The 144,179-nt window shown below is 36.7% G+C and overlaps 1 protein-coding gene across 1 annotated transcript; it reads right to left on the bottom strand.

Annotated features, from left to right (window-relative positions):
- Nucleotides 1-25,158: 25,158 nt before the first annotated feature.
- On the bottom strand, nt 25,159-102,727 carry LOC115420194 (protein Wnt-4a). Its single transcript, XM_030135450.1, has 6 exons — nt 102,648-102,727; nt 39,129-39,210; nt 36,364-36,517; nt 31,682-31,813; nt 30,230-30,372; nt 25,159-26,054 (listed from the first exon to the last, which is right to left on the bottom strand). The coding sequence occupies exons 1-6, from the start codon at nt 102,722-102,724 to the stop codon at nt 25,584-25,586; spliced, it is 1,059 nt and encodes a 352-aa protein (XP_029991310.1). The 5' UTR covers nt 102,725-102,727; the 3' UTR covers nt 25,159-25,583.
- Between the last annotated feature and the right edge of the window lie 41,452 nt (nt 102,728-144,179).

Here is a 144,179-nt window from a genome sequence, read left to right as displayed (position 1 = left end):
CATATGACCACTGGGGGGCACTGATGAGTGTTGTAGAAATAGTTTAAAACACCTTTTACACATCCAGATGGTCTTTTTAAATAACGAGGAACTCTTTTTGAGCAAATTTTCACATTTTTTGAAAATTGAAGTTTCTGAAGCACATACCATAGCCTTACCACATGACCACTGGGGGAACTGATGAGTGTTGTAAATATAGTTTAAAACACCTTTAACACATCCGGATTGGCTTTTAAAATAACGAGGAACTCTTTTTGAGCAAATTTTCACATTTTTTGAAAATTGAAGTTTTTGAAGCACATACTATAGCCTTACCACATGACCACTGGGGGAACTGATGAGTGTTGTAAATATAGTTTAAAACACCTAGTAAAACATCCGGATTGGCTTTTAAAATAACAATGAGCACTTTTTGAGCAAATTTTCACATTTTTTGAAAATTAAAAATTTTGAAGCACATACTATAGCCTTGCCACATGACCACTGGGGGTCTTTCTGAATGACCAAAAAAATGTCTTTTTCAAATATCAATTTCCATTTCGAGTTACAAGTTTGTATCATGTTTGATACATCGGGTCTCAGTGCTCAAATATTATTTTTGAACAAAAAAAACATAATTTAACACAAACATGTCTGACACATTGTTAATTCTTTTTCTAAATGGTCCCAGTTCTTCCTCCTTCCTCATTAATGTCAGTCTCTTAGTGTCACTGGAAAGGCCTCTGGTGAATGAACTCCTCCCCCTGGTGGATTATCTCTGTATTGCATGTATCTAATTGTATACATCAGGGTTTTCAAGACAAAAAAAAAAAACAATCACACTGATCATTTACACTGTAAAAGAAATCTGTAATTTAACAGAATTTCCACTTTTTATTTTACAGATTTTTCTTGTATTTTAAAGATACAGGAAAATATCAATGAAATGACAAAAACAGACTGTGATTTTACATGTCAAATGGAAAATAACATGAAAAAACTGTAACTGTGAAGAGCCATAAAATTTCCATTTTTCAAAAGATTTTTTTTCACAGAAAAATACAGTTAAAATAAATTTTTGCAAATCTATTGTAATTTCACAAATATTTCTTTTCAATTTATAAGATTAAACTGTTAATTTAAAGTTTAATACTTAAAAAAAAAAACAATAAAACATGATAAAAATTACTGACAATTAACCGTAAAAGAAGTATTTGTTTTGTCAGTTTAGGAAGACTTGTTTGTTAATTGACAAATATCTTGTGTAATTACAGGAGGTTTCACAACAAAAATGTTGAGTAAATGTATTTTTGTGAACGTATAACGTGTATAAGCACTGATAAACTGTCCAAATACAGTTTTTATCAGTGGATTGGACAACTGAGTCTCACTGAAAATTATTTATATATATATTTATAGGGAATTTGTTTGTTTTAATACATGGAAATATTATTTATTAAACATTAAAAAGTAAAAAAAAAAAAAAAAGCAAAAGCTCATGTAAAGTTAGGGCAAAAAGCTGTATTTTAATGTTGGAAAATTACTGTATTTTTATGAGATAGTTTTTTTCCATTATTTTACAGTATTTTTTTAAGCACCCCTGCTGCTGGAATATTACTGTTTTTTTTTTTAATGTTTTTTTTTTTTTTTTTTTTTTACAGTGTAGGGCAGGGCTGTCAAACTCATGCTAGTTCAGGGGCCACATACAGCCCAATATGACCTGCAGTGGGCCGGATGATTAAAATAATAACATTATAATACATAAATAATATAAATTCCAAAATTTGTATGTCTAATTTCTATATTTTAGAGTGAAAAAAGTAAGATTATATTATTAAAATTTCTACATCTACAAACTATCTTTTAAAAAAATATGGAAAAACATGAACCATGACCAAAATGAAATTTATTACAAAATAAAGTGCAATTTTAACAATTTATGCCATTATTTGGCCTCAGCTTCTCATTTTTACATGTTCATTACAACGTACAGATCACAGTGGATCTACAAATACACAGAACATTTAATCACAGACAGAATATTGGTCAAATTACTCTTCAATCTCTTAAGACATTTCAGGTTATTCATATTTGTTCAGGTTTTTGTGTAATTTTTCTTTTTTGACACTAAAACAAAGAGAAAAATATGTGGTTTTCGTTATTTATACTTTATTATGATTGTATTTTACTGGTCTGACCACTTTAGATGGAACTGACCTAAATTTATTTTGACATCCTTGATTGTTAATATCTTCAGTGTAATTTTTGTATTTCACCTCTTCATCCCGCAGGCCGGTTTTGGCCCTGGGGCCGCATGTTTGACACCTGTGATGTAGAGGGCTTCAAAACTCACGCATCAAAAATGATACGTTTGGTGTTACAGGGTTAATCTACATTGAATCTCAGTTTTCCAGAGGGTACACACCTCCTCTTTATGTGCAACACATGGGCTCCTCCAATTTAACATCCTTCACCGTTTACATATTTCCGAGGAAAAGTTCGTCAAATTCTATCCGGGCACTGACCCGCTCTAAGTCGTTGTAAAGCAGATACTGGTTCACTTTTCCACACTTTTTGGACATGTCCTAATCTTCATAACTATTGGGCTTCTATATTCACTACATTTTCAAAAATATATGACATTAACTTTCCACCTTCAGCCCTGACAGCACTCTTTGGAGTGATTCTCCCAAACATTTATATTTCTAAATATTATTTAAATGCTATTGCGTTTGCTTCTCTACTTGCACGACGTCTTCTACTTTTGAGGTGGAAACAGGAAACCCCTCCCACACATGATCAGTGGATCGCAGACATTGGGTACGGTTACAGGACGTTTTTTAAATCCGATTTATTTTTCCAGAAGAAATAAATTCGGAACTAAAGTATTTTGTCTTCTGTTTCCATGGAAATGTTAAACCTGAATAAAGGTTTACCTGAGAAACATTTATTCGGTTCTGGCAGCCCTTCTGTTAGCTTAGCTTAGCCCTTCTGTTAGCTTAGCTTAGCATAGTCACTGCATTTCCATGGTCACACACAGCCAGTTTTTTAAAGGTGATTTGTCATCTTTTGTCAGTGATTTTGTGAAATCCGATTCACTCTAATTATTTCTTTAGATCTGCGACTTACTGCACTCATACAATCTGTGGACTGTTGTGTTGACGGAAGTTGGAAAATCTTTTTGTTGGAAGGGATGCATGCGCTAAATTAGCTTTGCTTTAGCGTTTTAGCTTTGCATTAGTTTTTATTTCCCAGATTTTCTTCCTGCAGTAAGTCACATGACCATGATCTGAGCCTCAGTTTGTGATCATATTGACCCCAGCGGACTAAAGGAATGATTAGGGAGAACTGAATTGACCCAAATCACTCATAAAATACTACAAATCACCTCTAAAAGCCTGGCTACGTCTGAGCAGAGGAATGAAGCCATTATGCTAAGCTAGGCTAAGCTAAGCTAACATTAGGGCTGCAGTTCAAACTGTTTGTCCCACTTGTGGAACTCATTAGTTCAGGACAAATGAATGAATCCAAAGCCAGTGTTGAACTGTTCCTTCAGGGTTTTCCAGGCTGGTAGATCCCATCAGAATATTCCACTGGAACGCTTTGGGAAGACTAGACTGCAGTGCAGATTCTTCCACCAGCGCAGAATGTGTGCGTCATCGCCACAGGACAAGACACTGAGCATGTGCAGAATGGAAGGAATAAAGTCCAAACGGAATAAAGGCTTTACATGTCCAGGAAGAATTTAGACCGCATTCTAAAGTGGAATAAACCAGTGACTTTAATCAGGTTTAAATTTAATCCCAACTTTTCTTTTTCAACTGGAATAAGGTGTTTACATGGACATCTGAAATAGGATCCACCATTTATTTAGATCAACGTTTTATTTTCAGTTTGACATTTTTACATACAGAGAAGATGAGATGTACATTAGCAGGATCAACTGCAACATTCTATAAAGCATGGCAGCCTTTTCTAAAATTCACAGAAACTTATAAAATGAGCAATATATCATGACTTTAACACCAAATCACCACTCATCGCCTGGAGAACTGTAGGTATGGTGCAGATTTTATTTCTGTCTTTTTTTTTTTTTTAATATATGTATAATTGCTATCTATTCAATTTTATTTTATATATTTATTTTTGCTCTCATAATCCTGATATCTTCTGGTAAATATATTTACATGTTTATGTTCATATGTAAGTTGGGGGTGGGGACCTGTGTTCAAAAACATAGTAAAAATGTACAGATTGTATGATGCATCCATGTAATGCTGTTAAAAATCTACAAATATTGGTAACCATTGGTTACCAGTGCGTTTTAGAGTTGATTTTAAAATTCTTCTATTTGTTTTTAAATGTTTGAATGGCCTTGTCCCCTCCTACCTGTCTGACCTGATCCACCCCTGCGCCCCCCCTCGTGCTCTCAGGTCAGATCAGCTGCAGCTTGTGGTTCCAAAAAGCAGCTTGGTGGGGATCGTGCTTTTTCTGTTGTCGCCCCAAAGTTGTGGAACCAGTTGCCCTTAGTTGTTAGACAGGCTCAGTCTCTACGTGTCTTTAAATCACGTCTAAAAACGCACTTTTTCTCATTAGCTTTTAATCAGTGAGTGACATGTCTGGTTTTTTATGCTGTTTTAGACAGATTTTACTTTGTCTTTGTTTTTATGATGGTTGTATTTTGGTGTTCTTAGCCCGCTTTACACCCTGTGTTATCACTAGTTTTATTTACTTATTTAATCCCTTGTTTTATGTTTGGTGTACAGCACTTTGGCCAGCTGTAAAGTTCTTAAAGTGCTTTATAAATAAAGTTGGTATGGTATGGTAAATAAAATTATATATAAAAAAAAAATTACATTGAATCAGCCTAATGATGACATGGAAGAACACTGAGTCTCACTTAAAGATGTGAAGCCCGTGTGTTTTCTGAGCTGAGTGCATATTTGACGGTCTGTGGCCCATCAGCGGCTGCTTTCACCGGTCACTGGTCAGATTATTTAGACACAGAAGGATGCCGTCGGCTAACAGATACATGTAACACACATCCTCGGACCACCTTCAGCCCGCATCCATGCTCGTCCTCAGGTGTGTGTTCGGCGTCCAGGTGTAAAGGGAAAGTTCTCCACACCTTCAGTTCAGCTCAAATCTCCCTGATGACAGACACTGGGCTATAACCAGAGTGTGTGTGAGTGTGTGTGCAGAGGTGAGATCTCCAAACCTGCATGTAGAGATGAAACTGTGACGGCTAAAGCCCCTATCAACAGGTTTATCCACCGTGTGTGAGAGCATCACCACTTTTATTCCTTTTCACTGATCCTTCATCATCTGATCTGTCCATGTTTGGATTAAATATGGTCTGGTAACATGTGTGGAAAACAGATGTGGTTAAAGTATGCATGAAAAGCAAACAAATTAACCCATTTGATCCCAGTGGCAACGGCTTCTCCATAGTTATTTTTTGTTTTTTTTAGACTATGAAATACAGAAATTGCATTGTTGCAAGTGTGTGTACATCCCTAAACTTTATTTAACACTTTTCCATGGGGGCGGCCATGGCTCAGATGGTAGAGTGGGTCATCCAATAACCGATGGGTTGACAGTTTAAATCCCACTCTGTCACTGTTGTGTCCTTGGGCAAGACACTTCACCCTCCTTGCCTCCAGTGCGGCTAGTCATGCTGTTATATGAATGTTCGGTGGTGGTGGGAGGGGCCATAGATGCGAATTGTCAGTCACGCTTCCGTCAGTCTGCCCCAGGATAGCTGTGGATACAGATGTAGTTTACCACCACCAGAGGGAGAACGTGAGAGCCAATGAAGAATGGAGCCACTGTACACACTTTGAGCATGCGTTCATAGAAAAGCACTATCCATTATTACTATTAGTAACAGATGCTAAATGCTAACACTGGGTTACAAAAAAATGTTTTTTGTAAGTTGTCTAGGTTTTTTCAACTGAATTCGGACCATTTTGCACCGCTAAATCCAAAAATGACATCTGTTTTTCTCAATCAGGTCAGGTTTTTTTGCTAATTTGATTTGGAAAAATTTGATCTTCTCACAAAATATAATAATTAATACCAAAATCAGATTGGTAAGCACACTTTATGAAACTTGTGACTTGATTCCTGTTAGGTACAATGGTGTATTCACCGCAGATGGAGCAGAATACGTCAGGCTTATTTTTGCAAGATCTTCTAGTCGAAGCCATTTCATTCACCTGTAATATTAAAAAAAACATTAATCATAAATTGGCAAAAGTAAAATCTTCAGAACTCGTTTATTGCAAGAAATATGAAAGAATTTTGTATCATATGATGTGAAAATGCCCATAAATGTTAGCAAAAATGTTCAAAAGCCAATATGTAGCATAGTTCAGAAAGTTGACCTGATTGAGCAAAATGAATGTGATTTTTGGATTCAGCACCAAAATGATCCTGAACCAGCTCAAAAAACTGAAACAATAAATTTGTTGTTGACCAGTCTAATTCACAAACTTATGACAGCAATGTTAAGACAGTCATGATATGATGTCTTTTACCATATTCGTCTTAGTTTTTGCATGAAAACATGGATGGAATGTTGCTATTTCATGTCTTAGCTCTAAACAAACTGGAAAGATAGAAATGGTGGATTAACTAATTTGTTGTAATCATTCTGACGGGACATGTTGGTCATCATACAACGCATCTAAACATTGAAAACTAGAAAAGCACTTGGAGAGCACAGACCTCCACCAAGGAAAATCCCCCCCCCCGCCCCCATCACCACCAAAATTTTATCATTTGGTCCTTGTCCCAGAATCAACATTTACGGAAAATTTCATCAAAATCCGTCCATAACTTTTTGAGTTACCTTGCTAACAAGCAAACAAACAAACAAACAAACAAACAAACCCAGATGAAAACATAACCTCAGCCGTTCCTTGGCTGAAGTAATTATGACTCACAGCCACTGCTTTAATGGTTTTAATGGCTATGGCAATACTATTTATGCACAGCTTTAGAAATCTTTGTAGGTCTAAATAGACTTTCATGGCTTTTGGGGACTTGAAAATGCATGGACTTTAAACCCTAAGACTAAAATGGTCCAACTGGAATTTTATTCTTATTTTAACTAAAAGGTTAGAAAACATGCTGTGAGTCTGTTTGCCCGTTTTTCCCACAGCATTTTTTCCTCCAGATCTTTCAAAATCTAGCAGTCATTTACAATTTGCTGCATATTATAATACTGATAAAATGGCACTTTCTTCAGCCTCTAATACAAGCATGAGTGAAATTACCAGAATGACCAACTAAAACCTATAAAGCACAACATCTCAGGTTTCAGAAACTGTTCGAATTTGTCCAGTTTTGCAAACAGTGAAAGAATTCAAGCCATCCAAACTGTGCAGGGTGTGTCAGCGATGACATGCTAGGTTTTAAAGAGTTAAAGACTTGTACAAAAACAAATACAATAAGAAAAGCACTCGGAGAGACCTCTGCCAAGACAGATCTGTGCCCCCCCCCGATCACCACCAAAATGTAATCATTTCTTCCTTGTATCAGTATCAACATTTCCTGAAAATTTCATGAAAATCTGTCCATAACTTTTTGAGTTTTCCTGCTAACAAACAAACACGCAAACACACATAACAAAGCGATCACAATACCTCCTGGCAGAGGTAACAAACCTAAACTTCATGCAAAAATAGAAATGATTATTTTTTTGTTATATGTTTAATCTAATTACAATTAATTCATCGTTCTAATGGTACCGTCTGTGTATCAGTCCAGTTTGCGCTGACAAAATGTCCCCTCACTTCAGCTCAGCGGTGAAACCTGCTGCAACACGGCTGTAATTAGAAGGAAACAGTGCAAACCTGGGACTAAAACAAATGATATTCAGCTTAAATTAAACTGGACAGTGATCCTTCCAACCCACCAGAGAACCACTGGTCCATGGACACTGGCTGATGTGGTTTCCTGACATTTCTATGCACTTGATTTCGACGCCAGAGAAAAACACAAAGCAGAGCCTTCTTTGTCCACAGTGAACGCTGACACTCACATTATCTGTGAGTAAAGTCGTTCTGCTGTCGATGTGAAGCAGGGAGGTTTTAGATGTGTTTGGGTCTTTGTGTGCCATTCACGTCTGTGTGGGTGTGACTGCAGCGACGTCCACCCACTGTGTCATTAAACACTGTATAGACCCAGTATGAAGACGGCTGTAAGGACAGAACCTGAGGCCAAACTGGACTGTGTTCAGGTTTATGTCATGTCTGTGGTGCACACATTCTATTTGTCTGTGCCGTACACCTCCATTAGCTCCTTTTCCACCAACATTTCAAGGACTTTATTTACCTGGGTTAAAAAACAAAATATATATATATATATATATATATATATATATATATATATATATATATATATATATATATACATACATATATATATATATATATACATATATATATATATATATATATATATATATTTTGTTTTTTTATATATATATATATATATACACATTTATATATATATATATATATATATATATATATATATATATATATATATACATATATATATATATATATATACATATATATACATATATATATATATATATATATATATACACATTTATGAATTTTTGAAAATTTTATGAAAAATTTGAATATAGAAAAACAGGACTAATAAAATTCTGCTGCTATAAATCAAATAGAAAATAAAATAAATTATTAATCGTACTAAATGTATTTTAAACATTAGTTTTGCACTTTTTCCTGACAGGTAGTTTTGAACAAACAAAAATCTAATCTCAGTTCTGTCAGTTCACCTTCTGCATAAAAATAACAAAAAAATTCCACATGAAGTGCAACATTAACAAGAGGACAAACTGGTATTCTGTTTAAATAAACTGAAGAGAAACACTGACAACAAAAAATTGACCAAATTATCTATTTTAGGACAGAGAACAAACTGTTTAGGACACTGTGTGTATGTGCGCGCGTGTGCAGGGTGCAATTTGTCGGGGGGATTTTTTTTTTTGTTTTTGTCGGAGCCGGGGGGGTGGGGGGGTCCATAACGAATGTAACAAACGCTGGCATGAAACGAAAGTGAAACTTTATATTCTTTCAACGTCCAACTCTGGGTTCTATTCCTCTGTTATACAGCGTGTGAGAGAGAGAGAGAAAGAGACAGACAGACACACAGAGCTAGTGTCAGTGTTTTAGAACTACCGTAGTTCCTAGGGGCCAAACAACGTCCGTCTTATCTCCGTCTCTTTCCTGGTTGTTGTCTTTCACCTGAACCTGAACTGATCCAAACTGGACTGGACTGATGCTGGAGGGTCTGCAGTCTGTTCCTTCCAGGTTCACATCATATTTGTTGTTTTTTTTAACCTTATATCAGCTGCTATTTCGTATTTCGGGTCAATGTGTGCGTACTTCAATATGTCCGTGTGAAACTTGCGCGGATTTAAAGTTCCCCATCAAACAACGGTTTTCATTCCTTTTTCTTTTTCTCACCATAATGTACCGTTTCAGCACAGCTGTGTACTGAACTGAACAGGTGTGTACTGAAACGGTTTGGTTCAGTTCGTGTACCGTTACAGGCCTAGTTTAAAATGATGTAGTTCAGGTTTATGTTCAACACAGAAAATAGAAAATGTCTAATAAATGTGTGATGACCTACACTTACTCTGATCTGTCCCATGAAAAGAGTAAGTGCTCATACGTGTACGTTTCATTCTGAAAAGCTAATGTGAGATGACAAATAATCACGTTCTTAGTCTCTTTAATATGCACTTGTGCAGTTGAATTTACACTGTTTATTCAGAGGCTGTGCACTTGTCATGGGGTCCCGTCCATGTCCTGTCCATGTTTATGTTTATGTTTATGTTTGTGCATTTGGCAGACGCTTTTTTCCAACGTGATTTACAGGGGAAACCAATCAAATCACTCAATCAATCAAATTTTATTTATATAGCGCCAGATCACAACAAAAAAAGTTCTCTCATGACACTTTATATATAGAGTTGGTCCAAACCAGACTCTAAGGCAATTTACAGAAACCCAACAGAATCCTCCAGGAGCAAACACTTGTGATTGGTGACAGTGGCGAGGAAAAACTTCCCTTTAACAGCAGAAACCTGGAGCAGACCCGTCCCCAACTATCATCACAAACAAGAACCATCTGTCTCATGTCCCCTCCATGTCCCGTCCATGTCCCGTCCATGTCCCGTCCATGTCCCCTCCATGTCCCGTCCATGTCCCCTCCATGTCCCGTCCATGTCCCGTCCATGTCCCCTCCATGTCCCGTCCATATCCCGTCCATGTCCCGTCCATGTCCCGTCCATGTCCCCTCCATGTCCCGTCCATGTCCCCTCCATGTCCCCTCCATGTCCCGTCCATATCCCGTCCATGTCCCGTCCATGTCCCGTCCATGTCCCGTCCATATCCCGTCCATGTCCCGTCCATGTCCCCGTCCATGTCCCCTCCATGTCCCGTCCATGTCCCGTCCATGTCCCCTCCATATCCCGTCCATGTCCCATCCATGTCCCCGTCCATGTCCCGTCCATGTCCCGTCCATGTCCCGTCCATATCCCGTCCATGTCCCCGTCCATGTCCCCTCCATGTCCCGTCCATGTCCCGTCCATGTCCCGTCCATATCCCGTCCCTGTCCCATCCATGTCCCCGTCCATGTCCCGTCCATGTCCCGTCCATGTCCCCTCCATGTCCCGTCCATGTCCCGTCCATGTCCCGTCCATATCCCGTCCATGTCCCCTCCATGTCCCGTCCATGTCCCGTCCATGTCCCGTCCATGTCCCCTCCATGTCCCCTCCATGTCCCGTCCATGTCCCCTCCATGTCCCGTCCATGTCCCGTCCATGTCCCCTCCATGTCCCGTCCATGTCCCCTCCATGTCCCATCCATGTCCCCTCCATGTCCCGTCCATGTCCCGTCCATGTCCCGTCCATGTCCCCTCCATGTCCCGTCCATGTCCCCTCCATGTCCCGTCCATGTCCCCTCCATGTCCCGTCCATGTCCCGTCCATGTCCCGTCCATGTCCCCTCCATGTCCCGTCCATGTCCCGTCCATGTCCCCTCCATGTCCCCGTCCATGTCCCCTCCATGTCTCGGTGTCCAGGACTCGGGTCGAGCCTCAGCCTGTTCCCCTTGTGTTGCACAACGTGGCCGTTTTTCGGGGCAAAAAACAGCAGAGACACCAGAGGAAAGCCGAGAGGGAAAAGGAGGGGAGGAGGGCCGGAGGAGAAAGAATTGCAACTGTCATCACAAACAAGAACCATCTGTCTCATTTGTGTAACTTGTTTTCTTTTAATATGAGAAGTATGCTGAAGAGATCTGGGAGTTTGAGAGAGGCCTGGGAGGGCCGGGCCCTGGGCTAAAGCCAGCCTTCTCCTGGGTTCTCTGAGAGTGGCATTAATATCCAGCCAACCTGCAGTGTTAACCCCTCACACTCCCAACACACACGACTCACAGAGAGACAGCGAAGAGCTTTAACGTCAGGTATGCAGAGGCACCTGAGGTGGAACAGGAACTACCTGTTCTCTTTGACCTGGGACGGGTCTGATGGGTGATTTATGAGAAGGTGAGGGGTCACACCAACCTTCTGCAGTCATCTTTCATAACTGGAGAAAGCATGTAAAGCACGGTTCTCCAACTCCTGTTCTTTCAGGTTCCACATTCAGCCTGATTTGATCTGCAGTGGACCGGACCAGTAAAATAATAACAGAATAACCTATAAATAATGACAAATCCAATTTTTTGTCCTTGTTTTAGTGCAAAAAACCATTAAATTATGCACATACTTATTTTATAAACTATCCAAACAAAAAAGATGTCAATAACCTGAAAAAACTGAAATTTCTTAAGAAAATTAAGTGCAATTTTAACAATCTTCTTCCTCCACTTCTCATTAGTCCATGTGCATTCTGGATCAGATCTCCAAAGACACTAAACACTGAGGAACAGGAAGAAAAGAGTTCAAACTGGACTGAATTTAATACAGACATTTCAGGTTGGACATATTTGTTCAGGTTAGTCACATTTTATTGGTACAGGAGAGTTTGGAAATGGAAAGATTTTCATAATTTAATGTTATTTTTTGCTCTAAAACAAAAACAAAAAATTGAAGTTGTCATTATTTACAGACATAATGTAATATTATTTTCCCATCAAACCCAGTAGTAAATCTGCAGTGGTTCTTCTGTGTGGGTTCTTCTGCTGTTATTATTGGACTGTAGATCAGATTGGTCTGTCTGTGGAACCCACACTAAAATGAGTTCCACAGCCTGGACTGTGGAATTTATACACTTTGCAAATTCATCCCAGGGGTCGGACTGGAACCTTTGGTGGGACACATTTGGTCCCTGGGCCGCATGTTTGACACCCCTGATGTAAGGCATGGAGTGTGTAAATGGTAGGTTCATGGATCTGTGGGTTTTATACGTTTACTTTATTATGTGAATCTAACACTACATTCAGATGGCAGGTCTTAATGCATGAGGCACAAATCCAATATTTTTGTGTGCTCGTTCATATTACACATTAAATGCAACTTCTGTCAGTATGAGTATGAACAGAATGTGACCCTGAAGTGACCCTCATGTGCTGATGTAATACGTGACCACACAGACACACACTGTGTTTACAGAAGTAAATATGGAGGCATCTCGTCTGAGTGCAGAACTGTGACGTCTGTCACATTTCAACGACTTAAAAGGTCGGATAAATGTGACCTGGACGTTCAGACTGAAGTCGCATTGCAAAATATCTGATAAATATTGGATTTAGGACCACATGTGAAAGTGCGCTGGGTCAGATTAGTGCTGTTCAAACTGTCTGTAACAGATCAGATACAGGTCACATACAAATCTGGACCTCCAGTCTGAACGGAGCCTAAATCATTTACTGCAACCACTGGGAAAGATGCACTCTTTACTGTTTAAAGTATTGTCCATATCACCTCCTGCACACTCATTATTATCATTATTATTCATGACATTCAGTCACTTTAACAAATTTTTATATATATACTGTATGTATTTACATTTTTTTTTTTAATCTTTTCTCTATATTTCTCTTGTATTTGTTGTTTATTGTCTTGTGCTGCTGTTCACATGAATTCCTCCTTTGGGGGTTCAATAAACTGTCTTATTTCAGTACAAGATGACATTTGCGTGCGCTAAACTGATTAATTCTACGTATGTTTATTGCAGTAATATAATAATAATAATGGATTAGATTTATAGAGTGCTTTTTGATGAATGCATACTCAAAGCGCACAGTGGATCCATTATTCATTCACTCTCACATTCTCCCTCTGGTGGTGGTAAACTACATGTGTAGTCTGGGGTCAGGGTTAGTATGTAGTCCTGCCCACTCAAATGAAACTCTGCACAGATTCAGCAGATAAGGAAAAGGTAGATGAGCCTTAAGTTTCACTTTTACTTCCGCCAAGTACAAGTGGCATGGATCACTTCTGTATACCCCCCCCCCCCAGCCGAACCACAGACGCCGGACTACAGAACCCCCCCCACACCTTTCAGATTACACACTGCTACATGAAGAGGTCACTTCCACAGAAAACACTGAACTACAAGCAGATACCATGGACAGAGACAAGTCCTACACCAGTACCAGGTCTGTTCACCAGGGCCAGGAGGAGAGACCACAGCCCGGCCCCGGGAGAAGACACCGCCGGTCTGGGACCGGGTGCAGACGGCGGTCCCGGCTCTCAGTGGTTCTTACGGTGGTCAGTCTAAGGCAGAGTCAGCGTCGGTCTTCAAATCCTTCTCCTCTGTCAGTCGTCTCCATGTTTCTAAATCTTCTCCTCCAGATCCTTGTTTCTTTTCTCTCTTTGTCTCTTTGTCGTATTTGGAATAATCCCTTTAGTCCTTTTCGGTTTATTAACGTCAGACATTTGAGCTCATAAATGTTCAGCTGCAGCTCAGTGGAACTGCCAACCTGGATGAACAAAGGTACTGACTCTGTGATTGGATGACAGGTGATGGGCGGAGCCTCAGACCAAAACACACAGTGACATCACAAACATCATTTGGGGCTGACACTGAGCTTTTCAAAGGTGAATCTTCTGTCTGGACTACAACTGTCAGTGAGATCAGGATTGAAATGAACAGGATTCCTTCATGTCTGTGACAGTCAGGGCCATTTTAGAACGACTGAGAACAGAACTTACAGACTGCACCTTTAATGTAGACAGAGGAAATTCAAAGGTTATTTTTATCAAAACAGAGAAAACTGAAGAAAAAGTGACTTTTTCAGCAAAATCTCTCATTAACTGATCATAACCCCAGTGTGTCCATCCACTGTCATTGATCCAACTCCATGGGTTTTACTGGTGAATCAATGTTATAGAAGATGATGGTGTTTCCACGGTAACTGCAGAGCCTCTGAACGTCCAAATGGGTCAAATCTGATGACCACGAAAAGATGACAAACTGCATTTTACACCAATTATTGACAGGCACTGATAGGATTTGTGGTTTAATAGTTTTTAAATATTTTAGATCAGTAGATGCTTTTAGTTGCCAGTGGATGTTTGAGTCTTTATGGGTTAAAAAGGATGGATGTGAAATGGTTAAACCTGTTTTTTTAAATGTTAGCAAAGCCATTTTGTTTTAGCTTACACCATGTTTTGGGATGTCAGTCTGTGAAAGCTGTATCTTTTCAACAGGCCAAGGCCAAGGTTATTATCCTTAACGAAAACTAACGAAATGACGAAAACTACAATTGTAAAAACATTTTCATTAACTGAAATAAATAAAAACTATAATTAAAAGAAAAAAACGATAACTAACTGAAACTACAGGGTGTCCCATAAGTCTCCATACATAGGAGACATAATACATTCCATACATATATGGTTCTAACATGTATTTCTTTATATTTCTTCTTTATAGTTCTTCAGCAGTGGAGGACACGCATTGAAATGTGTTCCCGACAAAATGGCAGTCATATAGAGCATATTATATAAATAAAAATGGTTTATGTCAAGAAACGTTTATTTTTCCTATGTATGGAGACTTATGGGACACCCTGTACATTGTGTGTTTACAAAACTAACTAAAACGGATAAAAAATTATGGATGAAATTCCCTTCGTTTTTGTCTTTGTCAATATTAGATTGATACGAAATGGATTTATTTCGCTCTAGTAATTTTACCTAGCGGCCCTATACGACACTTTTTGCTCCATCACTTGTGTTCACTTGTGGTTTCCAGTCGTCTTCTGGTCCCCACTCTACCTGGAAACATGGAGACTAAAGCAGCAGAGTCCTGTCTGGGATTTATTTGAATACGACAACAGAGAAGAAGAGAAAAGAGACCACTGAACTACAATTAACACTAAAACTAAGCATTTAGAAAAAAATGAAAACTAATAAAAACTATCAAACCTGCTCTAAAAATTAATTAAAACTAAACTATAATGAAAAATCCAAAACTATTTTAACCTTGGATGCTATTTGGAGCCAGAGTCGTTAGGTCTGCCCACCAGGGCTGTAATTGGTCCTTTCAGCTGTCAATCTCCCAGTGGTAACACATTAAATAACTCACTGAAAACAACATAGAAGTTCTTAGTCACAGTTCCATTGGACATCTGCACAAAACTTTACTGATATTTACTAAATGTCAAAAAAACTGAAGTGCATAATGTCGGTTTCTCCATTAAATCACAAATGCGTCATATGAGTTGTTATGTTGCTATTGATGCTATTTGGAGTCATTAGGTCTGCCCACCAAGGTTATTATCATTAACGAAAACTAACGAAATGACGAAAACTAGAATTGTAAAAACATTTTTCTTAACTGAAATAAATAAAAACTATAATTAAAAGAAAAAAACGATAACAAACTGAAACTGTATTGTGTGTTTACAAAACTAACTAAAATGGATAAAAATTATGGATAAAATTCCCTTCGTTTTTGTCTTTGTCAATGTCGGATTGATACGAAATGGATTTATTTCGCTCTAGTAATTTTAGCTAGCGGCACCATACGACACTTTTTGCTCCGTCACTTGTGTTCACTTGTGGTTTCCAGTCGTCTTCTGGTCCCCACTCTACCTGGAAACATGGAGACTAAAGTTGGGAGAAAACAGCAGAGTCCTGTCTGGGATTTATTTGAATATGACGACAGAGAAGAAGAGAAAAGAGACGACTAAACTAATACTAAGCATTTAGAAAAAAAAAAAGAAAACTAATAAAAACTATCAAACCTGCTCTAAAAACGAACTAAATCTAACTGAATTAGAGAAAAAAAAAGTCAAAACTAAATCAAACTAAACTATTATGAAAAACCCAAAACCATTAGAACCTTGCAGCAGGCCTGAAAAAAAGACAGAAATGCCAAGGTATCAGAGCGAAACTATCACCTTTAAGTCGCTTCATTCCATAAATATTTGCATTAGCCTTGATATTTGCCTGTATTTGTTGCGCCTTAGCTTTGACACATTGCCACATACACACACATGCAGTAAGTGGTAAAACCTCACTGTCAGCCTCTTGTCTCTGCCACAGTCGCGGTGAAACCACAAGAGGCATTAGAGTCCTTTGACTGACTGTCTGACTGTACATCTGGCTGACTGACAGACTCAGCACACACACAAAAGCCCACAGACATTCCCAATCAGTGTGGCCACCACCACCACCACCCACCCACCTCATCTAGGCCATCATGGTGGCTTAATGAAGGACAGATCCTCGCCGGTGCAGACTCGGAGAGGTTAGAGTTTCACTTTCCGCAGAGGGGGAGCCGACTGGAACCGGCGTAAGTCAAAGATATTGCGGGAGAAAGAGCAAGAAAAGCCAGAGTAGGGGGGCATTTTGATATTGATAGAGACAGAAGGAGGGAAAAAGCTCGTGCCATGTGGTCTGCATTTCGCTGTAATCCCTGTTCGAGCCCAGTGTTCCTGCCTCTGTTCCCTTCTTCAGCCCAAACCCAATCAGACGGACGCTGAAACCCAAGCAGCTTCTCCGGTTCGTCCCAAAAAAGCAGACTGCCAGGTTCCCAGCAGCGCCGCGGGAAACACATCCATCTATCTGTACTTGATATACTCTACGCCGTGATATATGGAGCATAAATTGTTTTTATCGGTGTCAGGGGGTGCAGGGAAGGACCTCGGGGTGTAATGTACCTCACACACACAAGCAGTACACACACACACACACACACACACACAAATACTGCACAAATTCTGCACCGTGCACAATGTGGTCACATAATAATGCAGCTGAAAGACACGGGAAATGGACGATTTTATTGAAATATGTGTATGTCCGTCAGCAGGGCTCAGTGTGTTTGTGTGTGTGTGTGTGTATGTGTGTGTGTGTGTGTGGGTGTGTGTGTGTGTGTGTGTGTCAGTGCTCGGAGCTGGAATAGGATCTGCCATCTTATTCATTCTCCACTTTTCTGTCCTTTTGTGTTCCCTTTTTCTTTGTGTTCGTTTGTCGTGCCATGGTCTTCCACACACTTGCCCATGCACCAGTGTTGTATTGCTTGAAATCTCTGACTTTTTGAAGGTTTTCGTCTGTTTTTTTTTTTTTTTTTTGCTCGGCCTCGGCTCAGTCTAAAGCAGGGTACACAAAGATAATTGGGCTGTTGGGCATGTGGAAAAATGATATAAAAGGCAATGTATAATGAATGCATTGTAATTCTGCTCCTGTGTATGTACTGTTACATTGCTCATAAAAGATAAATAAAATACATATATATATATATATATATATATATATATATATATAAATAATCAGGCTGTTTTTGTCCCGATTTTCCCAGTTCTCGACCAAAGATGGAAAACACCAGATTATCTTCTCTTTCATAAATTTGTCCAATCAGATTCTCCTGTGGTCTGAGGTGTGTTCAGAGGGAATTTGTCCCGATAATCAGCTCTGAAACTTTTCGGGGCCGACAATCGTAAATATTGAACAAGTTAAATATTAAACTTGTTCAATATTTATGACAAAAAATCCTCGTGTGAAGATTTTTCCTTGTAAATACTGAACTAGTCTCTTTGCCTTGTTCACTCTGTCACAGCAGATTAATGTGAACAGCTGATTGTGGATTTGTCACTGGTATTATTTGGGTGAACGTGGTGGATGATATTTACCTCCGCCAAGGAGGTTATGTTTTTGCCAGGGTTTGTTTGTTTGTCTGTCTGTCTGTTTGTCTGTCCGTTAGTGTGCAACATAACTCAAAAAGTTATGGACAGATTTTGATTAAATTTTCAGGGTTTGTTGGAAATGGGATAAGGAAGAAATGATTAAATTTTGGTGGTGATCGGGGGTGGGGGGGCCCACGGGGGGGGGCCCATTTCCAACAAACCCTGAAAATTTCATCAAAATCTGTCCATAACTTTTTGAGTTATGTTGCACACTAACGGACAGACAGACAGACAAACAAACCCTGGCAAAAACATAACCTCCTTGGCGTGGGGGGGGGGGGGGTCACTGATCAGTTTTGGCGGAGGTCTGCGCTCTCCGAGTGCTTCTAGTCTGTTCATGCTTTCTTTTCTTATATTCATCATTTAATAGGTCTTATGTATTTTATTTTATTGTAGTTTTGTTTGTTTGTTTTGTTTTTTTCTCTCTCCTCTGCCCAGTTTACTCAGTTGTGGTTGTAGTTACTGTTTCCATTATACACTGACCAAAACTTCCAACGCAACACTTGGGTTTATTGCAACACATGTCATTTTCTTACGCTATTATTTATTATTATTATTTGTTGACCAAATTCTGGAAGGACTGGTCAACGAGTTCTACTCAACCTGACAGGATAGGCAAAATTCTAAACAATGTGCAATCATGCGGAACGAGCTGCCCACATGACAAAATCAAAACGATTTTCGGAGCTTTTAAGGTGTAGTTGATGTATCATGACTCAAAACCAATATCCCATTTTATGTACACCAAATATTTCAGAATCGTATGTGTTGCGTTGGAAGTTTTGGTCAGTGTAATTATCACCATGGTTGTTACTGTTTGTATTGTTGATACTTTCTTGTGAGGGTCTTCACCACCTTCTTCTTTCTTGCCCCCACCCCCACCCCTATGTCAGGTCCGGCATCGAAATGTGGTTCAACAAAACTCATAATTAAGTCAGTAGAATATCAAGGGGAGCTTCATATACTTTATGAAGTTTCCTTTGGCAAAGCAAATTTGTTCAGCACCAAAAGGAGCCAGAAAACCATTCTGCTGTTAGGATGATGGATGAAACAAGTAAAAAAAAGTAAAAAATAAATAAAGATCTTTGTGTGTGGTGAAAGCCGACGACTGCAGAGTCCTGCATGGGTCCACTTTTCCAAACCCACACCCACCTGTACCCATGTACATTAGACCCACAACCTGACCCGACCCGTGATTAAACACATAGTCTACATAGAACTCACTGTTAAGGGCTTCATTTTTGCCTAAAACACACGCTATCATTAAATCTCTAATATGTGCTGCTCAATGACATCTGTGGCCGGATGTAAATAGATGTGAAACTCACTTCAAAATAAAACCGGATGTGGATTAACCACGGTGAAATTAGATGATCATCATCATTAAATGTCCTGCAAATGATTTTAATCCACAAATTGTTTCTTCTTATTATTTTTTGTTAGATCACATTTGATCACACAAGATTTCTGGCTTGGAGGACTAGATTCTAGATCGGTGGTGGGACAGAGTCGTTATGTGTGTGTTGTGTTGAGATTATCGGAGCACACCACACACTGTACGATCAAAACTGTCTAATGCCTGATTTTTTGTCTTCATGTGTGGGGTCTGTACCAGATAAAAAAGGTCCTCAGATTTTGAAAATGCTTAGGTGTGTACCCCTCCTTAGGCTACATTCAGACTGCAGCCAAATGTGGCCCTAATCTGATTTTTTTGTCCATATGTGACCTGTATCTAACCTGTAAAACACAGCTTGAATGGCACAAATTTGATTTTTTCAAATCCGACCCAGGTCATTTTCACATGTGGTCCTAAATCCGATACAGGTCAAAACACAGTAATGTCCCATCAGAGAGCGAACTTTAATTGATCGCCATTCCAACATTTATTTCAATTTAAAGTAGTTCCTTGTTTTGGATGATCCCTTATGGTCCAACTAAAGCAAAAAGGAATTTAAAAGTAAAAATGTGGGTCATTTAGCAACACTAATCTGTCAAATTGTCTCTAAAATGTCCCGTCAGAGAGATTTCAAATACCATGTTTTGACCCTTACATATTGGACATTTTTCAACGCGACGTCAGTCTGAACGGCCAGGTAACATTTATCCGACCTGTACATCTTTGAAATGCCAGTACAGCCCGACTGCAACACGCTCGCAAACAGATAAAGGTCACCGGAGATGAGTGTCTTGTTGTGAGAGTGTTACGAAGAGGCAGTCACAGATATATTTCAACGTTCCTCTTGTCATTTTAAAATTACGAATGAAGTCTGTGTCAGTAGTCGCTTTTCCAATGACCCCCAAAACGACAATTTCGCCAGAAGTCTTAGGTGTCAAACATGCGGCCCGGGGCCAAATCTGGCCCGCAAGAGGGTCCAGTCTGGCCCCTGGGATGAATTTTTGAAATGTAAAAATTACGTTGAAGATATTAATCATTTTAGTTCAGGTTCCACACACAGACATATTTAATCGGGTCGGATCAGTCAAATACTATCATAATAACTTATAAATACTCACTGATCTGCCTTGGTGGAGGTCTGCGCTCTGAGTGCTTTTCTAGTTTACTCTGATTTTGTCTCCATTTAGTTCCTCTCACTCCAACACAAACACATAAACTCAACTTCCTTCTCTGCTCTGATTTAAACAGAAAAAAATGCAACAACAGCCAGTTTTGACACAGCATATATTCCATATTAACATACATTCATAGGCAGTATAGTCTTCAGTGTATACGTCTTTACAGATCTACAGTATGACTCTATAATGATAGCACGTTATTATTATAGGAAAGCTTGGCTTTATGGTGGTGGTACACGTTGGCCCAGACAACAATACAGTCCTGACAGTGGCATGGGAAAGTGTGTGTGTGTGTGTGTGTGTGTGTGTGAGTGTGACGGACGGGGAAAATGTTACCATATTTGTTGCTGTGGGGCGAGGGCTCTATGTGCGCTTGGAGAGAAAGTGCTTCAGTCGTCATGCATGGCGAACATGCTCGGCAACCCTCTGACAGACCCCTTTGCGTGAGTTTACATTGTGTGTGTTTTGCCTGTGCATGCATGTCTCTGTGTGTTTACTCATATTTGCTTTAAGCCGACTAGTTTCTGGCAGACGGCGTCATGCAGGACGAGGCCGACATCGACGTGAGTCCAAATGTGTTTCACAATATGATGTTCTGAAAAAGTCGATGTTAAATTTGTCATGGGAAAGTGGTGTAATGATTCTGTTCTGACTGAAGGCTGCAGGTAGACGTTGTGGAGTGATACAGGTATTAATTTGCAATGCTTGATGGGTAATGTTCAATGTGTCTGATGCTGGTGCTAAAGCTGGCCGGATCGGACAAAAGCCATGTTTCCATGAAATTTGAGGTCAATTTTTGAAATGATGCAAAAAAAGAGGAAAATTTATTTATAACATTATTATTTTGTCAACTTGTTTGGAGCAGATAAACATGTCTGTAGTGTTGTCAGAAGGTGGCATTACCGGATATGTTAAGCATAGATCTAATAAACACAGTAGAAGAAGAAGAAGTCATGAACCAGGAGTATTTTGAGGTGAGACTTTTGCCACGTTTTCACTGCGTGGAACTGGTTCAACTCGACTCGACTCTGGTACCAGGTCCTATTCCTGGAGACCATTTCCGTTACAGGATACTACCCACTTTCCAGTACCTGGTCGTCATAGCGATGTGGCACGTTACTTCCGTGTCGTCTGCTCAGAGTTGCTGATAAACTCACTCGTTACGTGTTGTCTCATCAAACTCATGCTGAATTTTTATGTCAGCCACCAAAGACTGAATCTCCTGACTGAATGGTGTAGTTTTACAGACTGTCATCATGTGGATTAACCTACCGTTATATTTACTGTAAACTTCTGCATCTGGTACTTGTAAAACGGCGGGTCACAGAGATGACTCTCTGACCAGTCAGTGGTCTGCAGTGTTTACATGTCATGTTTTTGTATCTGGTCCCCAGTCCTGGAACCTCGGTGGAGGTGATACCAAAAAACTAGTACCAGGTATCAGATTCCAGGTCCTTTTTCGTAATGGAAACACGAAAAGGTCGAGTTGAGTCAAACTGGTACTGTGCAGTGGAAATGTGGCATTTGTCTGATAATCCGTCCACATTTCCTGTTGCTACTACCAGCCATGTTTTTATACTTGAACATAATATCTGGAAGAGCTCCAAAACATCCTCTGCCACATTTCCACTATGTGGAACCAGCTCGACTCGACTAGATACTATTCCTGGAGACTGTTTCCATTACAGGATACTACAGACTTTCTAGTACCGAGTCGTCATAGCGATGCGGCGCGTTACTTCCGTGTCTTCTGCTCAGAGTTGCTGATAAACTCGCTCGTTACGTGTTGTCTCGTCAAACTCATGCTGAATTTTTACATCGGTGACAAAAGACTGAATCTCCTGACTGAATGGTGTAGTTTTACAGACTGTCATCATGTGGATTAACCTACAGCTGTATTTACTGTAAACTTCTGCATCTGTTTCTTGTAAAAGGTCACAGAGACGACTCTCTGACCAATCAGTGGTCTGCAGTGTTTACACGTCACCTTTTAGTATCTGGTCCCCAGTCCTGGAACCTTGGTGGAGGTGATACCAAAAAACTAGTACCGGGTACCAGATACCGGGTCCTTTTTCGTAATGGAAACGCAAAAAGGTCGAGTCGAGTCGAGTCGAGCCGGTACCATGTAGTAGAAATGTGGCATTTGTCTGATAATCCGTCCACATTTCCTGTTGCTACTACCAGCCATGTTTTTATACTTGAACATAATATCTGGAAAAGCTCCAAAACATCGTCTATAAGCAGAAACAGCTGATCAGAAGTGTTGTAATACTTGAAGCTGGTCTTTGTCTTACAATCACTTTTGAAGATCTTGGTCTTGTTGAAGCACTGACTCATCTTGGACCAGACAGGACCACAACTGCAGGAGTGTCAATACATTTCCTGTACAATGTCTGATTTTTTTCCTTCTCAGTCCTGTATTTTTGATAGAAAACCTCTGCTTCTCATTTCTCGTTTATATTTCATACAGAAGCTGGGTCTGTCTGGAGGCGATACCGGCCAAATGTGGGGTAAGAAAATGCGTCAAACTAAACCACAAAGAGTTCATCTGTAACAACACACAACACGGAGTAAATCCTGTAATGCAGCGGTTTCTCAGACGAATGGGACCATGTCAAACGTTTACCAAGTATTATTTATAGAAAACAGCATTAGCAAAGGGTCAGCTGTGATGTTAATTTGTGAGATGCCAGTAAAATTAATAAGTGTAATGTGATTTGACACGTGCTACCTTTTCTTGTACATTCAATTGTGGGTTTATCGTTCTATAGAAGGGCAACCTACTCCTCCAATTAGGGCTGTGCGATTAATTGATTTTAAATCGAAATCGGATTTTTCAATTGAGACGATTTTTAAAAAAGGGAAATTGTCAAATCGATTTCATCTCTCGCGTGTCTCCAGGCTACCGTAGGCTCCTCCTCCAAACTGTGAGAGCGCTCTTTCACAGAAGTCCATGTAATGACCACAGACCTTAAATCAGCGATGGGTCTGCAGTAGTGATACCAATGTAAGCTGTGGTCCACGCACAGATCCCCCAATTCAAATATAACCACATGGGGATCACTCATCTTACATTGTCCATGCAACGATTCGTACCGTACCATCTTCTTCCGATCCAGGTCCAGGTTGCGGGGGTGGCAGCCTCAGCAGAGGAACAGGGGAATCCTGAGGCGTTCCCAGGCCAGACCAAAGATATAATCCCTCCAGCGTGTCCTGGGTCGGTCTCTTCCATGCATGGATCCCCCAATTTTAACAGAACCACATGGGGATCACTCATCTTATGTGGTCCACACATGCACATATGACTGATGCCCGTCTCTGACTTACATTGGTATAACTTCTGTGGGCCCATCACGGAATTTTTGGGGATTCCATGATGCCATCACAGATTTGAGGTAGGGAGCAGTGCTATGAAAACGACATGCCGACTCCTGTTGTCTTTTGTAATTTTACCCAAAAATGGAAATCGAAAATCAAGTTTTTAGAGGAAAAAATCTGGATTTTATTTTTGGCCAAAATCTTGCAGCCCTACTTCCAATACTAGTAAGAAGCTAATTTAAGCAATCTACGTAAATCTCCTCATCCCTCACTCCAAAACAACGCAGCAAATATTACCTAAACATATTAGCCATCCACAGTGATGTTTAGCATTGAGTTAGCATAAGCTGAACGATGGGGCTAATGCTATGTAAAATTTTGCTGGCAAACTGTTGTTCCAGTGACACAATTATGCTCATGATAAACAATGATATGCAAACAGGTGGGTCATAATGACCTAGGGGTGTCTAGTCTCGTGATCTGGTCCTGGTCTTGATTTGGATTGACGTGGTCTTGACTACAACACTATCAGTCAGTTGTGTTAAATGTTTGCTTCATTAGATTTTATTTGGAAAAAGTGTTCGTATTTCCCTTTAAGCAAATGATCCCTTTTTCCCAAACAAAAGGTGAGCATCAAAACCCTTCTGTGAAATTTAATAAGTTTCGTTTTGCTGTTTTCATCAGTCTTTTCTAACGTGAAACTTCCAAAATATTGATGGAAACACGACTTGTGGGTTTCACCTGCCCATCCTCATCATCATCCTCCCTCAGTGAGTGTGTTTGTGTGAGTTAGTGGAGCAGCATCAGGGCATCGAATGGGGCAAAAACAAACAAAAAAAAAAGACTCAATAGCAACTGAACCTCAGCGCAGCACAGTCATGTACACTCTGGAAGCAAATCGCATAAAGTCCGCTAGCGATATGTTCCTCTTTGTCGCTCGAGTCGGTCCTCTGACGGACTCGTGTCTCCCTTTTGGACATCCAGCACTCCTAGTGAGTCCCCGAAGCAGCAGCAAGAACAGAGGGCGTACAACCCTCCTCTCAACTCCACCCCAGTCCCTTAATCCCACCCACCCGTTACCCACCCATGCGTCCAATTCTTCCCTTATGGTCCGCCTGTGCCCTTCTTCTCCTTCTCCGTCAGCCCCCATCAGTCTCCTCACTCTCAAGAAATAAGTTAAACATTACAAAAATAAGAAGCATCGACAACAATGACAAACCAAATGTGAGAGTGATGGAGGGAGACAGAAAGTGAAAGATGCTCTCTACTTTAGAAGAAACAAACTGCCTCTGTAGTTTTGGAGGAAATCCCATGCAAAATGTACTTTATAGCCATTACTGTGGCAAAAGAATGAACAGGATGACCTTTGGCCTCTGAGTCTGTTCAGATTCGGACCAATAACTGGAGGAGTGGGATGGATTCAAGCAGGATTAAAGGGCGTTTCCTACGTCCTCCCTCCGGCCTCAGTGGAGGAGGAGGGTGCGGGGCGTTTTGCTCATCAGCAGTTCCCAGCCGTGCCCCCACGTCCATCACCGGCACGTGTGCATCTCCACCATTTTGCGGCACTGTTTGCATTTGACGTAGCAGCACCAGTGGAACTTACAGCTGCACCTGTCCACCACCTCCACCTCCTGCGTCTGGAAGCCGCGGCCGCAGCACATCAGCTCGCAGCCGTCAATGGCCTTGGACGTTCTGTTACACTGGCGGCCCACTGTTCCCAGCATGCCCGGCGTTCGCGGGTCGTAGTCGCAGAAGTCCGGACTAGGGTCCAGGTAGACCAGGTCTTCGTCTGTGTGAGGCTTGAACTGGGAGTTTCGGGGCACCAGGACTTTGGTGCTGCCCACCTTGCGCTGCTCCACCTCGGTAGCGCCGTCAAACTTCTCTTTGATGACGTTGCCCACCTTACGGAACGGCGGCATGGCCTTCCAGCAGGTCTTCACCTCACAGGAGCCGGACACGCCGTGACATTTACACTCCACACGCATGTGCGACAGGATGGCCTGCAGAGATAACGAAACACTGTGAGCTGAAAACTGTTGAACGTGGGTTGATAACACTGGTCAACAACACATTTATTGTTTCAGTTTTTTGAGCTGATTTAGGATCATTTTGGTGCTGAATCCAAAAATCACATTCATTTTGCTCAATCAGATCAACTTTCTGAACTATGCTACATATTGGCTTTTGAACATTTTTGCTTACATTTATGGGCATTTTCACATCATATGATACAAAATTCTTTCATATTTCTTGCAATAAATGAGTTCTGAAGATTTTACTTTTGCCAATTCATGATTAATGTTTTTTTTAATATTACAGGTGAATGAAATGGCTTCAACTAGAAGATCTTGCAAAAATAAGCCTGACGTATTCTGCTACATGTGCGGTGAATACACCATTGTACCTAACAGGAATCAAGTCACAAGTTTCATAAAGTGTGCTTACCAATCTGATTTTGGAATTAATTATTATATTTTGTGAGAAGATCACATTTTTCAAAATCAAATTAGCAAAAAACCTGACCTGATTGAGAAAAACAGATGTCATTTTTGGATTTAGCGGTGCAAAATGGTCCTAATTCAGTTGAAAAAACCTAGACAACTTGCAAAAAACATTTTTTTTGTAACCCAGTGTAATCTACTTTTTCATCCATTATTACTATCATGTGCCATCATTGAGTCACAGCAATTATTGTAACCAAAGTTTCTACAGTTTTCCATTTGGACGTTCAGAAGTTCCACATTTATTCACCAAAAAACCCATGGAGTTGGATAAATGGCAGCGGATGGACACCGAGGTTATTATCGTTAACGAAAACTAACGAAATGACGAAAAAATAGAATTGAAAAAAACATTTTCGTTAACTGAAATAAATAAAAACTATAATTAAAAAGGAAAAAAAAAAGACAACTAACTGAAACTGTATTGTGTGTTTACAAAACTAACTAAAATGTGTAAAAATTATGGATAAAATTCCCTTAATTTTCGTCTTTGTCAATGTCGGATTGATACGAAAGCGATTTATTTCACTCTAGCAATTTTAGCTAGCGGCACCATACAACACTTCATGGTCCGTCACTTGTGTTCACTTGTGGTTTCCAGTCGTCTTCTGGTCCCCACTCTACCTGGAAACATGGAGACTAAAGTTGGGAGAAAGCAGCAGAGTCCTGTCTGGGATTTATTTGAATACGACGACGAGGAAGAGCAAAGAGACGACAAAACTAATACTAAAACTAAACCAAAACTAAGCATTTAGAAAAAAAATTAAAACTAATAAAAACTATCAAACCTGCTCTAAAAACAAATTAAAATTAACTGAACTAGAGAAAAAAAAAAGGCAAAACTAAATAAAACTAAACTATAATGAAAAATCCAAAACTATTAGAACCTTGGTGGACACACTGGGTTTATGTTCAGTTAATGATATACAGGGTGTCCAAAAATAATGTATACACACTTTAAATAACTGCAAAGTAGGTGTTTATTAAAATTAATTCAATTTTCAAAATGTAATAGAATTTAAAAACATATATATATATTTTTTTTTTGTCACTGCCTGTTCTCAAACTGACGTCCGTTCTGGTCCAGACTCTGCTGACAACGACAACCAATGGAATCACACACATCACCAAACAGTTCCCCATAAAAAAAAGTCTAGTGGTCTGGTGCAAGGTTATTATTGTTAACGAAAACCAACGAAAGGACGAAAACTGGAATTGTAAAAACATTTTCGTTAACTGAAATAAATAAAAACTATAATTAAAAGAAAAAAAACGATAACTAACCGAAACTGTATTATGCGTTTACAAAACTAACTAAAACAGATAAAAATTATGGATCAAATTCCCTTCGTTTTCTTCTTTGTCAATGTCGGATTGATAGGAAATCGATTCATTTCGCTCTTGCAATTTTATCTAGCGGCATCATATGATATTTAAGGGTCCGTCACTTGTGTTCACTTGTGGTTTCCAGTCGTCTTCTGGTCCCCACTCTACCTGGAAACATGGAGACTAAAGCAGCAGAGTCCTGTCTGGGATTTATTTGAATACGACGACAGAGAAGAAGAGAAAAGAGACGACTAAACTAAAATTAAAACTAAAACTAAGCATTTAGAAAATAACAAAAACTAAGAAAAACTAGCAAACCTGCTCTAAAAACTAATTAAAGCTAACTGAATTAGAGAAAAAAAAATAAGTCAAAACTAAATAAAACTAAAGTATAATGAAAAATCCTAAACTATTAGAACCTTGGTCTGGTGAAGGTGGAGGGTATTCAACCAAACCCCTCCGTCCAGTCCACCTGTTTGTCCAGTTCACCAGACCTCACACCACTAGACTTTTTTTTATGTGGATCCCTAAAAGACAAAGTCTACACCATGAGACCTGCAACAGTCACTGAATTGAGAGCAGCTATTGAACATGAATGAACACAAATACCAGTGGAACTGTTTGGTGACGTGTGTGATTCCACTGGTTGTCGTTGTCAGCAGAGTCTGGACCAGAACAGACGTCAGTTTGAGAACAGGAGGAACAGACCAAACAATAAAAGGATGTTTGTAAATTCTGTTACATTTGGAAAATTTAATCAATTTGAATAAACACCTACTTTACAATTATTGAAAGTGTGTATACATTTTTTTGGGACACCCTGTATTTTACTGAAAAAGTCGAATTTTCTTCATTTTTTTCTGTTTTTGACGTAATAACCTTCAACTTCAATTTGAATTTCAACGAACATCTACATGATCAGTGAATTAAATACAAGAAAATACCTGATATTCACTTAAAATGTAAAACATACAATGTGGTATGGCATCCTTATATTTATTATGCAGAACAGCTGACAGTTTACCTTGACTCTGGATAACGTGTGCTGTGTACAAAGTGACTGGGTAATTACACAGAGGAACCTTTTAATTTCAGTTTTTCATTTTTATTTTTATTTTCCTTTTTATTTTTATTTTTGTGGCGTCTTATACCTCTGTTATATGTCTCAGTGTTTGTCTTACTTTTTGTATGTTTGAAAAACTTAATGAAAATACATTGATCGAGAAAAAAAAAAAAAAAGCTAAACATAGAGCATAATATTAGAGTAAACGAATGAATGAATGAATGAAATCTTTATTTTGAACATGTAGACAGTTAAATAAAGACAAAAATCAACCAACAAAATGTAAGTACTGGTACATAAATGATTGATAAGCAAACAAACAACAACAACAAATAAAAATAGATAGATAGATAGATAGATAGATAGATAGATAGATAGATAGATAGATAGATAGATAGATAGATAGATAGATAGATAGATAGATAGATAGATAGATAGATAGATAGATAGATAGATAGATAGATAGATAGATAGATAGATAGATAAATGATGATTTGTGTAATGTGTAATTTTGATGATTTGTAATATGGATTACATTTTTATTGTTTTTACTTTAGTTTATTATTTCAGTTATATTGTATTTTTTAATTCTTTTTTTTTTTTTTGTGTGTGTATTGTTCATTTCGGGGGAGGTATTCATATAAACCTTCTTTTTGGCTTCTAACCTCTCCTGCACAATTTTGTTACTTGTTTGAATGTTGTTTTTTCTATTGCTGTTTTTATTTTGTGCAAATAAATTAAAATTAAAATTAAATAAAAATAAATAAATAAAACAAATGAAATGAAATTATACATGCTTGAAATAAGTAGGAAGAAGTACAAACTTATGTACTCCTACCCCCAATTTCTATTCCTTATCACTATATAGCAATTATTATTTTGTATGAATATCAATATAATAATAATAATAATAATAATAATAATAATAATAATAATAATAATAATAATAATAATAATAATAATAATAATATCACACATCCTTTTTCCTATATACACTAATAGGATAATACACATTTACAACTTATCCTACCAGATATTAATACCAGATATTAATAAAATGAAAAAAAAAAAAAAATAGTGGTAAATCGCACAACAAAAGTTAAATATAGAGAAAAAAATATTTTGGAATTGCCTCAAAAGTAGCTCTGGGTCTTTATGGGTTAAAAGTGATCATTCCCATTCATTTCCATTGATGAAAAGTTATAAATTATTTGGACCACAGAGCAGTGTTTGGCTGATTTCAGTGGAATAAATGGGTTAAATTCAGGTCCCAGCAGTGCGTTACCTTCCTGCCAGCCTCGTTGTTGTGCAGGTTCATGAGGGCCCGACTGGACGACTGGCCTTTACTCCTCTCCCTCACGTCCACAAAGGACTGAGAAAAGGCCACGCCATATGCGATGTTATCGCTGCAGCCGGACCACTGGAACCCTGGAGAAGATAGACGGAAATGAACTGAGCAAACACACACATCTGTTTAGGCCTCGAAATGTCCATGTTTCAGACTAATGAAAACATGACTGTGAATATTATCTGCCCTTGAACATTAGATCTTTCAGAATCCTCTAGATCTTAAACGTACATTGGACCTTTAATACAAATAAATGTCAAGGGAAGCACATATAAAGTATCATCAAGTCCAGATAACTACATGAGTGAGAAGCTTTAGAACAGGGGTGTCAAACATGCGGCCCGGGGGCCAAATGCGTCCCACCAAAGGTTCCAATCTGGCCCCTGGGATGAATTTACAAAAATGCCACATTCTTGAATTGAATTAAGCAAAAAAAAAAAAAAGTTTGAATTAAGGAAAAAATCTTGAATTAAGCCAAAAAAAATCTCAAATTTAGCAAAAAATCTTGAATTGAGCCAAAAAATCTCAAATTTAGCAAAAAATCTTGAATTAAGCCAAAAAACATCTCAAATTTAGCAAAAAATCTTGAATTAAGCAAAAAAAAAAAAAAAAAAACATCTCAAATTTAACAAAAAATGTTGAATTAAGCAAAATATCTAGAATTAACAACTTAAAAATATATAATAATAATAATAATAATAATAAAATAATAATAATTAAAAAACAAAACAAAACATTAAATTATGAAAATATTTCCATTTCCAAACTCTCCTGTAACAATAAAATGTGACTAATCTGAACAAATGTGTCCAACCTGAAATGTCTGTATTAAATTCAGTCCAGTTTGAACTCTTTTCTTCCTGTTCCTCAGTGTTTAGTGTCTTTGTAGATCTGATCCAGAATGCACATGGACTAATGAGAAGTGGAGGAAGAAGACTGAGAAAATTGCACTAAATTTTCTTTCTTTTTTTTTTATTTATATTTAATTTTTTTCAGGTTATTCACTTTTTTTTTTTTTTTTTTTGGATAGTTTATAAAAATAAGTATTTTCATAATTTAATTGTTTGGGGTTTTTTTGCACTAAAACACAAAAATTTGTAGTTGTCATTATTTCTAGGTTATTCAGTTCTTATTTTCCTGGTTCCATCAACTGCAGATCAAATCAGACTGAATGTGGAACCTGAAAGAACATGTGTTTGAGAGCCCTGTAGTACAATAAATACAATAAATATAGTAAATAAATAAGTCATCATAGTTAACGGTGCATTGTCCCCAACAAGCTCGTCTATAAGCTGTTTAAAAACTTACCGGCAGATCTTTTGATGCATGTGTATATGTGTGGAAAAGTTAGAGCGAGAAAGAAAAAGAGAGAGAGAGACAGTGACATACCCTCTGGACTGACTCCATGCACATTGTGGTCACAGCCACATTTTTCCAGCTCTCCACTGCTGCAGGCCCTGGTGACCGCAAACGCCACACTGGCTGCTGAGATGGCATACACAAAGGCCGCCTCACGGGTGCCTAACACACACACACAAACACACAAACAGAGAAAATGAAGAGCAAAATGCAGTTTGTATACACGGAAAGACTGCATTAAAGTCTAACGGAAGGAGTCGAGCACGCGTCTGACATTTACATGACATTTACACGTCAACGTACAGTCAGTGGAAAGCAGTTTAATTTTGGAGGAATATTCAGCAAACATGGGATGGATGTGAATATGTTAAATCAGCTGAGTTTAAGGTAATTCTAGTGATAATAAAGGGGTTCTATGTCGTGTTGATTTTCCAAACTCTACATTAACCCTTTCATGCACGAATTATGAGACCCTCAATCAAGATTTTTTTGTTTTTTCCTTCGTGTTTTTATTCCTCTTTAGGCATGAAAAAAAAAGCATGCCTAAAAAAACTTTTCTTATGAACCTGTTTTTCATGGAGCTGCAAAAATGTCCACTCAGCTGGAAATCATGCGTTTAATTTTGGGAGCTAATAAACATGTATTTATTGATATATTGTGTGAAAACTATGAAATAAAAACATTTTTAATGCTTATTATGGGTCATTCATTTCTCAGACAGGGGTAGTTGTTTGTTTACTTGCTTTACTAGTTTGTCTGATAAATGAATTACCTACAATAATTACATGCAGAAGACAGTATGAACTTTTACCAGACATGTTTAATGCTGTTAATCTGATGTTTTCTCACATTTTAACACTCTAATACCAGACATTACTCACTTCGTGGAGATAATATGCAAAAAAAAAGAAAAACAAAAACAGAACTTTTACAAAAACTGTTAATTACAGACTAATAACAACAACTGATTTACACTTAAACATGTTACTCTAGATCAGGTTTATCAAGAACAGTAAAGTTACAGCAATGGTCTGAATGTCAGTGTATGAGATGATGCATGAGCGTCCACTGTGTTGGCTGATATGGAACTAAAAGTACTAAATTCATGAATATACAAGAGAACAGCTGGAGAAGAACTGTCCACTGGAGTGACCACTGTGCATGAAAGGGTTAAACAGAGGGAAGCTATGAACACTATCTCAGCCATTAAAGATAATAATGGACATCTCCTTTTTGAGCCTAAAAGAATTAATGTTACATTTACCAAATATTATACAGACCCCTATAGCTCAGAGTCAAACGCTTCCGAAAACGACATCAAAAATTTTCTTCTACCCCTAAATCTCCCTAAGGTGACAGCTGACCCACTTGAATATCTGAATTCTCCCATTACCATTGAGGAGATATTTGGTGTTATTAAACACCTGCCTTCAAGTAAGGCTCCAGGCTTAGACGGCTTCACACCTGAGTTTTATAAATCCTTTCCTGAAGAACTGGCACCTTTACTACTAAATACAGGGTGACCCAAAAAAACGGGAATTTTTGAAGTGCGTATTGGCAGCAAGGTTATAATAGTTTTGGATTTTTCATTCTAGTTTAGTTTTATTTAGTTCTGCCTTTTTTTCTCTCTAATTCAGTTAGTTTTAATTCGTTTTTAGAGCAGGTTTAATAGTTTTTATTGGTTTTCGTTATTTTCTAAATGCTTAGTTTTAGTTTAGTTTTAGTTTTTTTTATATCTTTTCTCTTCTTCTTTGTCGTATTCAAATAAATCCCAGACAGGACTCTGCTGCTTTAGTCTCCATGTTTCCAGGTAGAGTGGGGACCAGAAGACGACTGGAAACCACAAGTGAACACAAGTGACGGACACTTAAATATCATATGGTGCCAGCAGAGAAAATTACTAGAGCGAAATAAATCGATTTTGTATCAATCCGACATTGGCAAAGACAAAAACGAAGGGAATTTTATCCATAATTTTTATATGTTTTAGTTAGTTTTGTAAACACACAATACAGTTTCAGTTAGTTATCATTTTTTTCTTTTAATTATAGTTTTTATTTATTTCAGTTAACGAAAATGTTTTTACAATTGTAGTTTTCGTCATTTTGTTAGTTTTCATTAACGATAATAACCTTGATTGGCAGACATGAGCAAGTGGCAGCACTGCGAGACAGTGCCCTTGAGCAAGTAAACACACCCCCATTATAGTAACCATGGATCAGTGGAACGGGCAACAGTGTGCGTTAGCCATAAAAATGTTTTATAAAAACGGTGATAGTTTGACAGCTGCGCAGAGGGAGTTCCGACGTTTTTACAACTTAAGACGTCATGGTGCTGTTCCATCAAAACACGCGATCAAATGTTGGATTAATAACTTTGAAGAGACTGGATCTGCCCTAAAGAAGAAACCAACAGGACGACCAAGAAGTGCTCGTACTCCTGGCCCCCTAGATCGCCAGATTTGTCCGTTTGTGATTTTTTCTTGTGGGGCTATCTCAAGAGTAAAGTGTACACGACTCGACCAAGAACTGTGGATGAGTTAAAACAGAGAATTCAGGATGAAATTCACAGTATCCCAGCTGAGATGTTGCAGCGGTCAATGAGGAATCTCAACAGCACATTTCAAGAATGCATTCGTACAGGAAGGAATTTTTAAAAAATGAAAATTCCATCATTGTTTCTTAAATGGCATGTTTTAAGGTTTCAATTACTATGAATAAAATATTTTTCTTCCATCACTCTTGGTTTTATTGGATTGTTAAAAAGTTCCCGTTTTTTTGTGTCACCCTGTACCTATAACGAATCCTTCCAAAAGGGAGCGCTCCCACCTTCTCTGTCTGAGGCCAGTATCACACTCATTTTAAAAAAAGATAAAGATGCATCTGATGGTAAAAGCTACCGACCGATAAGTTTGACTTCATATGACAGCAAAATGTTATCTAAAATCCTGGCTAATCGATTAGACCGAGTAATAACCTCTCTCATCCATGCAGATCAGGTTGGTTTTATACAGTAACATTAGGAGGTTGACTGATATCATGTGGGCAGTTCAGGACAGTCAGGCTCCTCTGGCCGCGGTCTCATTGGATGCTGAAAAGGCCTTCGACAGAGTTGAACCGCAGAGGTACGTTTTAGACCAGAACACACTTAGGACCAAAACAGCCAACGACTGTGTACCCACAAACTGTCATTCACTGAATAAAATATGAAGCTCATTGTTTACACACATTTGTATAATGATATCATCAAGTTTTTTTCTTCAAGCGTTCAGTTTCTATGCTCTGTATATCTGGAACAAACTACCAGAAAATATCAGGTCTGATATCTGAGAGTCTGAGTTCTGTTCAGTCCAGGTTCCAGACTCTCCTGTTCACTGCTGCCTTTGACTAAAAGGCTTTGGACTTTTTAAATGTTATATTCTCTTTCAAAACTTTGCACTGCAACTCTTACTTTAATATGTGTGTTTTTATAGTTTTGGATTTTCCATTTCAAAAGGGGACAGAAATGGCTCTCAAAAAAGTACACCCCCAGAGACAAGCATTTGTACCCTTTTAAGTACAAGCTGGTACCTCTGTTTTTGAGAGTGTACCATACCATACCATACCATACCATACCATACCATACCATACCATACCAACTTTATTTATAAAGCACTTTAAGAACTTTACAGTTTGCCAAAGTGCCGTACACGAAACATAAAACAAGGGAATAAATAAGTAAAACCAGTGATAACACAGGGTGCAAAATGGGCTAAGAGCAACAAAACACAACCATCATAAAAACAAAGACAAACAAGAAAAGCACTCGGAAAGCACAGGCCTCCGCCAAGGCAGATCAGTGTGCCCCCCCCCCCCTCCCCCGATCACCACCAAAATTTATCTATAACTAATGAAAACCACAAATTTTTCTCTTTGCTTTTGTGTAAAAAAAGTAAAATTAAACAAAAATGTTAAAATTTACAGACTAGCCTTTTACAAGAAATGTGAAAAACCTGAACAAATATGAACAACCTGAAATGTCTTAAGAGAACTTAGAGTAATTGTACCAATTTTCTGTCTGTTATTAAATGTTTTGTGTTTTGTAGATCCACTGTGATCTGTACATTGTAATGTACATGTGTAAATGATAAACTGAGACAGAATATTGTTAAAATTACACTGATTTTTTTCAGTTTTTTCATGTTATTCACATGTTTTGAAAGGATAGTTTGTAGATGTAAACCTTTTCATAACGTAAATTTACTTTTTTCGCTTTAAAACATAGAGAAAAGTTTGGAGTTGACATTATTTCTATATTATTCTGTTATTATTTGACTGGTTCAGCCCACTGCAGATCAGATTTAGCTGAATGTGGAACTGAACTAACATGAGTTTGACAGCTCTGCTTTAGAGTATAAATACCACACACAGCCCATTTGACGTCCACGTTTTACCCAGTTTCCATCATACACTACAAACAAAAAGTTAAGGATATTTTTATTTTTTGGGCTATTTTTTTCAGTTGGGATTCTTGCACAGCACTTTTTTTTTTACTTTTTCTGTGTGTGAATTGAATTGAAACACATTTTTTAAATGACCAGACATAGTTTTATTTACAAATGGCAAAAATGACTGAAAAAAAAGACCAAAAAAAAAAAAAAAAAAGAAATATCCTTAACTTTTTGTTTTATACTGTATATAAAGTCTGAGTGCTTGCTAAGTGAATAGTCTTACCCTGGGTGACCACTTTGCCAAACACTGGCATGCTCTCCAGAGTGGAGCAGTTCCACCGACGGTTGCGGAACTGGAACTGACACTCGTCTATGGCCAGCTGGGCTCCGCGCCGTACAGCGTCCATCACCTCCACGCTGCGCTTACAGATCTGAACCTAAAGCACAGACACACAGACAGGAGCGACATCAGCCACAAAGACCCCCGATTAAAAACACTGCTGTGGTTTAAGTGGGTTTGTCCAGGAGGAAAAAGGACGCTCTACATTAGCTGACATCCTGTTCAGCACCCACGGCACTGCAGACCTGATCCAAAGGCTCAAACTAGGCAGAGAGCGACTTTTTTGACATTATGTAGTTCTGGTTTTCTACAAATTGTGCGGTGTGAGGACATTAAAAGTTAAAGGATCATGTACAGAAGCTCCTTTTGCACCTATAAATATTTTTGTAAGGTATTCATGGTTTTTCTGTTTTGTTGAAATGCATGCATAGTTATATTCTCTGTTTGTTTATTGTTTATTTATTTATTTCAAATATAACATTAAAACCAAACAACAAAAGGATTTAAATAAAAAGAAAGTCAAACATTAAATAAGGAGCGGAGTGAAGTTTAACTTATAATCTCCCACCAGTGTAGTATCTTCAGTGTAATTTTTGCACCTTCAAATTCACCCAACGGTGCAAAACTCTAAATGTTACCAAGTGTATTTTTCTTATTTCTAGTCCTGAGTACCTTCAGTCTGTGGATGTGCAGGACTGTCTTGGCTGACACGTCTGTGTAACATGACGTGGCATTCAGGGACAGTTCCTCTGGACTGGCAGACCGGGGTGGTGGTCCCCCTTTTTAAGAAGGGGGACCGGAGGATGTGCTCCAACCACAGGGGGATCACACTCCTCAGCCTCCCGGGGACAGTCTATTCCAGGCACTGGAGAGGAGGATCCGACCGATAGTCGAACCTCGGATCCAGGAGGAACAATGCGGTTTTTGTCCCGGTTGCGGAACGCTGGACCAGCTCTATACTCTCCATCGGGTGCTCGAGGGTTCATGGGAGTTCACCCAGCCAGTCCACATGTGTTTTGTGGATCTGGTGAAGGCATTCGACCGTGTCCCCCGTGGTATCCTGTGGGGGGTGCTTCGGGAGTATGGGGTCCGGGGCCCTTTGCTAAGGGCAGTCCGGTCCTTGTATGACCGAAGCAGGAGCCTGGTTCGCATTGCCGGCAGTAAGTCAGACCTGTTCCAGGTGCATGTTGGACTGCTGCAGGGCTGCCCTTTGGCACCGGTTCTGTTCATTATTTTTATGGACAGAATTTCTAGGCGCAGCCAGGGGCCGGAGGGGGTCCGGTTTGGGGACCACAGGATTTCATCTCTGCTTTTTGCAGATGACGTTGTCCTTTTGGCCTCATCGAACCTGGACCTTCAGCGTGCCCTGGGGCGGTTTGCAGCCGAGTGTGAAGCGAGCGGGATGAGGACCAGCACCTCCAAATCTGAGGCCATGGTTCTCGACCAGAAAAAGGTGGTCTGCCCTCTCCGGGTCGGTGGGGAGTCTTTGCCCCTAGTGGAGGAGTTCAAGTACCTTGAGGTCTTGTTCACGAGTGAGGGAAGGATGGTGCGTGAGATTGACAGACGGATCGGTGCAGCATCTGCAGTGATGCGGTCGCTGTACCGGTCGGTTGTGGTGAAGAAGGAGCTGAGCCGAGAGGAGAAGCTCTGGATTTACCGGTCAATCTACGTTCCTACCCTCACCTATGGTCATGAGCTTTGGGTCAGGACCAAAAGGACAAGATCCCAGATACAAGCGATCGAAATGAGTTTCCTCCGTCGGGTGGCTGGGCGTACCCTTAGGGATAGGGGGAGGAGCTCAGTCACCAGGGAGGAGCTCGGAGTAGAGCCGCTGCTCCTCCACATCCAGAGGAGCCAGCTGAGGTGGCTCGGGCATCTGTTTCAGATCCTCCTGGACGCCTCCCTGGGGAGGTGTTCCGGGCATGTCCCACCAGGAGGAGACCTCGGGGAAGACCCAGGACACGTTGGAGAGACTATGTCTGTGGGCTGGTCTGGGAACGCCTCGGGGTCCCCCCAGAAGAGCTGGAGGAGGAGTCTGGGGGGAGGGAAGTCTGGGTGTCCCTGATTAGACTGTTACCCCCGCGACCCGGCCCCGGATAAAGCGGTGGATAATGGATGGATGGATAGTCCAAATATCTCATCACAATTAAAATAAAACATAATCACCTAAAGAGGAACTTTTCAGTGAATATAAGAACTCATTTATAGACAATAGATCTGGGAAATCTGATTTCAAGAAATCTTACCAAGATAATTTTCACTTGTTCCATTGGCAGATTTTTTTTTCCTTGAATTAAGCAAAAAATCTTGAATTAAGCAAAAAAAAAAATCTTTAAGCAAAAAAATCTTGAATTATGCAACAAAATCTTGAATTAAGAAAAAAAAAATCTGCCAATGGAACAAGTGAAAATTATCTTGGTAAGATTTCTTGAAATCAGATTTCCAGATCTATTGTCTATAAATCAGTTTTTAGATCTCACTGAAAAGTTCCTCTTCAGGTGATTCTGTCTGATTTTAAGTGCGATGACATATTTGGACGAGAAATGAGAAAAATACACTTGGTACGATTTAGATTTTTTTCCAGTGCAGTATCTTCAGTGTAATTTTCGCATCTTGCAAATTCATCCAATAGGCCTGACTGGACTCTTTGATGGGCTGGTCTTGGACCTCGGGCCGTATGTTTGACACCCCTGCATTAGTAGTGGTACCTGTCTCTGGATAAGGCCTCGTAACCTCTCACACGTCTCCTCATCCCTGATGCTTCCCACGGACGACAGTTTGGCGAGGTACCTGACAGAGGAACATACAACAGAAACATTTACACATACAGTTGGACACAACACAATTCAGGCAGTTTTTATCTTAAAAAAAAGGAAATGTAGAAAATGGAAAGAGAACCCAGGAGAAGGACAGGCTAGTCTGTGACACTGGGTGAAAGTCATGAATACACTGAAAAAATCTAAATCTTACCAAGTGTATTTGTCTCATTTCAGTCCAAATATAAGATCACACTTAAAATCAGACATAATCACCTAAAGAGGAACTTTTCAGTGAGATATAAGAACTCATTTATAGACAATAGATCTGGAAAATCTGATTTCAAGAAATCTTACCAAGATAATTTTCACTTGTTCCATTGGCAGATTTTTTGCTTGAATTAAGCCACAAAATTGAATTAAGCAAAAAAAAAAAAAAAAAAAAAACTTGAATATAGCAAAAAAAACAATTTTTTTTTTAAATCTTGAGTTAAGCAAAAAAAAATCTAGATGTTTGGCCAAAACAAAATCTTGCATAAAGCCAAAAAAATCTTGAATTAAGCAAAAAAAAAATCTTGAATAAAGGAAAAAAAAAATCTTGAAATAAGCCAAAAAAATATCTTGAATTAAGCAAAAAAATCAAGAATTAAGCAACAAAAAAAACTTGAATTAAGAAGAAAAAAAAAAACTTGAATAAAGCAAAAAAAAGATCTTGAATTAAGCAAAAAAAAGTTTAGAATTTAGCAAAAAAAAAAAAAACTTGAATAAAGCAAAAAACAAAAAAACAAAAAAAAAAACTTGAATTAAGTTAAAAAAAAAATCTAGAATTAACAAAAAAAAAAAAAAAAAAAACTTGAATTACACACAAAAAAAAAAAAAAAATCTACCAATGGAACAAGTGAAAATTGTCTTGGTAAGATTTCTTGAAATCAGATTTTCCAGATCTGTTGTCTAAAAATCAGTTCTTGAATCTCACTGAAAAGTTCCTCTTCAGGTGATTCTGTCTGATTTTTTTTATTTTTATTTGAAGTGTGATGAGATATTTGGACTAGAAATGAGAAAAATACACTTGTTAACATGTAGATTTTTTGCAGTGCAGTTCGACATCCCAACATAAAGTCTCTTCGTTTTTCAAGGATTGGTTTGAACTCCTTCCAGACGAAGCAGACCTGGTGCAGGGGCTTCTGTTTCCCATGACGTTGTGGGAATGTTTGGATAAAAGTCTACTTGTGAAGACGCTGAGAAGACTGAAAGTGTCTTATCAAACGCAGCACCTCCAGGCCAGACGGGTCAGCTCGGCTCACTTCAGCGTCCTATCTGCAGGGCCAGCTGCTCCGCACAGAAATAGGCTTCCTTCTAATCTGACACTGAGTCTGCTCCACGCTGCTTCATGTGCATCCACACGTCATCCAATTACATGTTGAGTCTGAAAACTGCAGCTGGATTCAAACATTTGAGCTTTTGTGCATCTGGGTTCTGATAACTGGACTTGTTTGTCTTGTGGTTTCTCCATGTAGACCAGGGGGGTCAAAGTCATTTTAGTTCAGGGGCTGAATCCTCCCAATATGATCTGACGTGGGCCGGACCAGCCAATTAATAACATAATAATATATAATTAACCCTCTGGTATCCTGTCCAGCAAGGCCCTTACTAAGCACCAAGTGTACCTTTTTTGCACACTTGTGGAATAATGGGGAAAAAAAAAATTCATACAGTTTGTTTTTAATTGTTTTGCACTTTTGTCTATTTCATCAACTTGAGCTGTAAATAAAAATACCAAATACTCAATAACTGTCACATTTTTTAACCCTTGAAATGCCGTGTTTGTAATGTAAACAAACCTTTTTTGTTTTTTTTGGATGCAAAAAACATTTTTTTACTTATTTCTTTTTTTTGTTTTGTTTTTTCTGAATTCAAGAAAAAAAATCTGCCAATGGAACAAGTGAAATTTATATTGGTAAGATTTCTTGAAATACAATTTTCCAGATCTATTGTCTATAAATCCGTTCTTATATCTCACTGAAAAGTTCCTCTTTAGGTGATTCTGTCTTATTTTAAGTGTGATAAGATATTTTGACTAGAAATGAGAAAAATACACTTGGTGAGATTTAGATTTTTTCCATTTGACGTGGTGTGAACATACACTCGGACAGCTTATAATGCGTACAGATAACACGCCAATTAATGTCAATTAAAGTGGCATGCAGACTATATTTAACCCTTTGTAGGGCACTCATTGAAATAGTCTGAAATTCAAAATTTCAACCTTAGTGTATTAGACATCATCATCTACCTCCTCTTGCCTTAAAACATCTGAGCAGCACTTGCTACAAAGTAAACACATGCAATAAAACAACTGTTATAAGGTCATAAACTGACAAAAAACACCCATATTCACTGTTTACAGCTTCAAAATGATCTATAAAATCTGTCTGAATCACAGTATAATGTTATAAAAAAAACACTTGAAGTTGGCCCCATATTTAATGTTTGAGGAAATTACCAAAAATAGTCACTTGCCCAATAAAGGGTTAAGCAAGTCATGATACCACATTGAAATCTGTGCAACAACAGACCCATCCATCCAAAAGCACCAGAACCGTTTCACTTCATGTCTGGAGGCTAAATGCAAATGTTCAACACGTTAAATATTGTATAAAGACAATGCAGAGTCTCACAGAACTGAAAATAACTAGTGCTGGGCAGCGATTAAAATTTTTTAATTGCAATTAATTGATGTTCAGTTGTTCAAAGTAAACAAAGGGGGCCCTCTAGTGGTTGGAATAAGATGCACTAACGTATGGTTTGTCCTTGCGGTGTTCCCATAGTCAGTTCAGACATAAGAAGGAACTAACAGACACGTTTCTTTCACTCTGTTTGTATGGCCCCAAAAACGTTTGCCTGTGAGTATTTTCTGTTCAGTTGTTGTCAGAATGAATAGTATCAAATATCTCTGATGTGAACCTTTGTTACTGGATAAAAAGAAGTTGTAAATTTTAAGTAAATCTGTAAATGCTAATCATTAGCATGTTTATGGATTTTCCCATTCAAGTTAGCATCGAGCTAGCAGTCTTTTTTCCATTCATTTAAATGCATAATGCCATGTAAATGTACTAAGGCAGTGAACAGAACTCAGACATATTTTGTTTGTATGTGTCAGTTTTACAGTGAGTCTACAGGAACAGATTTGGACACAAGTTTTGGGCGTCCGTCTTTTCTTGGTAAACCTGTTGTCTATCTGCAGCTAATCGCTACACGCACACAAGCAGAAGAATAGGAGTTAGAATAAAACCGCATTAACGGGAGATAAAAAAAAAAAAATTGTCGGCGTTATTTAATGAATGCATTAACGTGGTAATAATGCATTAACTTGCCCAGCCCTAAAAATAACTCGAACCAATCCACCGGTGTATATTTTCCAACAATGAACTCAAGTAGAACTATTCCTGGAACACGTGGACCAGCAGTGGACGGTCTGAAAACCAAAACGAGCCTCAGTAAAAGGACATTCCAGCAGAATTAGCTCTGAGGCTGTTCTCTATAAGTGGACATGTTTCTCTTTAAGGTTCCTCGGGCTTGTTTTATGAGTCTGGGGTTATGAGTTCCCAAGACGACACATACCTCTGTAAAGCCCTGTTCGCCCCACTCTGGCAGCGCTCCGGGGTGCATGAAACAAAATTCAGCTGGCAGATTACCGACAACACAGAGTCATGTCAACAGGTGTAAAAAGGCCTGATTATTTAACACACAGGTGTGTTGAGCCGCATTATGTAATAAATTCCCATTATGAAATAAAAGTTCAAAATGTAATAAGAATGTCACGTCATCTTGTACTAAAGCCGCATTATGTAATAAACTGATGCATTTTGTAATAAACTACGTCAATGCATTATGTAGTAAATTTTTTCACATTATTTTAAGAAGTTATTACAATTTGAGAAATTTATTACCAAATGCACTTGACACATTTTTATTTAAAAAAAAATGCAATAACATGGTTCATTATGTAATAACAATCCAAATTAATACAATTTTAGAGCAATTTAGAAGAAATTAGTCACAGGAGCTACAGGTAATGGGATCAGAACTGTAACCACACAGTTTAAAGATGAATTTAGCACATTACATTTTCCTGAAAATAAAAATGTGTCAAATGCATTTTGTAATAAACTTCTCAAATTGTACTAACTTACTACATAATGCAAAAAAATTTACTACATAATGTATTGAGGTAGTTTATTACAAAATGCGTCAGTTTATTACATAATGCAGCTTTATTACAAGATGACGTGACATTCTTGTTACATTTTGAACTTTTATTACATAATGGGAATTTATTACATAATGCGGCTCAACCAGGTGTCAAACATGCGGCCCGGGGCCAAAACCGGCCCGCTAAAGGGTCCAGTCTGGCCCCTGGGGTGAATGTGTGAAATGCAAAAATTATACTGAAGATATTAACAATCAAGGATAAAATAAATTTTGGTCAATTCAATCCAAAGTGCATCAGACCGGTAAAATACTATCATAATAACCTATAAATAATGAAAACTGCAATTTTTCCATTTTGTTTTGTGTTAAAAAAAAAAGTAAAATTACACAAATACACGGAACAAAAATATAAATGCAACACTTTTGTTTTTGTTCATGAGCTGAACTCACAGATCTAAAACTTTTTCTGTGTACACACAAGGTTTATTTCTGTCAAATATTGTTCACAAATCTGTCTAAATGTGTGTTTGTGAACATTTGTCCTCCTCCTCACAGCTGTGGCAGATCCAGATGCTGATTGGACAGCAGGATTATTGCACAGGTGGGCCTTAGGCTGGCCACACTAAAAGGAAGGCCACTCTAAAATGTGCACTTTTCTCACACAGCACAATGCCACAGAAATCACCAGTTTGGAGGGAATATGCACTGGTCATGTGACTTCAGGAATGTCCAGCAGAGCTTCTGTCTGTGAATTGAATGTTCATTTCTGGACCATCAGCCATCTGCAAAGGTGTTCCAGAGAATTCATGAAGAAGACTGTGTGAGGAAAATGGTGGTCACACCAAATACTGACTGGTTTTATCTGACCCCCCCTGGACCAGCCACTACAGTAAAAGTGCACATTTTAGAGTGGCCTTCCTTTTATTGTGGCCAGCCTAAGGCCCACCTGTGCAATAATCCTGCTGTCCAATCAGCATCTGGATCTGCCACAGCTGTGAGGAGGAGGGATTATCTCAGCAAAAGAGAAAGGAGAAGTGTTCACCAACACAGATTTAGACACATTTAGGAACAATATTTGACAGAAAGAGGCCTTTTGTGAACAGAGAAAAAAGTTTTAGATTGTTGAGTTCAGCCCATGAAAAATGGGAACAAAAACAAAAGTGTTGCATTTATATTTTTGTTCAGCGTATGTTTACATTTACAGACAAGACTTTTAAATAAAATATGATCAACCTGAAATGTGTTAAGAAAAGTCTGTGGAATTATACCAATATTCTGCCTGTTATTAAATGTTTTGTGTATTTGTGTGATACACATGTATAAATGATAAACTGAGGCGTAACATTGTTAAAATTGCACTTATTTTTCTTCAGAATTATCAGGTTGTTCATATTTCTTCAGTACAGTTCGTAGATGTAAACATTTTCATTATGGAATTTAACTTTTTTCACTCTAAAACATACAGAAAACTATGGAGTTGACGTTATTTATAAGTTCTTATCCTATTATTTAAATGGTTTTACTGGTCCGTCCCATTTTGTATCATATTCGGCTGTATGTGGCCGCTGTACTAAAATGAGTTTGACAGCCCTGATTGAACATATCCAGTACTTGTTCAGTGTCATGTGACCTGTAACATGCACCAGGACTGATGGACGTCCATCTGCAGATGTACTTCCAGTCTGTAAAGAGTTGGCTTTCTGGGTTTTCTGAGTTTTCTTTGCCAAGAAGGAGGGTCTAAGGACGAGGGATGCCCGGGACATTAATCCAATCCCTTCTTCTACTGTTTATTTGACTGTTGTTTGTTTTCATATCTTTTTATGTATGTATGTATGTATGTATTTATTTATTTATTATCTAAGGCAGGGGTGTCAAACTCATTTTAGTTCAGTTCCACATTCAGCTAAATTTGATCTGAAGTGGGCTGGACCAGTAAAATAATAACATAAAAATATATAGATAATGTCAACTCCAAAATTGAAAAAGTGTAATTTTAACAATACTCTGCCTCAGTTTATCATTTGCACATGTACATTTTAACTTACAGATCACAGTGGACCTACAAATACACAAAACATTTAATAACAGGCAGAATCTTGTTAAAATTGTACTTCTCTTTCAGGTTTCATGTTCATATTTGTTTAGGTTATTCACATTTTTTGCGAAATTATACTTTTAGTGTAAATACATGAAAATATTTACATTCACAAAGAGAAAAATTTGGAGTTGTCATTATTTATATGTTATTATAATAGTATTTCACTGGTCCTGCCCACTGGAGATTGAATTGTTCTGAATTTGGAACCTGAAATAAAAGGATTTTTAATATCTTAGTGTAATTTTTGCATTTCACAAATTCATCCCAAGGGCCGGACTGGACCCTTTGGTGGGCCGGATTTGGCCCCCGGGCCGCATGTTTGACACCTGTGATCTAAGGGACTATTCATACATTATGCTGATAGGAAGCTAAAGGATAAACTGTTGTGTGAAGAAGGTGTGGGGTTAAATAAGTTTTACTTCCTCCCACTCCTTTCAAGGTAATTATCATTATTGAAAACTAATGAAAGTACGAAAACTAGAATTGAAAAAAACATTTTTGTTAACTGAAATAAATAAAAACTATAATTAAAAGAAAAAAAACATAACTAACTGAAACTGTACTGTGTGCTTATAAAACTAACTAAAACGGATAAAGATTATGGATAAAATTCCCTTCGTTTTTGTTTTTTTTGTCAATGTCAGATTGATACGAAATCAGTTTATTTCACTCAAGCCATTTTAGCTGGTGACACCGGACGACACTTCACGGTCCGTCACATGGTTTAGAGTCGTCTTCTGGTTCCCACTCTACCTGGAAATATGAGGCCCTTTCCCACCGCAGGAACTTTTGCAGGAACTTTCTGTATTACCCTGAACTTTCAAAGTTCCTGGTGCGTTTCCACCGAAAATTACCCTGGTAACTGACCCTCCCCCGGCCCCGAATTTACCCTGAAGAAGTTCCTGGTACAGAGGTAGTACTGTTCAGATTACCAGGAACTTTAGGGGGCGGGGCTGTGTGCGGGAGAAGGCTGAGTGGTGGACTAGACTGGCAGCGTTTCCGCATTCTGTTCACCACCAATATTTAACTCATTTAATTTCCACAAGCTTTGGATTTTGATAATTCGGAAAATGGACCAAAAGAGAAGCTACAACAAGTGGACGGACGACGAGGAAATTCAGACGGACTTTGAATCGCCGACACGAAACGAGCGAGTAAAACTGTCGGAGCCAAATATAAGACACAACCTAAAGAAATACGAGGAAAGAAGAAGAAACTGATGCAGGATTAAAAGAAACTAAAGGAGCACAACAGTCGCAGTGGATCCGACTGTCGAACAAACCAATGGTCTGAATATGGCACAAATATTCACTGTTTAGTTGGTTCCATGCTGTAACAGTAGTCAGCGGAACATCAGCTGTTTAGTCTAAAGTGAAGTCCAGTTAACCTGAGACTAAAGCAGCAGAGTCCTGTTTGGAATTTATGTGAATATGACGGAGAAGAAGAGAAAAGATACGACAAAACTAAAACTAAACTAAAACTAAACTAAAAGTAAGCATTTAGAAAAAACCCAAAAACTAATAAAAACTAGCAAACCCGCTCTAAAAACTAATTAAAACGAACTGAATTAGAGAAAAAAAGTCCAAAGTAAATCAAACTAAACTATAATGAAAAATCCAAAACTATTCGAACCTCGACTCCTTTTCGAATGTGCAAATGAAGTCATGTATATGTATAAGTTTTGTTTTTGTTTTTTTGTTCTCTTCCATGACTTTTTAATACCTGTTTTATTTCTAAGGACTAAGTAAGATTACTTTGTCTTGTTGCGTATTTGAAACAAACTGAACAAAAAAAAGAAAAAAAAAAAATCATTTCGAACATGCAAAGAAAAAATAAAACAAAACAAAGCAAAATAAGACAAAAACAAAATAACATTCAAATCAACAGAATCTATCTTCAAGTACATGCGAGTCCGAATTTTGCAAAAGGAGCAGAAAAAAGTATAAACTATCCGACTAACTGTAACTCTTTGGAACTTCAATCAACATCTATGTTATCATTGTTTAAAAAGCATCTGAAAAGGACTTTAATTCATGAAAAAATGCACAGCCATATATCATTTGATTTGTATTTGATGATTTGTAATGGGATTTACATTTTTATTGTTTTTACTTTAGTTTATTAATTCAGTTAGATTGTCTTCTTAATTCTTTATTTCTTTTTTCTTGCGTATTGTTCATTTCTGGGGAGGTCTTCATATCAGCCTTTTTTGGCGTCTAACCTTTCCTGCACAATATTATCACTTGTTTGAATGTTGTTCCTGTTCTTTTGCTGTTTTATTATGTGCAAATAAATAAATAAATCAAATAAATAAAGCCCTGTGTCCTTTTTTTTTCTTTTCTTTTTTATGTTTTTATGTTACATACCTGTTGTGAGTCTGCCTTGTGCATGAAATGTGCTCGATAAATAAAGTTGAATTGAATGAGACCTTGCGTTGCCTTAATGACAACAGTAATGACAGCAAAAGCAGTGCGGTAATAATAGCTTTAGTGAACATTATACAGTTTGCGATGATGGTATAATTAGTAAACGATCCTCCCAGGAGTCTGCGGGTCAAACAGCTCCTCCTCTCCACTCACCCTCTCATCTCCTCCTCTCAACATTTCAGATAATGCCCTTCTTTTTCACTTCCCTTTCAGACACTGTCAGTATTTAGCACTCGTCGCTACGATAACCCTTCGCTCTGCCACTCCATTCATTTCAGCCACGTCCACTTCCATCCAGCCTCTGGGATGACTTCACTGTGTCATAGAGCTGCTGGGTTTTCTTTAATCACCTCCACGGCCTCTTTATTACACCATCAGTGTCTTTTTTTTTTTATTTTACAACCTCTGACATTTCATTTAGCAGCCTAACCACTGCTTCTAAAGCAAAATTTGATGCTAAGTTCCCCACCAAGATTTAGCATTTAGCGTCTTCCCAGACCAAGTTTTTGCTTGTTACAAAAAAGATAAACACTAAAGTTTGTCTAAGTTCTGCAAAATGTCAGGCTTCATGCAGCATGCACACAAAGTTAGCAGCACACAAGGTCATTAATATAGTGGCTGAGATATTGTTAACAGGAGTAGAGTTCATTATAAAGATAAGAAAAGACACTATAAACTAGCATTTATGTTTCTGTTAAAGTGTAAATAAGCAACTACACTGTAAAAAAAAAAATAAATCTGTAATTGAACAGAATTTTCACTGTTTATTTTACAGATTTTTCTTGTATTTTTAAGATACAGGAAAATATCAATGAAATGACAAAAACAGACTGTGATTTTACATGCCAAATGTAAAATAACATGAAAAAACTGTAACTGTGAATAACCAAAACATTTCCATCTTTAAAAAAAAAAAAAAATCTTTTTTTTTTTTTTTTACAGAAAAATACAGTTAAAATACATTTGCAAATGTATCATAATTTCACAAATATTTCTTTTCTATTTATGAGACTAAACTGTTAATTTAAAGTTTAATACTGTAAAAAAAATAATAATAATCATAATAAAATGAGATAAAATTACTGACAATTAACTGTAACAGAAGTATTTGTTCTGTCAGTTGAACCAGACTTGTTTGTTAATTGACAAATATCTTGTGTAATTACAGGAGGTTTCACAACAAAAATGTTGAATAAATGTATTTTTGTGAATGTAGAACATGTATAAGCACTGATAAACTGTCCAAATACAGTTTTTATCAGTGAATTGGACAACTGAGTCTCACTGAAAATTATTTATATATGTATTTATAGGTAATTGGATTGTTATAATACATGAAAATATTCTTTATTAAACATTAAAAAGTCCCAAAAAAAAAAAATCTCATATAAAGTTAGGGCAAAAAACTGTATTTAAATTATGGAAAATTACCGTATTTTTATGAGATGGTTATTTTCTGTTATTTAACAGTATTTTTTCGGAACCCCTGCTGCTGGACTAATACTGTTTTTTTACAGTTTTGTTTTGTTTTTTTGTTTTTTTTTTTACAGTGCAGCTAAAACATTAACTTCGAAAACATGATAAAATGTCATCTATTACAGCTCGTTCTATCAAAGTTTAAGTTAAAAACGTCTTTGAGACCATTGTTGAAGCAAAATTATAACACTTTTACTAAATCTTAAGCCAATAAATGAGAAATTCACCAAGGTTCAGTGTTAAGATAGCATTCGCCAACACAGACCAGCTAACTATTCATATGAGAAGTAATGTTTTATTTCATGTTTTTTGACACTGCCACACTCAAAAACTGGGAGGTCTCTGAGACTGAGTAAAAGTGACCAATGAGGAATGGTAATTGTAGAATGAAGTGAAAATATCTTTTCCAGAGGCCTTCATTTGTTTGTCATCAAAATGACCTTTACTATGGAATATTTCACTTCATTCTTTGAGATGGAGGTAAAAGGTAACAAGAGGTTAAAACCACTTCAAGTCTGGGGATGTTGAAGTTCCAGAAACATCTTCAGGTGCGTCATCTTTACATTTATGTATTTTTACAGTCGAATAGTTCAATAGTTTTACAACAAATTGCCAACGTCTATAACACTGGTCAACAACACATTTATTGTTTCAGTTTTTTGAGCTGATTTAGGATAATTTTGGTGCTGAATCCAAAAATCACATTCATTTTGCTCAATCAGGTCAACTTTCTGAACTATGCTACATATTGGCTTTTGAACATTTTTGCTTACATTTATGGGCATTTTCACATCATATGATACAAAATTCTTTCATATTTCTTGCAATAAACGAGTCCTGAAGATTTTACTTTTGCCAATTTATGATTAATGTTTTTTTAATATTACAGGTGAATGAAATGGCTTCGACTAGAAGATCTTGCAAAAATAAGCCTGATGTATTCTGCTACATCTGCGCTGAATACACCATTGGACCTAACAGGAATCAAGTGATGAAATGATTTTTTTTTCTCTTAAAACCTATTTTGGGCGAGAACTATATAAAAAATCAACTGATAAAGTCACAAAAATGTCATCAATTTTATGAGAAGGTCAAATTTTTCAAAATCAAATTAGCAAAAAACCCTGACCTGATTGAGAAAAACAGATGTCATTTTTGGATTTAGCGGTGCAAAATGGTCCGAATTCAGCTGAAAAAACCGAGACAACTTCCAAAAACCATTTTTTTGTAACCCAGTGTAATTAGTTTGGATTTTGTTGATAAATCTAATCCTAACCCTAACCCTAACAGGCCTGTGGATTTTCTGACTTCTGATAACAGGGCGCCCCCCCCACACACAGTACGTAGCACTGGCATTAATGATTAGCATTAGCACGTAGCACACATAAGGAGCAATGAGCTGCCACTGAAGGGGTTCAGGGACCAACTCCAGATCTTCATCAGTCCTGTGGTCAGCAGGAGAATTAACCTAACTGTTTTTAATGGCAGTGGAAACAGGAGCGTCTGGAGGAAACCTGTGCAGCATGTGGAGAACAGGTCAACTCAACACAGAAGGACTTCTACAGGTGGAAACACTAACCACGACGTCCACACTGAGGGACGTTTACATTTGGGTTTTTTTAGTTGGAGTCGGACCACCAGACCTATCTGATAAAAAGGCTTTAACATTCAATTTGATTTCACACGGACACAAAAACAAGCTTTTCAGAAAAATCGTATCTTGACCTCAACTAGGGATGTAATGATTACCGGTATAATGATAAACGGCGGTAAAATTGCAGACAGTTAGTATTGCCGTTTAAATTCTAATTCTCATGATAACTGTGTTTGATTACCGCACTTTTAGGGGAGAAACCCTATGGAAAGATCTGCTTTTATGTCAAATATTAGAGTATAGTTTTAATTTATTACAATTTAATTTTCTATACCTGATATTTGGAACCAATATTCACTTTTAAAGTCTGTGAAAAGGTTCATTAAGCATCTGTGTGTTATTTATGCAATAAATTATATACATTTTTCAAATTGGATTTTATATATTTTTTGGTGTTTTCTGTCCTTTTATGTTTTTATAGTAGGTTAAAGTGAAAAAATAACAGACAGATGATATAGATGAAGTTGTGCTGAAAAAACAGATCCCAAACATGGGTATAGTAAACATTTGTTTCTATAGTATATAAAGGCCAAATCAAAAGGCCTGAAAAACGGACAAAATAGACTCAGACCACTAAGGGTTAATATTTGAATGTTTCTGACACAGAAGGGACATTGGGATGATTATTTTATTTGTTTGTTTTTTGTTTTTGTTTTTTTTTATACAACTTGGTTAAATTATTTCAGTATATTAGTACTTTTTGAACATTTTGAGCACAATTTCAATAATACTGCGATAATAATGATAATCGTGATAATTTTGGTCACAAGAACCGTGATAAGACATTTTCACATCGTTACATGCCTAACCTCAACATAACATTAGAAAAGATTTATCCTCCTGACACTCGGTAAACTAAAGGTTTTTGGCTTTTTTTTTTTTTTTACCTTAAATAATTGCCTGGATTGGAAGCAACATGATTCAGCAGTCTGCTCAGATACAATTTAAATTTCTTTTGTATGGAATGTCCTTTGCAGTGGACAGTATTCTTTTAGTAAAGCTGTGAAACTCTTGTCGCCTACAGAGGACAAAAATACATGAATGCATCTTAGGAGAATATTGAACAGCTATGTTTAAGTCTGACTGCCATCAGAATATATCCTCTTGAGACCCAGTAATGCAGTTTTGTCCTCTGTAGGGGACAAAAGTCATTAAAAAAACACTGTCCACTGCAAAGGACCTTCTATAAAATATTAAATAAATACAAAAAATTATATAAAAAAATAAATAAATAAATAAAATAAATCTGAAAAAACAAAACAAAAAACTGTTGCATCATGCTGTTTCAAATCAAGACAATTATTTAATGAAGAAACCCAAAACTTTTACTTTCCTGGTCTCAGGAGGTTAAACTGTATGTATGGCTTCAGTTTCAGTATCCGCCCCTCTGTCCATCTTCATCTTCGTCTAAGAAAAGACATTCAGGCCAAAGATGAGCTGTGAAATCATTTGACCACGAGGGAAACTAAAAATGTGTATGTCGACTAAACTTCTAAAGATGTGAGTGGAAAGAACAAAACCTGGTGATTTAAAAGTCATTTTCTACAATCTGTTAATTCAACAAAGTTCCACGTCAGTCGCAGGGGAAACCTGGACCGACCAGACCTTCCAGGACTCTGCTCTGACCCCGCTCTGATTTGTGCGATTGTGCAGTTGTGGGTCTTTCATCAAAGCCATGTGTGGTGTTTGATCCTCCTTTGTAGTTGGCCGTGGCCTTGGGCAGGGCGCTGCAGTTGAGTGGAGGCGTCCAGCTGGGAGACCATCAACAATAGTCGCTAACTTTTTACTCGTCTCTTTTCTCTTCTTCTCTGTCGTCGTATTCAAATCAATCCCAGACAGGACTCTGCTGCTTTAGTCTCCATGTTTCCAGGTAGAGTGGGGACCAGAAGACGACTGGAAACCGCAAGTGAACACAAGTGACGGACCCTTAAATATCATATGGTGCCAACAGCTAAAATTGCTAGAGCGAAATAAATCGATTTTATATCAATCTGACGTTAACGAAGACGAAAACGAAGGGAATTTTATCCATAATTTTTTATCTGTTTTAGTTAGTTTTGTAAACACACAATACAGTTTCAGTTAATTATTGTTTTTTTCTTTTAATTATAGTTTTTATTTATTTCAGTTAATGAAAATGTTTTTACAATTCTAGTTTTCGTCATTTCGTTAGTTTTCGTTAATGATAATAACCTTGGTGGGCAGACCTAATGACTCCAAATAGCATCAATAGCAACATAACAACTCATATGACGCATTTGTGATTTAATGGAAAAAACGACATTACGCACTTCAGTTTTTTTGACATTTAGTAAATATCAGTAAAGTTTTGTGCAGATGTCCGATGGAACTGTGACTAAGAACTTCTATGTTGTTTTCAGTGAGTTATTTAATGTGTTACCACTGGGAGATTGACAGCTGAAAGGACCAATTACAGCCCTGGTGGGCAGACCTAACGACTCTGGCTCCAAATAGCATCCAAGGTTAAAATAGTTTTGGATTTTCATTATAGTTTAGTTTTAATTCATTTTTAGAGCAGGTTTGATAGTTTTTATTAGTCTTCGTTATTTTCTAAATGCTTAGTTTTAGTTTAGTTGCAGTTTAGTCGTCTCTTTTCTCTTCTTCTCTGTGCTCCTATTCAAATCAATCCCAGACAGGACTCTGCTGCTTTAGTCTCCATGTTTCCAGGTAGAGTGGGGACCAGAAGACGACTGGAAACCACAAGTGAACACAAGTGATGGACACTTCAATATCATATGGTGCCAACAGCTAAAATTGCTAGAGCGAAATAAATCGATTTCTTATCAATCAGACATTAACAAAGACGAAAACGAAGGGAATTTTATCCATAATTTTTATCCGTTTTAGTTAGTTTTGTAAGCACACAATATAGTTTCAGTTAGTTATCGTTTTTTTTCTTTTAATTATAGTTTTTATTTATTTCAGTTAACGAATTTTTTTTTACAATTCTAGTTTTCGTCAACCTTTCATCAACTGCATCAATAGCAACATAACAAGTCATATGACGTATTTGTGATTTAATATAAAAAAAACGACATTACGCACTTCAGTTTTTTCAACATTTAGTAAATACTGGTAAAGTTTTGCGCAGATGTCCGACGGAAAAGCGACTAATGATAAAAACAACGCTTTGAAAAACCACAAGACGACAACACACACCCACACTGCTGGACGGCATCCCACTACCCTGACACTGACCCTGGAAACATTTAATAAACACTGGATAAGCTGTTATTCAGGTGATTTTCAGGCGAATATGTGTGCATGCATGGGAAATGTGCTCCACAGGCCTTGGGCCAGTGTGTGTGAGCATTCCGCCTCGCTTTATCTGCTCATTTCGCTGGTGTTTCCATTCACTTCCCAGAGATGAGGTTAACAAAATACCTCGACAAGGAGACAGAGGGGGGAACCCGTGGAAGGGCAGACCAACACACACACACACACACACACACACACACAGTCCCATCTCGTCCTCATTCCTCCTCTTTCCTCCCTTGCGTTCCGGCCTCTGGTGGTTTGCGTGCTTCAATCCCAGGGGTCTAAGCCCGCTGGAGCCAGTGGTGTTGTGAAGGCTGCCATGTGTAATGCAACAAAAACACACAGGCCAGGTGGAATGCTCCGTACCTCCCACCCAGAGCCCCCCCACGGCCTCACAGGAGCTGAAAATAAGAGATAATTCTAAACAGAGGAGACGCTCATGACGCAGGTTGTTATCTACGAAAAGGAAATGTGTCCCAGAACTTTGAACACAACGCGAAAATCCGACACTTTACGTTCGGTGCAGACGAAGATGAAGACGGACGCTGATAATCAGTGAGTCGGTTTCCAGGTGCAGAACGCCGAAGAGCAGCTTTTCTCTGTATTCTATCAAACGTCTTTGGGTTTCTCTGTTACGCTTAGACAAATAAACGTCTACAGACATCAGTTCTGTTCCTCTTCAGACTACACAGTTACTCAGATCAACAAAAGGTAACAGGTTCATCACTCTATTGGACAAAGCAATACTCCGCCTAAATGTACCTGTAAATATCCCATACCGTCTGTATAGAGGCTTTTATGTTGTATATATTTCAGCTAAAATGTGCTTACAGGTCTTATTTCTGTCTGTGTTCATATTAAATCAGTCTCAGTGAATCCAAAGGAACTTTGTGTTGGTAAATGACAGTTGTTCAAATGGACAGGATTTCAGTTCTGTTCAACATGTTGATGCTCATATGAACTATGTTTTCAGCTCAAAAATGAACCATTTCAGCACAATTAATGCTATATTTTCATGTCACAAATGGACAAGTTCTATTTGAACTGAATTTGCCTGAAAAACAAATCTCTTCTTTTGGATTCCCCAGTTTTTCTTCCCAGATTCTCTCCTCCATATCACATGTTTTATTTGTACAGGTTCAATCTGGAGTATGGTGCTGATCCATCCTGCTTCTGTTCCACCAATACATACATGAAGAATGGCACACAGCACTGTTTAAAAACCCCTTCAACCCTATCAGCCCGCCCGCAGGCCGAAAAAATTCTATTAATATTCATCTACTATAAAAATATAATAAATCAAGACAATGGATGTTTTTTTCAACTTTTGCTCAAAGTTTAGACCCTAATGTTAATAAAAGTACATCAAAAGTGTATTTTAGTGCAAACTTTAATGTTCAAACATGAGTTTTATTTATCTAGCACCAGATCGCAACAAAAAAGTTATCTCATGACACTTTATATATAGAGTTGGTCAAAAACCAGACTCTAAGCCAATTTACAGAAACCCAACAGAATGGTGATAAATCACTTAAGAAAGGTTAAATATAGAGAAAAAATAATTTGAGAACTGGCACAAAATTAGCACTGGGTCTTTATGGTTTACAGCAGGGGTGTTAAACTCATTTTAGTTCAGGGGCCACATTAAGCCAAATTTGATCTGAAGTGAAATAATAACATCATAATTTATAAATAATGTGAACTCCAAACTTTCCTCTATGTTTTAGAGCAAAAAAAGATAAAATTATGTGATGAAAATGTTTACCTCTACCAACCATCCTTTAAAACAATGGGAATAACATGAACAAACTGACATTTCTTCAGATAATTAAGTGTAATTTTAACAATATTCTGTCTCAGTTTAACATTTACACATGTATATTATAACTTACAGATCACAGTGGATCTACAAATACAAAAAAAACATTTAATAACAGGCAGAATATTGGTAAAATTACACTTCAGACATTTGAAAATGTTCATATTTGTTCAGGTTATTTGCGTTTTTGTTAAATGATAGTTTGTTTTAGTGTAAATACAGTAAAATGACATGAAAATATTTACATTGACAAAGAGAAACATGTGGAGTTGTGAGTTTTTATAGGTTATTATGATAGTATTTTAACCCTTTCATGCATAATGGTCACTACAGTGGACAGATATTCCACAGCTGTTCTATTGTATATTCATGGATTTTGTTGTTTTAGTTCCATATCAGCCGACACAATGGACGCTTATGCATCATCACAAACAATGCAATTCATACCATTACTGTAACTTTGCTGCTCTTGATAAACCTGATCTGCACTAACATGTCTGAGTGTAAATCAGTAGCTAATTGTTATTAGACTGTGATTAACACTTTTCTGAAACAAGAAGTTGTTTTTTTTTTTGTTTTTTTTTTTTTGCATATCCTCCTGAGACCCAGTAGTGCATTTTGTCCTCTGTAGGGGACAAAAGTTTGACAGTTTTACTTTAAAAATGCTGTGCATTACAAAGGACATTGCATTAAAAAATCAATCAATAAATAAAAATTATTTTAAAAATGTTTCTGAAAAAACTGTTGCATTATGCAGTTTCCAATCAAGACAATTTTTTAGTGTAAAAAAGCTAAAACGGTCAATTTCCTGGGTCTCAGAGGATATTATCTCCATGAAATGAATAATAACTAATATTAGAGTATAATAAAATGTGAGAAAATATTAGTGATTTAGCAATTAGGGGCATTAAAAATGTTTTTATTTCATAGTTTTCACACAGGGCATCACTTTCTGATGATGAGTTTAAATACATGTTTCTTTGCTTCAAAACTTAAATGCATGGTGTCCAGCTGAGGGACATTTTTGTTATCCCACAGAAATTGGTTCATAACAAAAAAATTCATTTGCATTGTTTTTTTCATGCCTATAGAGGAATAAAAACACTCAAGAAAAAATATTGACTAAGGTTCTCATAATTCAGGGTTAACATCTGACCATTTGAGATTAAACTGGTCTGTATGTGGAACCTGAAATAAAACGATTAATATCTTCAATGTCATTTTTGCATTTTATAAATTCATCCCAGGGACCGGACTGGACCCTTTGGGGGGCCGGATTTGGGCCCTGGACTGCATGTTTGACACCTGTGATTTAAAGGCTGCTTATATTTATGTGTTGAAGTCGAGGTGTTTTAACTTTTAACCATGTAATAGAAACATAAAGTAGATGATCCTTTTCAGATGAATTAATGCACAGGTGTCAAACATGTGGCCCGTGGACCAAAACCGGCCCTCCAAAGGTTCCAATCCGACCCACGGGATGATTTTATGGAACGCGAAAATTACACTGAAGATCTGAACAGTCAAAGGTGTTGAACTGGTTTGAGCCCAGTGTGATCTAAAGTCAAATAACAGTCTAATAATCCTTACAATAAAATGTGAACAACCTGAAAATGAAGTACAATTTGAACAATAGTCTGTCTGTTACTAAATGTTTTGTGGATTTGTAGATCCGATTTGTAAAGAAGGTTATTATTGTTAACGAAAACTAACAGAATGACGAAAACTAGAATTGAAAAAACATTGTTGTTAACTGAAATAAATAAAAACTATAATTAAAAGAAAGAAACGATAACTAACTGAAACTGTATTGTGTGTTTACAAAACTAACTAAAACGTGTAAAAATTATGGATAAAATTCCCTTCGTTTTCGTCTTTGTCAATGTCGGATTGATATGAAAATGATTCATTTTGCTCTAGCAATTTTCTCTGCTGTCACCATATGACTCTTGACGGTCCGTCACTTGTGTTCACTTGTGGTTTCCAGTCGTCTTCTGGTCCCCACTCTACCTGGAAACATGGAGACTAAAGCAGCAGAGTCCTGTCTGGGATTGATTTGAATAGGAGCACAGAGAAGAAGAGAAAAGAGACCACTGAACTACAACTGAACTACAACTGAACTACAACTGAACTACAACTGAACTACAACTGAACTACAACTAAACTACAACTGAACTACAACTGAACTAAACTAAACAACAACTGAACTACAACTAAGCATTTAGAAAAAATGAAAACTAATAAAACTATCAAACCTGCTCTAAAAACTAATTAAAATGAACTGAATTAGAGAAAAAAGTCAAAACTAAATCAAACTAAACTACAATGAAAAATCCAAAACTATTAGAACCTTGTTTGTAAGTTGTGTTAATAAGTTGACACATAATATTGTAGACATTCTTGTTTTAGTTACACATTCCAAACTTAAAAAATTTAATCAGTATTATGTTTGTGTAACATTGTGTGTAACACACATGTACAAGTGATAAGTTGAGGCATAATATTGTTAAAACTTAGCTTATTTTTCTTAAGATATTACATTTTTTGGTTATTCACATCTTTTTGGTGAAAAGATAGTTTGTAAATGTAAATATTTTCATAATTTAATGTTTTTTTATTGCACTTTTATTGGAGTTTTCATTATTTATAGGTTTTTATGCCATTATTTTAATGGTTTGGCTTGAGATTGAATTGGGCTGAATGTGGAACCTGAACTAAAATGAGTTTTAGACTCCTGTAGAAGCCAATAACGTAATAACGACCCATAACGTAATAAATTTGCCATTCTGCTAAAAGTAATAGGCCAACAATGTAATAACTGGCCAATAACATAATGAAAGTCCTGAACCGATAAATAATAACTTTTGGCCAATAACGTAATAACTTATTAAGAATTTTTTTTTTTTTTTTTTTTTTACCAGGCCAATAACGTAGTAACTTATTCAGAATTTTTTTTTTTTTTTTTACCAGGCCAATAACATAATAACTTAATAAGAATTTTTTTTTTTTTTTTTACCAGGCCAATAACGTAATAACTTATTAAGATTTTTTTTTTTTTTACCAGGCCAATAATGTAATAACTTATTAAGAATTTTTTTTTTTTTTACAGGCCAATAATGTAATAACTTATTAAGAATTTTTTTTTACCAGGCCAATAACGTAATAAACTTATTAAGAATTTTATTTTTGTTTACCAGGCCAATAACGTAATAACTTATTAAGAATTTTTTTTTTTTTTTTACCAGGCCAATAACGTAGTAACTTATTCAGAATTTTTTTTTTTTTTTTTTTTTTTTACCAGGCCAATAACATAATAACTTAATAAGAATTTTTTTTTTTTTACCAGGCCAATAACATAATAACTTAATAAGAATTTTTTTTTTTTTACCAGGCCAATAATGTAATAACTTATTAAGAATTTTTTTTTTTTTACAGGCCAATAATGTAATAACTTATTAAGAATTTTTTTTTACCAGGCCAATAACGTAATAAACTTATTAAGAATTTTATTTTTGTTTACCAGGCCAATAACGTAATAACTTATTAAGAATTTTTTTTTTTTTTTTACCAGGCCAATAACGTAGTAACTTATTCAGAATTTTTTTTTTTTTTTTTTTTTACCAGGCCAATAACATAATAACTTAATAAGAATTTTTTTTTTTTACCAGGCCAATAACGTAATAACTTATTAAGATTTTTTTTTTTACCAGGCCAATAATGTAATAACTTATTAAGAATTTTTTTTTTACCAGGCCAATAACGTAATAAACTTATTAAGAATTTTTTTTTTTTTTTTTACCAGGCCAATAACGTAATAACTTATCAAGATTTTTTTTTTTTTTTTTTACCAGGCCAAAAACGTAGTAACTTATTATGATTTTTTTTTTTTTTTTACCAGGCCAATAACATAATAACCAACCGATAACGTAAGAAGTTATTACGTTATTGGCCTATTACGTTTTAAAAATTGCAAATTAATTATGTTATGGGTCGTTATTACGTTATTAGCTTCTACAACCCCTGAACTAATGCATCCTACAATTCTTAGCGAAAGTTCCATTAAAAGGGCTGGATGTAAAGAGGTTCGATTTTCTGCTAAATGGGGGTAAAATAAAAATAAAAAATAAAAAAAACAAACTAGAGCTCCATTGAAAATCCAGAGAAGCAGAGCTAAGGAGAACATGTCAAACTCCTCCGCTGTCTTGTCAGCAGGAACAAACTGCAGCACTTTCTGCACCTCCATCATCTGTAATGTGTATTTATATGAAAATATCTTTGTGTTTGCCTTTCCAGCTCTGAGTACACAGCCCAGGTACACAGTGACAGGTAAATATAGCATGGATGGGAAGTGCAGGAGCAGAGCTGCAAGAAGCGTCTTTTCTACATCTGCAGGAAACGCTGCCACGACTTACTGTCGACTCCTGAACTTGATGCACCGACAATATTTTTCTTTGCTTTTAAGCCGGTAAAATGTCATAAAGTGAAATGAAATGATTGCTTAGTTTCACAAGAACAAACAGAAAATGTTTCCATTGAGCCGACGGGCGGAACACGTTTGAGCGGCTCATAAAGACAAGTGTGAGTGCAGAGTGACCTGAGCTAACCCCCCTGTCCCCTCACACTGGTCACCCACACACTGCAGGACATGGAGTCACCTGTAGAGGGCGCTGTTCACCCACAGTCTAACACTGAACCGGCTTACACGCACCTGGTCCAGATCCGGATGGCTTCAGAGGTCCTCTCAAGACAAACAGGGAACATTCACTGCAAAAATCTGAATCTTACCAAGTGGTATTTTTCCTCATTTCTAGTCTAAATATCTCATCACACTTAAAATAAGACAGAATCACCTAAAGCAGGGCTGTCAAACTCATGTTAGTTCAGTTCCACATTCAGCTAAATCTGATCTGCAGTGGGCCGAACCAGTCAAATAATAACAGAATAATATAGAAATAAGTCCACTCCAAACTTTGTCTAGGTTTTAGAGCGGAAAAAGTACATTTACAGTATGAAAAGGTTTACGTCTACAAACTGTCCTTTGAAAAGATGTGAATAACATGAACAAACTGAAAAAATAAGTGCAATTAAAAAAAAAAAAAAAAAAAGCCTCAATTTTTAACAGTACAAAACAATCTCCTCAGGTTGAGGAGCAAGAAAAGAGCAAAAAAACAACAACAAACAAACAGATGAAGAGAACAGCCTGTGATGGTGACGGAATATTTAAGGTCCCTTAATAGATACATTTGTCTCTGAATGTCAGCCATTTTCCCCAGTTTTTCATAAAGAGATTTTCTTTTAACTTCAGTTTATATGTCAGATGTTCCATGACAAGTTTATCATCTATGATTGAAAGCCATCGTTTATCAGACGGAGCATCAGTCTTCAGCCAGTTCTTTGTTATGGTCTTCTTCCCGGCCACCAGAAGGATCTTGACAAGATATCTGTCTTCTTTATGCACTGATTCTTCCAAATGTCCGAGGTACAGAACAAGACAAGAATTGGGGATTGTATATCCCAAAACCTCAGAGAGCTGAGTGAACCTGCCCCCAGAAGGGTTGGATATTTGAGCATTTCCAAACGTGTGTGTGATCTGAATCCATGGGATTACATAGTCTCCAACAGGGCTGTTGAGTATTCATTTGTTTACTGAAAAAATAAGTGTAATTTTAACAATATTCTGCTTCAGTTTATCAATTCCACACGTACATTATAATTTACAGATCACAGTGGATCTACAAACACAGAACATTTAGTAACAGGCAGTCTTTGTAATTTGACATTTGTTCAGGTTATTCACATTTTTTTGCGAAACTATACTTTTTTTTTAGTGTAAATACATGAAAACATTTACATTTACAAAGAGAAACATGTGGAGCTTATGATAGTATTTGACTGGTCCTGCCCACTTGAGACTGAATTGTTCTGAATATGGAACCTGAACTAAAAGGATTGGTCATATCTTAGTGTAATTTTTACATTTCACAAATTCATCCCAAAGGACCAGACTGGACCCTTTGGGCCGGTTTTGGACCCCAGGCCGCATGTTTGACACCTGTGACCTAAAGAGTAAGTTTTCAGTGAGATATTAGAACTGATTTTTAGACAACAGATCTGGAAAATCTGATTTCAAAAAATCTTACCAAGAAAATTTTTATTTGTTCCATTGGCAGATTTTTCTTTCTTGAATTAAGCAAAAAAAAAATCTTGAATTAACCTCCTCAGACCCTGCTCTGGGTTTTCTGTCCACATTTGTGGACAAGAGTTTCACAACTTTATTAAAAGAAAAGAAAAGAAAAGAAAAGAAAAAAGAAAAGAAAAGTGTCCACCAAAAAGGACATTCCATAAAAAATTTTAAAAACTGCATCTGAAAAAACTGTTGCATCATGAAGTTTCCAGTGTAGGCACTTATTAAATAAAAAACACAAAAAAACTGGTACTTTGCTGACATTTCCTGGTCTCGGGAGGTTAAGCAAAAAAAAAAACAATCTTGACTTAAGCAAAAAGTCTTAAATTAACCAAAAAATCTGGCCAATGAAACAAGAGAAAATTTCTTAGGTAAGATTCTTGAAATCAGTTTTTCCAGATCTAAAAAATCAGTTCCTCTTTAGGTTATTCTGTCTGATTTTAAGTGTGATGAGATATTTGGACTAGAAATGACAAAAAATACATTTGTGAGATTACGCTTTTGCAGTGAACCTCCATTCAGACCAAGATCACCACAGCGCTGGGGGCCAGGGGTCACACTATGACAAAAATGGGGTGTTGCACTGGAAAAAATCACAATCTACCAAGTGTATTTTCTCATTTCTAGTCCAAAGATCTCATCACACCAAAAATAAGACATAATCACCTAAAGACGAACTTTAGGGGCAGAATTTTTGGGCTTATTCAAGATTTTTTTTTTTTTTTTGCTTAATTCGAGCAAAAGTTCTGCCGGTGGAACAAGTGAAAATTATCTTGGTACAATTTCTTGAAATCAGATTTTCCAGATCTATTGTCTATAAATCAGTTCTTATATCTCACTGAAAAGTTCCTCTTTAGGTGATTGTGTCTTATTTTAAGTGTGATGAGATATTTGGACTAGAAATGAGAAAAATACACTTGGTGAGATTTAGATTTTTGTAGTGTTTTAACAGGCAACATTTTCATGGAACATTGGAAAACAGTAACAAGAAAAGAAAAGTAAAAACTTAAGTCGGTGCATTTCAAAGAGAACATCCTTTAGTTTCAGTTTCTACATAGTGATTAACCCTTACAGAACCCAAACATCCACCTGTGACCAAAAACCATCTACTGATTTAAAACTGTTTAATATTCCTGTTGATCCACTAATCCTATTAATACATGTAAATACTTGGTGTAAAATACAGTTCTTCATCTTTTCATGGTCATCAGATATGACCCATTTGGACGTTCAGAGGCTCCGTAGTTACCATGGAAACACCGTCATCTTCTACAACCAGTAAATTTCACCAGTAAAACCCATGGAGTTGGATCAGTGACAGTGGATGGACACACTGGGTTTATGTTCAGTTAATGAGAGATTTTACTGAAAAAGTCACTTTTTCGTCAGTTTTCTTTGTTTTGTTTTTTAAAATAAAAATAAATAATAATGATAAAATACAGACCCCAGACCTGATCACCTGTTCCCAAAGTAGCTTTAACAACGTCTGCAACAACAAAAACACACGAACCGCTCCACATTATAACGTCCTGTGTCTTCAATTTCAATGCCAAGGAGAAACTTTATGTACAATTCTGACACAAACTTACTGATATTTACTAAATGTTGAAAAAACAGAAGTGTGTAATTCAGTTTTTCCACTAAATCCAAATGCAATGATTTATTTATTTATTATGGTGAGATGACACGAGAAGTCATTCCATAAACATGGCAACAAACGTAAATACAGTGTTGATTTACAGATATATTCATTATTATTATTATTATTATTATTATTATAATTATTATTATTATTATTATATATTACCGCTCTATCTCCTACTAGATTAAAAAATGATTGGGTTTCCTGGTGTGTCCACATAGGTTTCTTTTAACCCTTTCATGCATGAATTATGAGAACATTAATCAACATTTTTTTCCTTTATTCCTCTTTAGGCAGTTTAAAAAACAATGAGATTAGTTTCCTTTTTTATAACGCTATTTTCATTGGGTTGCAAAAATGTGCGTTTAATTTTTAAAAGCACACGAAATGTGTTTTTACTGAGATACTGTGTGAAAACTACGAGATAAAAACATTAAATGCTGCTAATTTGATGTTTCCTCACATTTAAACTTACACTACAAACAAAAAAGTTATGGATATTTAAAAAGTTTTGGGCTTTTTTTTTTTTTTTTTCAGTTGGGATTTTTGCACGTTTTTCCTTTTTTTGTGTGTGAATTGAATTGAAAACGCATTTTTTAAATGACCGGACATAGTTTTATTTACAACTGGCAAAAATGACAAAAAATAAATAAATAAATAAATAAATATCCTTAACTTTTTGTTTGTAGTGAAATCCAATACTAGTCACTTCATGGAGATAATATGCCAAAAAAAAAAAACAAAAACCTTTTGTTGTTAATTACAGTCTAATAACGATAACAAGGAATTGATTTCCACTCAAACACGTTAGATTTGGTTTTTCAAGAACAGCGAAGTTACAGTAATGTTATCAGTGTCAGTGTATTGTGTATTGTGTTGGCTGATATGAAACTAAAATAACAAAATCCCATGAATATACAAGAGAACAGCTGGAGAATAACTGTCCACTGGAGTGACGACTGTGCATGAAAGGGTTTATAAACTCTCTTCTTTCTCTTGTTGTAACGTCCGTCACCTGTTTTTTTTTCTTCACATAAACCTCTAGTTGCAGAAAAAGGTCTTTCCTTGCAGTTTTGTGTGATATACCAATTTGCTACGCCCAAAAAAACACCTCTTGCCACGTAAAAAAGTTTTAATTTAAAAAAAATGAGAGTTTTGGTGAAATTGTCGTTTTGTACTGTAAATTAGGTAAAAAAATTTTTGTGCAAGTTATGTTCATGGCAATTCAAAAGCGACTACTCTAAATATTCAGTTCATGTCTATAATCCTAATACATTGGAAAAGTTGGTTAAACGATCAAAGCAGTTTTTTTCTAAACACTCTGATAACTGTAGGTCTTCAGTTTAGTTTTTTTTTTTTTTAATATGAAAGCAGAGATACTTCATACAGACCTTTTAAAATAGACAGAAAACTTCACATGGACTCATTTGTACAAGTAAAACCTTCTGAAAGTTTTGGTGAAATTGTAGTTTTTCCATGAGGTAAATTTTTCTTCTCGCAAGTTACATTCACACAATTTGAGGTCAATGGAAAAGTGACTAGTGACACATTATTGTGCATTTATAATATCCTCATGCATCCATCCCACAACAAACTTGTTTTAAAATGTGAAAAAAAGTAAAATCACCTGATGAAAATGTTTATGTTTACAAACTATCCTTCCATCCACCTGAAATTTCTTAAGATAAATAAGTGGAATTTGAACAATATTCTTTCTGTTGATTAAATATTTAGTGCCTTTGTAGATCCACTGTGATCTGTAAATTGTAATGTACATGTATAAATGGTAAGTTGATGTTAGGGATGTAACGATTACCGGTATAACGATAAACCGCGTAAACTTACCAACCGTTAGTATTACCGTTTAAATTCTAATTCTCATGATAACCGTGTTTGATTAACGCACTTTCTGGAGAAAACGCAGATGTAAAGATCTGCTTTTATGTCAAATATTGGAGCATAGTTTTAATTTATTACATTTTTAATCTTATATACCTAATATTTGGAACTAGTATTCACTTTTAAAGTCTTTGAAAAGGTTGTTAAACATATTTGCTGCAATAATTACATACATTTTCCAAATCGATTTTATATTTTTTTTGTGTGTTTTTTGTCCTTTTTTGTTTTTATAGTAGGTTAAAGTGAAAAAATAATAGACAGATGATCTAGATGAAGTTGTGCTGAAAAAACAGATCCCAAACATGGGTATAGTAAACATTTGTTTCTATAGTATATAAAGGCCAAATCAAAAGGACTGAAAAACGGACAAAAAAGACTCAGACCACTAAGGGTTAATGTCTGAATGTTTCTGACACAGAAGGGACATTGTGGGCAATTATTTTATGTGTTTTTTTGGTGGTTTTTTTGTTTTTTTTTTCAAAATACAACTTAGTTAAGTTATCTCAGTGTGTGTATTAGTACTTTTTGAACATTTTGAGCACAATTTCAACAATACCACAATAATAACACTGGTCAACAACAAATGTATTGTTTCAGTTTTTTGAGCTGATTTAGGATCATTTTGGTGCTGAATCCAAAAATCACATTCATTTTGCTCAATCAGGTCAACTTTCTGAACTATGCTACATATTGGCTTTTGAACATTTGTGCTTACATTTATGGGCATTTTCACATCATATGATACAAAATTCTTTCATATTTCTTGCAATAAACGAGTTCTGAAGATTTTATTTTTGACAATTTATGATTAATTTTTTTTTAATATTACAGGTGAATGAAATGGCTTCGACTAGAAGATCTTGCAAAAATAAGCCTGACGTATTCTGCTACATCTGCGGTGAATACACCATTGGACCTAACAGGAATCAAGTCACAAGTTTCATAAAGTGTGCTTACTAATCTTATTTTGGTATTAATTATTATATTTAGTGAGAAGATCAAATCTTTCTAAATCAAATTAGCAAAAAAACCTGACCTGATTGAGAAAAAACAATTGTCATTTTTGGATTTAGCGGTACAAAATGGTCCTAATTCAGTTGAAAAAACCTAGACAACTTGCAAAAAAACATTTTTTGTAACCCAGTGTTATGATAACCATGATAATTTTGGTCCCAGTAACTGTGATATAAATTTCATACCGTTACAATCCCTAGCTGATGCATATTATTGTTAAAATTTCACTAAAACAAAGTGAAAGTTTGGAATTATTATTATTATTTTCCTGTCTGACCCAGTTGAGATCATACTGGGCTGAATGTGGAACCTGAACTAAACCCACTTTGACACTCCTGCTCTAATCAGTAATAAAACAGAACACACTGGGATTTTTGCCATTTAACAAAATAATTGTTTATTTTACACACTCTGACTAAAGGTCCTAAATGTGCATCTATTAGTGAAGTCTATGAGGTTGTAAATTCTTTTAACAGCCTGTGCAAGGTCTATAAAATAACAGGGATTAGATTTCGGTCCTGATCCTTCCTGGTTGTGGTTTGTGCAGTAATTACAGTAGATTTAAAAGAAGATTACTTTAGATTTGTGGTTTGACTCTAACACAGAAGAACTAACAATATGATCCAATGTTGATTTTCACTATATTGAAAAAGAAGACAAACAAACCTGCTCACGCTTCAACAACTACTTTTAAGTTCATACAGCATAATTCTGCAAAAAAATACATGTACTGGACCTGTAAATAGAATTCTAGTATAATTTCAACACCATATGCATTAATATGGCAGGTAAATAAATGCCACAATTACTGTTAAAAAACCCACTGACCACAGCTGAAAAGCACCACATTTCTTTAGTTTTCTTCCATTCCCTTACTTTTTATTGCAGACGGTGACGGAATATTCATGCAGCAGAAAGCAATAAAAAACAGCCTCAAAGACAGGCGTAGGCCATTAACCCTAGTACACCAAATGTATCATATTTGATACATGAGTTTTGAAGCCCTCTATATGATCAGTGTGATTTTTTTTTTCTTCAAAACCCTGATGTAACAATTAGATACAGGCAATACACAGAAAATCCCCAGGTGGAGGAGTTCATCACCAGAGGCCTTTAGTGGCACTAGACTGACATTAATGAGGAAGAGGAAGAACTGTGACCATTTTGAAAAGGAATTACCAATTTGTTAGACATGTTTGTGTTAAATTATGTTTTGTTTTGTTCAAAATAATATTTGAGCATTGAGACCCAATGTATCAAATATGATACAAAAATTGAAACTCATACATGGGAATTGATATTTGAAAAAACATTTTTTGGTAGTTCAGAAGGACCGAATAAAGGCTCCAGTTTCAAAGGACTGGAATTTTCCGTCAATGATTTAATGGACATTTAGTCTATATAATGTCTATTAGTGTGGACAGAGGCAGATAAATCCAGGTGTAGATTAGCTGCACAAAGGCTCAGGATCTGTCCAGTCAGTCCAGCTGGGATTTACAAGGAGGACAATTAATACTGAACAAACAAGAACTGAAACTATGAATTATGAAAGAGCTGCAGCATCTGAAACTGACCACAATGAACATCTGACACACAAACAGAACCACAGTGCTGCAGTTTCAGCTTCAGTTTGTCTTTTATGGATTGGGATTGTCTCTCAATTCACCATATATTTTTTATTAGTAATTTTTTTTTTTTCTTTCTTTCTTTTTTTTTTTTTTTTTATTAATTAGTTGAAATTTCAGGCGACCCCATTTGAATTCCAGGTGACCCCACGTGGGGGTCCTGACCCCAAGGTTGAAAAACACTGCTTTACAGGGTTAACAAAATAAATGTCTATTTTTACACTCTGACTAAGGTCCTAAATGTGCATCTATTAGTGAAGTCTATGAGGTTGTAAATTCTTTAACAGCCTGTGCAGGTCTATAAAATAACAGGGATTAGGTTAGGTCCTGATCCTTCCTTGTTGTGGTTTGTGCAGGTAATTACAGTAGATTTAAAAGAAGATTACTTTAGATTTGTGGTTGACCTCTAACACAGAAGAACTAACAATATGATCTAACTTCACTATATTGGAAAAATAAACAAAAACAAAACCTGCACATGCTTCAGCAACTACTGTTTATGTTCATACTGCATAATTCTGCAAAAAAAAAAAAAAAAAAACATGTTTTCTGGTCATATATTGGACAGGTAAATTAGAATTCTAGTACAATTTCAGCCCATATGCATTATATGCAGGTAAATAAATGTCACATTACTATGTAAACCCTTTCATGCCCAGTGGTCACTCCAGTGGACAGTTCTTCTCCAGCTGTTCTCTTCTACATTCATTAGTTTTGTTGTTTTAGTTCCATATCAGCTGACACAGCACCATCCTGTACACTCCGATTCAGACCATTACTGTAACTTTCCTGTTCTTTTATCTAAATCAATTGCTAATTGTTAATAGACTGTAAGTTACAGGGTTTTTGGGTGTTTTTTTGCGTATTATCTGAGTGAGTATAACTAGTATTATAATATGTTCAAAATGTGAGAAAACATCAGATTACCTTCTGAGACCAAAGAAAAATGAAAGTTTGAGCTTTTTTTCCATTAAACAGTTGTCTTGATTGGAAACTACATAATACAACAGTTTTGTTTTTTGTTTTTTTCTGAGAGATTTTTTAAAATTATTTTTATTTATTTATTTATTTATTTATTTATTTTTTTTTTTTTTAATGGAATGGTTTTACAATGGACAGCATTTTTTAAGTGAAACTGTCCCACTTTTGCCCCCTACAGAGGACAAAAATGCATTGCTGGGTCTCAGGAGGATAAAAAGTGTGTCATAGATTTGACACACTATATCAATAAATGCATGTTTCTTTGCGTAAAAAATTAAACAAACGGTGTTCAGCTGAGTGGACATTTTTGTAGCGCCATGGTTCATAGGTTCATAAAAAAAATAAAAATAAAAAAAAAATTCAATTACATTATTTTTTCATGCCTACAGATGAATAAAAACACCCAGGAAAAAAAATCTTGATTAGGTTCTCAGAAAGGGTTAAATCCATTGACCTCTTCTTTAGTTTCTTCCATTCCCATTAACTTTTATTGCAGACGGTGATGAAATGATCCATACGGCAGAAAGCGACCAAATAAAAAATAGTCTCAAAGACAGGCTGTAGGTGATTAATAACAGATACAAGGACAGATCTGCAGTCATTCACAAACAGACTGAAAACCATTCTTCCTCATAGCGAACAGTCGATGTCGGAGGAGGAAACCACAGTCCCCAGGGGGAAGATTATCAAAAAGACGACAACAGGCAGAATATGAACCCTTTGCACCTCATTGCTCAATCACTGGCAGAGTAAACACAACAGCACTGACATGTAATTTAACAGGGGTTCACAGAAATATGACAGGACGGACTGTTGTCTTGGGATTTTTGGTTCTATTTAAAACCCTTTCATGCATGAAATTTGGGAACATTAGTCAATCATTTTTATTGAGCGATTTTATTCCTCTTTAGGCATGAAAAAAACAACTTTTAACAACTTCTTTCTCTTGTGTTTAATTTTTGAAGGAAAGAAACATGTATTTAAAACCCATCATCAAAAAGTAATAAGACAAGACAAGACAAGATAAGATAAGATAAGATAAGATAAGAATAAGATAAGATAGATAAGATAAGATATAGAGCAGTGCAAGACAGTATGCATCAATACAATAGAAAAATAAAGAGATAAAAACATAAACAATATAAAGAAGTTTGTTAAGTGGCTAAAGTGAACAAAAATAGCAATAATAATAATAATAATAATAATAATAATGTGATATAGTAATGTGTGAAAATTATGATATAAAAACATTTTCAATGCAGCTAGTCTGATGTTTGTCACATTTTAACATATTCTAACACTAGTTATTACGAACTTCATGTAGGATAATATGCAAAAAAAAAAAAAAAAAAACTTTTTGTTTAAGAAAACTGTTAATTATAGTCTAACAACAATTAACAATTAATTTATGCTAAAACAGGTTAGTGCAGATCGATTTATCAAGAACAGCAAAGTTACAGTAATGTCTAGAATGAAGTGTATGGGATGGTGCATAAGTGTCCACTGTGTCCGGCTGAAAGGGAACTAAAAACAACAAAACCATGAATAACAATCGAACAGCTGAGAAGAACTGACCACTGGAGTGACCAGTATGTATGAAAGGGTTAAAATAAAAAAGGTTTGTATGACGTGGGTTCTCTCCGGTACCCAGCTTCAACCCACCATCCAAAGACATATAAAGATGAATAAACTGTATTTTACACCAATTATTTACATGTATTGATAGGATTAGTGGATCAACAGGTATTAAACAGTTTAGATCAGTAGATGTTTCTGGTCGCTGGTGGATGTTTGAGTCTTTATCGGTTAAAAACAAGACACAAGTTGACTTGATGATCCACACTTTTCTATCATTTTAACCCCACGAAAACATAGAATATTATTAAATACAACTGGGAAATATGACCAAAAACATAATCTTACACTGAAAAGTATTTGGTTCTTTCCAAGTTAAGAAAAAAAAACAAACTTAGATTTGAAGTGATTTGAAATGAAGTCACTTAAGTTCGCATGTTTATGGAATGACTTCTTGGGTCATCTCGCAATAATATGCGAAAAATGCGAAAATAAATAAATGTATTATTATGTTTTTTAAATGTATTGTTGTGTTTATTCTGTTGTTTTAACTTGGTATTTTTACTTTACTGTTTTTAATTGTACAGCTGCTTTTCCTGTCTTTTTAAAGTATTCTTGTATTTTAGTCTATCATTTTGCTTTTATTCTGATGAATGACACCGTTTTAATTGTACAGCTGTTTTATGTTTTTAATCTATTCTTGTTTTTTTTTTTTTTTTTATATTTTATTTTTAGTTTTTCCCCCTGGAAGTCACTTTGGAAAAAGCATCTGCCAAATACATAATGGAAATGGAATGAAAAAATCATCTCAATCCATGTATCATTTGTTCTTCAACTTAAAACCAAAAATCAAAAAACACAAAAATGAGTCGTTTTTTTTTTGTTTTCATTTTCCAAACCAGAATGAAAAATGGATAACGGTTCATTTTTCCATTTCCTGATTTTGTGCTCAAATGAAAAATGGAAAAAAACGGATAACGGCCAATCCGTGTATCATTTGTTCATTCGTTTTTCAATTTAAAACCAAAAATCAAAAAAACTATTTTTTTTTTTTTTCTTTTGGTTTTAAATTGAAAAATAAATGATGCATAGATTCATCGCATTTGTGATTTAATGGAAAAACCGACATTACGCACTTCTGCTTTTTCGACATTTAATAAATATCGGTAAAGTTTTGCGTAGATGTCCGATGGAAAAGCGACAAGTGACAGTGAATCAGACGAACATCCACAGAGTAAGAGGGATTGTTTTAACCGAAAGAAGTGGAGAGTAGATTGAACACAACAGAGAATAGAGCTGATTTATTACTGTGCAGCCGTAGTCAGTGGACGTACAGAGGTGTGTGTGTGTGTGTGTGTGTGTGTGTGTCTGGGTGTATTTATAAGCTGCTGGCTCCACTAGAGCTCATTTCCCCCTAAAAATAACACACTCTGCCAACACCACAACCTTCACCTACACACACATGTTCACACAAAAACATGCTTTCACACACGTTTGGAACAGATCCAGTGAAAGTCCTGAAAAAGAGCATGAAGAGCCAATTAGTGCCAGTGTGTGTGATATTCATACCATCCTCTTGCCTCTGTCCTGATGCACTTCCACAAACTGACTTCTCATACTCTATAATTCTATCATTCTTCCAGACCTAAATTATGAATATCTTAAAAACGAAATCATATATATGTAAAAGTTTTGTTTTGTTTTTTGTTTTCTTCATGACTTCTTACTACCTGTTTTACTTCTAAGGACTAAGTATGTTGTCTTGTGGCATATTTGAAATAAACAAAAAAAAAAGGTCCAGAAATATGGGGAAACAACTACTATTCAATATTCATCCAATCTTGTACTTAAAAAAACAAAAAAGACGATAAGAATGATTACTTATGTAGATTTCGATGCTCCAACAAACTCTATTTTTACACATTGAATTTACTGAAATACATGATCTTGTTGACCTTCATAGAGCGGATAACTCTCAAAACAGAGGTACCAGCTTGTACGTAAAAGGGTCCAAATGCTTGTCTCTGGGGGGTGTACTTTTTTCAGAGACATTTCTGTACCCTTTCAAAATGGGTCCATTTTTGTACCTTCAGTACTTTACATAGAAGAAAACTCTACGATTTAGTTGATAATAGGGATGTCCGATAATATCGCCCCCCGATATTATCAGCCCGTATTGGCCATAAAAATGTATATCGTGAACTATCGTTATCGATTTTGTGCCTATCATTAAAACAGATAAAATAGTGCCTGGATTTCACCGGCATTTACCGACACATAAACAAAGCATTGTTTGTAGCTGAAAGGGATGTGCAGTTTTCAAAACTGTATCATAGAGGTTGCCACACTGTCACAGACTCATGGAGGGAGGGGAAGAAAAGAAATAAATATGGCATTTTTTTCCACAACTTAAGTTGAAGTATGTATTCTGTGCACCAGACAGTGTTTACATTTTAAAAGCCTTGTTGCATTTGAGAATGCATCCATGGAGCATCACAATAAAATTAGGCATGATGTTGTTAATTCCATGACAGGAGACATGTTATGTTACCGAAATTGTTTAATATCCCACATATATCGCCAGTGGTATCGGTAGATATCGGAGATCAGAAATTAAGCATTGGCAATATTCGCATATCAGTTTTTTGGCAAAAAAAAGCCAGTATTGGACATGCCCTAGTTGATAATGCCATGATGTTTAAAGTTTGAACCGCTGGCCTAATTGAGAAAAAAAACAGCAAACAAAAAAAAAAAACAGCATAGGAAAGCTACGACGTCAATACATGGAGGTGTGAATGAAAACTGGATCAAACACCAGATTATGCATAATCAAGGTTCTAATAAGAGAAATAAACTATTAGGCTATTATCATTGAGCTAATTGGGCTTTAAATTAAAACACCAAATTATTATTAAATATATATAGAGTAATTACAGTATGATATATAATAATAATGTGCTCAGCCTAATGTTTTGAACTCTAATTGGTCCTACTGTTCAGTTGCTAGTCTAGAGCCTATTCTCATGGTCTACACACAGGTTCACTGCTGCAGGGTTCCTTAGAGTACACATTTGGACTGGACAGAACTCTGGAGCCTTTTCAATCGTCTGAAGGTGACATTCTGGCCTCCTACAGACCAATACTGTACTTTTGAGAGTACATTCTGAAAAAATGTACTTTATAGGTACAGAAATGTTCTGATCTCGTACCTCTGTTTTTGAGAGTGTAGTGCTGCATAAGGCACACAATTAATCTTCTCCCCTCCCTTCTTAACCTCCAATGACAGAGGGGGTCAGACCTGTGTGGAGGTAAGTCTGGATATGTGAACTAGTCCTTGATTCTTGGCGCAGTTATTGGGTAAAGTAGTGGTCCCAAGCCCTGGTCCCCAGACCAGTACCGGTCCGTGGATCATTTAGTACCTAGGCCACAAAGAAAAAAAAATTGGGGTTAATATTAAAGCAATTTTTTCCATTAGTCTTGCAGAGATTTTATTTGAAAAGCGACCGTTCTGCCCTTGCCTCAACTGCTCTTCACTCTGGTGCCATTTCATGAATCAGTAGAAACACAAGCTGAAGAAATGAGCCAAAAACTAAATTACACTGAAGAACTTTTTTGGGAATAAACGAGGAAACGATGAGTCTATAGATAGGTCACCAGACTGCCTGCAACCCCCCCCCCCCCCCCCCCCCCGCCTCCCCCACCCAGTCACCACCAAAATGTAATCATTTCTTTCTTCCTTGTGCCATATAATCCGTGTATCAGTCGTTCATTAGTTTCAAATTAAAACCAAAAGGTCTAATTCATTTTCAAAACCAGAATGAAAAACAGATAACAGTTCATTTTTCCATTTCCCGATTTTGTGCTGAAAGGAAAAAATGGAAAAAACGGATAACGACCGTTTTCATTCTATTTTGCTATTTTCAATATAGTTAGGTGTCTGACCAGAAGTAGTCGTTACGTAGGGAAAAAAATAACAAATGGGATCATGGCCGACTGGAGGAATTTGGCTATAATAAGCAGCTGTTTGATATCGTACGGAAGTGTATTGCAATTCACACAAAAAAATAAATTCCGCTCTATTGTCGTCAATTACAAGATAAGTGTTCTCGTTAATTTAGAAAAACAGAACCGAATGTAATTTTTTTCACAAACAGTATCTCATTCATTCAGAAAAGAGCCAAATTTATTTTTTTGTGTGAATGATATATGCTTCTGTATCAAACAGCTGGTAACGTTTTCCCTGGTAACGACTACTTCCGGGTCAGACAACTGAGCGATATTGAAAATAGCAAAATCAGATGAAATGGTCGTTATCCCATTTTTTCCATTTTCATTTGAGCACAAAATCGGGAAATGAAAAATGAACTGTTATCCGTTTTTCCATTCTTGTTTTGAAAATGAAAAAACAAAAAAAAAAAAAAAAAGTTTTTTTTGTTTTTTCACTTTGGTTTTAAATTGAAAAATGAATGAATGAAGGGAATGATACACGGATTCAGTATCAACATTTACTGAAAATTTCATAAAAATCTGTCCATAACTTTTTGAGTTATCTTGCAAACAAACAAACAAACACGCACACGAGCACACACACAAAGCAAAGTGATCCCAGTGGTGGTTGGAGGTAATGACACTCTTTGCCTCTTGTAATATACACTGTTGTCCATAAAGTTGGAAAAACAATTTTTTACATCTTCTCATGAAATGTTTGTGACACTGTGATTTATTCCTGATAGATAAAGTATAGTTAGTATGTAACCATTGCACCGCTTCAGATGATTTACCTGATGTGTAGAAATAAGTATAAAAACAGAATGTGCCTAAAAACAAAATAATTTCAAATATTGGGCAACAGTGTAGATAGAAACACAAGCCAAAAACATGTAATAAATAATATAAGTGCAGCAGAGATTAACAAACTTGACCATTTTATCATATGATTTCATGCAAAGTTGCAATTGAACAAGTTGCATTTTGAGAGGAAATGAGTCTGAGAACAAAAATAACTCCAACTTTATAGGTATGGTGTGTTAAAAAGAGAATTAAGTTTTGTGCCAGTTTGTGCGCTGGAAAATCATGTCCAATCAAACAAACCTTGCGAGGTAGAAAATCACACTGCAAAAAAGGGGTTTCTAAAACAAGATAAAAACACTAAATCGGAGGAAATAGGTTCTGAAAACAAGTGAAATATCTGTCCATGCAGCAAAAGAATTTCCCTTGATAAGATTTCTTCAATTAAGATTGTTAAATAATGTTAAATAAGCATGTCTTCATATGAATGCACACTTCAAATAAGAAATTAACTCTTAAAACAAGTTAAATTATCTAACACTTCTAAAGCTAAGGGTTTTTTTTTTTTTTTTAGCTTAGTTTAGTTTATTTCGAATATGCAACAAAACAAAGTAATCCTTTTTATTTAGTCCTTATGAATGAAACAGATTATAAAAAAAACAAAACAAACAAAAAAAAAACCTATACATATACATGGACACAAAGTATGACTTCATTTCAAATCTAAGTTTTTTTGTTTTTTTTTTTTCTTGAAAAGAACCAAATACTTTGCAGTCCAAGGTTTTGTTGTTGGTCATATTTCCCAGTTGTTTTTCTTAATATTCTATTTCTTGAGGTTAAATGCCAGAAAAGTGTGGAACATCGGTGCAAATGTTGCAAAACTTTGCATATTAGCTTAACTCTTTTTTTCAAGTCAACTTGTATCTGTTTTTTTTTAACCCATAAAGACCCAAACATCAACTGATCTAAACTGTTCAATACTGTTGATCCATTAATCCTATCAATCCATGTAAATACTTGGTGTAGAATACAGTTTGTCGTCTTTTCATGGTCATCAGATGTGACCATATTTGGACGTTCAGAGCTCTGTAGTTACCGTGGAACACCATCATCTTCTACAACATTGATTCACCAGTAAACCCATGGAGTTGGATCAATAGTTGCTTTTCCACTGACATCTGCACCAAACTTTACCCATATTTACTAAATGTTGAAAAAACAGAAGTGCATAATGTCAGTTTTTCCATTAAATCCCAAATGCGATGATTTGTTTTTTAATGATCACAAGATGACACGAGAGGTCATTCCATAAACATGGCAACAAAAGTAAATATGGTGTTGATTTACAGATATATTCATTATTATTCTATTTACCCCTCTATCTCCTACTAAATTTAAAAAGGATTGGGTTTTCCTGGTGTGTCCACACATACCGCACCATGTTTCTTTTAAAACTCTTCTTTTTTGCTTATTGTAACATCCGTCAATATCCTTTTTTCTTTTTTTTTTTTTTTTATTCACGTGACTCTATAACAGAAAAAGGTCTTTCCATTGCAGTTTTGCATGATACCAATTGCACTACGCCCAAAACCCCCTCTTGCCAGCGCAAAAACGAGAGTTTTGGCGAAATTGTGATTTTTCCATTAGGTACATTTTTGTTTATATTTGTGCAATTTGAGGGTGAATAGAAAACTAATGACAGTGGATGGACACTTTTATGTTCAGTTAATGATATATTTTACAGCAAAAGTCACACTTTCCTTCAGTTTCCCTGTTTCTTATTATAACCTTTAACTTTAATCTGAGCTTTTATGAACATCTACATGATCAGTGAATTAGAAGAAAACACATGATTTTTACTGAAACAATGCAAAACATGGAGGATAATATTATTTTTTTGTAATTCACTTTTGATTGTTTTTTCTTTCCCTTCACCCATCAAACATCCCACAGTGATACAGCAGGATATGTTTACAAGAAAATATATCAATAAAAATATGAAAATCAAGTGTAAAAAAAACCCCAAAGAACTAGAAAAGCACTCGGAGAGCGCAGACCTCCGCCAAGGCAGATCAGTGCCCCCCCCCCAATCATCACCAAAATTTAATCATTTGTTCCTTGTGCCAGTATCCACAATTCCTGACATTTTCATCCAATCTGTCCATAACTTTTTGAGTTATCTTGCACACAGACGACAGACAGAGAGATAACCAACGCCGGCAAAAACAGAACCAGGAAATTAACACCAAGAAAACGACCAAAACCCCCACAAAAACCCACATTCAACAAAAAAAGAGAAGAAAACAAAACAAAAACAAAAAGGATAATATTATAATAAACTAGGGCTGAACGATATGGACAAAATTTCATATCTCTATATTCATGCCAGATATCTCGATATCAATACGAAATGATAGACTATACGGGTTCGGTGAAAACTAAGCATTTATCAGAAAAACATAATACAAAAGGATGTGGAAAGTGCAGTTTTATTTAGAAGAACTCACTGCCAGTCATCAACATTAACATAAAGTACGAATAAATAATTAGAAATCAAACATTTTACTGCAGAAAATGTTTTTTTACTGCAGAAATCTATATCGTATATATCGTTGCTTTGTCGATATCACTGGTCTACAATTTTTTAGAAATGATTTGCTTCAGAGATTAAATGTGCTAAATGTTATGTATTTTAATAAGATTAAATGGAAATAAATGACAAAAGTGCCGGTTTGCTGATGTTTTCAAGGTATATGATTAAGTGTTATTACACATATATATTGGTTTATGTACATTTATATACAGGAGGTCCTCGGGTTACGAACAGTTCTGTTCTACGCCGGCGACGTAACCCGAATTTCCGCGTAAGTCGGAATTAACCCTTTAATACCCCCTAAATACCCCCTAAATCTCTGAATAAGTATCCAAATACACGTATAGGCTTTACCGATGTTCGTCGGCGTCTCGCCTTTCTCCGACCTTTTGATGGTATCCAGCTTCGTTTCCATCGTAATGGCTTTCCTCTTGGCTGGACCAGCATCGCTAGAAGATCCTGCTTTCTTTTTTGGGGCCATGATGTGAAAAGGAGGGGAAAAAGGCGAGGATACTGAGAAAATTCCGGAGCACAAACACAGACACTCTACACTATGGGGCTGGAGACAAACTGGTGGATGAGACTCAGGCGTCGTAAAGTCGAAACAGCGTAGGTCGAGTACCGCGTAACCCGAGACCTCCTGTAATAGTTTTATAAATCTTCCACTAAATAGAACCTGTAAAGTGAATGTATTCTAATGTGCAGACAGTGTTTTGAAGTAATCTTGTAGCTCTGAGACAAATATTCCTTTTGACTCAAACCCATTCTCTCGTTAATTCTTGAATTTCACATTTTGACCCAAGGCTGTATCTTGGAAAGTTCAGCCAACCAGCATTTATGACTTGATTTTTCTTTATCAGTGACTCTCATGTGGTAAATTTCATTACTTTTATTCTGGAAGCATTTTCCTTGTAGACCAGTGATATTAATATCTCAAACGTTCATATCTAGATATCGATACGGTAATGATATACTTCAGCCCTATATAACAGTGAAAAATTCCTTCAGGAAGGTTAAATTTAAGGAAAAAATCCTATGGAAGCTGCCGCAGAAGCAGCTCTGGCTCTTTGTGGGTTCATGTGCTTTGGTTTCAGCTCCTAAAACCATTAGTAAATGTCATTGTTTATGGTGTGATCCCGGCCGCCCTCCAACATGGCCGCCCTGTGTGAGGCCCTGTGTGTGGACCTGCCAGACCCGGCCCTCATCTGTCATCACACCCCGGTTTCCTCGTCGGGTCGGGCCGTCCACGCAGTAATTCGGTCATCCCGAGCGATTCCCCGCGGCTCCAAGTGTGTCACGTTAATTGTACGCACTCCGGTGACAAGAGGGCTGGAAATAACAGGCGGCGGCCGTACATCACTGGTGTGTACATGTGTGAGGCGCCAGCGTGGACCGCAATGCCAAGGTCTGTGCTTTCTCTGGTTACCCATCAGCTGCCCCCCACCCCCACCCCCCCACTCTGCACCTCACCATGCTCATCCAGGACGGAGGCACGTACCTTCATACGGAATCACACGAGGAAACGACAGACGGAAAACAGGATACCAGCGTGGAGACCAGAGGAGGCCAATGAAGGAGTAAAATAAGAACAGAATAACCTATAATCGAGGAAAACATTATCTGACCGCCCGGTTGTTTTCTTCAGTTTCTTGTTCATTTTAATGCCGGGTCCAACTAAAGGTCCATTTGTTCATACTGTGTTCCAGTCATGCAACACATTTTTGTTCAAGTGCACTGTTTATTTTACACGTCCTGGAATGACAATAAAGTGCTAATCCGTGTATCATTCGTTCATTCGTTTTTCAATTTCAAACCAAAAATCAAAAAACAAAATACGACTCATTTTTTTCTTTTTCATTTTCAAAACCAGAATGAAAAACGGATAACGGTTTTTGTTTTTCCATTTCCAGATTTTTTGCTAAAATGAAAAATGGAAAAAAAACGGATAACGACCATTTCATCCGATTTTGCTATTTTCTTTATAGTTCAGTTGTCTGACCTGGAAGTAGTCGTAACTATGGAAAAAATAAACAAACGGAATCGTGGCTGGACTGGAGGAATATTTTGCTATAATTAACCCTTTCATGGACAGTGGTCACTACGGTGGACAGTTGTTCTGCAGCTGTTCTCTTGTATATTCATGGGTTTGGTTGTTTTAGTTCCATATCAGCCAACACAGTGGACGCTTATGCACCATGCCATACACTGCAGTTCATACTATTACTTTAACTTTGCTGTTCTTGATAAACCTGATGTGCACTAACATGTTTAAGTATTTTTTTATATATTTTTTGTATTATCTCCATGAAGAAGTAATAGCTAGTATTAGAGTATGACCCCTAAGGTTAAAATGAGAGAAAACATCAGATTAGCTGCAATAAAATTATTTTTATTTCATAGATTTCACACAGTATGTCAGTTTTTGATATTGCGTTTTAATACATGTTTCTTTGCTTCCAAAATTAAGCACATGGTGGACATTTTTGTAACTCTATGAAAAATAGGTTCGTTAAAAAAAAAATTCAATCGCAATGTTTTTTTGTTCAGGTCTAAAGAGGAATAAAAACACTCAGGAAAAAAATGTGACTAAGGTTCTCATAATTCATGCATGAAAGGGTTAAGCTGCTGTTAATCTCATTAATTCAGAAAAATAGAGCCGAATTTTTTTTTTGAGTGAATGCAATAAGCTTCCGTATCAAACAGTTGCAGATTTAAAGGAGGACAATTAATACTGAACAAACAAGAACTGAAACTATGAATTATGAAAGAGCTGCAGCATCTGAAACTGACCACAGTGAACATTTGACAGGTAAACAGAAACACAGCGCTGCAGTTTCAGACTCAGTTTGTCATGTCTTTTATGCATTGGGATTGTCTCTGTCAACTCACTGTATATTTTTATTAGTAAATTGTTGTTTTTTTTTGTTTTTTTCATCAATTACTACAAATTTCAGGTGACTCCATTGAATTCCAGTGACCCCACATGGGGTTCTGACCCCATAGTTGAAAAACACTGACCTATAATAATGTCAGTGACGATCCTAGTGTTTTTTTTTAGTCCAGACATTCAGGTTTTTCATGAATCTCAGTCTCATTCCAGGTCTTGTATGTAACCCATCGTGTCCACTCAGATTACATGCAGAACCTGCCCATTTAAACACAAATACATCAAGAAAGATTTTACAACAGTGGCCATTTTTGTGAAACACTCTGTCTTGCATAATTAGTTCAATTCCCATAATTTACCTGTGAAAGAATAAAAAGATATTCGAAAAAATCATAGTGTGTAATTTTTGTGTCCTTTTACTGTGTTACATGCAGATTTTTGTATAAAAAATAATATAAAATGAGTTTTATCTGAAAAATAGTTTCTCTTTTATCTCAGTAAATATTTATTTTAAAAACAGACCCAAAGTGCTTCCAAACTTGCTTCATAGCATTAGTCTACATCTGGTTTGAATGTTTAGCCCTCTGTTCTTTTTTAGGACCAGTTTCATAGAAGAACCCATTTCACAAATTCACCCCATGGGCTGAACTGGACCCTTAGGTGGGCCAGTTTTGGCCCATGGGCCGCATGTTTGACCCCCTGGTTTATGCTTTTCATCCAGTGAAATTCACTGATAAGCTGCTACTGACCTATGTGTAACAGTGTGTAACTACTGGACGTCGCAGCGACAACAACTCTGCTACATTTAATCGGACGCCTCCTCCCAGAACATTCCGACAAACTCGACCTTTCAGCCGTTACGTCCATAATCTATCTGACAGTAGCTGCTCTCTGTTCGCCACTAAAAGTGAAGCCCGCTCCAAAAGCAAACACTCAACTCTTTCTAGGTTTTAAGGGGGATGTGCTTTCTTGAGCAAATAAATGGGGATTATGATCCTCTCACCGGAGCAGGTTCATGACGTTTTAACTAAACAAATAAAGAAAATGAGCAAAGGTTCTCTGGTTCCTGTCTTTTCTTTAGACAGATGCCAGTGTTTCACCACAGCAGCGCTAAGTAGTAACTATTCACAACCTCCACGGTCATTCTTCTCACTTTTTTCCACTGTTTAAAGGTTTTGTTTAGAGCAGAGCTGCACGAGCGTGACTCAGTATTAATATTAAAGAAATCAGTCAAAAGTTGGACAGTAAGTGGGTGCTCATGAACTTTCACTAAACATTTATAAAAACTGTTTTCTCTTAATGAAACGACGACGCTGTGAACTTTGTGACACACACATTAGCGTCTTTATCAGTACATGAGAAGCTTTAACTCTTTATCAGGCAAGTGACTATTTTTGGTAATTTCCACACCCATTACAAGACAAAAAAATGTTTTTACAAGACAGTAGTCGCTTTTCTATTGGACATCTGAGCAGAACTTTACCGATATTACTAAATGTCAAAAAAACAGAAGTGCATAATGCCGGTTTTTCCATTAAATCACAAATGCAATGATTTGTTTATTATTATCGCAAGATGACAGGAGAAGTCATTCCATAAACATGGTGACGAACGTAAATATGGTGTTGATTTACAGATATATTCATTATTATTCTATATTACCCCTCTTTCTCCTACTAAATTAAAAAGATTGGGTTTCCTGGTGTGTCCACATACTGCGACATGTTTCTTCTTCTTCGCTTGTTGTAACGTCCGTCAACATCTGTTTTTTTAATTCACCTGACTCTAGTTGCGAAAAAGGTCTTTCCATTGCAGTTTTGGTGATATTCCATTTGCGCTACACCTGAAAAACCACCCTTCCCAGCGCAAAAACTTTTAATCGAAAAATTAGACTTTTGGCGAAATTGTCGTTTTTCAGTTCGGTAAATTTTTATGTCCAAGTTATATTTGCGCAATTTGAGGGTCAATGAAAAAGTGACTACTGACAACAACAGTTCCAGTGAGGACAGTGAGTCAGCTATAAGGATTTTTCGTGTTTGTTAATCGGAAACTCCAAGGACGTGTTCAGGATGCACTTGGTCTCAGTTTGAGAATTTATTCTGATCACATGTGAAACATAAACTCCAACGCTGGTCTTTCTGGACAAGGGCTCCCGCAGGAACTCAAGTCGCAAAAAGCCCTGAATTCCGGGTCCGACTGACAATTAACTTCCTGGATGTCTTCATCCCGAACAATGGGCTGGACTTCGCAAAGTCATCTGAGTCCATCTTCTGATTGGACCTCAGCTCTTGACGTGATTGGCCAACCGTCAGTTCATGTCTTCCTACTGGAATGTGTGACGCAAAGTGTTATGATTGTTGTCGTAGACGTGTATCTATTGGAGTCAGGTCCAATGTGGTTTCCAGGGTCTGTAAGGTCCAATGTGGTCCACAGGGTCTGTAAGGTCCAATGTGGTCCACAGGGTCTGTAAGGTCCAATGTGGTCTACAGGGTCTGTAAGGTCCAATGTGGTCTACAGGGTCTGTAAGGTTCAATGTGGTCTCCAAGGGTCTGTAAGGTCCAATGTGGTCCACAGGGTCTGTAAGGTCCAATGTGGTCTCCAGGGTCTGTAAGGTCCAATGTGGTCCACAGGGTCTGTAAGGTCCAATGTGGTCTACAGGTCTGTAAGGTCCAATGTGGTCCACAGGGTCTGTAAGGTCCAATGTGGTCTCCAAGGGTCTGTAAGGTCCAATGTGGTCCACAGGGTCTGTAAGGTCCAATGTGGTCTCCAGGGTCTGTAAGGTCCAATGTGGTCCACAGGGTCTGTAAGGTCCAATGTGGTCTACAGGGTCTGTAAGGTCCAATGTGGTCCACAGGTCTGTAAGGTCCAATGTGGTCTCCAAGGTCTGTAAGGTCCAATGTGGTCCACAGGGTCTGTAAGGTCCAATGTGGTCTCCAGGGTCTGTAAGGTCCAATGTGGTCCACAGGGTCTGTAAGAATCGATTTACTGGGATCCGGTTCTCAAAAAGAACTGGTTCTCGATTCCCATCTCTAGCTATTGTATTCCAAAATTACAAATATCTCCCAAAATACTGATCCTATCAACTTGCTGTTTTCACTAGTCTGTTCCTGGACCAAAAATGCATAAGTATGACAAACTGCAGCAGTCAGCTGTGTACGGTTTAGTGTGAATCCCCAACAGACACACCACACACAGAGGCCACTTGGCTTTTATAGCGTAGATAAGCTAACATAACAATCAGAACATTTCAGTAACATCATTTTTAACACACTCATTACACTGGTCAACAACAAATGTATTGTTTCAGTTTTTTGAGCTGATTTAGGGAATTTTGGTGCTGAATCCAAAAATCACATTCATTTTGCTCAATCAGGTCAACTTTCTGAACTATGCTACATATTGGCTTTTGAACATTTTTGCTTACATTTATGGGCATTTTCACATCATATGATACAAAATTCTTTCATATTTCTTGCAATAAACGAGTTCTGAAGATTTTACTTTTGCCAATTTATGATTGTTTTTTTTTTAATATTACAGGTGAATGAAATGGCTTCAACGAGAAGATCTTGCAAAAATAAGCCTGACGTATTCTGCTACATGTGCGCTGAACACCATTGTACCTAACAGGAATCCTGTTAGAAAATGATTTTTTTCTCTTAAAACCTATTTTGGGTGAGAACTATATGAAAATCAACTGATAAAGTCACAAAAATGTCATCAATTTTGTGAGAAAATCAAATTTTTCAAAATCAAATTAGCCAAAAAAACCTGACCTGACTGAAAAAAACAGATGTCATTTTTGGATTTAGCGGTGCAAAATGGTCCGAATTCAGTTGAAAAAACCCAGACAACTTGCAAAATACAGGGTGGGGAAGCAAAATGTACAATATTTTGAGGCAGGGATTGAAAGACAGTGTATGACCAATTAGTTTATCGAAAGTCATGAGAATTTATTTACCTCGAAATGTCCATAATAGAAAATGTTTTTATTCTATGTGTCCTCCTTCTTTCTCAATAACTGCCTTCACACGCTTCCTGAAACTTGCGCAAGTGTTCCTCAATATTGGGGTGACAACTTCTCCCGTTCTTCTTTAATAGTATCTTCCAGACTTTCTGGTAATAGTTTTGCTCATAGTCATTCTCTTTTTCCATTATAAACAGTCTTTATGGACACTCCAACTATTTTTGAATCTCCTTTGGTGTGACGAGTGCATTCAGCAAATCACACACTCTTTGACGTTTGCTTTCCTGATTACTCATATGGGCAAAAGTTTGTGAAAAGGTATGGATAATAGTGTTAGGTATGATTATGACATCAGTATATGTTTGGGTTCAAAACAATTGACGTAGTGCCTGCTGAGAAAAAACAACTAAATGTTCATTGTACATTTTGCTTCCCCCCCTGTACATTTTTTTTGTAACCCAGTCTTATCTTTCATTCATTCAAAGGCCTGTGACCCACTGAAAACAAACCCACCAGTTGAGAACCACTGATCTATACCATAAATACATGACCTGTCAGTGTCCACTAATGCATTCTTGTCCTTAAATTACATCCAAACACATACAGACTCTGTTGTCGTGGTTTGTCTTTAAGTTGCGCAGCTGCAGAAATGAGGCGAGCGGCTACTGTCGTCTACAATCAGTGTGTTAATGACTGAGTGAACACACAAACAAACACATGACGGAGCTGCAGTGTGTGCAGGTGCAGCACAACCAGGTGGCGTGGGGCATAAGGGGGGGGGGGGTGACGAAGGACAAACTAATGAAAAGTAGCATTGAGACGGCGTTCGGCAGAGGGACACCGAGCGTGACTCAGCAGCCGCACAGATTTAAGAAAGTGATCACCCTGAGCTGCAGGTGAAGTAAACAAACACACCGGTCCAAACGGCGGCGTGATGCGGCGCGAGGACGACGGCGACGACGACGGCGACGACGACCACGTTTTCATTTACAGTAGATATAACAGAGCAGCAACTGAAGAGTCATTTCAACACTTAAGATTAATGACTGTCTTGATGAAAAGTTACAGCAGAAATAGTTCCATCTGTTTCTCACAGCTGACGTTCACATTCCGGCAGAAATCTAAAATTCAAACATGTTCAAATGACAAAAAGAGGAATAAATACACATTAAAAAAAATTTAATACACACTATAACCCATAAAGACCCAAACATGTACTGATCTAAACTGTTTAACACCTTGATCCACTAATCCTAACAATACATGTAGGTAATTGGTGTAAAATACAGTTCTTCATCTTTTCATGGTCATCAGATATGACCCATTTGGACGTTCAGAGGCTCCATAGTTACCATGGAAACACTGTCATCTTCTACAGCATTGATTCCCCAGTAAAACCCATGGAAGTGGATCAATGACAGTGGATGGACACACTGGGTTTATGTTCAGTCATTGATAGATTTGACTGAAAAAGTCACTTTTTTTCTACAGTTTTCTCAGTTTTTGATATAATATCCCACAACTTTAATCTGAGCTTTTATGAATAGCTACATGATCAATTAATTAAATATAGGAAAATACATTGTTTTCACTGCAAAGTACAAAATAAGGAGGATAATATTACAATCAGTGGTGATAAATCACTTAAGAAAGGTTAAATATAGAGAGAAATTAATTTGGGAACTGTCACTGAAATAGCTCTGGGTCTTTAGGGGTTAAACACATTAAATACACATTAATACTGAAGCTATTTTTTTTTTTTTTTGCAATTTTGCATGAAATCAAATGATAAAATCCACAACAGGGGAATGAAAGACACTAAATATGCTGCTAGAACTATTTTATAGACTTTTAAAACCGATTTTAGACTTTTAAAATACATTCTTTAATAGTATGCACATAGCACTTTTATATACAGAGTTTGAATATTTGACAACTGTATTTAATTTTACCCCAAAGGGGAGGCAAGGGCTATTGTTTTGGTTCGGTTTGTTTGTTAACACTGTAACAACAAGTACTGGTTGAATTCATACTAAATTGGGTTTATAGATTGCCAGTGACCCAGAGTAGATGTCATTACATTTTGAAAAAATAGGTCAAAGTTCAAAATTTGTATGAGTTTTTAAAATCTTTTTTTTCTTCCCTCCCATTTACTTATGATGGGCGACATTCACATGTTTATACAAACATCAATTTTGTTTCAATCTGCTTCAAACTTTGCAGATATACAGTCGAAGAAATTCTTAGACCATTAAGTCATCAGAAACAATGATTATTCAATCCAGTCCTCTGCTGTGTGTGTCATGTGACTAAAAAGACAGAAAAGAAAACATGGAATGAATAAAAGCACTGTTTTTGTGTCAGTACAATGACACAGATACTGATGGAAGAACTGAAGGGATTTTGGTTTTTATCAAGAAAAAATGTTAAATGGATAGATATCAGCTGTGAAATTAAACTACTATGAGCTGTTTTTGTTGGTATCATTATATTTGTCCAAACAAATGGACCTTTAGTTGGACCAGGCATTAAAATGAACAAGAAACTGAAGAACAAGGGTGGTCTAAGAATTTTTTCCACGACTGTATAGAGACAATTAATATGATGACATCAGCTGGATCGATGCCAAAATAAACTACAATACATGTGAGGACCTATCTATCTATCTATCTATCTATCTATCTATCTATCTATCTATCTATCTATCTATCTATCTATCTATCTATCTATCTATCTATCTATCTACTATCTATCTATCTATCTATCTATCTGTCCGTCTGTCTGTCGTCTTTTTTTTTTTTTTTTTTTTCCATTTCTTGTCTATTTTGTTCATTTTTAAATTAATTTGGTCTAATTTGTTAATTTTTTCACTAATTTTGCTGCTTATTTGTTTCTCTACCTATTTTGATGATTATGTTTTTCTATCTATCTATCTATAGCAACAAAATGTTAATTTACCAGTTTGTTCATTGTGCTACTGATTGGGTTCATTTTTCTCCATTTTCTTTCCTATTTTCTTCAGTTTTTGTCTCATTTTGTTCCTTTTTCACTAACTTTGCTGCTTATTTTTTTTCTTTACTAATTTTGATGCTTACGTTGTCCTTGTTGGCAACTTTATTCTTTATTTTGTGAACTTTTTTTAAATCAATAAGGCATTTTTCCCATCATATCTATCTATCTATCTATCACTATCTATCTATCTATCTATCTATCTCTCTAGCTATCTCGCTAGCTATCTCGCTATCTTTTTTTTTTTCCATTTTCTTGCCATTTTGTTAATTTTTTAAATTAATTTTGTCTTATTTTGTTCATCTTTCACTCATTTTGCTGCTTATTTGTTGTCTTTACACATTTTGATGATTACGTTTGTTTATTTCAGTCACATTGTTTTCTTATTTTGTTAACTTTTATTAATTATTCTAGCATTTTCCCCCCATTATCTATCTATCTATAGCAACAAAATGTTAATTTACCAGTTTGTTTCATTGTGCTACTGATTTGGGTTCATTTTTCTCTGTTTTCTTGCCTATTTTTTCAGTTTTGTCTCATTTTGTTCATTTTCATTAACTTTGCTTCTTTTTTTTTTTTTTTTATCTTGTTTGTCCTTTTTTGGCAACTTTATTCTCTCTTTTGTAAACTGTTTTAATCTATCTATCTATCTATCTATCTTATCTATCTATCTATCTATCTATCTAGTTTTCTTCATTTTCTGTTCATTTAAATGCGTGGTCCAACTAAAGGTCCATTTGTTTGGACAAATATGATGATAACAAAAATGTCTCATAGTAGTTTAATTTCAGAGCTGATATCTACCCATTTACATGTTTCTTGATAAAAACCAAATTCACTTCAGTTCTTCCATCAGTATCTATGTCATTGTACTGACACAAAAAAGTGCTTTTATTCATTCCATGTTTCTTTTCTGTCTGTTTTAGTCACATGACACACAGGAGTTAGGACTGGATTGTAATTATTATTTCGATAACTTTTGATGGTCTAATATTTTTTTTTCTGTGACTGTATTGTTTCTGTCTACACTGTTGTCCATAAAGTTGGAATAATTGTGTTTTCAGACACATCCTTCTCTTTATTCCTATATATACACATCAGTAATGACCTTTGACCTGGTCTAATGGTTACATACTGAGTCCAGTTACTCTTCATCTATCAAGAATAAATCCCATTGTCACAATCATTTCAATGAGACAAGTAAGAATATTTTAATCCAACTTTATGTGCATTAGTGTATTACAACGTGAGTTTGTGCAGGTATAAATATACAAACATGTTCACATTTCTGAACCTGGTCTTTGTTAAAAATTTGTGCAAAACTGGACGTTGCATAACATTACATTTCTATTATTTCTCCTTTTTCTACGTTGAACTGACTTTTGGCTGTGGAGTGGAAAACAAACATCCTATCGATGCTGTTAATTAAAGGTCTAATCCACAGTGGTGTAACGTTGTGACTGTTTTTGCTGTATTTAGTTTCCTGTATATAATTCTTTTCTATTATTGGTGTCATGAGGAATGAGCAAAACAAAAGCCTTTCATTATAGACTGAGATTAAAAGGAGCTAAATAGTAAACAGACATTTATTCTTATTTATTCTTTTATTCTATTGTTTTATTGTTTTTTCATTGTGGGATTCTGTCTTTTAATGACTTTTATTCTTTTATTTTCATTGTGATGCTTGGTCTATATATTCTTTAGTGGTTTTACTGCTTTGATTTTTTTATTACAACATTGCTTTTTATTGGATTCACTGTCTGAAAGGTTTTTTCACTTTGTTTTCTCTCAGTCAAGCATCATACATCTTTTTATCCTCTTGTTTTTAACTCCATCATCCCAGTTTTATATTCTTTGATTTATGGTTTTTGCTCTTTTGCTGCTGCATTGTCCTCTGAGTTCCCTGTCATTGGTTATGGTATTGGTTATGGTCTACCGTATGAATAAAGTTTTCAGTGCTGGAGTCGATAATTATTATTGCTGCCATTGTTGTTGTTGTTGCAGCAAATGGAAAGTTAGTCATGGTTTCTTGTCTGTTGCATAAGTCTTTTATCTGTTTTTATGCCGCTGGGCATGTGCAGTCTGTTACACTGACACTTATTTCATACAGAAACAGATGAACTTTATTGAACCCCAGGGGGAAAAGAAAGAAAGAAAGAAAGAAAGAAAGAAAGAAAGAAAGAAAGAAAGAATCACTATCATTTATCTTGGGTGTTTTGATAAATGTTCATTGTCTAAATTCTATTTTTTATCGTCAACAGTGTCTTGTCTTGTCATTTCTTTCCTTATTTTGACCCGAGTGACTAATTTTATTCCTCTAATGCACCATGTACTCATTCAGAGCCACAAGAAAGTCATCTTGAAAAATAAATAAATAAATAAAACTGAAAAAAAGAAAGAAAGAAAAAAGAAGATTTAAAAAAAAAAAGTCACCTTGAACCCTTTACAGCTGAGGTGTTAAACATGCAGTCCAAGGGCCAAATCCGGCCCCCAAAAGGGTCCAGTCTGGCCCGTACACTACAAAAATCAAATCTTACGAAATGTATTTTCTCATTTCTAGTCCAAATATCTCATCACACTTAAAATCAGACATAATCACCTAAACAGGAACTTTTCAGCGAGATATAAGAATTTATTTTTAGACGATAGATCTGGAAAATCTGATTTCAAGAAATCTTACCAAGATAAATTTCACTTGTTCCATTGGCAGATTTTTTTTGCTTGAATTAAGCAAAAACAATCTTGAATTCTGCAAAAAAAAAAAAAAAAATCTTGAATTAAGCAAAAAAATTCTGTCAATTTAATTAATTAATTTTTTAAAAGAATTAATTAGTTAATTAATTAATTAATTTAGAATTAATTTAAAAAATTAATTCTCTAAAGTTCATCTTTAGGTGATTTGTCTTATTTTAAGTGTGATGAGATATTTGGACTAGAAATGAGAAAAATACACTTGGTAAGATTTTAATTTTTGCAGTGAACCTCCATTCAGAATCACCAGAGCACTGAGGTCCACGGGTCACACTATGAGAAAATGGGTGTTACACTGGAAAAAATCTAAATCCTAACAAGTGCATTTTTGTCATTTCTAGTCCAAATATCTCATCACACTTAAAATAAGACAGAATCACCTAAAAAGGAGCTTAGGGGCAGAATTTTTGCTTATTTCAAGATTTTTTTCCTTAATTCAAGATTTTTTTTTCCTTAATTCAGTTTTTTTTTTTTTTCTCCTAATTCACGATTTTTTTTTGCTTAATTCAAGCAAAAAAAAAAACTGCCAATGGAACAAGTGAAAATTATCTTGGTAAGATTTAGATTTTTGCACTGTGTTGATTCATCAGTAAAACCCATGGAGTTGGATCAATGACGGTGGATGGACACACTGGGTTTATTTTCAGTTACTGATAAATTTTGCTAAAAAAACAAAATTTAAAATCTTACTTTTTCTTAAGTTTTTCTTTTAGATTTTAGATTTTGCCGTCAGAATCACCACAGTGCTGGGGTCCAGGGGTCACACTATGACAAAATGGGTGTTACAATGGAAAAAAATCTAAGTCCTACCAAGACTATTTTTCTCATTTCTAGTCCAAATATCTCATCACACTTAAAATAAGACATAATCACCTAAAGAGGAACTTTAGGGGCAGAATTTTTGCTTAATTCAAGCCAAAAAAAAAAAAAGAAAAACAAAATCTGCCAATGGAACAAATGAAAATTATCTTGGTAAGATTTCTTGAAATCAGATTTTCCAGATCTATCGTCTAAAAATCAGTTCTTATATCTCCCTGAAAAGTTCCTCTTTAGGTGATTATGTCTTTTTTTTAAGTTTGATGAGATATTTGGACTAGAAATGAGAAAAATACACTTGGTAAGATTTAGATTTTTCCCAGTGAGGCGTTCGTGCACAGATCCACATACAGTGGGCTTACACTGCAAAAATCTACATCTTACTAAGTGTATTTTTCTCATTTCTAGTCTAAATATCTCATCACACTTAAAATAAGACAGAATCACCTAAAGGGGAACTTTCAGTGAGATATAAGAACTGATTTATAGACAATAGATCTGGAAAACCTGATTTAAAGAAATTGTACCCAGATTGTTTTCACTTGTTCCATTGGCAGATTTTTTTTTTGCTCAATTCAAGATTTTTTTGCTTAATTCAAACAAACAAAAAAAAAAATCTGCCAATGGAACAAATGAAAATGATCTTGGTAAGATTTCTTGAACTCAGATTTTCCAGATCTATTGTCCAAAAATAAGTTCTTATATCTCATTGAAAAGTTCCTCTTTAGGTGATTCTGTCTGATTTTAAGTAGGATAAGCTGACTAGAAATGACACAGAAACACTAGAAACACACTTGGTAAGGTTTAGATTTTGTCCCAGCGAGGCGTTCTTGCTCAGATCCACATACAGTGGGCTCAGCTCCACTGTGTAATCTGTCGGAGCAGACTGGCAGCTCCGCAGCCTGCCCGTACATGTCTGCTGTCACCACGCCTTCAGCCCCGAACAGCACAATCACCCTGCATTCAGCCACGGGGTTCACCGTAGGCACAGCCGTTTGGCAACACCTTCACTTCACTTATTGGGATGAATCTGTCAGCGGTGTATCAGTTAGAACCCTGGCAGAGCTGATCTCCTGATGTAAACAGTCAAAGATGAAATATGAAATGAAGGCTGGTGTCGGAGTTAACCCTTTAAGCCCCTCAGACATGAGTCCAGGTGAAGAGGTGAAGGCGCTGCAGTGAATCTGTGTCATAAAAGCTGCTGTGAGTACGTGCTTGGGCTGTTTTTCTTCAGTGGTTTTGCGTTATTGTGTGTTTTAGGGTCAAAACAGGGTGGAATAAAAGAAAAATGCAAAGAGAGGAACTGAAGTTTGACAGGTTTTGACTAAATAAGGCACTCAGAATTAAAACTGATGTTCCATTAATACTCTGTCTTAAATGTTAATGTGTGTTTGTTGTTCCTCATCTAGTTTGTCTGTGTTGTCCTTTACCATCTGGTATTGTTCTTACACTCTCAAAAACAGAGGTACGAGATCAGAACATTTCTGTACCTATAAGTACATTTTTTCAGAATGTTCTCTCAAAAGTACAGTATTGGTCTGTAGGAGGCCAGAATGTTACCTTTAGACGATGAAAAAGCCTCCAAAGTTCTGGAAAGTACAAATCTGTACTCTAAGGAACCCTGCAGCAGTAAAAACTGTGTGTAGACCATGAGAATAGGCTATAGGCTAGAACTGAACAGTAGGACCAATTAGAGTTCAAACATTAGGCTGAGCACATTATTTATGACACTGGGTTACAAAAAAATGTTTTTTTTTTAAGTTGTCTGGGTTTTTTCAGCTGAATTCAGACCATTTTGCACCACTAAATCCAAAAATGACATCTGTTTTTTCAATCAGGTCAGGTTTTTTTGCTAATTTGATTTTGAAAAATTTGATCTTCTCACAAAATTGATTACATTTTTGTGACTTTATCAGTTGATTTTGTATATAGTTCTCACCCAAAATAGGTTTTAAGAGAGAAAAAAAAATCATTTTCTAACAGGATTCCTGTTAGGTACAATGGTGTATTCACCGCAGATGGAGCAGAATACGTCAGGCTTATTTTTGCAAGATCTTCTAGTCGAAGCCATTTCATTCACCTGTAATATTAAAAAAAAACTTGAATCATAAATTGGCATAAGTAAAATCTTCAGAACTTGTTTATTGCAAGAAATATGAAAGAATTTTGTATCATATGATGTGAAAATGCCCATAAATGTAAGCAAAAATGTTCAAAAGCCAATATGTAGCATAGTTCAGAAAGTTGACCTGATTGAGCAAAATGAATGTGATTTTTGGATTCAGCACCAAAATGATCCTAAATCAGCTCAAAAAACTTAATAAATTTGTTGTTGACCAGTGTTATATATCATACTGTAATTACTCTATATCATATTTAATAATAATTTGTGTTTTAATTTAATAGCCCAATTAGCTCAGTGATAATAGCCTAATAGTTTATTTCTCTTATTAGAATCTCTGATTATTGCCATAGTCTCTGTTTTATCCAGTTTTCCTTCACACCTCCATCTTTTGATGTCGTAGTTTGCCTATGCCGTTTTTTTTTTTTTTTTCTCAATTAGTCCACCGGTTCAAACTTTAAACATCACGGCATTATCAACTATACGAGAGTTTTCTTTCTATGTAAAGTACTTAAGGTACAAAAATGGACCATTTCCAAAGGGTACAGAAATGTCTCTGAAAAAAGTACACCCCCAGAGACAAGCATTTGGACCCTTTAAGTACAAGCTGGTACCTCTGTTTATGAGAGTGTACCATCGCTGGGATGTGCCGCCCTTTACCATTAATGCTATTGCAGTTTTTTGTTTTTTTCTTACGATTGCTGGTCTGTAATTATTGCGGTTCTCAGGTCTCTACACTGGCTCCCTGTCTCTCAGAGAATAGACTTTCAAATTCTCTTACTAGCGAATAAAGCGCTGAATAGTTTAGGCCCAAAACACATCAGAGACCTTCTAGTCCAGTATGAACCATCCAGACCACTCAGGTCATCTGGTGCAGGTCTGCTCTGTGTTCCCAAAGTCAGAACTAAACATGGAGAATCAGCGTTCAGTTTCTATGCTCCGTAGATCTGGAACAAACTACCAGAAAATATCAGGTCTGCTGAGAGTCTGAGTTCTTTTAAGTCCAGGTTAAAGACTCACCTGTTCACTGCCGCCTTTGACTAAAAGGATTTTGACTTTTTACATTTTATATTCTCCTTTGAAACTCTGCACTGCAACTCTTACTTTAATATGTGTGTTTTATTTTTTTTTTGGATTTTATGTGTTGTTTTCTTACTTGCTGTTTTAATCACCTTTTACATGTTTCTTTTATAATGTTTTAAATGTGTTTCTTTTATTTCAATGTCCTGTGTGAAGCACCTTGAACTGCCTTGTTGCTGAAATGTCCGATACAAATAAACTTGCCTTGCCTTCTTTACCACTTGTGCTATTGCAGTTTTTTGTTTTTACCATTGTTGGTCTGTAATTATTATCATGTAAATTGACAGTTAACTGTTACCATGGTAACACCACCAGGAATGTACTTTGTTTCTTTTTTTTGTTTTTTTTTTACAAACATTTTGTTTATGTAATGTAAATACTGTCAAATGAGTTTATTCTAATTTGGTTTTAGGCCTATTTGTTCTATTTTGTTCATTGTTTTGGTTTGAAGTCAAAGGACAGGAGTGAGGATTTAAAACCTTATTAAGTTCAGTTATTTGATGATGAGAATGGGGGTGGGATTAAATAAGTTTTTCTTCTTCCCACTCCTTTTCGAGTATAAATGAATGACTTTTTTTATTTTATTTTATTTTTTTTTGGGGGGGGGGTTGAATTTGCTTGTATACTATAAATGCTTGAAATAAACAAATGAATGAGAATGTCGATTAATAAGAGATGTAAGATGTTTAACACACTGAACAACATGGATTTGAATTTTGGCTCTGCAGTTTTTGTTTTGGGCTCTTTTTTTTTTTCTAAATCAGCTGCTTTTTGACCTCCGTGAAGCAGTTACATGATCAAAACTCAGTAAAAACACAGTAAAATAAATAAAATAGGAAAATCACCTTAACACTGCAAATAGTAAAAACAAAAAAACATAAAGAAAAGCTCAAACTGTCTATTCTTACAGTGAGTCGGTCTCATTCATTGCTCCATGTTTCACCCCCCATTCCACAGCTGGGGGGGGGGGGGCAATGAGCATGCTCAGATGTCTATAGAAAGAACAAAGTCTATTCTATCAGCATGTTCTGAAATCGCTCCTATTGAGCAAACGGTTGAATTTTCATGAATATTTCCAATAAATCCCACATTCAGAACGCTCAGCACAGACACGTCAGGGGTTAAAGGGTTAAAACCAGTGAACGCACACAGAGAAAAGCAGGGCTTTTGTCATGACTAGACGGTTCCATGTGAGAGAAGCTTCACCCTGTTGTGTGCGTCTGGCTCGTTTCTGTCAGAGACGACAGTAAATGATCAGCGCCGCTTGTAAAATTCGCTGAAGGTATGAGAAATGAATGGCAGCAGAAAATGGAGCGGAGCCTGCAGAGGAATGTAAAAAACCCACCTAACCACCTCCCACAGGCTGAGCAGGAAAACACAAACGACCCAGCGAGGAAGAGGTGGCACCACTGCAGGGACCGAGGCAGTTCAGCTCCAAAAACAGCACGACGACACGAGGTAAAGGGAGTCGAAGCTGCGTTCGATCACCTGAGATCAGCCACTCAAACCTGCTCATTCATTCATTCACAGCCACGTTCATGACACACACTTTTAACAAACTTATTCCACTTTTATACATCTTAAAACTGCACATTATTGAACTTTTAACACGATCAGAGTCTGTCCTTGTGTTGACCTCTATCTGGATGCCAAACTTCAGTGTTTTTGGCACAAACACCAACAAATACCAGAAAATATCTTGGCATTACCTCCACCAGGAGGTATTGTGATCACTTTGCTTTGTGTGTTTGTGTGTTTGTTTGTTTGTTTGTTTGTTAGCAACTTCAGGGGAAAACTCTTCCAACCATCTTTCCCAAATTGTACCCACAAATAGGCCTAGGCCCAGGGACCAACCCATTAAATTTTGGGCCAAGGATTTGTTACTGGTATTATTTGTTACTAGGGATGTAACCATATGAAAATTTCATATCATGGTTATTGTGACCAAAATTATCACGGTTATCATTATTATGGCGGTATTATTGAAATTGTGCTCAAAATGTTCAAAAAGTGCTAATACACACACTGAAATAATTTAACCAAGTTGTATTTAAATAAATAAATAATATATAGTCCCAATGTCCCTTCTGTGTCAGAAACATTCAAATATTAACCCTTAGTGGTCTGAGCCTATTTTGTCCGTTTTTCAGTCCTTTTGATTTGGCCTTTATATACTATAGGAACAAATGTTTACTATACCCATGTTTGGATCTGTTTTTTCAGCACAACTTCATCTATATCATCTGTCTATTATTTTTTTCACTTTAATCTACTATAAAAACACAAAAGGACAGAAAACACACAAAAAAATATAACATCTGATTTGAAAAACGTATATAATTTATTGCATAAATAACACACAGATGCTTAACGAACCTTTTCAAAGACTTTAAAAGTGAATATTGGTTCCAAATATTAGGTATAGAAAATTAAAATTGTAATAAATTAAAACAATACCCAAATATTTGACATAAAAGCAGATCTTTACACAGGCGTTTTCTCCCCTAAAAGTGCAGTAATCAAACACAGTTATCATGAGAATTAGAATTTAAACGGTAATACTAACCATCTGTGATTTCACCGTGGTTTATTGTTATACCGGTAATCGTTACATCCCTACTGGTATTATTTGCGCGAACATGGTATACAATATTCTGTTCATGCTTTCTTTTCTTATATTCATCATTCAATAGGTCTTATGTATTTTATTGTATTTTGTAGTTTTGTTTGTTTTCTGTTTAGTTTTTATTCTCTCTCTTCTGCCCAGTTTTACTCAGTTCTGGTTGTAGTTATTGTTTCCATTCTAATTATCACCATGGTTGTTACTGTTTGTATGGTTATTTTGTTGTGAGGGTCTTCACCACCTTGTTCTTTCCATGTCAGGTCCAGCATCTAAATGTAGTTCAACAACACTCATAATAAACACAGTAGAATATGAAGTGGAGCTTCATATACTTTATGAAGTTACTCTTGGCAAAGAAAATGTGTTCAGCACCAAAAGGAGCCAGACTACCATTCTGCTGTGAGGATGAAGGACAAGACAAGTTAAATAAAAAAGAAAAAATATATATATATTTGGTCCCAGTAGGCCAAAGTTCAAGGTCACAGCAAGGTCACAACATCTACAATTTTCCATCTGTCATCACTGAGACATTTTCCAAAATTCATCAAAAATTCTAAACGACTCCGATTCCCTCCAGTTGGATCCACCTGTAACTTAGAACAATCTCTTGTATCTGGAACTAAACTGTCCACATCCACTGTGGAATGTGGACTCTGTGGACATTTACATTGAACACTGAAAATCCCATTTACCACACATTTAAAATTAGAACTCAACTAATATTGATGTGAATTGAATCTAATTGGACAGACACATGACTGGGACCAGCTTCCACTGTTTCTGCTGTATGGAACAACCTGGAAACTGTTGAATTTAAACAGAAAGAGTCGATCCGCACATGCACACCGTTCAGGGTGCTTGGCGGAGGTTTGCGTTCTGAACACTTGTTTCAATATCACATTAATAAATCTCATCAGTGTCAGTGCATGCAGAACGTATCCCAGCTTTTATACGTTTGTATTTGTGATATCAGGAGTTAAAGTTGCAGCAAAGTGGGTTCTATTTAGTGACATGCAACTGCAAGTGAGCTGAAATATATTTTATTTTTTGCTAAAACTGTCAATAAAAGTATTGTTTAAGAACAAGTTTTGGAGATAAAGTTTCAGTGCAAAACATATTTTCATGATACCAAGTCTTAGCAGTTGATAGAAAAAAGGTTTATATTCTCCAGAGACCCAGCAAAGTGAAAATTTTAGCTTTTTTTTTTTTTTTTTTTTACATTAAACAATTGTTTTGATTGGAAACTGCATAGTGCAACGTTTTTTTCACATACATTTTTAAATTATTTTTATTTATTTATTTATTAATGGAATGTCCTTTGCAATGGACAAGATTTTTTAAAGTAAAACTGTCAAACTTTTGTCCCCTACAGAGGACAAAAATGAATCGCTGGGTCTCAAAAGGATATAGTTTAAGCACCTAAAACTACAAAATTAAGAGTGTTTAAGTCAGTTTTCAGAAATGTAAATCTTTAGTTTCCTTTTAAAAGACAAGATGTGTATTTATTGCTATTATTTGTCTTTCTATTTACACTAAAAGGAGCATTTACCGTCTCAATTCTCCACTCTCTACTGATACCAAACCCTACTTCATGCATGTGGAACCGACTTTTTGACCTTTTTTCCTTCAGTTTGTGCGTAAAACTTACTGACACATTCCCACCTGCCATTAAATAAAACCAATTCTCAAATAAAAGGTGAGTTTTTACTCGCAAAGATACAATGTCAGAAGGAATCTAAAACCTTTCTGCATAAAAGAACCATGTGCGTTTTTCACTTTGTGGGTCTGTGTGGGTGGGGGTGAAGCTGCGTTGGTGAGTTATTAAGTCTGGGGGAGAGTGTGTATATGTGATGGTTAACCATTAACCTGGGGGGTCAGAGGAGGAAGATGAGCAGGAGGAAGAAAGAAGGAGAAGGAGAAGGAGAAGAGGCGCAGGTGAACTATAAAAGTGGAGATGTGGAAGGTGAAAGTTTAGAAAAGTGACACTGTTTGGAATGTCCTGATCTTCATAACTACTGGACTTCTATATTCACTACATTTTCAAAATTTATGACATTAACTTTCCACCTTCAGCCCTGACAGCACTTTTTGGAGTGATTCCCCCAAACATTTATATTTTTAAATATTTATTTAAATGTTATTGGCATTTGCTTCTCTATTTGCACAACATCTTCTATTTTTGAGGTGGAAACAGGAATCCCCTCCCACACGTGATCAGGGGATTACAGACATTATGAGGTTTTTACATGTGGAGAAGATGAGATGTACGTTAACAGGATCAACTGCAACATTCTATAAAGCATGCACTGTAAAATAATCCTGTTGTTTTACGGAAAAAAAAACTGGCAGCTGTGGTTAGCAGAACAATACTGTAAAAAACAGTCCAACTGTAAACATATTTATGGAGTAACATGTAGATTTAACAGTTTAAACCTGTAGATTTAACAGTTTAAACGTGTAGATTTAACAGTTTAAAACATGTAGATTTAACAGTTTAAACCTGTAGATTTAACAGTTTAAACATGTAGATTTAACAGTTTAAATGTGTAGATTTAACAGTTTAAACATGTAGATTTAACAGTTTAAACCTGTAGATTTAACAGTTTAAACGTGTAGATTTAACAGTTTTAAACATGTAGAGTTAACAGTTTAAACCTGTAGATTTAACAGTTGAAACATGTAGATTTAACAGTTTAAATGTGTAGATTTACAGTTTAAACATGTAGATTTAACAGTTTAAACCTGTAGATTTAACATTTTAAACGTGTAGATTTAACAGTTTAAACATGTAGATTTAACAGTTTAAACCTGTAGATTGAACAGTTTAAACATGTAGAGTTAACAGTTTAAACATGTAGATATGAAACAGTTTAAACATGTAGATTTAACAGTTTAAACATGTAGATTTAACAGTTTACACCTGGTAGATTTAACAGTTTAAATGTGTAGATTTACAGTTTAAACATGTAGATTAACAGTTTAAACATGTAGATTTAACAGTTTAAACCTTGTAGATTTAACATTTTAACAGTGTAATTTAACAGTTTAAACATGTAGATTTAACAGTTAAACATGTAGATTTAACAGTTTAAACATGTAGATTTAACATTTTAAACGTGTAGATTTAACAGTTTAAATGTGTAGATTTAACAGTTTAAACGTGTAGATTTAACAGTTTAAACACGTAGATTTAACAGTTAAACATGTAGATTTAACAGTTTTAAAACACGTAGATTTAACAGTTTAAACATGTAGATTAAGTTTAAACATGTAGAATTTAACAGTTTAAACATGTAGATTGAACAGATTAACATGTAGATTTAACAGTTTAAACATGTAGATTTAACAGTTTAAACCTGTAGATTTAACAGTTTAAACCTGTAGATTTAACAGTTTAAACCTGTAGATTTAACAGTTTAAACGTGTAGATTGAACAGTTTAAACATGTAGATTTAACAGTTTAAACCTGTAGATTGAACAGTTTAAACATGTAGATTTAACAGTTTAAACATGTAGATTTAACAGTTTAAACATGTAGATTTAACAGTTTAAATGTGTAGATTTAACAGTTTAAACATGTAGATTTAACAGTTTAACATGTAGATTTAACAGTTAAACCTGTAGATTTAACATTTTAAACGTGTAGATTTAACAGTTTAAACGTGTAGATTTAACAGTTTAAACACGTAGATTTAACAGTTTAAACATGTAGATTTAACAGTTTAAACACGTAGATTTAACAGTTTAAACATGTAGATTTAAGTTTAAACATGTAGATTTAACAGTTTAAACATGTAGATTGAACAGATTAACATGTAGATTTAACAGTTTAAACATGTAGATTTAACAGTTTAAACCTGTAGATTTAACAGTTTAAACCTGTAGATTTAACAGTTTAAACCTGTAGATTTAACAGTTTAAACGTGTAGATTGAACAGTTTAAACATGTAGATTGAATAGTGGATTTAAATGGTAAATGTTCTGCACTTCTTTAGCTCATTTTCTCCTCCTTCATGGTGTCCACAGCTCTTTCCAAATCCACCAGGTCCAACTGGGACCAGTTTAGGGTTCAGTGTCTTCCATGGACACTTGGACATATGGACAGTTAGAGCCAGGATTGGAACCAACAACCCTTTGGTTATTGGACGAGCCGCTCTACCAACTCTACCAACCCATTCATTACAAATTTAAAATGGTACATTGTTAAATTTTACTTTTTTATAACTTTTACACATGTATAAAAATCAATATGCCGTTATTTCAGCATTATGGTCTTTGCAGTTTAAACGGCACCACATTGTTTTTCAATTTACAGTTTATTTTCTAAAAACAATAGAAATCCATCATTTCTACATACAAATCTGCTTTTGGTCACATACTCTTCCTGTAAAAACTACAGCTATATTTGATTCAATCGTTAACACAAAAATCTTTTCAAATAAAAACTTTGCATTGTATTGTCACTTACAGTTTTTTTATGTTGTAATTTTACAACTTTTTGGTGTTAACTCTACCAGTCATTTTTACAGTGTGGCAGCCTTTTCTAAAATTCACACCAACTTATAGAATGGCAATATACCAGGACTGTAACACCAAATCACCACTCATCACCTGGAGAACTGTAGGTATAGTACAGATTTATTTCTGTCTTTTTTTTTTAATATATGTATATTTTTTTATCTCTTCAATTTTATTTATGTATTATTTTAGCTTTTGCTACGTTTTCACATGTAGACTTTGTATGAATGCTCTATGCCTCCTGTTCATTTTGGTAGATATATTTATTATGTTTATATTAAAGTTGGGGGGGGGCGGGGACTTGTGTTCAAAAAGACACTAGAAATGCACAGACTGTATGATGCATCCGTGTGATGCTATTGAAAATCCACAAATAAAATTACATATTAAAAAAAAAAAAAAAAAAAGTTTAGAAAAGTGGAGTCCAACTTACAGCCAGTTACTCGCGTTGGCCGAGAGGAGCGCAAAGCAGAGCATCAGGACGCACCGCAAAACATATTCCTTGGACATCTCGAGAGGGAGTCCAGGAGAGGGTCTGTGAGAGCTGAAGTAATCCGGAGGAGGACAAGGGTGGTGGTGGGTGGGGGGGGTGTGGGGTTAGGGTTGGGATTGGGGTGGGATGGGGGGGGGGCTGGGGAAGTCAGAAAGAAGCAGCGGCGGAGGTCCCGGAGGAGGCAGTTAATCCATCATCCCGCATCCAGTGGACATCCACCGGGGCCGGGGTGGCTGGGGCGCAGCTTCACGGTCCGTCCGCCCGGGTCTCCCCTCCCTCCCCCTCTCTCTCTCTCTCTGTCTCTCTCTCTCTCCTCCACTCCACAGCCAAAAAGGGAAGGGGGACGGGGAGAGGGGAGGAAAAGAAGGATGCTAAAAATACGGTCCAAACTCAATCGGAGCCTTCTTCTTGTTTGTTTTCCTTGTGCGCAGAGCGCGTGGAGAGCCAGTCCAGTAAAGGCCAGATGAACGCGCCGGTTCTTCCTCCTGTTCTGGGGGTTTCTGGGCCGCTTGCCTGGCCGCCGGGTCCCGGGTCCGGTCCCCTGTCCTGTCTCCTCTGTCCTGTCAGCCGGGCTCTCCACCGCCTCACATGCGGGCGTAAATACGCACGGCTCGGCTCCGCTCCTCCACTCCACCGCTCTGTCGGCGCGTCTGCCGGAGAGAGAGTGTGCGCGCAGGCTTTAGCTGAGGGGCGGCGCGAGGATCTAGAGGTATGGCAACGAGATGGGAGTTTTTAGGGGATGGAGGAGGCGGGTTTAAGGTGGTGTGTGTGCGTAACAGGACTGTGGTGTGTGTTTTTAGAGGTCCCCTGGGAGGATGCAATAGCACAGCCATTCACTAATGCCCCCCCCCCCCCAGCCACCCTCCGCCCCTGTCCAACACACAGAAACACACTCTTTCACACACATGCGCACACACTTCCACTACACGCACGCGCACTCCTCAAACCGCACGCACTTCTTGGCAGCTCCTCACTCTCCCTGTCACACACTCCACCAATATTCTGCGGTCAACAGACTATTTAAGCTTGGCTGCAAAACGTGCGCATTTGAAAAAGCAGCAAATCCTACTAATATGACAAATGTCAACTACACACTATTGATTGATGCAAACATTGTAGGAGGATAATAAGAGAGGCAGCCATGCTGGCCTCCTGCTTTTACCTCAGACTCCTCCTCCACAGATGACTCACCTGGTCCTGGATGGAGGAAAGGTGCGCGAGCCACCAGTGCAAGATGATACTTAATTATTATGGATATAACGTTTCCTGATAGTTTCGAAATCAGGGAAATAGATTGATATTATTTACAGAGCAGGGATCCACCATTATAAATGATCACTGAAAAAAAAAATCACACTGTAAAAAAAAAAAAAAAAAAAAAAAATCCTGTTGTTTTTTACGACAAAACAAAACAAAACAAAACAAAAACAACTGCAGCTGTGGTTACAGAATAATACTGTACAAAACACAAACAGCTGTGGCATATTTACAGAGTAACATGTAGATTTAACTGTTTAAACATGTAGATTTAACATTTTAAATATAAGGTGACTTGTGATTTGTACCCGTGGGTAGATTTGTTTTGAAGCAAGCTTTCGCTCACTGCCGGTCGCTGCGTGCGCATGCGCCCAACACAAATCTTCGAAAGAAGATAAGAGACAATGCAAGCACATACATCACATACATAAGACATACGACATTATAAATATAATATATATAAATATGTAGATTGACAGTTTAACCATGTAGATTTAGCATTTTAAATATGTAGATTTAACATTGGGTTTAAATGGGAAATGTTCTGCACTTCTTCAGCTCATTTCTCCACTTTCATGGTGTCCACAGCTCTTTCCAAACCACCAGGCCATGGACATATGGACAGTCAGAGCCAGGACTGGAACCACCAACCCTTGGTTATTGGACGAGCCGCTCTGCCAACTCTACCAACCCATTCATTTACAAGTTTATAATGTTAAATTGTAAATGTTAGCTTTTTTATAATAACTTTTTAAAATAATAATACAAGTAAATATGCTGTTACTTCAACATTATGGTCTTTGCAGTTTAAACGGCCCACATTGTTTTTCAATTTACAGTTTTATTTTCTAAAAACAATAGAAATCCATCATTTCTACATCCAAATCTGCTTTTGTTCACATACTCTTCCTGTAAAAACTGCAGCTATATTTGATTTAATCGTTAACACAAAATCTTTTCAAATAAACAACTTTGCATTGACATTATCAAGGACGCACTTTCATCCGGGTCACTGCCTGTTTGAGCTGCTGTCCATCAGGAAGACGGTATAGAAGCATTAAAGCCAGAACAAACAGACTGAAAAATAGCTTCTACCCCACTGCAGTTAATGCACTGATGCTGCTAAAAGATAGTGCAATAGGATGTGACTGTCTGTGTGTTTTATTTGATTTTCTTTTATTATTTTTTTTTTTTAATCTATTTTACGGTAGTGTGATCGTGTCTGTGTGTTTTTACTTTCTTTATCTATTTATTATGCAAGTGTGATTGTGTATGTGTGTTTTTTTATGTCAGGGATTGGTACCTTTTAGGAATCGCACTTTTAATTTCGTTGTACAATGTACAATGACAATAAGTTCTATTCTATTCTATTCTTCTATTGTCACTTACAGGTTTTTTTTATGTTGCAATTTTACAACTTTTTGGTGTTAATTCTACAGTCATTTTTTACAGTGCACAGGACTTTATTTGTAACACCGATGAGGGTCCCAGAGTTTCCAATATACCAGATATGTCAGGCTGAATTATGGGAAAGGTGTATAAAAAGATGCACAAACCATGCAGGAGTATTTCTGTTTGAGACATCACACACATCAAACACATTCAACATCATGGACCCAGCAGATACAGACTGTGGAGGTTTTAGAACACAGGGGTCAAACATGTGGCTCATGGACAAAAACCAGCCGCCAAAGGGTCCAATCTAGACCCATGGGATGAATTTGTGAAATACAAAAACTACATTGACGATATCACACTGGGTTACAAAAAAATGTTTTTTGCAAGTTGTCTAGGTTTTCTCAACTGAATCAGGACCATTTTGCACCGCTAAATCCAAAAATGACATCTGGTTTTTTCAATCAGGTCAGGTTTTTTTGCTAATTTGATTTTGAAAAATTTGATCTCTCACAAAATTGATTACATTTTTGTGACTTTATCAGTTGATTTTTAATATACTTCTCACCCAAATAAGTTTTAAGAGAAAAAAAATCATTTTCTAACAGGATTCCTGTTAGGTACAATGGTGTATTCACCGCAGATGTAGCAGAATACGTCAGGCTTATTTTTGCAAGATCTTCTAAGTCGAAGCCATTTCATTCACCTGTAATATTAAAAAAAAAACATTAATCATAAATTGGCAAAAGTAAAATCTTCATACTCGTTTATTGCAAGAAATATGAAAGAATTTTGTATCATATGATGTGAAAATGCCCATAAATGTAAGCAAAATGTTCAAAAGCCAATATGTAGCATAGTTCAGAAAGTTGATCTGATTGAGCAAAATGAATGTGATTTTTGGATTCAGCACCAAAATTATCCTAAATCAGCTCCAAAAACTGAAACAATACATTTGTTGTTGATCAATGTGATCAATCAGTGGTGTAGTCCAGGGTAGATGGCAGTATAGGAAGTATACCTACTTATTTTTCAGTCAGTATTGCGTATACCCACTCCTAAATCCCCCTGATTCGCACCATTCACTAGTATCTATATATAAAATATCTGCAGCCAAACTGCCCAGCCTTGACCCGCCCTCCTCTGCCTCTAATTGGCTAGTACTCGCTGCCTTCACTGATTAGATTGGTTAACTTTAGGCATGAGGACTGATGAGCCAATCAGAGGCAGAGTAGGGCGGGTCATGCCAGGAAAATATTGCTAACTGGCTCTGTCCTCCTCTGGAACCTGATTGGACACTTCCTCAGGTGTCAGTGCCACCCCAGCTGATTGACAGGTCAATGCACATTTCTTTGAAAGATGCGCGATTATTGGAAATGTGAACGGAAAAGGCAGAATAAAACGTCTTACAAGTGAGTGACACATATGGAGAGAACCTGCTTTGATGGAAGACAGAATTCTGAGGTCAGTTTTAAGGTGGTTTCAGAATGAGTCACTGTTTTAAACAACTGGACACATGACTGCACATTTAGAGAAGAGGTTTTGTCCCAATAGTTAAACTGTGTCAATAGGCTAATGTTATGAAAGGCTAATGTTATGAAAGGCTAATGTTATTTGAAAGGCTAACATTTTGAAAGGCTAACGTTATGAAAGGCTAACATTATGAAAAGCTAACGTTATAGAAGGCTATCATTATAAAAGGCTAACATTTTGAAAGGCTAACATTTTGAAAGGCTAATGTTATGAAAGGCTATCATTATGAAAGGCTAATGTTATGAAAGGCTATCATTATGAAAGGCTAACATTATGAAAGGCTAACGTTATGAAAGGCTATCATTATGAAAGGCTAACATTATGAAAGGTTAACTTTATAAAAGGGCTAACGTTATAAAAGGCTATCATTATAAAAGGCTAACATTATGAAAGGCTAACGTTATAAAAGGCTATCATTATTAAAGGCTAACGTTTGAAAGGCTAATGTTATGAAAGACTAACATTATGAAAGGCTAACAGTATGAAAGGCTAACATTATGAAGGCTAACGGTATGAAAGGCTAATGTTATGAAAGGCTAACGCTATGAAAGGCTAATGTTATCCTACCTTTGTCGTCATACTGAATCCTCCATCATACAGTATACTTGTGTGTTCAGTAAAACCTACAAACTGCTGCTGATCAAGTCATGAAAATTTATAAAAGGGAGCAAATACTGGATGGATTTTTGGGTGAACTAAATACAGTAGTCTTAAATGTCACTGTTTCTAAAACAAGATGTTTCTGGACTGCTTAAAAAAATAATAAAAAGGCAAAAATGAGTGTAGACCCTCTCTCCAGGGACCACTACACCACTGTTAACACTCTAGGACGTTAAATCAGTTTAGTTCAGGGTGCCACATACAGACAAAGTTTGTCTTTGTTTTAGTGTAAAAAAAGTAAATTTACAAAACAATCTTTACATTTACCAACGAGAAAAGCATCGGAGAGCGCAGACCTCTGCCAAAACAGATGGCCCCCGAGCACCATCAAAATTTAATCAGTTGTTCCTTGTGCCAGTATCAACATGTTCCTGAAAATTTCATGGAAAATCTGTCCATAGCTTTTTGAGTTATCTTGCTAACACAAACAACAACAAACACGCAATTCAAACATTCACGTGACTCTAATTGCAGAAAAAGGTCTGTCCATTGCAGTTTTGGGTGACACAACCAGTTGCACTACACCTGAAAAACCACCTCTTACCAAGCACAAAAACTTATAATCAAAAAAGGAGAGTTTTGGCAAAATTGTCATTTTTCCATTATGGCAATTTTAATGCGCATGTTTATATTTGCACCAATTGTGAGGGTCAATGAAAAGTGACTAGTGACAGTTAATGTCAAAATACAACCTTCAAGTCATGGCTCAGTTCAGTCTGTGACTGTTTTATACATTACACTTACTGTACTGCACTTATTCCACTGAACTGCTTTGAACTGGACAGATCACTGTTTTTATTTATTAAGTGGGGACTGCAGATGAAAATTAGCACTGACACTAACTCTGGTATATTTACATGTGTATACTGAAATGGAATGTGTAAATGGTTCATTAATGTCCACTGTCCCGCCTAAATAAACTTTTAATAATAATAATAATAATAATAATAATACTTATTCTAATATATGTTGAAGTTACATCTCAGCTTCAGGTGATAACATTTGGATTTTGATTTGATTTTTAAAACATTTCTGACAAAGTCAAACAGTAAAATTTCATAGGGTGTTTAACAAAGATGCCAAATACAACATATGCCCATATTTTCTTAAATCTATCGAAACACACAACTGTTTAGAACTGACCTTTGAAAATTTGGGGCCAGCGCTCGAAATATGTACGTCGAGGAAAAATTATTAGACCATCGAAAGTCATCCAAAACATGGTTATGCAATCAAGTATTAATTCCTGTGTGTATCATGGTGACTAAAACAGACAGAAAAGAAAACAGGGAATGATAAAGCACTGTTTTGTCAGTACAATGCCATAGATATTGAGTTATTTGGTTTTATCCAGAAAACATGTTAAATGGATAGATATCAGCTCTGAAATTAAACTACTATGAGCTATTTTTGTTGTGCTCATTATATTGTCCAAACAAATGGACCTTGAGGTTGGACCAGGCAATTAAAATGAACAAGAAATTGAAGAAAACCAGGGGTGGTCTAAGAATTTTTTTCCGTGATTATATGTATGTTTCAAGTGTATAATAGAACAATTTGATAGGATATGGTATGATGGTATGAAGTCACAGAGAAGATCATTATTTTTTACTCTGTTTGGTCTTTTGTCATTCAGATTTCTGCTTGTTTTGTTTGTGGAAAAGTCAGTTAAAAAAAAAAAAAAAGGTTGATTTAAGCTGATGTATTCACTTCACTTTCAGGGTTGGAGCTGAAATCATTCCCTGGTTGTGAATAATTCTGTCGCAGCCTTTATTCTAATGGGAAACATGTCGTCTGGGGTTGGAGTACTTGGCTCTGTGTAAACAAACTGGTATTTCAAAGACGATCTGGAAGGAAAACCATCCAGAATTTATTTGTAAGTGTCAGACGGAGCGGGATAAAGATGGGATTTCCAGCATTTAAGATAATGAAGTGATAAAAGAGGGAACTTTGTGTTAAACGGTGGGGATGCTGAGCGTCTGACTTTTCCATTGGACATCTGCGCAAAGTTTTACCGATATTTACTAAATGTCAAAAAACAGAAGTGCGTAAAGTCGGTTTTTCCATGAAATCACGAATGCGATGATTTGTTTATTTATTATCGAGAGATGACACGAGAAGTCATTCCATAAACATGGCGACGAATGTAAATATGGTGTTAATTTACAGATATATTCATTATTATTATATATTACCCCTCTATCTTGTACAAAATTAAGAAATGACTGGGTTTCCTAGTGTGTCCACACATACTGCAACATTTTTTTTTTTATTCTTCTTCTTCACTTCTTGTAATGTCCGTCAATGTCCATTTTAATTTTTTTCACGTGACAGTAGCTGCAGAAAAGGTCTTTCCATTGCAGTTTTGCCTGAAAAACCATCTCTTGCCAGTGCAAAAACTTTTAATCAACAATCAAACATTTTGGTGAAATTGTCGTTTTTCCATTCAGTAAATTTTTTATGCGCAATTTGAGGAAAAATAAAAATTATTGATTTTAAGCTGATTTATTCACTTCACTTTCAGGGTTGGAGCTGAAAACGTTCCCTGGTTGTGAATAATTCTGTTGAACCCTTTATTCTAATGGCAAACATGTCGTCTGGGGTTGGAGTACTTGGCTCTGTGTAAACAAACTGTATTTTCAAAGACGATCTGGAAGGAAAACCATCCAGAATTTATTTGTGAGTGTCAGACGGAGCGGGATAAAGATGGGATTTTCCAGCATTTAAGATAATGAAGTGATAAAAGAGGGAAACTTTGTGTTAAACGGTGGGGATGCTGAGCACATACAGTGGGCTGGTTTGAGTGCAGATGTGGAAACGCCAGTAAAAAAACACACACACTGCAGACACTTCACACATGGGCCATGTCTGAGGCCTGTGTGTGTGTGTGTAGGTGTGTTTGTGTGTGTGTGTGTGTGTGTGTGTGGGTGGTGGCAGCGGTGGTTGAGGTTTAGCTTAGTGTGTGTTTGTGTGTGTGTAGTAATCTCATTTCACTTATTGGGTTTTGGGGAGCTAAGAATACACCCTGCTGGGACGGGACGCTGCAGCCACGCCACCGGCTGTGTGCACTGTAGGTCCTGGAAACCAGAAACACACACACACACAAGAATTGAGTAAGTCATGTATCAGAATGTGGATAAGATAAGATAAACGTGTATTGATCCCCGAGGGGAGATTTAGCAGCAGCGGCCAAAGTAAATGAGTTCAGTGCTGGGAAAAGAAGTGGAATCTGAGCCGCAAAATACAGCGAAACAGTGAAAACAGTATCTGACCAGAGGCTCGCAGGTTTTCTTCTCATCTGAGCGGAAAGTCTGCAGGTTCCTCCGACAAAGCCGCAGCTTCTGGACGGCAGAGCGCAGCTGCTGTGGGAACATGCTGCTGTGCCGAAAACTGCTCGCCCTTCCAAAGTCAGCCACGAAGAGGACGATAATGCAGTTCTGTTTTTTTGTCCGTTTAATATTAAAGAATGTGCCAACTGTAAGGTACATACAACTTTATAAAGTTAAATCTGAGACACACAACACACAAAATATACAACAATAACAAGTGTTCAGAGAACTCAAACCTCTGCCAAGCACCTCCAACGGTGTGCATGTGTGGATGGACTATTTCTGTTTAAATTCAACAGTTTCCAGGTTGTTCCATACAGCAGAAAAATTGCGGTCAAACATGGTAATAAATTTTTATAGGTAATTTAACATTGTTCAGTGTAAATGTCCACAGAGTCCACATCCCACAGTGGATGTGGACAATTTAGTTCCAGATACAAGAGATTGTTCTAAGCTACAGGTGGATCCAACTGGAGGAGAATCGGAGTCGTTTTGAATTTTGGATGAATTTTGGAAAATTACTCAATGATGACAGATGGAAAATTGTAGATGTTGTGACCTTGCTGTGACCTTGAACTTTGGCCTACTGGGACCAAAATTGAATGGGTTGGTCCCAGGGCCTAGGCCTATCTGTGGGGAAGATTTGGGAAAGATGGGTGGAAGAGTTTTACACTAAAGATGCTAACAAACAAACAAACAAACAAACAAGAAAAGCGCAGACCTCCGACAAAACAGGACCCCCCCCGATCACCACCAAAATTTAATCATCTCTCTCTTGTGCCAGTATCAACATCAACTGAAAATTTCGTGAAAATCCATCCATAACTTTTTGAGTTATCTTGGTAACAAACAAACAAACAAACAAACAAACATGCATGCAAACACACAAAGCCAAGTGCTCACAGTACCTCCTGGTGGAGGTACTATAAACAGATACTGCCAAAAACTACATCGCCTGCAGCTGGGGATGCAGTTTTTGGTACCAGCTTATACTTAAAGGGTCCAAATGCTTGTCTCTGGGGGTGTCCTTTTTGGAGAGATATTTCTGTCCCCTTTGGAAATGGTCCGTTTTTGTACCTTAAGTACTTTACATAGAAAGAAAACTCTCGTATAGTTGATAATGCCATGATGTTTAAAGTTTGAACCGGTGGCCTAACTGAGAAAAAAAAAAAAAAAAACGGCATAAGCAAACAACGACATCAAGACCATGAGGTGTGAATGAAAACTGGATCAAACACAGATTATGTCAATAATCAGAGGTTCTAAAAAGAGAAATAAACTATTAGGCTATTATCATTGAGCTAACTGGGCTATTAAATTAAAACACAAATTATTATTAAATATAATATAGAGTAATTACAGTATGATATATAATAAATAATGTGCTCAGCCTAATGTTTGAACTCTAATTGGTCCTACTGTTCAGTTCTAGTCTAGAGCCTATTCTCATGGTCTACACACAGGTTTTACTGCAGCAGGGTTCCTTAGAGTACACATTTGGACTGGACAGAACTTTGGAGCCTTTTTCATCGTCTGCAGGTAACATTCTGGCCTCCTACAGACCAATACTGTACTTTTGAGAGAACGTTCTGAAAAAATGTACTTACCGGTACGTAAATGTTCTGATCTCGTACCTCTGTTTTTGAGAGTGTATGGCTGACTTGGGAAGGGGGAGCAGTTTTCGGCAGCTGCTGCACGATGCACTTTTCGGCAGGGAGTAGAATTCGGCACAACACCGCCGCCAAAGCCGCAGCTTCTGGACGGCAGAGCGGAGCTGCTGTGGGAACCTGCTGACCTACAGGGGTTGGACAAAATAATGGAAACACCTTCACCTCAAGATGATAATGCCCCAATCCATACAGCTAGAACTGTTAAAGAATGGCATGAGGAACATTCTAATGAAGTTGAGCATCTCGTATGGCCGGCACAGTCCCCAGACCTCAACATTATTGAGCATTTATGGTCAGTTTTAGAGATTCAAGTAAGACGTGGATTTCCACCACCATCGTCTCTAAAAGAGTTGGAGGGTATTCTAACTGAAGAATGGCTGAAAATTCCTTTGGAAACAATTCACAAGTTGTATGAATCAATACCTCAGAGAATTGAGGCTGTAATTGCCGCAAAAGGCGGACCTACACCATATTGAATTATATTTTGTTGATTACCTCCACCAAGGAGGTTATGTTTTTGCCAGGGTTTGTTTGTTTGTTTGTTTTTTTGTTTGTCTGTCCGTTAGTGTGCAACATAACTCAAAAAGTTATGGACAGATTTGGATGAAATTTCAGGGTTTGTTGGAAATGGGATAAGGAAGAAATGATTACATTTTGGTGGTGATCGGGGGTGGGTGGGCCCACGGGGGGGGGCCACTGATCAGCCTTGGCGGAGGTCTGCGCTCTCCGAGTGCTTCTAGTTTTTTAAGGTGTTTCCATTATTTTGTCCAACCCCTGTACATTCAGGGCCTGTCAGCTTCCACCAAACGTACGTCTGAGGCCTTTACAGTGAGACGGATGGCACCTGGGGAGGAGGGTGGGGGCACCACCGTCAGCGTCCGACCCTGAAGCGAACGCCATCCCCGAGTCCATCCAGGTCGTTGCCTAAAGGTCACATCACAGGCTCTGCCACCAATCGGCCAACAGAGGGAGGAAGTGAGTAAAGCAGCTCATCGATGATCAGCTGAGCATCAACAACACACAAGCATTTAGGACAGTGGTTTTCAACCTGGGGGTCGGGACGCCACGTAGGGTCGCCTGGAATTCAAATGGGGTCGCCTGAAATTTATAGTAATTAATAAAAAAAACAAAAAAGAAGTTTTGGGGATGTACTGACACTAGCAACAATGTCATTTCTGTATTTCATAGTCTCATACAACAATAAAATAACCACAGAGAAGCTGTTGCCAATGCCACCACGCAGGGTTGCCTGGATTCAAATGTGGATGCCTGAAATTTTTTAGTATGTGATAAAAAAAAACAACTTACTAATAAGAAATATATGATGAGTTGACTCAGACGATCACAATCCATAAAAGACATGACAAACTGAAGCTGACAGTGAAGTACGTAGTAACTAAGGGAAGTAAGTAACATATAATGTTGTTAAAAATACATTTATTTCTCATTAATTTCAGGTAGTTCATGATATTCATATTTTTTAAAAGATAGTTTGTAGATTGAAATTTTGCTTTTTTCACTCTAACACAAAAATAAAAGTTTGGTGTTGACATTATGATAGGTTTGTGTTTTTCAGCCTTGGGGTCAGAACCCCATGTGAGGTCGCCTGGATTCAAATGTGGTTGCCTGAAATTTATAGTAAGTGATGAAAAAAAAACAACAACTTATGAATAAAAAATATATGGTGAGTTGACAGAGACGATCATAAACCATAAAAGACATGACAAACTGAAGCTGAAACTGAAGTACGTAGTAACTAAGGGAAGTAAGTAAGTAAGTAAACAGTAATGTTGTTAAAAATACATTTATTTCTCAAAATAAATTTCAGGTAGTTCATGATATTTACATTTTTTTAAAGGATAGTTTGTAGGTGGAAACATTTTCATTATGTAATTTTGCTTTTTTCACTCTAACACAAAAATAAAAGTTTGGCGTTGATATTATTATAGGTTTGTGTTTTTCAACCTTGGGGTCAGAACCCCACGTGGGGTCGCCTGGAATTCAAATGGGTTCACCTGAAATTTCTAGTAATTTATGAAAAAAAAAAAAAAAAAAACCCCAACAACTTACAAACCTTAAACACGTGATTTTAAGGTAAAACCACACATTCTAGTTTTAAAAGAGGAAAGAAAGAAATAGAGACAAAATTAATCTAAAAACTGCAGGATTTTGCTCCCATTTAGTATTTACAATCATATTTAATCATCATGCATTTATGTGTATTTGTCTATTGGACTTTGTATTTGATTGAATTTTACTGATATTATTTGTTATTGTACCGACCAAGAACTGAAAAATGTGTGAGCAAAAGGGTGTAAAGTCAATGTTCAGTGTACACATTCTGCATGTTATTTTCTAAGGGTGTTTGCTAGAAGTAAATGTAAAAAAAAAAAAAGTGATTTAGAACACAAATATAACAATAGAACTGATAACATTATGTAGTTTCTGTGGCATCAGTTGCAAATATTAGAGAATAGTTTTGCCATAGAAGCTGCACCTATAATATAAATACGTTTTTCTATTTATTCTGTATTTAACCTTCCCAAAACACACTATGAATTTAAGAAATTAATATTATTTTTCAACTCTAACTCAACAAATTCTGCCAAAACCCTGAAATTCCACCAAGATCCTGCAATGTCACAAGCCACAACATGAAGGAGACGCAGCCAAAGCAAAGTGAAATGAAGTGAAACTAGAAACGGGACACGTTACGTAAGACCCGTCCAAACAATAAACTTACTTGTTCTACTTAATAAAAAATAAATAATGGGAGAATAGCTTTTACATCCACCTCATTTACCCAAATTTGATTCTTTTTATTAAGTTAATGGAATGATTTGATCGGCCGAAGCCAACAGCGTTTGGGCAAAAGTGATCGATTCAGTGAGAAGGTAATTACGTATATAAATCTGTATCCTGTTGTTTCCAAAATGGTCTTTCTGGCTGCGAACACAATGATTTTGTTGAATATTGTGACTCTGACGCCAAACTGTTGATTTAAAAGCACTTAGTTCAGTATTTGATATGAAAAAAATGAAAACAAAACAAAAACAAAACTATAAATATGGTTAAAATATTGGCATAATTTCCTTGATTTATTAAATTGAACTGTGATTGGACCCACACTGTCACAGTCTCACTTCATTTTTTACTTTTTTATAATCACGTTTTCTCTCACAGGTCACATATGACTCATATCTAATGCAGATCTTCCTTTAACCCTCCGGTATCCGGGTGCACATTTTAGGCACACTGTGCACTTCGTTTTAAAAAACTTCAAATTATTTTTCACAGTTTAACCCTTTCATGCATAGTGGTCACTCCAGTGGACAGTTGTTCTCCAGCTGTTCTCTTGTATATTCATGGGTTTTGTTGTTTTAGTTCCATATCAGCCAACACAATGGACACTTATGCACCATCCCATAATAATACACTGACATTTATATCATTACTGTAACTTTACTGTTCTAGATAAACCTGCACTAACATGTTCGAGTGGAAATCAATTACTAATTGTTATTAGACACTAATTACCAGTTTCCTTAAACAAAAAGTTGTTTTTTTTGCATATTATCTCCATGAAGTGAGTAATAACTAGTATTAGAGTATGATAAAATGTGAGAAAACATCAGATTAGCCACATTAAAAATGTTTTTTTTTTCATATTTTTCACACAGTATATCATTTTCTGATGATGGGTTTAAATACGTGTTTCTTTGCTTCAAAAATTAAACGTATGGTGTCGATCTGAGTGGACATTTTTGTAACTCCATGAAAAATAGGTTCATTAAAAAAAAATCTCAAATGCATGTTTTTTCACATGCTTAAAGAGGAATAAAATTACTCAAGAAAAAAATTATTGACTAAGGTTCTCCTAATTCATGCATGAAAGGGTTAAATAAGGTTAGAATTCAAAAGTTGTTCATTTTTGCATGATCTTTAAAATTCCGGCCACCAACTAAAATGTGCACATTGTAAACCAAAGAAAATTACCAGACTAGCATCTGTCTGGGACACAACGAGAAGGGGCGGGGCTTCAGCTCTATGAACGACATCGGAAAAGACGCTCACGTGCACAAACACGGACAGAAACAGAGTTCAGTCAAAAATCTGCAAACACAGACCAGGAGTGGAAGCCAAGTCTCATGTCCTCTCACACCACCTCAATTACAATATGTTGAAAGGTAATTATGTTTTTTTTCCCCAGCGATGTTAAAAAACTATCACACACAGCAGCTTTAACCCCTTAACAGGCAAGTGACTATTTTCGGTCATTTCCGTATAAATTACAAGATGGTAGTCGCTTTTCCATTGACCCTCATATTGAGTGAATATAACTTGCGCATGAAAATTGACCAAATGGAAAAATGAACATAGTCGGGAGGTCACTCGGGCATCTGAGGAATTTTGTCGTGATGTGCATTGTGGGAAAGGGAGGTTTGCCCCGCCCCCTGGCAACAGCAGTAGCAGTACAACCACATGATATTATAAGGATGAAACAAACATGAGGGGAAACGGCTGAAATGCGGAAACGGCTGGAGGAATATGCACAGAGGGAACACTGCAAAAAGTGGAGAGTTGAAATTTCAGGGTTAAACATTTGAGAGTCAATTTTAATAATAATAATAATAATAATAATAATAATAATAATAGTAATAATAATAATAATAATAATAATAATAATAATAATAATAATGGATTGGATTTTATATAACGCTTTTCTAGACACCCAAAGCGCTTTACATTATTGATTTCTTCTTCATTCACTCTCACATTCTCCCTCTGGTGGTGGTAAACTCCATCTGTATCCACAGCTGTCCTGGGGGGGGGGGGGGGGCAGACTGACAGAAGCGTGGCTGACAATTCGCGCCTACGGCCCCTCCCACCACCAAACATTCATACACATTCATACACCAGTGTGAGTGGCACTGGAGGCAAGGAGGATGAAGTGTCTTGCCCAAGGACACAACGGATGGACTAGGATAGAACGGGATTTGAACCACCAACCCTTCGGTTTTTGGACGACCCGCTTTTCCACCTGAGCCATGGCCGCCACTTTTCACTCATTTTCACTCTCAAAGTGTTGTCTGAACTCACTGCGAGTTAAACGTCATTCAGAGTTGGGGTTAATGAAAAGACTTCGTCAAGCCTGTGGAAATTAACTCAGGACAAGTGTTGTTTTGCATCTCTCCAGTGTTAATTAGCCTGGCCCCTGCATTTCAAACCAGGTGAACCTGTGCAGTTTCTCTCAGACTGTCATTGTCAGAGAAAAAAGAGGAAAAAGAAATGGTCTAAAAAAAAAATGCATCAGCTTTTTTTGAATCATCCTGTTCACATTGAATTTTAAGTCATTTTTAATGGATTCATTTTTTTATGATTAAAATTAACACTACTTTCAGAGTGAAAATTCAGTAAAATGAGTGTTATTTTTGTTACTTTCATGGTGTTAATTTAACTCTGTTTGAGTTAAAGGAGAAACTCTGACAGTGTAAATAATAAATCCATATGGGTTCATTTAACCCAGGTCAGTGAGAGTATGAAGGGAAGCTGTGGCTCAGTTGGTAGAGCGGGTCGTCCAATGACCAAAGGGTTGGTGGTTCAAACCCAGGCTCTGACTATCCACATGTCGAAGGTGTGTGTGTGTGTGTGTGTGTGTGTGTGTGTGTGTGTGTGTGTGTGTGTGTGTGTGTGTGTGTGTGTGTGTGTGTGTGTGTGTGTGTGTGTATAAAGTGCTTTGGGCACCATGAAGGTGTAGAAAATGCACTATATAAGTTCAGTCCATTTACCATTTTTGAACTGTTGGGAGTTAAATCACTCAGTGTTAAGTTAACTCAGGTTTCTGAGTTAAAAAGGCAAATCTGGCATAGTGTTAAATAATTAACTCCAATGAAAATGTTAATTTAACTCTGTAAAGCGTGGACTTATATAAATTCTGAAAAAGAGTTGAATCAACTCTGTGGGGGTTGATTCAACTCTCCAGTTTTTGCTGTGAATGGAGTTCCTGCTGTTTCAGCATGGTGTCTGTAGCCGCTGCTGCTGTCAGGCAGCTGTGCGAACCTCCGTTTCCCACAATGCACGTCGTGACAGAATTCCTCAGATGCCCAGTTCCCTCCTGACTCAGTTTCTTAGTTCCATCCACCACAAACAAACCATGTGTTTACAAACTGAGTCAGGAGGGAACTGGGCATCTGAGGAATTCCATCACAACGTGCATTGTGGGAAACGGAGGTTCGCACAGCCGCCTGACAGCAGCAGCGGCTACAGACAGCACGCTGAAACAGCAGGAACTCCCTTCTCAGCAAAAACTGGAGAGTTGAATCAACTCCCACAGAGTTGATTTTAACTCTTTTTCAGAGTTAAAAACATGGTTTGTTTGTGGTGGATGGAACTAAGAAACTGTTCACCATAATACAAGAGATTCAGCTGAGTAATGACAGACAGACGAACAGACTCATGAAACTGTGGACATGACTGAGGTTTGACAGATTTGAGGAACAATTGGTCAGGCAGTCTCCCGCACCTTTAAACACCAGTGTTTTAGCAGGTAGGCATCAAGTCTAATTTGCAAACACGCGAGCATGTGCCGACACTCATCAGTTTTAACGCTCTGCTTCCTCTCTAAGTGTGTGCATGTGTGTAACTATTGTGCGTCCAGTTGTTGAAGTGTGATTGTTGCGTGTGCGCCGCCGCAGAGAAATGCAAGCACACGCCGTCATGCACATGCGAAGGCTTTCTGTCTGTCCGTCCCACACATACGGCATGGACTGTGAAAGAAACCATTATCCCCACAGAGTCCCAGACATCTGGACTGACCACACACACACACATACACACACACACACACACACACACACACACCAAGGTTATTATCATTAACAAAAACTAATGAAATGATGAAAACTAGAATTGTAAAAACATTTTCGTTAACTGAAATAAATAAAAACTATAATTCAAAGAAAATAAATGGTAACTAACTGAAACTGTATTGTGTGTTTACAAAACTAACTAAAACGGATAAAAATTATGGATGAAATTCCCTTCATTTTCGTCTTTGTCAATGTTGGATTGATACGAAATCGATTTATTTCGCTCGAGCAATTTTCTGTGCTGTCACCATACGACACTTTTTGCTCCGTCACTTGTGTTCTCTTGTGGTTTCCAGTCGTCTTCTGGTCCCCACTCTACCTGGAAACATGGAGACTAAAGCAGCAGAGTCCTGTCTGGGATTGATTTGAATACGAAGAAGAGAAAAGATATGAAAAAACTAAAATTAAACTAGAACTAAGTATTTACAAAAAAATGAAAACTAATAAAAACTAGCAAACCTGCTCTAACAACGAATTAAAACAAACTGAATTACAGAAAAAAAAGTCAAAACTAAATAAAACTAAACTAGAATGAAAAATCCAAAACTATTAGAACCTTGCACAAAAAAAAAAAAAAAAACGGAAATTTCATTTGAAAAATTAGTGCAATTTTAACAATAATATGCCTTGACTTATTACTTATACATGTACATCACACACAGTGTTCCATAAACATTTGGTAACAGACAGAATATAGTTAAAATTTTGGAGTTTGGAACTAAAATTTGAACAATTTCTACAATATTCCATCTGTTATTATTATGAACACAACTGCAGATCACAGTGGATCCATAAATGCACCAAATATTTAGGAACAGACATAATATTGTTCAAATCGCACATTTTGGGTTGTTCATCTGTGTTTTTATTTATGTATTTATTTGCATTTTATTGTGAAAGAATAGTTTTGTAAATGTAAATATTTTCACAGTGTAATGTGATTTTTTTTACTTACATTTTTTCACAAAGTAAATTTGTTGTTGCCATTATTTCTGGGTTATTGTGTTGTTCTTTTGACTGTAGATCACATTGGTCTGTATGTGGAACCTGAACCAAAAGGATCTGTTCAACCTGGACTGTTCAGGTTCAGTTTTGCACTTTCATCCTGCAGGGCCGCAATGGAACCTTTGGCGTAGGGGGGGGGGGCACATGTTTAACACCTGTGTTCCAGAAGAACTGCTGCTCTGTGAACCCAGTCCCATCCTGATCCCACTACTCCTGGCTCTGACACCACATCCACACACTCCTCTGTACAGATATTGCAGCTGTTGCTCCACACAGAGACATCATTCCAATATTCCTGTTCTTTCTCCTCTTCCTTCTGTTTAATTTCACCCACTCACAAATTTGCTGGCCGCCACCACACATTGTTTTTAACATTAGACCATAAAGTACACAGGGTGCCGCCATGTTCACTTCCGTAAACACCGTTGTGTGCCTGATTTCATTAATGATCAACTGCACATGCGGGTCACTGCAGGAGTTGTTCACACAGATCAGACATTCCACATTTACAAATATAACGTGAACAGCCAAGCAAAAAATCGGAATTGAGCAACAAATCGTGTACAGTTTGTCCAGAACTCTGCTGAAGGCTTCTGACCCGCACGAACAGGAGAGCCCACATCACTCCCATTCTTAAATCTCTCCACTGGCTCCTGTTCTATATCGTTTTCATTTTTAAATTCTGGTGCTACATTTCTGGGCTCTCCATGGCCAGGCCCCTGCGTACACTGCTGCCCTGATTCAGCCCTCCAGCTGGGCTGGTAGCCTGAGGTCTGAAGGACAGAAGCTGCTGATGGTTCCACACACCTGTTTGAGCCCACGCGCTGACAGTTCTGTTAAAGCTGGAGCACCGTGGCTTTGGAATGAGCTGCCTCTACACTTACAGCCCATGGAGTCTGGAGAGAGTTTTACAAACACCTCCAAACACTCCTGTTCAAACAGACTTTTGAATTTCCCACCTGACTCTGGGCTGCTACAAACTGATTACACTTTATGTATTCATCATATTTTAACTGTATTTTAATTGTTTTGTTAAACGTATCGTATTAAATGGTAGTTGAATGTGACTTTAAATTTTACAGTCAAGTGAATATCATACATCATGCATCATGAACCAAAATGGAGGAGAGGAAACGTAACATCATTAGTGGTCTGTTTAATCTTTACGTTACAAAGTTGTGTTGCTTGAAGAGTCTTTTTATTTTTGCAAGTCTTCGGTTATATTCTGAGTCATATTTTCCAAATGTATCTTGTATTTTTATTTTAAGAGGTAGTGAACAGTCCGGTTTGATTCGCGCGCGCGCGTGTGTGTGTGTGTGTGTGTGTGTGTGTGTGTGTGTGTGTGTGTGTGTGTGTGTGTGTGTGTGCGTGTGCGTGCGTGCGTGCGTGTGTGTGTGTGGTTTTGATTGAACTCACACCTGCCTGTGATGAACTCAGAGCAGAGGTCAGATTCTACCTAAAAGATCTAATTTTACATCTTTAGAAAGTAGTTGTGGTAAAGAGAGCGTAGAGCAGAAAAAACAGAATATAAACTAGGGGGTTTTGTGCTCCAGACATGCTAGCCTAACAGTGCAGGTGTTAAGCAAAAGCGGTGCACATGCAAAAGCATGTGCTTTTCTTAGAATTAGCTTATGGAGTGACTGACATGTTCTGCCTAGTGACTACCATTAATTAATGGTCGTCTGCTTATTATTGCTTGTAAGCAATAATAAGCAGACGACGAATAACGTCATTGAATAATGGGAGTCTCCAACAGTCACTAAAGACTATAAAAAGTAACAAAGGAAACTCTTATTCATGTACGTAAGCAGGCTTTTTTGCTTTTTCTCTCTGTAACGGAATGTGTGTTTGATGCTAGATTCTTTTTTTTAATTCTGCCTGATGCAATAAACAAAGCTATTGTTTTAACTTTTTCAATCTCATCCTTGCTTTTTGGTGAATTTTCCGTCATTCTCCTGCTGTGTTCCCCCGACACCGACTTCAAGTGGTAAGTCCTTTTTACCATGTACGAGGGCCGTTCAATAAGTTCATGGCCTCACCCAGAACAGAACAACACAGACTAATAATTTATATTTTATTTTTCAACATAATCTCCATTTACAGCAATGCATGGTCCATCGATGTTCAAGCATCACTATCCCATCATGAAAGAATGTAACATCCTGTATTATAACAACCAGTATTTCTGGGTGAGGCCATGAACTTATTGAACAGCCCTCATAAGTGAACCCCCATCTCCCGGCAGTTTGGGTTTTTACCCTAGCCTTTTAGACTTTACTGGGCATCTGAGTAGATAAAGAGACACCCATTTTGTACTTTGCATCACGTAGACGTTTCCTAATCCACAAAGGCACACTTCCGGTGGAATAATAATGGAACATTTTGGAACAACAGTCTCTTAGGAGATCCTTGAGTCTACGTGTGTGACAGTTTTTTTTACTGTGTTTAAATGGTATTTTAATTGTATTGTATTTGTACTGTTTATTTGTATTTTGCACTGTAAAGCACTTTGTGACTGTCTGTGACAAGTGCTCTATAAATAAAATGTACTTACTTTAATTACTTATAAATTGAACTGGACATTAAGGCCTGCGGTGTGAGCGTAGCCTTGGTCAGCGGTGGGTGTTGGGGTCTTTAAGGGTTAAAACAAACACATCAAACTGGGATGTTTTACTTTCACTCAGAGCAGTTTCCCAGTCGTCAGGATGTCATCACTGATATCTTCAGTAAATATTGAACAGCGTCGACCTTCCTGCTGTTTGTGGATTCTTCTCCATCAGGTGTGTGTTTGTGTGTGTCCTCCCACTTTCATGGACACACATTTGTATCCCACTTTTCACTGGGATTTTCGGGACATTTTCGGAGCGTCCAATTGTCTCAGTGCAGCCTTTTTAATCCCACCTCTAGAAAATATGTCAAAGAAAAGGCTGATCTCATTTGGGACTGCCCTGCATTATTGATTTAATAATTATTGACTAGATTTAGCTCCTTCTTTAGTTAGATGAGGAAAGGAAGTTGTCGACACATTTTACTTTGATTTTGCCTGAAGAATGTCATGGTTTATTTGCATATTTTTCATGCCTTCATCCTTTTTTTTTTTTTTTTATATCTTTTACATCATTTTCTTCTTGTTATATCATCTTATGCTTTTTACAGCTGAAGTCTTTTCTCTGTATTTCTCATGGCTTTGCAGAGGCTGACATTTGTAGACTTTTAGTCTGTTTTAATAAGGAAAATAAATTCACATCACAATGATATTGTGATAGATTTTCCTCTACAGTCGGTAAAAACAACTGCACAACCCATTTTCAGTTCTGACTCTAAGGCTTAAAAGAATAAAATAAATAATGAATCATTTTGCAGATGATAACTTTGCTGATAATTCTATTCTATTCTATTCTATTCTATTCTATTGTGTTCTGTTCTATTCTATTCTATTCTATCTATTCTATTCTATTCTATTCTATTCTATTGTGTTCTATTCTATTCTATTCTATTCTATTCTATTGTGTTCTGTTCTATTCTATTCTATTCTATTCTATTGTGTTCTATTCTATTCTATTCTATTCTATTCTATTGTGTTCTGTTCTATTCTATTCTATTCTATTCTATTCTGTTCTGTTCTATTCTATTCTATTCTATCTATTCTATTGTGTTCTGTTCTATTCTATTCTATTCTATTGTGTTCCGTTCTATTCTATTCTATTCTATTCTATTCTATTCTATTCTATTCTATTGTGTTCTGTTCTATTCTATTCTATTCTATTCTATTACACATCATAACTTCACTGGGTTTATATCATATATATATTTATCTCCATCCTCCTCCTCCTGCCTCTTTTTTTCCTTTTCTCCAAACACATCCTCTCTCTCTTTTATCTTCATTCTTTTGGGTGACGTGAACCTGAAGATGCAGACAGTGGGAAAAAAAAAAAAAAAAAAAAAGGAAACGCAGAAAGAAAAGAGAGGAAGAGAGTGATCAGAGCAGTCATAACTCTGCCAGAGGTCAGTGTGTGCGGTGCCTCCCAGTAAATGTTAGCAGCATTAGTGTTACCGGGGCGATGGCACAGGAGTGTACAGCCTGGGGCAATAGAAAACCTGGGCTTTCCCACAATGCCATTGTGTGGGGCGTGTGTGCCAGCTCCTGTTGCCATGGGGACAAAGGGGAGGAGGAGGAGAGGGGTGTCGTTGGGGTAACACGTCCTGACTCGGACCTTTTCTCTCATGACCCTGTTTGAGTGTGTGTTTTTGTGGGATACACACTCTGTAGGTGTGTGTGTGTGTGTGTGTTTGTCAAGGTTCTAATATTTTTGGACTTTTCATTCTAGTTTAGTTTTATTTAGTTTTGACTTTTTTTTCCTCTAATTCAGTTCGTTTTAATTCATTTTTAGAGCAGGTTTGATAGTTTTTATTAATTTTCATTTTTTCTAAATCCTTAGTTTTAGTTTAATTTTAGTTCAGTCGTCTCTTTTCTCTTCTTCTCTGTCGTCGTATTCACATAAATCCCAGACAGGACTCTGCTGCTTTCTCCCAACTTTAGTCTCCATGTTTCCAGGTAGAGTGGGGACCAGAAGACGACTGGAAACCACAAGTGAACACAAGTGACGGAGCAAAAAGTGTCGTATGGTGCCGCTAACTAAAATTGCTAGAGCAAAATAAATTGATTTCGAATAATCAGAAGTTCATCTCTTTTTTTTTTTTAATTTATTTGAACAATTAACATTGAACATTGCTTAGACTGTTACCCCCGCGACCCGGCCCCGGATAAGCAGAAGAGAATGGATGGATGGATGGATGGATGGAACATTGAACAGTAAATATACAGGGTGGGGAAGCAAAATGTACAATGAACATTTAGTTGTTTTTTCTCAGCAGACACTACGTCAGTTGTTTTGAACCCAAACATATACTGATGTCATAATCATACCTAACACTATTATCCATACCTTTTCACAAACTTTTGCCCATATGAGTAATCAGGAAAGCAAATGTCAAAGAGTGTGTGATTTGCTGAATGCACTCGTCACACCAAAGGAGATTTCCAAAATAGTTGGAGTGTCCATAAAGACTGTTTCTAATGGAAAGAAGAGAATGACTATGAGCAAAACTATTACCAGAAAGTCTGGAAGATACTATTAAAGAAGAATGGGAGAAGTTGTCACCCCAATATTTGAGGAACACTTGCGCAAGTTTCAGGAAGCGTGTGAAGGCAGTTATTGAGAAAGAAGGAGGACACATAGAATAAAACATTTTCTATTATGGACATTTTCTTGTGGCAAATAAATTCTCATGACTTTCAATAAACTAATTGGTCATACACTGTCTTTCAATCCCTGCCTCAAAATATTGTACATTTTGCTTCCCCACCCTGTACATAATAGTATACAACAACAAGGGTAGAAAGTTCCATAATTCACAAAATCTTTTATATTATATAGAGAAATATATGTAAGTAAAAACATTAGGAAAGAAAAAATAAATGACATTTTTTTTTTGTTCTATTTGCTTTAGAATTTATACTGTTTCTCAAATTGTCTACGTAATTGGAAAAAAGGGCTTAGAAAACAGTGATGTTTGGATGTTGATGTGCAAATTTGGAGCAATGAATGTGAAATCTGGCAAAAATAATCAAAAGGTTGATAATATATCTTTTTTCTGGAGTTATTTTATCAATGTGTGATAGGCCAAATAAAATGTGTTGAAAGTTCAATTTACACGAAAAGTCCATTTTTGTGTTTCTAAAATTATTTAAATCAATCCAAAATATATGTGTGTAGGTGCAATCCCAAAATAAATGACATATTGTTTCCTCTGCGTTGCTGCAAAAAGAACAAAGAGTATCAATATTTCTTTTATATTTAATCATGTAGGTCTTCACTGGATAAATCAGAAGTTCATTTCTGCTCACAGGAGTAGTGTCCATTTTGCAGCGTTTTGTGTGTCTGTGTATTTGTGTGTCGTGTCTAACATATAGTTACTGATTAGCCTGGGTTGTTGTGTCCTCTGACCCCTCTTTGCCCCAGCCACAACACAAAGGTCAAAGGTCAAACGGCCTCTGACCTGCCCCTCCCCTCCCCTCCCCTCCTCTGCTTTGTTTCCCTTTCCTCCTCATCCTCTTTTCTCTTCCTACTTAGAAGAAAGTGTGGAGGTTTTTCACCGAGTGGATGTGGACGTATTTTCTCGTAGAAGGGGTAGATGGCAAGGTTCTAATAGTTTTGGATTTTTCATTCTAGTTCAGTTCTATTTAGTTTTGACTTTTTTTCTCTAATTCAGTTCGTTTTAATTTGTTTTAAGAGAAGGTTTTTTCTAGTTTTATTTAGTTTTCATGTTTTTCTAAATGCTTAGTTTTAGTTTAGTTACCTCCGCCAAGGAGGGTATGTTTCTGCCGGCGTTGGTTTGTCTGTCTGTCTGTCATCTGGAAGATACTATCATATTTATTGATTCTTGTATTTGGAGTAAATATTTGAGGTGGATATGTATATTATAGTTTATATTGAAAATGGTTGATTATTGTAAATCTGATTTTGTATGTGGTGACTAAAAAAACAGTGTACACTACCAGTCAAAAGTTTGGACTCACCTGGTTTTTCTTTATTTCCATGACTATTTACATTTTAGATTCTCACTGAAGACATCAAAACTATGAATGAACACATATGGAATTATGTACAGGGTGGGGAAGCAAAATGTACAATATTTTGAGGCAGGGATTGAAAGACAGTGTATGACCAATTAGTTTATTGAAAGTCATGAGAATTTATTTGCCACAAGAAAATGTCCATAATAGAAAATGTTTTTATTCTATGTGTCCTCCTTCTTTCTCAATAACTGCCTTCACACGCTTCCTGAAACTTGCGCAAGTGTTCCTCAAATATTGGGGTGACAACTTCTCCCATTCTTCTTTAATAGTATCTTCCAGACTTTCTGGTAATAGTTTTGCTCATAGTCATTCTCTTCTTTCCATTATAAACAGTCTTTATGGACACTCCAACTATTTTGGAAATCTCCTTTGGTGTGACGAGTGCATTCAGCAAATCACACACTCTTTGACGTTTGCTTTCCTGATTACTCATATGGGCAAAAGTTTGTGAAAAGGTATGGATAATAGTGTTAGGTATGATTATGACATCAGTATATGTTTGGGTTCAAAACAACTGACGTAGTGTCTGCTGAGAAAAAACAACTAAATGTTCATTGTACATTTTGCTTCCCCACCCTGTAGTTAAAAAAAGTGTGACGTAACTCAAAGCATGTTTGATATTTTAGATAATTCCAAATAGCCACATTCTGCTTTTATTTCTGCTTTGCACATCCTTGACATTCTCTGGATGAGCTTCATGAGGTAGTCACCTGAAATGTTTTCCAAAAGTCTTGAAGGCATTCCCAGTGATGCTGAGCACTGGTTGGCCATCTGTGGTCCATCTCATGCCATTTAAATGAGAAGGGGAGTCCAAACTTTGGACTGGTAGTGTATATGAATGGTTTTTATGGATGTTTTGTGTTATTGTAAAAAATATACAGAGGAAAATGTGTGTTAACAAAGCAAAGGAGGCGGATCAAGTTTGATTATTAGTTTGTAAAAAGGGGGTGGGAGACAATAAGTTGTACTTCTTCCCACTCCTTTTTGAGCACAAAAAAATTGTATTTATTTATTTGTTTTGACCATGTTGTATGATTCTTTGTTTTCTGATGATTTTATGTGCTCGAAATAAACTACTACTACTAGTACTACTGTCCATGTGTAAGATAACTCTAAACGTTATGGACGGATTTGGATGAAAATTTCAGGAAATGTTGATACTGGCACAAGGAACAAATGATTAAATTTTGGTGGTGATCGGGGGTGGGGGGGCACGGGGAGGGCCACTATTCTGCCTTGGCAGAGGTCTGCACTCTCTGAGGGCTTCTAGTTATTTATTATTTTGATTTATTTATTTTTAATTTTAGTGTACACTACCAGTCCAAAGTTTGGACTCACCTTCTCATTTAAATGGCATGAGATGGACCACAGATGGCCAACCAGTGCTCAGCATCACTGGGAATGCCTTCAAGACTTTCGGAAAACATTTCAGGTGACTACCTCATGAAGCTCATCCAGAGAATGCCAAGAATGTGCAAAGCAGAAATAAAAGCAAAATGTGGCTATTTGGAATTATCAAAAATATCAAACATGCTTTGAGTTACGTCACACTTTTTTTAACTACATAATTCCATATGTGTTCATTCATAGTTTTGATGTCTTCAGTGAGAATCTAAAATGTAAATAGTCATGAAAATAAAGAAAAACCAGGTGAGTCCAAACTTTTGACTGGTAGTGTAGCTGTATTTTTTCAGCTTCAGGCTAACAGAGCAATAATGTAAACTATCAGCAGATGCAGCACGTGAAGATTATAAAACAGTGTTATTTTAGCTACAATTAAAATAAGCACCTATGAGTTTTAGTTTGAAGAAGAAAACTTGATGAAACTATTAAACAGATGTGTGTAAATAATGAACTTCATCCTTTATTCAGTCTGTGGATTCATATTGTTGATAGCATCGTTGGTGGTTTTTGGTTTTAAATGTGTTCTGGTACCAGACTGTGCTTTTCTAGTTTTAGTATTAATTTTAGTTCAGTGGTCTCTTTTCTCTTCTTCTCTGTCGTCGTATTCAAATCAATCCCAGACAGGACTCTGCTGCTTTAGTCTCCATGTTTCCAGGTAGAGTGGGGACCAGAAGACGACTGGAAACCACAAGTGAACACAAGTGACGGAGCAAAAAGTGTCGTATGGTGACAGCACAGAAAACTGAGAGAGACAAAGAAATCAATTTCGTATCAATCCGACGTTGACAAAGACGAAAACGAAGTTTTTATACATTTTAGTTAGTTTTGTAAACACGCAATACAGTTTCAGTTAGTTATGTTTTTTTGATTTGAATTATAGTTTTTATTTATTTCAGTTAACGAAAATGTGTTTTTCGATTCTAGTTTTTTTCATTTCGTTAGTTTTCGTTAACGATAATAACCTTGGTCATACATGACATGTATTGTGTGCATTTTATCAGAAAAGGATTAAAAAGTTTGACATCAAGAATTACAAACACGAAATGCAACTTTACGATTGTGCTTTCTCCATCACAAATAACGAATTCATCAAAGTGACTCTACTGTCAAAAATCCGTCCCCACTTCACCGACATTATTTATGGAGCAGAGGATCCATGGATTCACAGACTGACCATGAGTTCAGGTCCAGATCAGGTCCAGATCAGGTCCAGATCTAATTCTAGTTTTTATTTATTTCAGTTAACGAAAATGTTTTTCCAATTCTAGTTTTCGACATTTCGTTAGTTTTCGTTAATGATAATAACCTCGGTAGATGAGTGCGATGAAGTAGAAGAGGATGAGTCGGAGGTGTGTGTGTCAGTGTGTGTCAGTGTGTGTGTCCATGTGTGTGTGTGTGTTAGGTGTCACGAGGGCTGTCAGGGGTTAGGCCAGTAAATGAACAGCTGAGAGGAGTGATTTAGTCTGTATAAAAGCAGCCCAACTGTCATAACAAAGACACTCTGACAGCAGGCCAACCGGAGACAAAGAGGAGTCAGCGGCCCCCAGGAGGCCTCCAAAGACCCCTCTGGACACACACACACACACACACACACACCACACACATACAGACATACACCATACACACACTTACACAGACAATAGGGGTGAGCAGCGGGCTCCCGGAGGCCTTGTGAGGGTCCCGGGGCCAGACTGATCTGCACTGAATGGACCTGAGAGGCATCCATTACAAAGCCGGGTGGGCGTCATATGACCGCAGCCGCAGAAGGACCCGATGACCCAGGGGTCCGGTCACCGGCACCTTCAGATCAGCACCAGGGCGGTGTTTCATTAGCAAATGTCTTAACTAATAAACAGCTGGAATGTAAGGCAGAGGTGACGCTCAGAGGTTCAGCCCATCAGCCAGTCCGACAGCAAAGACGTGAACCCAGTCCAAGTTTATTCCAAACAAGCACCGTGGACCAAAGAGCTGCACAGAAGAAGAACGAAAACCAAAAGAAAAGAGGAAAATACAAGAGGAGATAGATAGATAGATAGATAGATAGATAGATAGATAGATAGATAGATAGATAGATAGATAGATAGATAGATAGATAGATAGATAGATAGATAGATAGATAGATAGATAGATAGATAGGAAAAAATGTCTGATTGATTAAAAACAGTTCACAAAATAAAGGATAAAGTTGCAAAAAATAGACAAATGTAAACATCAAAATGAGTAAAGACAAAAAAAAAACAGAACAGCACTCGGAGAGCGCAGACCTTCGCCACGACAGTTATCTTGCTAACAAACAAACAAACAAACAAACAAACAAACAAACAAACACACAATACCTCCTGGCGGAGGTAATAAGCAGCAAATTTAGTGAAAAATGCACAAAACGAGACAAAAATGGAACAAAAAAGGCAAGAAAATGGAGAAAAATTAACACAAATCAGTAGCACAATGAACAAATTAGTAATATAAACATTTTGTTGTTATAGAAATCAGAGGTGATTTCTGTCCGACTGCAGTGGAAGCTCAGCTTCCCCTAAAAATGACTCCCATTAAATGCTCAAATCTGTTCAGTTGTTTTCATTTCATTGACTCCAAATGTGTTGGAACACGTTCATCTCTCAGACCAGTTGGTTCAGAATCAGTCTGATCCCAGATCAGTGGACTGGATGTTGTTCACTTCTCCTCCATTCCCGTGTCTGTGTTTGTTCATTCCATCTCTGCTCAGTGCATTTGTCCGTAGACGCTCAGCGTCCATGCACTTCAATGGGACTGAGTGGAACTGCTGGAAACTGACTCTAAACTGGACGATCATTGGATAAATGACACCATGTTGTCCCGCCCCCAGACGCTCGGCGTCTCTGGGGGTGAATGGAGCTGTGGGCGGAGCTCAGCTGGCCTGGACACCAGGTTTTCATGTGCTGAATCCCGGCTGAATCCGGTTTGATTGACAGCTGTTTTCAGATCTGCTCCTTCACTGACAGTTCAGTTTAATACCGTCACACATTCTGCTGGGAAATCACACAAACCACCAGGAAAGTACTTGTTCATTTCTTGCACTGTAAATAAAACACACTCATTGTACTTCCTTGTTTCAATTTAACATAATTTCAATGTTTTCTTGTTTACTTGGTACGATACGACCATTTTCTTAAAAGGAACAGAGGGACGAATTTATGTTTAAATAACTTGAATTTTTTTTTTTTTTTTTATGTAAGCTGACAATGAGCTTCCCCTGTCTGAAAGACGAACAGCTGACAGATAGATAGATAGATAGATAGATAGATAGATAGATAGATAGATAGATAGATAGATAGATAGATAGATAGATAGATAGATAGATAGATAGATAGATAGATAGATAGATAGATAGATAGATAGATAGATAGATAGATAGATAGATTGACTGAGGGGAAAATCTGATTCTGATTCCATTACCTGTAGCTCCTGTGACTAATTTCTTCTAAATTACTCTGAAATTATATTAATTTGGATTGTTATTACATAATGAACCATGTTATTACATTTTTTAAAATAAAAATGTGTCAAGTGCATTTTGTAATAAATTTCTCAAATTGTAATAACTTACTACATAATGTGAAAAAATTTACTACATAATGCGTTGACGTACTTTATTACAAAATGCGTCAGTTTATTACATAATGTGTCTTTATTACAAGATGACGTGACATTCTTATTACATTTTGAACTTTTATTACATTATGGGAATTTATTACATAATGCGGCTCAACAAGGCATTAGCGCTCTTTCCTTGAAAATGACAACATCCGGTTTCAGAAAAGGAAAAAAAACTGGTCACAAAAGTCTGCCGCACCTTTAAACAAACCAAATACATTGAGTTTTTGTCCTTTATGACCAAAAAATCCATCTGCATCATCTCATTGGAAATATCAGGATATGGGATTTCATGGTTTTGGATAAATGTGCCTGTTTCTTTTCTGCTCCCGTCATTCTGTCGTGTCCGGTGTGGGTGAAAGCGGCCCCTCCATCCTATTAGGCTCCTATTAATCAGCCTTTTCTTCAGAGTCGAGGAGCGTGATGACGAGAGGCATTGAGCCCTCTGTAACCTCTGTGCCCACCCCACCCCCCCCACCGCCACCCCCCCGACCCCCTCCACCCTGCCACCCATCCACCTGCTGTGGCTTTGTCTGTGGCTTTGGAAGAGCTTTGGCTTTCAGCAAAAAGCCAGCACTGACCACACACTTCAACACGCCGTGCACACACTGACGCTGGCAGAAAGGCTGGAAAAATCAGCCGCCACAGAGCGCTCCTCTTGTCGGGGGTGGAAATGCCACCGGAACAGGGTTTTGACCATGAGGGGACACTTAAACTCTCGTCTGAAACTTATACTGGACATTTTATTTTGGTTATGATTGCAGCTCCTACAGGCAGACTCAGGCTTTTATAGACGGTGGAGGAAAATTCTCCCACACCACGCTGGAATGATGTCTCCGCTCAGACATCCGACACAAAAATAATCAAAACACAGGCCTGCATAGTTGGGAGGAATCTGATCAAATTAGAATTACAGGCAGAATATTGTTCAAACTGCACATTTCAGGTTGTTCATCTGTGTTTTTATTTTTGTATTTATTTGCATTTTATTGTGAAAGAATAGTTTTGTAAACGTAAATATTTTCACAGCGTAATCTTACATTTTTTCCCACATAATTTTTCACAAAGTAAATTTGTTGTTGTCATTATTTCTGGGTTATTGTGTTGTTCTTTTGACTGGAGATCACATTGGTCTGTATGTGGAACCTGAACCAAAAGGATTTGTTCAACCTGGACTGTTCAGGTTCATTTCTGCACTTTCATCCTGCAGGGCCGGAATGGAACCTTTGGCGAGGGGCCAGATTTGGCCCCCGGGACGCATGTTTTACACCTGTGATATAGATGTTCATTAAGCTCAGTTTAACCCATAAAGACCCAGTGCTACTTTTGTGGCAGTTCCCAAAGGAATTTTTCTCTATTTTTAACCCAGTTCTTAAATGATTTACCAACATTTTTTCCAATATTATCCTCTGCCCTGTAAAGGGTTAAGAATACAAAACACACTCATTGAAATAGTCTGAAATTCAAAATTTCCACCTTAGTGTGTTATTAGACGTTGTCATCTACCTCCTCTTGCCTTAAAACATCTGAGCAGCACTCGCTAAAAAGTAAACACACTCAATAAAACTACTGTTATAAGCTCATACACTGACAAAAATCACTCATATTCATTATTTACAGCTTCAAAATGTCGATAAAATCTTTCTGAAACACTGTGTAGTGTTAAAAAAAAAAAAAACAACATGCTTCTGGACCTCACTGAGGCATGGGTTTGGCCCCATACTTAATGTTTGAGGAAATTACCGAAAATAGTCACTTGACCGATAAAGGGTTAAGTGGAAATAATGTATTTTCCCATATTTAATTCACTGATCATGTCCAACTGACTCAAGGCCACTACAAACTGATTGCACTTAATGTATTTTCACATTTGAATTGTATTTTAACTGTATTTGAATTGCATTTTAAATTGTATTTTAATTGTTTTGCACTGTTTTGCACTTTGTGACTCCCTGTATGTGAGAAGTGCTCCATAAATAAAATTTACTTACTCATGTAGATGTTCATTAAAGCTCAGATTAAAGTTGAGGGTTTTTCTATCAAAAACAGAAAAAAAAGAAGAAAAAAGGGACTTTTTCAGTCATTCATTAATCATTAACTAAACATTCACTAGATTTTTTTCTTACGCAGGTACTGACAAAACAGTTCTACAACAGAACCTGAAATGATACTTAACCCATAAAGACCCAGTGATATTTTTGTGGTGGTTCACAAATTAATTTTTCTCTTTTTTTAACCTTTCTTAAGTGATTTATCAAATTTTTTTTCCAATATTATCCTCTGTATTTTCTATTCTGAAGTGGAAATAATGTATTTTCTTACATTTAATTCACTGATCATGTAGATCGTCATTAAAGCTCAGATTAAAGTTGAGGGTTTTTCTATCAAAAACAGAAAAAAAAATTGAACAAGTGACTTTTTCAGTCATTAATTAATCATTAACTGAACATTAACTAGATTTTTCTTTTATGCAGGTACTGACAAAACACTTGAAACACCTGAAATGATACTTAACCCATAAAGACCCAGTGGTACTTTTGAGGCAGTTCACAGATTAATTTTTCTCTATTTTTAACCTTTTTTAAGTGATTTATCACAGTTTATTAGAATATTATCCTCTTTAGTTTAAGGTTTTTTCAGTGTAAATCATGTATTTTCCTATATTTAATTCACTGATCATGTAGACGTTGATGTAAGGACAAAAAAAGACAAGAAAATGACCGAAGGAACAAAAATGATATGAAAAAATGTCTTCAGTAGATGACCATGAAGAGATGAAGAACTGTATTTTACACCAATTATTTACATGTTTTGATAGGATTAGTGGATCAACAGGTATTAAACAGTTTAGATCAGTAGAGGATTTTGGTCGACAGTGGATGTTTGGGTCTTTATGGGATAAATTAAAAAAAAAAAAAAAACACTTTTCTGTTCTGTTGTATAGACCACAGTAATGTAAAGGTGATGCTGAGTGGATCCTAAAAGGCTGAGGTTAAAAGGATTTATGCAGTCACAGAAGCGTTCCTCAGCTAAGAGGATTTCATTCAGACAAAAGCTGACGCCGAGGAGGACTTTGGAGTATTTTGCAGCATTCACATTTATTTATATAGACCTAGTTTTCCCAAACTTTGGGTTGAGATACACAGCTGTTTTTTACCAACTTAAGTAAAATCCAGTCATATGATATGTGGATTAATTTTTGTAATTATGAAAGAAGAACAGTAGTTTTCTCTTGAAGAGTTTAGACATGTTTATCCCCCCAAAAAAGATGAAAATGATCAAAATTCATAATAATAATAATAATAATAATAATAATAATAATAATAATAATAATACATCAGTTTTATATAGTGCTTTTCTAAGTACTCAAAGACGCTTTACAATAAACAACCAAGGGACAAACATACATCCAACGGGTAAACAGATACGAAGTTAATACTAAATGGTAATCGAAGAACAAATACAGAGACAAATACTGACAAAAGAAAAACACACAAAAGAAGGTAGGTGAGAGTGGAGGAGGTTGAATTAAAAAGACATTAAAGAAAAAAAAATATGTAAAAGAAGATATAAGATGATACAAGATGATAACACTGTAAAAGACAAAAAAGAGGGAGAAGACGTAAAAAAAGAAACAAATAAAAATTATATAAAAAATAATACAGCTAGATGAAAATGATGTAAAAGACAAAAAAGTTATAAAAGTTGTTTAAAAAAAAAAAAACATACAAAACAAAATTGATATTAAAAAAAAATGTCTTCAGAAGATCAAAATGGTGCAGAAGACGAGAACAACAACAATAAAACAGGAGACTAACATGTTGTAAAAGAAAAAACCAAATTATGTGAAAGTCAAAAATCAGGCCTTTGTAAAGAAAAATACAACTCGACATAAATGAAATAAAAGTTGTTAAAAAAAAAACAAAGACAAGATGAAAACGGCCTTAGTGTGATATCTCTGACAAAACCTGTTTCTCAATACGCGTTCTTGTCTGTTCTTCTGTTCTCGTGAAACATCATCAGCCGCAGCCCAAATACTGTTCCAGTTGAAAGTTCGCATAAACCAAGAACCCACAGAATACCCAGATGTTGTTCTGGTCTGCTGGCTTAAACCAAAGATGCACTAGTTTGTGTCTCCTGTAGACTTGGCTGGGAAATAATTCCCAAGATGCACTTCGTACTACTCTCAAATGTTGCGGCAGCTTCTGTGATAATCTTAATTCAGAAATGTTTTTGACTGAATGACCTTAATGAGATGATGTTAAAGGTAATGTTAGAGGCAGAATAGTGAGAAATACGTCTTTATTATCATGATATGGGATTCAATGAAATGTATTACAGTTTTGAAAAATATGAAAAATGTATAAAGCACATGTAAATACTAGCAGAAATGCACTGAAATCAAATCGAGTGACATTGTGGTGATTTGAGGGAAATATGTTATGGAGTCAATGGTGGAGATAAAACAGAGACAGGGAGGAAAGTTCACAAGTACCAGCTGTTCAGTTACAGATAGACTGATGTTCTGAGGAAGTCCGTTCTCTGGGACCATTCTTCATACTGAGAAACGACCAAAGAGTGTCGCAATAAGGGTTGTATTCCTAATATTATCCTCTGTATTTTGCATTCTTCAGTCAAAATCAGGTATTTTCCAATATCTATCTATCTATCTATCTATCTATCTATCTATCTATCTATCTATCTATCTATCTATCTGTCTGTCTGTCTGTCTGTCTGTCTGTCTGTCTGTCTATCTATTTATTTAGTAGCACTTTATAATAAGTACACACTATGAAGCATTACACTGGGTTACAAAAAAAATGTTTTTTGTAAATTGTCCAGGTTTTTTCAACTGAATTCGGACCATTTTGCACCGCTAAATCCAAAAATGACATCTGTTTTTCTCAATCAGGTCAGGTGTTTTTTTGCTAATTTGATTTGGAAAAATTTGATCTTCTCACAAAATATAATAATTAATACCAAAATAAGATTGGTAAGCACACTTTATGAAACTTGCGACTTGATTCCTGTTAGGTACAATGGTGTATTCACCGCAGATGGAGCAGAATACGTCAGGCTTATTTTTGCAAGATCTTCTAGTCGAAGCCATTTCATTCACCTGTAATATTAAAAAAAACACTAATCATTAATTGGCAAAAGTAAAATCTTCAGAACTTGTTTATTGCAAGAAATATGAAAGAATTTTGTATCATATGATGTGAAAATGCCCATAAATGTAAGCAAAAATGTTCAAAAGCCAATATGTAGCATAGTTCAGAAAGTTGACCTGATTGAGCAAAATGAATGTGATTTTTGGATTCAGCACCAAAATGATCCTAAATCAGCTCAAAAAACTGAAACAATACATTTGTTGTTGATCAGTGTTAGTTAAGCATTAACAAATACTGAATTCATTGTTTATAAAGGATATTTCTGACATGAATACTCATTAGTATGTTTTATAAGCACAGTTATAAATGTTTTACTCATCATTCATAATCATAATGATAATCATTCAGTCATGCAGTTTGTTTTAATAATCCCATGTCCTCTGTCTTTCTTTTGTTCGAATAACTCAGACTTTTGTGAGTCTTTGGGCATTGCCAACCTTTAAATCTCAGTTATAAATGCTTTAAATGTCATAGATAGTGCACACTTTAGATGAGCTCACACCATATAATTGATTAATGAGTAGGAAGTGTTTTAGACTACCTGAAATAATGAATTCCTGTATTAAGAACTGTTTATAGGGCATCTATTGGAAAAGAAATGTGTGAGTTAGTATAAAATACACACTAACATATTCACTCACCATTAGTACATGTGTGAATACTAAATGTTTAATGCTGAATCCATAATTTATAAAATATGAAAATACAATCATTAAGTACATTGTAGATGGCTTATTAATGATGAGTAAAACATTATAACTGTGTTTATAAACCCATATACTAATGAGTATTCATGTCAGAAATATACTTTATAAATGATGAATTCCCTATTTATTAATGCTTAACTAATGCTTCATAGTCTGTACTTATTATAAAGTGTTACCTTTTATTTATTTATACTTTATTTTACCAGGTGAAATCAGTTGAGAACAGCAATGATGATGATTTTACAATGATGACCTGGCAAGAGGCCCTGACAGACAAAAACAAAGACAAAGAAAAGAAAAGAAAAGAAAGAAAAAGAAAAAGAAAAGAAAAGAAAACAGATAAAAGGAAACAGTGCAGATGAATCCCTGACTTGCAGCCAATGGTGAAGAAACTATGAAGTTCAAAACAACATAAATAACTCCTAGAGTGTACGAGGAGAGAGCAGAAGGAGAGTCAACATGTGCAACAAGTCAATTAAGGAATGTTTATTTAGATGTTCATTAAAGCTCAGTTTAAAGTTAAGGGATATTATATCAAAAACAAAGAAAAGTGAAGAAAAAGGGATTTTTTTTTCAGCAAAGATATTAATGAACATAACAGAACATACATAAAAACCAGCATCTCCATCCACTGTCACTGGTCCAGCTCCATGGGTTTTACTGGTCAATTAATGTCGTTTGCTTTAACGAGCTTTAATTGAACATCTCCATAATCAGTATATCAAACGTAGGAAAATACCTGATTTTAATTTATAATGCAAAATACAGAGCATAATGTTTGAGTAAACGGTGATAAATCATGTAAGAAAGGTTAAAAATAGAGAAAAATTTATTCGGGAACAGATATGAAAGAAAAACAAAAGCAGCACTGGATTTGTATGGGTTAATTCACTGATCATGTAGATGTTCATTAAAACTCAGATTAAGTTGAAGGTGATTATATCAGAAACAGAGAAAACTGAAGGAAAATGTACTAGTTACTGGTATTATTTGGGTGGAGGTGGTGTATGATATTCTGTCCATGATTTCTTTTCTTATATTCATCGTTTAATAGGTCTTATGTATTTTATTTCATTTTATTGTAGTTTTGTTTGTTTGTTTGTTGTTTTTCTCTCTGTTCTGCCCAGTTTTACTCAGTTCTGGTTCTAGTTATTGTTCCATTATAATTCTCACCATGTTTGTTACTGTTTGTATTGTTGATATTTCTTGTGAGGGTCTTTGCCACCTTCTTCTTTCTTGCCCCCCCCTCCCCCCATGTCAGGTCCGGCATTGAATGTGGTTCAACTAAACTCATAATAAACGTCAGTAGAATATCAAGGGGAACCTTTATTTTACTTTATGAAGTTACTGTTGGCAAAGCAAATGTGTTCAGCACCAAAAGGAGACAGACTACCATTCTGCTGTGAGGATGAAGGACAAGACAAGTAGAATTAAAAAACAAAAAAAAAAAAAAAACTTTTCAGCCAAGATATTAATACTGAATGTAAAAAAAAACAACAACATCTCAATCCACTGTCATTGATTCAACTCCATGGGTTTTACTGGTGAGTCAATGTTGTAGAAGATAATGTGGTTTCCATGGTAACTACGGAGCCTCTGAATGTCCAAAGGGTCATATCAGATGACCATGAAAAGCCGACAAACTATATTTACATCAGTTATTTGCATGTTTTTGATAGGATTAATGGATCTACAGAAGGGGTGTCCAATCCTGGTCCTCGAGAGCTACTATCCTGCATGTTTTAGATGTTTCCCTCTCTAACTCTGCACTCTGTAAAAGGAAAAACAAGAAAACAAAAAAAAACAAACTGTATTTGCACTACAATTATACACACACACACACACACGCACAAAAACATACATTCTTTACAGACTGTATTCCTGTACATACCCACTCATGTATAAATACTCAATTTGCATTTTTCTGTACGTATACCATTGTAAAACCAACTGTAAATAAGATATACATTATACTTTTAACAGACCGGAACCACTCACTGTATAAAAGCTCAGATTTGCGCTCTGTACAATATCACATTGTAAATCCACTGTAATTTCCACCATTGTTGGTCTTTGTCTCCAGTGGACTGTTTGTCTATATTGTGTCTTGGTCCACATGTTTGTCTGGGTTCATGTTGGAACTGTCGTGAGCATTGTAAAAACCGAAGACAAATTCCTTGTAGTGTTCACATACTTGGCCAATAAAGCTGGTTCTGATTCTAACCCACCTGATTCAAAGGATAATCCTATCATCAAGCTCTGCAGAAGACTGATAATGACCATCAGGTGTTGTTGGAAGAGGGTGACATCTAAAACATGCAGGATAGTAGCTCTGGAGGACCAGGATTGGACACCCCTGATCTACAGGTGTTAAATATGTTAGGTCAGTAGATGGTTGCAGCGACTGTTTGGGACTTGGAGGGTTAACCCATGAGACAAAAACACTGAGAGTGAAAGTCGGAGGCCGTGGGTCGTCAAGGCGTCGCTGCTTTGCTTGGCCCTCACTTTTCCCACTTTTACTGGCTGCGACTTCCTCCGTTTTCAGTGACAGAAGCCACAACTCATGTATGTGTTATTCCTCAGCGTCACTCTGCACAGTGGAAGGAAAGTGAGAAAACTGTATATGCCAGAGCGGGAGGCCCCTGCACCAAGGTTATCATAGTTTGGGATTTTTCATTATAATTTAGTTTTATTTAGTTTTGACTTTTTTTTTTCTTAAGTCAGTTCGTTTTAATTCATTTTAGAGCAGGTTTGATAGTTTTATTAGTTTTCTTTTTTTTCTAAATGCTTAGTTTTTAGTTTAGTTTTAGTAGTAATTTTAGTGTTTTTTTTTTTTAAATATCTTTTCTCTTCTTTCTCTGTCGTCGTATTCAAATAAATCACAGACAGGACTCTGCTGCTTCTCCCAACTTTAGTCTGCATGTTTCCAGGTAGCAAGTGGGGACCAGAAGCGACTGGAAACCACAAGTGTCGTATGGTGCCGCTAGCTAAAATTGCTAGAGCAAAACTAAATCGATTTCGTATCAAGCCGACATTGACAAAGACAAAAACGAGGGAATTTTATCATAATTTTTATGTTTTAGTTAGTTTGTAAACACACAATACAGTTTCAGTTAGTTATGTTTTTTTTCTTTTGACTAGTGGCATTGTACCTGTGGTGTCATTGTACGATAGCAGAGAGGCTAAAATTCTCCCAGCATGCCTCACAACATTTGAATACGGACAGTAAATTGTGCCTAGTAGATAGTCAGGGAATGTTTCTGTTCATTTGGTGAGTTTGGCGGAGATCAGGCCTGTGAAGGCTGAGGAAAACCTGTACAAACGCCCTCCTGTGATGGAACATCGATCGGACGGACAGACACAGAAGGTGCATTTTATAGTAGGATTATAGTTTTTATTTATTTCAGTTAACGGAAATGTTTTTCAATTCTAGTTTTCATCATTTCGTTAGTTTTTGTTAACAAGAACAACCTAAGTCTCAGACATGACCACATCAGGACTGATATGAAGAGACTTTAAAATATCCAAACACCTTATGTAGTTGGACTACACCTACTTTTTTTTTTTTTTTTACACCTACTTTTCAAACCACCGTAGATCACTTAAATAACTGTTCCACTTACATCAACGATTCACTTTAGATCAACTGCTACACAGTATTTTTCACTGTTTCACTTTCTATCACTGCCCTGAATGTGTAAATACGACCAGAGTCTTTATTGACAGTATTGTACAGGAAGCTCTTAGAGGTAGTTCTTCAGTTATTTAGCAAGTGTCGTTTTAGAGTATATATAGATCAATTTCATGATGACGTAGGACGGTATGCTGCTCGTGCACTTTGGATGCAGAAAACACACAGAGTTCATAGTGAAACACTGACTGTAACTGTGAATAATGCCGTCGTCTTGCTGTGCCGTGTGTGTCAGAACAGAAAGAAGACACAAGAAGGATTTAAACTTCTACAGAATTCCTGCTGGTAAACATCCCTTCCAGAAAAATCGGCGAAAGTTATGGTTACAGGCATTAAGACGCGAGAACTGGTCTGAGGAGGAACTTCAGAATACTGGTCTGTGCAGTGCACACTTCAGATCTGGAAGTACTGGAGATCCACCAGGACAGAGGAGCAGTTACTGGAAATATTCTACCACTGACAGACTTTTTTTTTAAATGATGGAAAATTCTGAAGGCCGTCCGTCATTTGACAGATTAAATACTGAGGGTAATCATTGTTTAGCTAACTTTAGCCAAATTCGATGCTACTTTGCTAGTGCAAACTGTGCAGACAGCTGAGTCTCCTCAGTTCTTTTAAAGTCCAGGTAAATGTGATGGCACTGATAAACACAGATGAAAAAAGAGGGACTGATGTGGTGAAGGATGACGGACAAGCAAGTTATACTGCAGTTTCTGATGGCATTTGGTGTGTTCTATGTACGCTGTTCTACCTTTCATGTGTTATTTGATGGCATGTCAGTTGTGTTCAGATCTGTGCTTCACAGAACCTGAACCCTAACCCTCAGTGGCATGGGATCTGACGCTGGTGTGAACAAACACAAGGAAAGCTTAGAATGTCTACAGAGACACACCAATTAAAAGTGGTGTAAATAATTATGTGAGCAGTGATATCAGGTTGGTTTTATCACCAGCAGCAACTACAAGCTGCTGCATCACTGAGATGTTTTTGAACATTAATAAATACTACAACATAAATACTACAAAATCTCATTATCATTAAAAATAAAAATTTGAAATTACGGATAATAATCTGTTATGACGGAATTTTTACAACCCTGTCCGTCAAAATGAAGGACAATAAAAATGTCTAGTTGCTACCTCTGCTGCCCACCCTTCTGTGACAGTCTGCTTTCTACTATAGGACAGCCTCTCTGGTGCGGTTCAGTCAAATTATGCAACTATGAAACAGAAGATGGGATCGGCTTTAGGACAGAAACAGTTCATGGACAGTTTTAGAGCTAACATATTCGCTCGTTCACGAGTTCCGGGGCAGAGCCTGGGGGTGTATGTGAGCCGGGTGGGCTGGGACTGGTGTTTTTGCCTCCGAGGTGCGCATCACTGTGGTTAGGTAAACACTGAAACTCATCTAAACTAACTTTAATGTCAACCTGGTACTAACCCACTGTTGGGTTGTGTTTTGGTCTGTCTGTTTTTTGTCTTCTTGTGCTGAATGTAAAACTGCTGAATACTGGAATTTCCCTCAGGATTAATAAAGTATCTATCTACTATCTATCTATCTATCTATCTTGCCCTGCGTTGACGCGGGAAAACGTCTAATACGACCGATTTCCCACGTACATGTCGACGGTATCGGCCCACAGCGTCGCCAGGCGGAGGGAAGCGGGCCGGAGCGTTCAGAGGTCGGGGTCCTCGGGGTGTGTTGACCCCCTTATCAGAGTCAGGCCTACAGCGGACAGGAAGTCAGATGGTTGCCCTCAGCTGAGTGTTCAGGCTTTAACCGCAGCGTCGGAGTGAAAACGACAGCCGACAGCTCCGGCCTGATGCGCCTTCGAAGGCTCACCGCAGGTTTCCCTTCTGAGCAACCAGCGCTGTCAGTTTAGCCACACATGAAACAGCCACACTGACAAACGCATGCACACACACACCCACACACCACACACACACACACACACACACACACAACACACACACAGCTGAATGTAATTTGGTTCATTCCTGTTTCTGAGGCTGCTGAACCACATCACCCCCCCACTATCACCAAACACCAGGGATTTAATAAAACTGTGGTCTGACTGTAAAAAGATGGAGAAGTTAAAGTAGGAATCAGGATGTAATATGGTGTATGGTAGTAATTAAGATAAGATAAGATAAGATAAGATAAGACAAGACAAGACAAGAGAAGGTAAGACAAGATAAGATCAGATCAAATCTGATCAGATAAGATAAAATAACACAAAACAAGACAAGATAAGATAACAGGAAAAAGACAAGACAAGAGAAAATTTGGATGTTGCTCAATTTCATTTTGAGACACTTTTTTGTAGAGGTCTATGTTTTGAGGAGATCATTTATTAAAAAAAAAATCATACAAGTTTATTTTACTTCTTTGCACAAATTATTGTTTTATTTATTATTTTTTTTAGGATATTGTTTTTTCGTGCAACTGTATTTTTATTTAAGGATACATTCATATTTCAGATACTTCTATTTAAATAACTCACAATCT

This window comes from Sphaeramia orbicularis, chromosome 5 (assembly GCF_902148855.1).
Source record: "Sphaeramia orbicularis chromosome 5, fSphaOr1.1, whole genome shotgun sequence".
Classification (NCBI taxonomy): domain Eukaryota; kingdom Metazoa; phylum Chordata; class Actinopteri; order Kurtiformes; family Apogonidae; genus Sphaeramia; species Sphaeramia orbicularis.
Note: the sequence above shows the minus strand (reverse complement) of the source record. Positions and strands in the feature narration are given on the sequence as shown.

What these genes read in the sequence shown, in the direction of transcription:
- LOC115420194 (XM_030135450.1), bottom strand. Translation starts at nt 102,724, where the DNA reads ATGTCCAAGGAATATGTTTTGCGGTGCGTCCTGATGCTCTGCTTTGCG. An exon ending in GAGGCCTTATCCAGAGACAG is followed by an intron (nt 36,518 to 39,128) that starts GTACCACTACTA and finishes TCTGTGCTTTAG; the next exon opens with GTTCAGATCTGTAAGCGCAG. An exon ending in GCATGGAGTCAGTCCAGAGG is followed by an intron (nt 30,373 to 31,681) that starts GTATGTCACTGT and finishes TATCTTCTCCAG; the next exon opens with GGTTCCAGTGGTCCGGCTGC.